Source organism: Neomonachus schauinslandi, chromosome 4, assembly GCF_002201575.2.
Source record: "Neomonachus schauinslandi chromosome 4, ASM220157v2, whole genome shotgun sequence".
NCBI lineage: Eukaryota > Metazoa > Chordata > Mammalia > Carnivora > Phocidae > Neomonachus > Neomonachus schauinslandi.
In genome coordinates, this window is record NC_058406.1 from 17,371,920 (window position 1) to 17,512,479 (window position 140,560).

The 140,560-nt window shown below is 51.1% G+C and overlaps 4 protein-coding genes and 1 long non-coding RNA gene across 5 annotated transcripts in view; all 5 read right to left on the bottom strand.

The window, feature by feature from the left end:
- Positions 1-17,082: 17,082 nt before the first annotated feature.
- On the bottom strand, positions 17,083-61,690 carry MYOM3 (myomesin 3). Its single transcript, XM_021683554.1, has 36 exons — positions 61,530-61,690; positions 61,120-61,200; positions 60,404-60,563; positions 59,503-59,660; positions 55,216-55,311; positions 53,353-53,441; positions 51,322-51,366; positions 50,533-50,673; positions 49,167-49,328; positions 48,381-48,522; positions 47,329-47,528; positions 46,522-46,575; positions 46,024-46,151; positions 43,126-43,309; positions 41,282-41,456; positions 37,868-37,989; positions 37,279-37,466; positions 36,893-37,019; positions 35,675-35,853; positions 32,933-33,047; positions 31,784-31,940; positions 31,015-31,124; positions 29,517-29,561; positions 28,891-29,027; positions 26,640-26,784; positions 26,435-26,494; positions 25,986-26,053; positions 24,805-24,915; positions 23,032-23,119; positions 22,456-22,494; positions 22,132-22,240; positions 20,816-20,979; positions 20,565-20,601; positions 20,353-20,375; positions 19,561-19,616; positions 17,083-18,545 (listed from the first exon to the last, which is right to left on the bottom strand). Exons 1-36 carry the CDS (start codon positions 61,688-61,690, stop codon positions 18,252-18,254), a joined length of 4,350 nt encoding a protein of 1,449 aa, XP_021539229.1. The 3' UTR covers positions 17,083-18,251.
- A 3,891-nt stretch (positions 61,691-65,581) lies between these two features.
- LOC110574759 lies at positions 65,582-68,559 on the bottom strand. Its single transcript, XR_002479982.1, has 3 exons — positions 68,479-68,559; positions 66,991-67,222; positions 65,582-65,811 (listed from the first exon to the last, which is right to left on the bottom strand). It is a non-coding gene; the product is annotated as an uncharacterized LOC110574759 (long non-coding RNA).
- Positions 68,560-69,599: 1,040 nt separating this feature from the next.
- On the bottom strand, positions 69,600-90,533 carry IL22RA1 (interleukin 22 receptor subunit alpha 1). The gene is made up of 7 exons (XM_021684132.1): positions 90,407-90,533; positions 85,828-85,960; positions 84,471-84,649; positions 82,655-82,830; positions 76,767-76,905; positions 72,591-72,712; positions 69,600-71,520 (listed from the first exon to the last, which is right to left on the bottom strand). Exons 1-7 carry the CDS (start codon positions 90,447-90,449, stop codon positions 70,570-70,572), a joined length of 1,743 nt encoding a protein of 580 aa, XP_021539807.1. The 5' UTR covers positions 90,450-90,533; the 3' UTR covers positions 69,600-70,569.
- A 10,322-nt stretch (positions 90,534-100,855) lies between these two features.
- On the bottom strand, positions 100,856-118,099 carry IFNLR1 (interferon lambda receptor 1). The gene is made up of 8 exons (XM_021684395.1): positions 118,021-118,099; positions 117,396-117,527; positions 113,909-114,032; positions 108,174-108,358; positions 105,575-105,717; positions 103,967-104,126; positions 103,313-103,446; positions 100,856-102,209 (listed from the first exon to the last, which is right to left on the bottom strand). Exons 1-8 carry the CDS (start codon positions 118,097-118,099, stop codon positions 101,421-101,423), a joined length of 1,746 nt encoding a protein of 581 aa, XP_021540070.1. The 3' UTR covers positions 100,856-101,420.
- A 6,769-nt stretch (positions 118,100-124,868) lies between these two features.
- The window catches only part of LOC110575385 (cytochrome c-like), a 44,938-nt gene continuing 29,246 nt past the window's right edge, over positions 124,869-140,560 (bottom strand). The window contains exon 2 of the mRNA XM_044913821.1: positions 124,869-125,002. Within this exon, the coding sequence (XP_044769756.1) occupies positions 124,869-125,002 (134 nt within the window). The remainder of the gene's footprint in view (positions 125,003-140,560) is intronic.

Consider the following 140,560-nt stretch of genomic DNA (forward strand, 5'->3'; position numbering starts at 1 on the left):
ATTGACCATTGGTATTGCCTTTTTTGGTGACCTTATATTAAAATCTCTTACCTACTTTTCTACTGGGATTGTCTGTCATTTTCACATTGATTTATAGGAGGCCTTAATTTATTCTATGTCCTAGTTGTCTTTGGTGGGTTTTTTGTATTTCAAATACCTTCTTCACTCTGTGCCTTATTTTTTCACTCTCTATATTATACCATTTGATACACAGAAGCTTTAAATTTTAGTGTTATCAATTTACCAATCTTTTTCTTTATGATTATTGCTCTTTGTGTATTGTTTGAAAAAATCCTTCCCTACCCTGAGGTCATGAAGATATTCTTTCTAAAATCTTTTTTTTTTTTTTAAAGCAATCTCTACACCCAGTGTGGGGCTTGAACTCACGACCCTGAGATCAAGAGTCCTGTTCTGTACTGACTGAGCCAACCAGGCACCCTCTTTCTCAAATCTTTATCCTTTTTGTTTTTCATATTTAGGTTTTTGATGAATGCTGAATGGATAGCCAAGTGTTTAGCACCATTTACTGAAATACTGTCCTCCGACTGATGGGTAATGTCACTCTGTCATCTATTAAGACTATATAGAAGTTCAAGTATGTTTCCAGGCTCTATAATCTGTTCTGGTGGTCTGTTTGTTTATTCATGTGGCGTCTTTTTTAAATTTTCATTTTCTTATCTTTTTTTTTTAAAGTATGCTCTACCCCCTACATGGGGCTTGAACTCACAACCCCAAGACTGAGAGTCCCATGCTCTACTGACTGAGCCTGCCAGGCGCCCCAAATTTTCATTTTCTATTTGTAACTGTACAAAGGAATGAAATGGATTTTTGTATATGTATTTTATATCCAGAAGCCTTGCTAAACTTTCTGATTAACTTTAATGGTTTATTAGAAGTCATTTTGAATTTTCGATGTATACAATATGTAGACAAATAGACCAACGGAACAGATTAGAGATCCCAGAAACAGACCTAAACTTCTATGGCCCTTGAATATATGACAGAGTTCACAATTTCCAGTCCTTATAACTCTTATTTCTCTGTTTTCATTTGGCCTTTTACGTTAATGAGGACCTTCAGTTCAATGTTGAGAGGAAATGGTGATACTGGGCATCTTGGTCTTATTCCTGATCTCAAACATTTCACCATTGCATATGATGTATGCTGTGGGTTTTATTTTAAAATAGATATCCATGATCAGATTAAATAATTTGTCTTCTATCATAGTGTGCTAAGAATTTTTACTGTGGGGCGCCTGGGTGGCTCAGTTGGTTAAGCGACTGCCTTCAGCTCAGGTCATGATCCTGGAGTCCCGGGATCAAGTCCCACGTTGGGCTCCCTGCTCAGCAGGGAGTCTGCCTCTCTCTCTGACCCTCCCCCCTCTCATGCTCTCTATCTCATTCTCTCTCTCAAATAAATAAATAAAATCTTTAAAAAAAAAAAAGAATTTTTACTGTGAAAGGATATTGACTTTTACCAAATGCATTTCCTGCATCTGTTGCGATGATCATATGATTCCCCCCCAAACTTGTTACTTTTTGTATTTTTAGTACCTAGTAGAGGGCCTGGCACAGAATAGATGCTCAGAAAAACGATTTTTGAATGAAGTAATTAAATACTAGCTAAATAAATTGGGGGACTTGCAACAAGTAAGTAATGGAGCCCTAAGATCTAGGGCTTCAGACTTTTCGTCCCAGTAGAGTTTTTACAACCCTTACCCCTATCACTATGATTTGTCCTGAGGCCCTCATATCAACCTCCTAGCTTGGGAAAATTTTCCAGGAAACTGCAAAGGCCAGGTGACTTTCTTTTTCTTTCTTTTTAAAGATTTTATTTATATATTTGAGAGGGAGAGAGAGAGGAAGAGAGAGAGAGAAATTGAGTGCGAGAGCATGAGTCCCGGGGGCGAGGGGGTGGGGGGAGGGGTAGAGGGAGAGGGAGAGGTAGACTCCTTGCTGAGATCATGACCTGAGCCAAAGGCAGACCCTTAACTGACTGAGTCACCCAGGTGCCCCGGCCAGATGACTTTCTAACATGGTCTTAATACTCTACTCAAAAACCAGTCTTGACGAACCATGAGAGACAACGGACTCTGAAAAACAAACTGAGGGTTCTAGAGGGGAGGGGGGTGGGAGGATGGGTTAGCCTGGTGGTGGGTATTGAGGAGGGCACGTTCTGCATGGAGCACTGGGTGTTATGCACAAACAATGAATCATGGAACACTACATCTAAAACTAATGATGTAATGTATGGGGATTAACATAAGAATAAAAAAATTTAAAAAAAAAGAAAAAAAAAAACTTCAGCATTTAAATAAGCATTTAAACCAATCTAACAGGGCACACATAAACTATTATAATTTAACTTTTGCTAAAAGTAAATAAAGAAGAGATAATACAAAAACAAAAACAAAAACAAAAACAAAAAAACCAGTCTAGCCTTAGGAACAATGATACTAAGCTTACCACGAACCTGTGGATGATTGTCAAGGTTTCTTGCCTATATGCTTGCTATATTTCATTGAAATCCACTTTGGAACTAGAAGGTAGTTGGTAGTTGGTAGAAGGCAGTTGGTGAAGTCAGGAAGAAACTTTATGTCTTCATAGAGAATCCGAAGTTATTTACATAGCGTGGGATCTCATGGGGCACATGGAAAATTATTAATTAAGGTACAATTGGTAAGTGAATTTTTGGAAATGGCTAATTATTTGTAGTTCATTGTGTTTTTTGGAAAGATCATCTGAGTTACTTTTCCATTTGTGTCTTAACTACTGCAGTTTATGATTATTAGGTTAGACTTTGGATGTAAAGGTGCTGGTAGGTTAAGTTACAACACATTCTCAGTATATTTCCTTTAGCACAAGACATGCTCTCACTCAAGGCTCTTCTGTGCTCATGGTACTAGGGCCAATCAGTTGTCCTAGAACTTGGTCATAGATACCACGAGTGCCCAGCTTATATTCCCTAGGCCCACCCTGGAGATGACTTGTAGACTGTCACTGTAGGACCAATGGCTTCTGTTTCTCCCTGCCTGAAGGTGTCCTCAAGCTGCAGGAATTTGCTGGGCTTGTACACAGGAATACTAGAAATGTTGGGGAGTTAGTGCCCGAGATGATGGATGCCCCAGTTAATAAGGGATGGAGTTGGGGATAAATACCCAAGCCTCCTTGCTCTTTGGGTGGACAACTCTCTGTCCCACCCAGTCTCTCAGAGGATCTCCAGTGGGATTGGGGCCCACCTAGCCACAGCTCTAGCCTGCTCATTAACACACCCTTTCTTGTCTTCCTCCCTTCCCTGTCTCACTTTCCCACTCCCCTACTGGGGCTTCCTGTGATCACCTCTCAAATAAACTGCTCATCCTCAAATCCTAGTCTTAGGGACTGCCTTTGGGGGAACCCAAACTAAGACAAACACCATTTTGGTCTTTTCATTCTGCCACTCAAGAAGCTGCATTGGCTCCTTGCCATCTGAGTGGAGTCCAAACTCTGCTCCTTGGTGTTGGATGCTATTTGTACTTGGCCACCTAATGTTGCTCCCAACTCTCCCCCACCCCATTCTTCAGTTCAGCCACTGATCCCTACCCATGCTGTGCATATGCCATCTCTGTGCCAGAGCTTTCTCTTATCCCCTGAGGGATGCCTTTTAATCACCTGCCAGTCACTCTCTTCTCTGTCCTGCTGGACACAGCTCCCCAGAGACTAGCACGTAGTAGGTATGAAAAATATTTGTAGGACAAATGCATTAATGATTGAGATGTCATTTTAAACCCATTAGACTACTAAACTATTAATAGAGTTTGGTAATAACAAGGATTGGTTATTGGTGTTGGGCTATAGGTACAGTTTGCCCTGCAGTGGGACATAAATCAGCATAGCCTTTCTTGGAGGCAATGTGGCAATATCTATCAAAAATTTAAATATGCCTACCATTCAACATAGTAGTTCCACTTCTAGTTACTTATCCCACAGAAATACTTCATCCTGCAGACATACTCTATTCCTTAGAAATATGGCACATGAGCCCAATGGTGTGTGAATAAGGGCCACATACAATGTCTACTGTCATTGTTTATAACGATGAAAAAATAGGAAACTGCCTGAATGTCTATTGATAGAAGAATGGCTAAACACTGTTTAGTTCAGGGTATAAAATAAAACACTATATACATCAGTTAAAAAGGACGAGGAATGGTCATTAAAAATCTTCAACACTTACGTTCAAAAAGCAAGTAGAAGAATATGCATAGTATGATTCTATTTATATAAAAAATGTACAGGTGGGTATATTTTTATATATACATATATGTATACAAATGTATGAAAAAGGACTGGAAGGATACACTCCAAACTGCTAACAGTAGTTACCTCTGGGAAGGGAGGTCTTGAGTGTGTGACACTGGAGAAGGGGATGGAAGGGGAGACTTCTGCTTTTTACTTTAGGTATTTTTGTTCTGTTTGCATTTTTTTTTTTTTACAGTGAGAACATAGTTACTTTCCATTTACAGTTATAGCAGCAGGCCTGTAACCTATTCCTTTTTACCAAGGACCTTTGGGGAGACAAAAAAGGATCTCCATTCAGATCCCCTTGCAAATATTCTAGTAACCAGAGCTTCTGGTAAGCAAATAAATGGTATTTACTGGTAGAAAGATAATAGGCTTTATCTGTAAAATGCATTTATCAGTATATATTTGACCTGCCTAGATTGTTTATTATAAATAAACTCAGAATTTATGGATTTATGGGGCATTGCTTGTTGGAAGCAATGAAAAGAAGATGCTCCCTAACCACTATGACTCCCTCATGTAAGTGACGGCATGTATAATTGCTTAAGACTTACATGTTAAATCCAAATCACAATGTATCCTATGTGGGAGAGGAAGTGTTTATGGGGAGCTACATTGATGGTCTCAGACTTCTCCAAGGGAGGAATGTTTTGCCTATGTCTTTCAATTGCTGTATCCTTTGAAATAGTAGTGTTTGGTCCTGAGTATGATCTATGATGCGTGCAAATTTGATTTACTAATGGGGAGATATAAGTTGGATAACATCAGCAGCTAAATGCACCTTAAGGCCATGGAACTTGGGAGAATAATCTGGGCTGAGGGCATGGATAAGAAAGAGGAGATTTTGGACAGTGGAGTAGCCTCCTACCTGGTCTCCTGGCCTCAGGGCTCTTGACCTCTCCACAGCTCCTAGTACCCACCCCTCATTTGCCAGTGTCCCTGCTACCCTTGGCTTGTTCAGCTGCCAGAGCACCTGTCTCTGCTGTTGCCTCTGCCTGCAGGATCCTTCCCCTGGGACATTCTCTACATGGCTGGCCCCTCTCATGTTTCAAGTCTCAGTTCAAATGTCACCCTCTCGAGACTTGCCTTGATATGCAACCTAAAATAGCTCCCTTCTCTGTCCTGGTCTCTTATGGCTTCACCCTGTTCACATGCTGCTATCTGAAATGGTTGGGTTTTTAATTGATTTTTTTTATTGTGGTAAAATCTACATGACATAAAATTTACCACTTCCACCACTTTTAAGTGTATAGTTCAGTAGCATTCTACATTCACGATGTTATATATAACCATCGCCACTATTTCTGGAACTTTTTCATCATCCCAAACAGAAACTCTACACCCGTAAACAATAGCTTCCTGTTCCTTTCTCCTCCCATTCTCTATCCTACTTTTGGTAACCTCTATCCTACTTTTTGGTTTTATGAATTTGCCTATTCTGGGTTCCTCCTGTAAGTGGAATCATACAATACTTGTCCTTCTGAGTTTGGCTTGCAAGATTCATCTGTGTTATAGCAGGTGTCAGACTTTCATTCCTTCCAAAGGCTGGATAATATTCCATTGTATGGATATACTACATTTTGCTTATCCATTCACCTGTTGATGGGCACTCAGGTTGATTCTACCTTTTGGCTATTGTGAAGAATGCTTCCATGAGGTGTACCAGGATCTGTCTGAGGGGGCCTGGGTGGCTCAGTTGGTTAAACATCTGCCTTTGGCTCAGGTCATGTTCTCAGGGTCCTGGGATCAAGCCCTGTGTTGGCGGGGGGGAGGGTGCTAGGGGAGGGGGGGTGTGTCTTTGCTCAGCAGGAAGTCTGCTTCTCCCTCTCCCTCTGTGCTCATGTGCTCTCTCTCTCTTGCTCACTCTCTCTCAGATTAATAAATAAAATCTTTAAAAAAAAGGATCTGTTTGAGTCCTTGGTTTCTGTTGTCTTGGGTACATACTTAGGAATGGGATTGATGGTATAATTGTTTATTTATTCATATGGTTATTATCTGCCTTCCCCTAGAATACAGACTCCAGTGCCTACAACAGTCTGACCCACAGTAGGAGCTCAATACGTATTTTCAAAAGGAACACATTTCTCAGGTAAACTGAACAGGGCGTCATACTCGTCACCTACCTCGTAGGGCTGTTAAGAGGATGAAATGCAGCCACTCACATCCTAGTATGGGGCCCCGGCTTTTCATCACAGTTCTGTTTGTGGTGGCTGTCAATGAACACTTCACAGCCCAGGTTCCTGACCTTCATAACTGCTATCTTGGCTTCTGTTTACCTTTCTGTCGCCAGCATAGATTTTTTGACGTTCTCGTTTGCCCAGTGCACCAGATATCAAAATGATCAAGACCCCGCACCTGTCCTCAAGCAGCTCATAATCAAATTAAATTCAGAACGTTGTCCTAAAAGCAGACACTAGAAGAACAGTTCCTGGAGGGAGTTAGCTTGTGTTTTAATTTGAGTCAAATTCATTTCATAATTGACAGTGTGACTTGGGAGTCCTATTCAAAGTGGGTGAAAAGAAACCGATCATGGAAAGTCTCCCCCTAGTTTGTATGCTTCTGCCACTTCCGATGATCCAAGGAGGACACCAAGTCCTGGGCTAGAAGGTGGTGCCCGCCTTTCAGCTTTTCGCTTCACCTGTTGCGTATCAGGTGGCAAGAAGCTGCTTCAACTTTTGCCAACCTATATTCTCATTTCATGCTTCTTGGAACTGTAATATGTGAATCTTTGGGGGGAATCCTGGGGAAAGATGGAAAGATGGATGAAAAAGAAGCAGGAGCTTTTAGTAATAGACTCCAAACCAGTATCATCAAACCACCAGGGAGTTCTTATTAAGTGCCAACTGTGTGCTTCTTATGGCTCAGTGAGAATAGGGGTGGGGGCAGAGGGGAGTGAATATACTGTTGTTTTATCCTCACAGAGTTTATGATCAGGAAGGGGCAGATGGAACTCCTGGCTGAGAAACCCCCACAAGACAGAGATGTAAGTAAGTGCTGAGAGATCAGGGGGTTGCTGGTACAAACTTAGACTGCCAAGATGGAAGGGCTCACTGAAGTATAAGCTAGTCTCTCATTTCAGAGGTGGGGGGGGGGAGTCTGAGGCTCAGAGAGGATAAGTGATTTGCTTAAGGCCACACAGCTAAATGCTGTCAAAGATAAGCCTCAAACTCGGTCCCCCAACTTCTCTGCCACAGTTTTTTCTGTTAAACCACAGGTATCTCTGTTAATTGAACAGTCTAGTGTGGCTCTGTCCAGGTTCTGTAACATGAGTCATATGAAGAATTAAAAAATTTCTAGTAGCCACGTTAAAAAAATACAAAGAAACAGGTGAAATTGATTTTAATAACATTTTATTTAACCCAATGTTTTTAAAATCTTATCATTTCCTCATGTAACCAATGTAGAATTATTAAATGAGCTATTTTATAATCTTTTCATTGTACTAAGTCTGAGAGGTTGGTATATGCTTTATCCTTCAGCACATCTTTTTTTTTTTTTAAAGATTTTATTTGTTTGAGAGAGAGACACAGCGAGAGAGGGAACACAAGCAGGGGGAGTGGGAGAGGGAGAAGCAGGCCCCCCGCGGAGCAGGGAGCCCGATGTGGGACTCGATCCCAGGACTCTGGGATCATGACCTGAGCCGAAGGCAGACGCTTAACGACTGAGCCACCCAGGCACCCCTCCTTCAGCACATCTTGATTTGGACAGGCCACGTGTCCAGTGAACTATAGCCACACGTTAGTGGCTCTTGTATTGACCAGCCCCACCTAGCTATTTGAGTTTAACGATTGATGTATCGAATTCTCTGGGGAAATACTGAAGAATGTGAAAGGTGTTATATAGACATCATGGTACATTGACAAAGAGTCTTAAAGCTGGCAACCTGGGGTTTGGATCTTGATTCAACCGTTTAGTAGCTGTGTAGACTGGCAGATCACTGACCCTCCTTGATCTCCCTTTCCCTAATTGGTTTATATGCATCAAAGGGCAATTGTAAAGATCTGTTTAGCAGCTTATATGAAATATACATGTGTGTATGCACGTATATGTAAATCCATGTGTCTGCAGGAACATGATTTGCTGGTAGAGCATCCGGTGCTCAGAGGGTTCTTTTCATTTCCCTAGAATACAAACAATTTTGGAAGGTTGTCCTGTGGTGAGCACCAGATGGATAATGAAACAACTTTATCAAGCATCTTTAGTATCCTGTGAAATCAGTACAAAAGCAAGTGGGGAGCAACTAAGGATGTCCCAGGATGTTGAGCTCATCTGGTCAGCTCTGACCAGTTCGTCTGGTCAAAGTTGGGAGGTACAAATCTCTCTGAGCCCTCCAGTCTGTTTGCCTACTGGGCGCAACCCCAGCTGACAGCCTGCGGAATTACTACTGTCAGGGAGATCTGAGCTCTAGGGCCAGCAAGCTGCATGCTTTTGTAATCTGCTATGTGAACACACTCCCTGAAATTTAGGATTCAGAGTTAGATGGGGAAAGCTCTGCTGGGAGCTGAGCGGCCTCAAAGCCCAGCTGCAAGCTATTCTCTGATAATGGAGAGCACTAGTTACCCAGGTACGTAGGCATGTTTTTATCACCACCTGGCCGATGAAAATACTGAGTTCTGGAAAGGTTCAGTGATAAGGCCAAAATAAATGAGCTGAGAGTTGAATCCAGGTAGCCTGACCCTCAGGCTGCTTTAGGGACCAGGGATTAGAAAATTGAGCATTGAGTACCCAGAGACTGAGTATTAGAGACATACTCAATAAACTGAATGCAGTTAGTTGCTTCCCTTCCTTAGAAGGCAATCTGGAGGCAGCACTTTAAATGGTTCTGTTTTTAGTTCTTCTAGTGGCTACCCCTACATCTCTAAAGACAGGGTTGTGTGGTTATTTCTCAATGTATTAATTTTAGATGTTGCTGTGACTTCTTGTCATGGGTTATACAACCTCCTTTCCTCTCTTCTTGTTTTGATGTTACATGCATTCAAGCTGCATAAACCTCTTTCCTTTTCCCTCAGCTTTCTACAGTTATCTTTGGCTTCCAATAAACAGAATTTACATATGAGCGTCACGTAAGTAGAACCAAGTAATGGGCTGACATGGCATTTCCTGCTCTACTCATTTAATGCCGCTAGAGGAGAATGCTCCCAGAGTCAATTTCGATTGGATTCTTCTTTCATACCCATCACCAATTGTTTAAAATCATGACCTGTTTTATTTTTGGATTATGTCTATCCCATACAATCCCTTCCCGCTGGCATTTCTGAGTCTCTGTTTTCTTGTTGGGAGTAGCTAATAAAAATTGCTCATCTTTTCTGAGCAATTGCCACATGCTGGATACATTACTAAGTGCTCTACACATAATAATTTAATCCTTGCAGGTACCTAAAGAGGAAGGTACAAGAGTATCCCCATTTTACAGGCAAGGAAATTGAACCACAAAGAGGTGAAGCGGTGGAGCTGACATTTAATGCAGATGGCCTGGCTTTATTTGCCTATAACCACTGGGCTCTTCCCAAGGGACCTGTGCCCTCCTCATCATATCCCCAATTCATTCTCATCCCCACTCATTCCGTGTGTTGCTTCCTTGTTCTAATTTAGATTGGTTTCTTTGCATTTAGACCATGTCTTTCTTGTCCAACGATTATAATTTATTTTATTTTATTTATTTACTTTTTAAAAGATTTTATTTATTTATTTGACAGAGAGAGACACAGCGAGAGCAGGAACACAAGCAGGGGGAGGGGGAGAGGGAGAAGCGGGCTTCCCGCGGAGCAGGGAGCCAGATGCGGGGCTCGATCCCAGGACCCTGGGATCATGACCCGAGCTGAAGGCAGCCACTTAACCAACTGAGCCACCCAGGAGCCCTGGAAATCTGTTTTTTTTTTTTAAGATTTTATTTATTTATTTGACAGAGAGAGACACAGCCAGAGCGGGAACACAAGCAGGGGGAGGGGGAGAGGGAGAAGCGGGCTTCCCGCCGAGCAGGGAGCCAGATGCGGGGCTCGATCGCAGAACGCTGGGATCGTGACCTGAAGCCGAAGGTAGATGCCTAACGACTGAGCCACCCAGGCGCCCCTATAATTTATTTTAAATGGACATCTTTGGGAGTCCATTATTCTGCTTTCTGCACCTGTGGGAGAGGTCCTTGTAGATCCTGGAAGTGAGTTTGGACATTTTGGTCAGGGAATTGTGATTTCTGGGTACTGGGTGTGTAGTTTATAAAGGGGGGATGTCGTAGATTCTGTGTGGCCATGTTCCCTTGGCTCCATGGACTCCTTGACCCATCGAGGGGCGTGTGGTCAGCAGAGGGTCAGAGTACCCACTAGAAGCATGGGGCCCAGGGAAGAAGACCCTCTTCCCTGGGTCTAAGGCCAATGCTGTTTTCTCCAAGAGGTTTTAAACAGTTTTTGAAAATAAACCCGTCCTCAAAGCTCAGTGATTTGCTACCACTCCACTGAAATGATTCAAAAGAATGTACCTTGAGTTCTGACTGTACAGTTGTGGGTAGCCACTTAAGGGTCAGACCTGCTAGGCAGTCTCTGCAGTGCCAAGGCAAAGGGTGCCCAACCCTATCCCAAATCCATGTTATAGAGCTAAAGACAGATGCCAGAAATCCCTGGGGCATTTCCCAGAAGGAAGGGCTGCTCTGAAAGGCATGTCCTCTTGGCCATGTGGGTTCCTTATCTAGAAGGGGCTATTGAAGATTGAACCAAGGACACTAAATCACAATGAGGAGTTGCACTTATGGCATGCCCAAGTAGGCTCTAACTAGACTGATCCTCTTGCAGACTGCAGCTATTAACCTCTGCTCTGCACCCCCCACCCCCAGAATTTTACCTGAAGCACTGGAGAATAAACAAAAGCAGGCAGATCCTGGAAAGGAGTTAATACTTGGAAGAAAAGAATGGCACAGGATGAGTTTCTAATATTTTATGGCTTTTAGCACACTCAGTCAGTACCATTTGAGGGTGTCTAACATCCCAATAGAAAATCTACAGTATTTCTGGCCTGAAATCCAGACGGCAGAGTTGAGGGCATCCACAGCCACTGGAAAGTGAGAGAGAAATCCTGGAAAGGTAAGAGTCAGAGAGAAGAGGAGCCACAAGTTCTTTATAAACTCTTTCCAAATCTCTGGCTGACCAGTAAATCGCACGTATATAGGAAAGACTACAAGTAGATCAGCTAAGGATACAAGAAGGAAATTGATATTTGATCTGCTTTTCCAAAGACAATGTGCTTTGAACCCAACCAAGTTAATTACCTGGCAAAACAACAATCACAAAAATCAGCACTCTTTAGAGGAATATAACAGAATCCAGAGTGTCCTTTGCATAACATTCACAGGGCAATCCAAAATTATTTGACATGCAAAGAAGAGGAAATGTGATCCATTTTCAAGAGAAAAGATAATCAACCAAGATTGACCCTGAAATAAACAGATAATGATTTTTTAAAAAGATTTTATTTATTTATTTGACAGAGAGAGAGAGAGAGAGACAGCTAGAGAAGGAACACAAGCAGGAGGAGTGGGAGAGGGAGAAGCAGGCTTCCCACCGAGCAGGGAGCCTGATGCAGGGCTCGATCCCAGGACCCCGGGACCATGACCTGAGCCGAAGGCAGACGCTTAACGACTGAGCCACCCAGGTATACCCCCAGATAATGATTTTAAAGCAGCTATTATAGTTATTCTCTTTGCTATAAAGTAAAATATGTTTAGAGTGAAGGAAAAGATAAGAAACCTTAACAAAGAAATAGAACTAGAAGAAAGAACCAAATGGAAATTCCAAAAGTATAAAGCACAATATCTGAAATGTAAAAAGTCACCTAAGTTTCAAAGGATCATGAAGTGAGGGTGCCAGTTACCACTGAGGAATGAAGTAAATAAGCAAAATAAATGGTCCTGGGTCAAGGAACATAGAGAATAAGGAGAGGCTAGTTTGGCAGAGATGGGGCAGATGTCTGTGGTAGCTTTTAAAACATTCAAAAGTCTTATTTCTTTTTTCTGTTTAAAATATAATGCAAGTTCATTGTAGAGATTTTGAAAATACAGATAAGAGAAGAAAACAAGTATCTATTATAATCCACCACTCAGATAATTCACTGTTAACATTTTGATGTTTATTCCTCTAGTATTCTAAAATATAGATCACCTTTATTTTAATCAAATAATTTCACACTCTATATATTATTTGAAATCTGCCTTTTGATGTTAAAACCAATCCTGAATATCTTTCCATGCCTCTAAATGTTTTTTTGCAACATCATTTTTGATGATATGACTGGATTGTAATTATATGTTAAGTATATTAGTGTTACATTTTCCATATTGATTACAAATAATTTTCTCAGTTGGTTTTGCTTTTTATACAAATTATGGTGTGCCTATGCTTTCCTCAGTTCTCAATAGTCCAATAAAAATTAAAAAAATCAAATTTTTTGATTTTGACTAAAATTTTCTTAGTAAAAAAAAAATAAAATTTTTATGCAAGTTATGATGTGCCTATGCTTTCCTCAGTTGGCACTAGTCCAATAAAAATAAGCTACTGGGTGACACAGTTGGTTAAGCATCTGACTCTTGGTTTTGGCTCAGGCGGTGTTTTCAGGGTTGTGAGATCGAGCCCCAGCTTGGGCTCTGTGCTCAGTGTGGAGTCTGCTTGAGATTCTCGCTGCCCCTCCCACTTGTGCTCTCTCTCTCTCAAATAATAAATAAATAAATCTTTAAAAAAATCAGCTACCATCTCTCTGGGTAGCCATCTGTTAAATGGAATTTCCCACGTGGGCAGGGTCCGTGTCTGGTTTGTTCATCTTCATATTGCCAGCACCTAGCATATTGCCTGGAGTGAAATAGCTACTCAATAAAAATATGTGTTGGCTGATCAACTAACTTCCAACCTGTGCCCCTGAGGGGAAGGCCCAAGGTACCATCACTGTCTGCTGGCTTCCATTCTTGCCATGTAGCTGGTCTGTTTTTGATCTAATAATTCATGCTCTTGGACCAAGCAATTCCTCTTCTTGAGTCTATCTGAACTTTTTCAGAGATGTAGGCAAAGGTCTATATATAAGGATGTCCATCTTCTATTTATAACAGGGAAAAATTGGAAACTATTTCTAGGAATATGGAAATGATACATAATTACATAATAGACAAACACAAATATGGGTTTTTAGAATGCTTTTTGGTAATGTGAAAAAATTCTTATGATTTAATGGCATATGAAAAGTCCAGAATGTAAAATTATAAGATTTCCCAACTCCGTTAAGATTAGCAGGAAATATACCAAAAAATATTAATAAGTGGTATGTGAATTGGGAACGCTTTCAGCTCTAAGGAACTGAAACTCTGATTTATGGTGCCATAAATACAGAGGGGTTTATTTTTCTCTCATAAGTTGTCTAGAGGTTTGAGGGAGTGCTCAAGAGTGGCAGCTTGGTGATGTTAGGTATAGCATTTCACAATTCTGTTTTCCTTATGGTCACAAAATGGCTGCCCCAGCTCCAGGCATCATGTCCACATTTAAGGCAGGAAGGAGGAAGGGGAGTAGCACGGTGCCTGAAGTGTCTGTCCCTTTTATCAGGTACATCTAGAGCCTACCAAGGTGCCCCAGCAGATTTTTGCTTAGGTCTCTTTGACCAGAATTGCATTCTGTGGCTGTCTCCATCTATAAGGGAGCCTGGAGAAATGAATATTTAGCTTTCCAGTCTCCAGAGTGGAGGCTGCAGTGGGGAAGAGGTAGGAATATCTGTTATGTTAATTAATAAACAGTGTCTTTTACTCTGCTTATTTCTGGTTGGTGGGCTTATGGACATTTTTACTTTTCTTCTTGGTTCTTTTCTGTTTTATCTAATTTATCTGCAACCCACCTTCATAATTTCTATAATTGAAAAAAAATACAACAGATGCTACTTTAGAAATTCCTTGTGAAGTTGTGGGCTTCCATCTCTGGAAGCATCTGTATTGTCATCAGTCACAAATGTGCAGAAGAACTGCTGAATTCAGAGGGAGCTGGACTGACCCATCTGCCGTCCCCCTGCCCCTGCCCCCAGTTAGGCACTGTGCTACTTACTCGGCCAACATCCCTTCACCCAATTCTCACAGCAGCCACCTTTTCTAGAAGAGATGCAGGAAGATTACATAATTAAGTCACACACAGAATAAAGCAAAGCCAAGTCTCAGATGATGGCACCAAGCTTTAATTTTGTATATTCCTGCCACATAGCAAGCTCAGTAAAGATTGTGTTGAATGAGTGCAGAGTAGATGAATCATTTGGATGTGCAAATTTTTTTTTGATGTAATGGATTTCATAAAAATTTCTAAAAATTATGCTCCTCCAAGGATACCACTAAATAAATGAATATCCAAGCCACACACTGTAACATACATTGATTTTTTTTTTAAAGATTTTTAAAATTTATTTATTAGAGAGAGAGAGAGTGCAAGAGGGGGTAGGGTTAGAGGGAGAAGCAGACTCCCCGCCGAGCAGGGAGCCCGATGTGGGACTCGATCCCGGGACTCCGGGATCATGACCTGAGCCGAAGGCAGTCACTTAACCAACTGAGCCACCCAGGCGCCCACATTGATTTTTTTTAACTACAGCTATTACTTGGTAATGATTTCTTGTAGTGTATCGTGCTAGCACTAATTTTAATTAGTGTGATCGAAAAATAGACTGTTCTAGATTGCCTGCAAGAGAAGAACTCTGCTCTCTTGCCTGTGTCTAATATCCTTGACTAATACCTGGATAAAAAAAAAAACACTTAATATGACTCCAGATGAAAAGACAGCTGAGGATTTGTTTCTCATGGAGTCTTTAAAATCTTTAATTACGAAAAATTTCAAACGTATACAAAAGTAGAGAGAATGGTAATAGAACAGCTTGTACCCACCCAGATTCATGAATCATCAAGATTTTGCTAACTCTTTCATTTATCTCCCTCCTTCTACCTAAAAAAAAAAAAAAAACAAACACAACGAGTATTTTAAAACAAACCCAAAGACTCATTTCGCCATGAACATTTCTATAATTGGAACAAAAAGGCTTTTGAGTGGCCTCATGTTTCTTTCTTTAGATCTGCTCACATAGGAAGAAATGACATGCAAGTCGGGCCGGCTCCATGACATGAAAGAGGCCCAAGAGCGGAGGGGCACATTCCTTCCACGCTGTGCAATTTGTTTTGCTCTCAACCCAGGGCCCTCCTTTGCTGAAACTCCTCTGGCCTTAAGATTTATACTTTTTTTTTTTTTTTCCAAATGCTAAAAATAAAATATCTGGCTTCCTCTAGCTAGAGACATCTGGGGAGTGTTACTTCTGAAAGTATTTTTGGCATGAAAACGTCACCCAAGTTGCTGGAAGTGATTTGGAGAATTTAAGGTATTGAAAGCATCTGATGAGCATGGTGGCTGAGGCCGAGTGGGTAGAGGTTAATTATTACCCTGGCCAGTCATTTCCCATTAGGATTCTTGCTCCCTGTGCTCTTCCTGTTTACTCTTAGGTCTTAATGCTTAGGTCAAGGATTGCACCCAAGGCTGGTATGTGGAAGGTGGTAGAACAGGTACTTGTAGGGGACGAGAGGCTGGGGGTGGGATAAAGGGGGGAACCCACTGGCCATCCTTCCTCTAACCCTGCCTAACTCCCTGGAAGTCCAGCATGTTGGGAGACCCACAGACGACTCCTGGGGAATGCTGGGATCATGTGTTCACTGATGGGCTCCACCAGATAAGAGACACAAAGTTCTGACTTTCTGAGTCGCACGCAGGGTACCAGGGATTAGGCTAGACTGAGATGTTTCCCAGGATGAACCATTACAAGAATAATATAAAGAGCGAGTGGGAACTGTAGCTAAGGAGGAACCATAGGGGTCCAGCAAACAGGTGCTGAGAGCAGCCTAGGCTGGGGGTAGGAGTGGAGGCCATTGGGAACAGGCTAGGAAGGGGAGAAGATGAAGACCAGTGGTTTGGACATTGCTCAGGGGTGGCGTGGTGGAGCAAAGCATCCTCTGAACCAGGACCCAGGGATTCTTGTTCTTGTCCTGACTCTGCCACTTACCATTTGGGCTCTCAACTGCCCTATCTGGGAAAATGGAGCCAATGATGCTGTTGCATTTGATCTGATGAGCAATGAGATAGTAGAACGCTGCATAACCTTTGAAGTGTCGTATGCCTGTGACCATCATGATCTCTGCCTGCCTCCTCCCTGTGTGGGGATGATCTTGTGGAGGAGATGCTAAAGTGCCTTGTGTTAAGACGAAGTACATACATAAGCAAATGTGAGGCTGGTATGGTTCTAAGCAGGAAGGGCATGGATACTGTGCTTTCTGATCTCTTTGAAATGTGTGACATTTTGCAGTGACTCATGAAAGAAGCCAAGTCTCCTCTGAGATCCCAAGTACAAGAGGGGGAGCAGGGGCTAGGATAGAGCCTTCTTTTTCACCAGGTATGAGAAGAGCAAAGCAAAAGAGAGTGAGGTTCAGAGAGGTAAAAAAACTCTTAGGGTCAGCTAGAAGGGCCCTCAGAAATTGCCCAAGAGCGCACAGCGAGCGTGTGGCTTCAACCCTAGGTACGGGTGTCTCTAAGATCTGCACAATTCCCATGCTTGCTCCCAGCCAGAGACAGTCACATTCCCCCTACCCCCCTCGCTGAATACCAGGTCTGGCTGTGGCAGATAGCCTGGAGCGGAAGCCTCAGGGGGTGTACATTAACCCACCATGCCTGCCTGCATATATAGGTGGCAGATGGAGGAGGGATTCATTTCATCCTCAAGTTCAGGAGCCATTTCAGAAATCAGAGGCAGGGGTTATCTCCTGGTGGTGTGAGTATTGATGATGATTTTTATTTTATCCTTTATAATTTTTGGGGTTTTCCAAACTATTACAACAAACATCTATAATTTTATAAACCCCACTCCCTCCAAATCTTATTTTAAAAAAAGACAGAAACAGGAGGGCTGAGACATGCCCAGCTCTGGATTGAGGTCCATTGGGCAAGGCCAACCAGTATCTATCACGCCAGGCAGAGGCCCCGAGCTGGGAGAGGTCCTGAGGTCGTTGTCCTCTCCAACCTGGCACCCAAGGCCAGCTAAGCAGCATCGCCCCACCTCCGGAAATGTCCTCCCAATACCGTTGCCAAATTGGACTCGTTTTTCAGGGCCCAACACCAATTCCGCTAGGTCCGTGAAGGTGTTTTAAAGCCCACCTTCCCCCACTGGGACGGACATCTGTCTCCCTCCTCTGACCACTAATGGCACTTTCTTTGGATCCGTTTTGTCATCCTTATCTGCCTGTCCTGGAGTCTTTTGTATCCAGGTCTGTCTCTTCATCTGTGCTGAAGCCTCAAGGGTGGGGCCTGCATATCATTTATCTTTGAGCTTCCAGTGATCTCCTCCGCCTGGCACAGCTGGAGCTCGGATGAATGTTTGTTGAACTGAAGGGAATTGAAAATACAGACCCCTAAAGGAGGGATATGGCCATCCAACCATTTACGGCAGGACGCCTCAACCTCGGTACCATTGCCCTTTGGGGTCCGATAATTCTACGTGACGGGGAGCTATGGTTTAGTAGCATCCTTGGCCTCTACCTACCAGATGCCAGAAGACACCTCTGGTTGTGACAACCAAAAGTTTGGACATGGCCAAATGTCCCCCCGGAAGGCAAAGTGCCTCTTGTTGAGAACCCCTGGAATATGGTTGATAAAGGGTTTTTCAGAAACAATCCCTTGGAGTAGGAATTCCCATTTAGCAGATGAGAAAGGCGAGGCTCACGCAGAGTTTGGACTGGGAGCGGAGTCTTGCCGACCCCACGACCCCGAGACCGTTCAGGACCCCAGCGAGGTCTTTGCTTCTGTGCTTTGGTGTGCTCGCTCCACTCTCATCCCTGCTTCCCCCCCATCCTGGGTTCCACCCTGTCCCCTTCCCCCCTGCCTGCCCCCATGGCCTGTGCCAGGCTGTGACATGCTGGTTGACCCCGCTGGTCCATGCAGACTAGACCACAGGTGGTGCTTCAGCATGTCCTCTCGCCTTCTTCAGCACCTTGGCCTCCTCCCCGTGCTTAAACACGCTGATGGTGACCTGGCCCGTCTCAGAGCCATACTTATTCTTGACGAAGACGCCGTAGCGCCCACTGTCCTCACTGTTGACCCTTTCGATGGTGATGGTGACCTCCGAACCCCTCACTTCCATGCGGTAGCGGTCAAGGAAGGTGACAGGCTGGTCATTCTTTATCCAAGAGATTTCAGGGGTGGGGTCTCCCGAGATGACACAGGTCAGGCACAGGGTCTGTAGGAGAGGACAGGAAGGGAATGCTCAGTCTCGCCTCCTTCTAATCACACTTGGCATTCACCTTCACTCCCCCAGACAGCTCCCAGTACAAGTTGTTCCTGGTGATAAATTTATTGCCTGTGTTCTATTGTAACCCATAAAAGGAGAACATTAAAGGGAGAGACATTTTATTTTAATCCCACATCCTCCATCCTCAAGTTTTCTACAGAAATACTTACTAGTTAGAATTTCAGACCATCATTACCCTAGCAATCATCTGCCCACATTGGCCTGAATTTTGCTTTATTGCTTTTTGTCGCATATATGCCATTATGATTTTACCATGCAAATAAGACTATATTGCTTTAATACGAAGGCTTATGAATTGGGTATGAAAATTCTTGAACAAGCTCTAACACAGAGCACTATAGTGTAATGATCAAACACTGTCTGGAGCTGAGCACATGCAGACTCTGTGAATCTCAGCTCTGTCCCTTCCAGCTGTGTGACCCTAGGAAAGTCTCTTGACCTCTCTGGGTCTCAGTTTGCTCAGCTATAAAGAGTGACTAAGAGTGGTAATAATACTCTACTTCCCATGGTTGCCTTGATGGTTAAACAAACGAAAGTATGTACACGTATATGGAACAGTGCCTGGCACAAAGTAAGCACCATACAAACATGAGCGATCATTTTCTAGAACAATAGGCTTGCATACTTTCAGGTCTAGAGGGGCTTTTAGGGATCATCTAGTAGAACTCCTACGGAAATGGAAATGGAAGTTCACAGGCAAAAGTCTGTGATGCCCAGGGCCACCTCCAGAGGTGGGATGAACACCCCCAGGGGCCTGACACCAGGCTCAGTGTTTCCTTTATACCACACGCGACCAGCAAGTTGTGGTCCCTCGGCCAGGCTCTGGTGGAGCCAGCTCCTTTGGCTCTTGAATCCACGGTGCTACTCTGTATCATGATCTCTGATGGGTACAGAGGGAGTGCAGAGGGGGTACTGCTCGCCACAGGCTGGGGTTGCTCTCTACCTTATCTTCCATGATGGTGGCTACATCTGGCAGGCCCCTCACCACTTTGGCACGATCTGGAAGGGAACAGAGAGACTCCAGTGATGAATGAATTCCTGCCACTGCTTCCCAGAATCAGGTCCCACAGAGTTGGGGTTCTTTTTAAGCCATGTTTTCTTTTCTCTCTTTTCAGCATTTTGGGTGGAAATCTTTAAATTTGCGTGACATGTTTCCTTGCCTTCCCAAACAGAAGATGGGGGACATACTGTGCTTCTGTTATTGCCTTGAAGTGATCCTTATAATGGATGGTACCTGGAGGGGATAGTGGGGTGCCCCTGCCCTCAAGAGCGGGGAAGGAGGAACTGACTGGACACGTGATGAAGCTAAAGTATGTGGACTTGGCGGTGGCATCCCTGCTGCTCAGCGGCCAAACCACGTCCCTCTGGGGTTGGGCCTGTGTTCCGGACCAGGTGAGGCCCCAGTGCGCCGCCAGCCAGACCGGCTTCAGCTCCGGAGGTCGTCCCTTCCCCAGGCCTCACGAGAGAGCCTGCCCAGCCTCATTCCTGTCAGTCCTGGCCTTTCAGGCCCCGGCTGCTGCCCTTGACCTTGTCTGTGAGCCTGCTCGGTCCACACCCACCATCTCCGCTATCCTTGGACCCCTTATCCATCCGTCTGCCTTTGTGCTGCCGCCGCCCACAGCCACACAGACCCCACGGGGGAACCGGGACTTCAGATCCCTGCTGGGAGGCATAAACTCATGGGAAGCTGCCCCAAACCCAGACACGAGAACAACAGAAATACGAGGGGACTTACTCTTCTCAATGATGGCCAAGGCTCTGAAAAACAGAAATGGGAAAAAGGCTCGAGTTTCATTTGTTAAAGATCAAGCCTGCCCTGGGTAGGGGTGGGGGGGTGACAAGGGAAAGGTGGAGCTGGCCAAGGCTCCCGGGAAGGGGTCCTGTACCCAGCTCATGCCATATCCCCAGGGGCCTATGATTCACACAAGAAATGCAAAGGGCACTTACTTCAGTCTCTGGTGCGCAGCCAAAGCATCATCAAAAGCTGCCAGAAGGAAAGAGGGGCAGGGAAGGGGAGCGTCAGCCCCTCAGCCCCTGTGACCTGCAGGTACAGGGCTTTGCGCCCACTGTTCCTCCACTGTCCTCCCCACCCTGTGTTCTCTCGGGGCAGTGCCCGGATTGGGTGGGGAGATAGGAGTCCCCTTCCCCCCGCAAAGACCATGGGATTTTCTAAACAGGTTTCTCTGTGGCCAGCTCACCTTGTCCCGAGAGATCAGTTGAGAGCTGCCGGGTTTCCTTCCCCGCGGCTATCTCCAGGGTGTATTTGCCCTTGTCTGAGTCTTTGGGGTCCAGGATGTGGAGCCAGATCTCATCCAGCATGGTGCCAGCCCTTACGCGGTCACCACTCTCCAGGCGCTTTTCTCTGGATATGAGGACAAAGAAGCGTTTGACTCGGCTCAGCTCATCGTGCTGGCTGGCTGTGGGGCTACAGACACCCCCTACCCCAAACTCCTCTCCTGGGGTTTTGTTTCCAGATCTGTGGGCTGGCCATCCATCTATCATTCATTCATTCATTCATTCGTTCGTTCGTTTGTTTGTTCAGCAAATCTGTGGCACATCAGCTATGTTCCAATGCCGAGTCTGGACTTGTGACACGTCCTGTAGGCTAGGGATCCAAGGAAACGGCGCTCCCGGGTCAGTGCCCACCACCTCCTCCACCCTCGGGGGTCACTTCCTCACCTTGTCATTCTCCTCAGCTCAAACCCTTCTAGTGTTTCTTCGAACAATCACCCTTCCCCAGCCCTTAAAAACCATAGAAACTCCTTCCTTTCTTTACTTAAACGTCATTCCTGGAGACACCATGTCTTCAGTGTTGGGTCACAGAGGTGACACCTCTGGACTGGATCCTTGGGCTCAGTAACTCTAGCTGGGAAAGGAGTCCTTGGTTTGGGCTCTCACGCATTTGACAAACTTGACCAAGTCAGTCTAGCCTTCTCCATAGGGCAGGTGCAGTAATGTCTGCTCTGCGAGGCTGAGGCATGCAGATAATAAGCAGCCCTGGGAAAAGAATGCTCTCAAACTGTCTGTGGTCACTTAGCCCCTGGCTGCCAGCCAGTCTCTGTGGGTAACCTATCCATCCTGCCTTCAAGCCCTGGCAGTCAGTCAGTCGTCAGCCCCACAGGTCCCTCTGCCTGTACCTCTTCCCTCAGCCCAGCTGCCTGAGTTTGCTAGGTCTGCAAAGACCCAAAAGGGCAACCTTGACCCACCTGACCATCTAGTTTTCCTTCCCTCCCCCAGTTCCCAGATGCTGCTCTAAGACAATGATCCTTCTGTGGCCATGGATGTTCTGGAAAACTGCTTTTATCACTAGGGTTCCGACCTTCCCTGGGGAACCTCCCTTCTGTGCCTTTAATTGCTGTTCCCTATCCGTGACTCCCTCTGTGGACAGCGCGACTGGTGGGAGACCTTGTCTCTGCCAACCCCTTGGGACTGGGCTCCGGGGCGGATGCTGCCTGTCCTCCCCCACCCTCTACCCCCCAAGCCTGGCTAGGGCTCCAGGGGAAGGCCAACTCACTTGTGGAACCAGGTGGTTTTCATGTACTGGATGTCAAAGTACTTGACCTTGCTGAAGATCCGGATCCCCTCCTCGGTCCCCTGGATTTTCAGTGGGCTCGCAGAGAGGGCTGCGGAGGCAAAGGAGAAGGCCAGCGTCCTTTGGGCGGCACATTTTGGGGCCAGCCAGCTCACCCTGCTCTGGGGGTGTGCTGGGGGGAACGTGGCATTGCGAGGAGGCAGGAACTTCTCCCTCAATCTTTGAAGTTGGAAATGGTTGGAGGTGCCCTGGAGGCTGTTTGCATCAGGACAGGGCTGAGCAAAGTGCGGAGGGAGGCTTGCTTACCACCAATCCTGCCCAGCTCAGTGAAGATGGCATCGAGGGCTAGAGGAAGACAGAGAGAACGGTCAGCTGATGTAGGCCCCTCCCAGGGACGTGCCAGGGGTGAGCATGTCCCTGGAAAAGGCTGGTGGAACTCACGAACAGCTCAGGGCACAGGGAGCTCTGCAGAATGACTCCCATGGCTTGGGGTGAGGGGGTCTGGGGCACTCACTGATTGATGGGGCAGGGGAGCACCATGGATGGAGGGCAAATGGGCCAGCCTGACAGTTTTCTTGAGGCTGGGCCAACCAGCCTGATGAGGAGTCTGGGGCCCAGTGTGGGGTGGAGGAGTGTACTCTGGCTTTGGGTCTTAAAGCCTAGGCTCACTGGTAGATTGCAGAGAACTTGGGTGTTGGTGTCAGAGTCCAGGCCCCTGCTACTGACCAGCTGTGCAGCCCTGGGCAGGTCACTTAGCCTCTCTGTTGCCCCCAAGTGATATGGGGATCCCATACGTTCTACCCCACAGGTCATATCACATCTTTTGATTCTGTGTGATCCCCTGGGTCCTCCTGGCCCATCTCTAACATCGCCAGTTCCTACCTTCACCTGTGAGGTCCAGTATGGTGTCATCCTCCCCTCGATTGTCAGAAACCGTTGCTCTATAAACTCCCTTGTCCTCTTTGGACAGCTGGAAAGAAAAATGAGAGATGATGGTGTCAGAATGGGTTCTGGAAGGAGTGCAAATCAACCTGGACTCCAGGCCTGTCGCTAACTCTCTGCATGATCTCAGGCAAAACTCCTCTCCTCTCTGGCCTCAGTTTACCCATCTGGAATGGGTGATCGCTAAGGCTCCTTCTAGCTCCAGAGCTCTTTGATTCCAAGTTCAGAGCTTGTCTGGGCCTAGGGGTGGGGGTGAGGGGGAGTTGAGGGCAGAAGCAGACACCCCACATTTGGATTCACAGGCAGCCGCGCCAAGTAGAGCATGAGGAACTCTCCTTGCAGAATCATCTGAGCTTTCATTCTCCCTGGACCCAGGGACCCCTCTGCATTTCTCCAGAAGGAAGTGTGTTATCTTCGGCCCAGGACAAGGGGCTCCTTTCTGGCACATGCTCATCATCCCCAAATGAAGTCTGAACTAACACTCAGCAAAGCAAGAACTTGGATTGTGCTTTTGAAGCATCTGCTTCAGGCCCCGGGAAGTACTCTCTGCTTCCCTGTCCCCTCCAAGGGGCCCTCCCACCCTGACCATCTCTACAGAGTGTGTTTTGACGCAGAATCCAAGGCAGAGACAGCTCGTAACCTGGGGATCGAAGGGCTGAACCCCAATAGTCCTCTCTTATGTCCCCCCCTCTCTTCCCAGTGAAGGCTCCAAAGTCCCAGCCAAGCCTGGGGGGAGAATGATTGGAGTGGCTTCTGACCCCACTCTCTAGCCTTGTGTCTTGGTATGTAAACCCTCTGAGCCTCCATTTACTCATCTGTAAAATGGTGGCATCATCCTTGCCTGGCTATGTGCTGTAGTTGCTGTGAGGATCAAGGGAGGTAACGTTTTAGAAGCCAGAAAATTCTGTGCCAGTTAGACAGACTGCTGTAATAAGCCTCAGTAGCTGCTAAGCTCTGTGCGAGGAGCTTGCACTGTGGTGACAAAGGCCAAGTCCTGGCCAGGATCTGGGGGAAGACCCTGAAATCATTATTTCCTTCCCAGTCAGCAAACCTGCATTTGCTCCAGTCCTCCCGGGCGCCTCGTGAGGCCACAGAAACCAGCAGCAGGGCAGGGAAGCACTGAATGTTTGAGAACAAGCCTTGTGTTTCGATCGTAACCAGGCCACCCTCCTCTGGAGGCCAGGAGGGGGTCATGGGCTGGAGAAGGGAGCTCCAGCCCTGCTTTGCTCTGCCCAGCCCTGCCCCCCACAGAGAGAGCCTTCCTGTCCCGAATCCCAGACTGTTGGTTGAGGTGGGAATGAACCTTTGAGAGACAGCCTCCCTTCTGACCCATTCATGCTACAGATGAAAACCAAGGTCACAGAAGGACAGTGACTAGCCCCAGGCCACACAGTGGCAGGGCCAGAAATGGAATCCAAACAAAAGGAAAAATCAGTATTACTGTTTCTGTCTTTATTTAAAATCTTGCTATTTCCCCCTCCATGGGCTTTTATTTTTTTGCATTAATTTTGATTAAAAAATACTGCATGAAATGTTATTTATTTTGATTACTGAGTTTTTAGTGCCCCTGTACATTTTGTGCTCGAAGTGAGTGCCTCACTTGCTTCACCCTGGTCCTGGCCCTGCTCCGGACTCTGTGCCCACTGCTCTGGGTGCTGCCTGGGGCGGGGGGGTGTGTGTGTGTGTGAGACCTGAAGCTGGAGCTGCGCTTACCTCTTCGATGCACAGAGTTCCTACTCCAGTCTCTGGGTCGTACTGACCGTCCGGTGTCTCTCTCTTCTGGAAGAACCACTGGAAGTGGGTTTCCTTCTTGGTGTTGGTCGCCTGAGGGAGGTGGGGAATGAAGAGTCTCCCTCACACTTTCTCTTTTTAAGTAAAAACTCGACTCATCGGATCTTTTTTTTCCCCCCACAAACCTAACTCTCCCCCATCCCCACTCTTAGCTAATTCCTTCCTGGGTCTCAGCTATTCCTCACACCATATCTCCTCCACTGGTTCTGCATTCTGGATTTTCACTAATGGTGTTCCCTCCGCCTTTTGATCTCTTCCCTCCTCCATTTTTCCTTGTAAGTGCCTATGCCTCTTACAGATGCAAGTTAGATGTCACCTCCTCCATGAGGCCTTCCTTGAAGCACGCCAGAGTGCCCCAATCATGATTAGCCAATTTCTGGCACGTGTCTGGATCACAGCAGGAGGCATGCTGTTTTCCAAGGATCCTGCCTCAGACCCCTGGGCTCCTAGAGGCCTAAGGAGACCCCACTTCATCTTTGTATGTCCAGTGCCATGCAGAGTATCTGGCGCATAGTAGGGACTTTGAGTTCGCTGAATGGATATGATTCTGGGAGGGCACTCTCCCCTGCCCTTCCTGCCCTTCCCCAGTCATCTAAAGAGGCTGCTGGGTGCTGAGAAGGAGCCCCAGCTTTGCAGTCAGACAGACTAGGTTCAAACCATGCTCTAGACTCTACCTCTTAGGTGTGGTCTAGAGCTCTTTCTCTACTTGTTTTCTGATCCATGCTTATCTCACAACACTGAGCACAGGGTCTGGCAAGACTACTAATAAACATCAGGGAATCCCCCTCAATATATAGACCCCTCACTTGCTGCTCCCAGATGCCCAGGCCCCACAGAACCCCTTCCCAGAACAGCAGGGAGATCCCGCTGAAGGCTGATCCAAACCACACTAATTCGGCTCCGTGGGCTCTTGCGGGGTGGGAGTGGGGGGATAGTTTTGTTTTCCAGTTAAATGTGGTCTCCCTGGGGCTACTGCTCCTTGGGGTCAGCCAAGCACAGGAATTCGGGGAAGTGGGCAAGGACAGCCCCCAGGCTTGGGGACAAGCCGCACACTCCCCGCACTGGGCCAGGGGGCAGGGCTGGAGGCAGGGGCGGGGATTTGCCTTGCAGGTCAGCAGCACTTGGCAGTCCTCCGTGACCTTCCACTGCAAGGGCTCCTCGAAATACGGACCTGGAAGCGCAAAACAAACACGCCCACCGTCAGGGCTCCAGGCTCCTCCAGGGCGCCACCTGGTGGCGAGAGGGGCAGCCAGCGGGGGGCGGGCAGTCGGGGGGGGGGGGGCAGCTAGTGACCACAGGCCCCCCAGAGTGGCCCCCTCCAAGGCAGGGACTGCGGCGAGGCAAGCTGGGTGCTAGGGAGCGAAGTGTAAGGAGGTGTCACTCTCAGGGCTGGATTGACTCTCAGTGTCACTCTTGCACGGGGACAGAACTGGATTGCATTGCAGTGGCCCTCCCTCTGGGACCCAGCGGGGCTGAGGGATCCAGCAGGTCCCCAGCAGGTCCCCAGCACTGACCACTGGCCTCTTTTGAACTTCACCCCAGCGGTTCTTACCCTGTTTTCTCTTCCAGTCTCTTCTCTTAGCTTCTGCTTTCCTCAGAAGTTTGTCAAAATCTGTGAACACAGAGGGAGGAACTGGCCTGAGCCGGCGGGAGCGCAGGTCCGGAGAGGGGCAGGAAGATGGACAGAAAGCCCCAGAGCGGAGAGCCGAGAGCTGAGGTCGGGCTTGGGGCAGGGGTGGGGGTTGGGCGTGGCTGACCGTCATCCACCAGTGCCAGGGTGATCTGGTTTTTGGCTTTTCCATCCTGGAGCTGAGCGGTGTAGGACCCTTTGTCATCCTCCGACAGGTTCTGGATGATCACTTCCACCAGGCCCTTCTCTCGGACAAAATTGATTTTGCGGTTCTGGGGAGAATAAACCCGGAGAATCTTTTTTGCCCTTTTCCTATCCCAGGGGATTTGTGCTGTGGGGCACAAATCAGGGCGTACTTGGACTTGGGGGGTGATATGTGCCGAGTGAGAAGCCTTTGGAGACCGGGGCGGGGGTCCTGGGAACACCCATGGGGCCCAGCAGGCACAGGAAAGAGTCTTGGGTGCTTGAATTAATTGCAATTAATAATAAGCCCCCAACCCCTACGGTGCCACATTTTCTACTTCTTTCTACAAATCCCCATAAAAGTATAAAGGATAATATAAAAAATGCCTGTGTACTTGTGACCCAGAAGTTTTCTTTTTTTAAAGATTTTATTTGACAGAGATACAATGAGAGAGGGAACACAAGCAGGGGGAGTGGGAGAGGGAGAAGCAGGCCTCCCGATGCGGGGCTCCATCCCAGGATCCTGGGATCACGACCTGAGCCAAAGGCAGACGCTTAACGACTGAGACACCCAGGTGCCCTGCTACCCAGAATTAACACTCATTTACATTTTGTCGTGTTCTAACAGTTTTTAAAAGTTTTATTTTCCGGGGTACCTGGGTGGCTCAGTTGGTTGGGCGACTGCCTTCGGCTCAGGTCATGATCCTGGAGTCCCTGGATCGAGTCCCGCATCGGGCTCCCTGCTCGGTGAGGAGCCTACTTCTCCCTCTGACCCTTCCCCCTCTCATGTGCTTTCTCTCTCTCTCATTCACTCTCTCTCAAATAAATAAAATCTTAAAAAAAAAGTTTTATTTTCCACATTTAGGATTGTATTCCCTCTGGATTTATTTGTATGTATGATTTGAGGGAGCCATCTGGTTTTATTTTTCTGTAGGGAAAACCAACAGTCCCAATGCTGTGCGCTGCAGAGTGCAGACTTGGTCACACATCCTCTACCATGTGCCAAGGTCATGATTAATCTTTATGCAGAACTTTCGCATCAGTTTTCTCATTTGCTTCTTCTGATTCTGGGACAACCAACTGTCATTGTACAGATACAGAAACTGTGGCACAGAGCGGTGAAGAGAGCTGCCCAAGGGCACACAGCCCTCAGGAGGTGGGTATGAGTCTTCTGACATCTAGCCCTGAGCTCTTTCTCCTCTGTTGGAACTGGTGCCCCTCTCTGTAACATATATCTTCTGATGGCCACTTTGCCACCCAGAGATGGAATGTGCAAATAACATGATGTCATGATTGAATCTCTCCTGAGATCGAAATTGCCATGTTTGTAAAAACAGTTGATTATGGGCAACTCGTGGCTCAATCTAATACAACCTACACACATGATTTTTTTCCCCAGAAAAGCAATGTAATACCACCACTGTAATATGACGAAGAAATAAAAGCCATATGTATTTCAATAGTAGATGCTCAAACATAATCTCACTCATGTTGCACTGATTTATAATGAACTGGTTTGAATTTAAGGGAAATTAAGTAAAGCAAGAAGATCAAAAGCTATTTTGTACGAGAAGAACAGGAAAATGAACGAAAGAGCGTAGGTAAAGTGGCTTGTAGAATAAGTCTCTATTTGGTGTATATTAAAACTGTGCAGGGGCACCTGGGTGGCTCAGTCAGTTGAGCGTCTGCCTTGGGCTCAGGTCATGATCTCAGGGTCCTGGAATCAAGCCTCACATCAGGCTCCCTGCTCAGCGGGCAGTCTTCTTCTCCCTTTCCCTCTGCCCCTTCCCATTGGTTGTGCTCTCTCTCTCTCTCTCAAATAAATAAAAAGAAAATCTTTAAAAGAACCCCCAAACTGTGCAAAAATCCGTTGTATTTATATTACAGAATTAGGGTCTAGGCTTGGATAATTATGAGCATGAATGTAGGTTTTTAATCTTAAGAATGGTAAAATATTCAAAAGTTGTGTGTGGGGGGGGGCATGGGCATTCTTTATCTGTGGGAGAGTCCTTGCATTGGCGGGCAGCTAGCCCTGAGCCCTCCACCACAACTAAAAGCCAGGTGTCCCACCCTCACCCCATCCCTGGGACAGCCAAAGCATGTGGCTGTTTCTGAAATGTGCACTAGGGGGCGGTGCTGGGACGCGGACATCCCGGGCAGGGGTACCTCCCCTAAGAGTCTGAGCCCCCAGTTACCGGTGAGCTGAAGATCTCCTTCTCGTTGAAGATTAGATGCAGCTCAGCGGCCGGAGATAACTTTTCTACTTCCAGCCACAGCCGCACGTCTCCTTGTTCGAGGATGTCAACGTTCCAGCCGGAGATCAGCTTGATCGCTGCGAGGCAGAGGACACGGAGGAGGGGTGAGTGGGGCACCCTTCTCCCCTCCTCATTCCCGACCAGCCCCACCTTGAGCACACCCTGGGCATTTAACGGGCAAAGTGCTTGAAGCGTCTGAAGGCCATGCCACTCACTCATGTTGCACTGATTTGTAATGAACTGGATTGAATTTAAGAGAAGTAAAGCAAGAAGATCAAGAGCTATTTTGTAGGAGAAGAACAGGGAAGTAGAGGTTTAGATGATCCAAAATCCAAACTACTAAAGAGCCAATGATAATGATTACAAGGAGACGAAACCATCTGCTCTGCCTTCCTTTGTACCCCCTCCCCTCCCTGCCAGCCGCCCCTTTCCCTCTCATGGACTGCTGACTCCCTGGGCCCCTGGCTCTCCAGCCCCATGATGTTCCCGTCCTCTGCCCCTCCGCTAGGTTCTGGCTCTCCACCCCATTCAGCTCTGCTCAGGACACCCCAGTGGGCCCAGCTTACTTGGGTTCCTGATCTCATGGCTCAACTTCTTCAGCTTGTCCAACTCTGGGACAGGAAGGAACAAGGGGAAAAAACCAAAGAGAATGAAATGCCTGGGCAGTGGGGTCCACGGGAGCCATCCCAAGAGACTCCCCCCTCAACCCGGAGTCGTTTGCTACACAGGAGGTGATGGTGAGCACTGTGGGCCTTGGCCCCGGGGCACCAAGGGGGAAGGGGGGGCTGCTGCGGGCCACCCTGAGATCAAGTGTCACCTCCTCCAAGAAGGGCCCACCAAGTGCCAGGCTCCACGTTACGTCACTAGTCCTCACACAACGCTGTGGGGCGAGCATTGTTGCCCACCTCCCACCACTCCAGGCTCACTGGTCCCTGAGCCCCAGTGTTCCCTCACTGTAATATGCTGTCCCACCTTGGAGGGTCTGGCCCCTCTCCTGAGCACTTCAGTCTACAAGTCGCTAGGGCAGCTCGGTGGGGTGCTGTCTCTTCGCTCACTGCTTCTGTGTGTTAGGTGTGTAGACTTGTCTCTTCTGCTAAGCTGAGCTCTGGACCTACATGAGTGTCTGGCACACAGTAGGTGCTCAATAAATATGTGTGGATGGAAGAATTGGCAGGGGTAGAGCCCATACTTCATTTTCCCGTATAAGCCCCAGAGTCCTTAGTATGATGAGTCTGGACTCATGGCAAGTAAAAGCAAAATAAAACAAAACCCAAACATACCCTGTTTGTGGATGGCTTTCGTGTGCCTAGAATTGTGTGTGCGTAACATTGTTTCAGTTGGGGCAGCCAGGGGGGATTATAATGTCCCTTTACAGATGAGCAAGCTGATGTCCAGAGGGGTGACATGACTTGCTCGACATCAAAGAGCCAGGAAACTGTGGAGCTGGAATTGGAACCTGAGCCTGTCTGGCTTCTGCTTCTTAACAAAATCAGAGGGTCTCCTGAGCAACCAGCAGGGGAGGCAATGGGCTGTCCCTCAGTTACTCTGGAGACAGCAGAGAGTGAGTCTTGTCATCATCCGCACCGGCTCCAGTTCTGCTTAAATCATCAAACATGGATGCCCCTTGAGACGCGGCATCTACTCTCTGGTTTGCCACAGTCCCCACTGCTCCCTATTGTCACCTTCGTTCCTCAGACCAGCTGCCATTTGCAATCTATGCTCACACTGCACTGTTGTATTTCTGGGGCTACAGAAGAAGGTGAAAGGATTCTGGCACCTTTGCATTTATCGAACGTAGAAAAAGGAAAGAGAGACAAGAAGGATGTGAACTCCACCAAGCAGGGATTTTTGACTCTTGTGCCCACTGATGGAATCCCCATTGGCACACGGCAGGTGCTCAATAAATCCTGATTAATTGCCTGGCTGGCTGAATGGGCTTCCTTCTCTGGAAATTGCTGCTTTATTAATTTTTGTTTCTTCTTGCCAGCCTCTGGGGACATTTGTGTTTGGGACACCCTCTGGGCCCGTCTCTCTGGGGAGGCGGCAGTGGGGTGGGGGCTTTACCTTCCTCCGTCAGCGTGTGGCTGGCCGAGATGTCTTCATCAGCATCGGTGACCACCACGGAGTAGGTGCCCAAGTCCTCAAGGCCAGGCTCTTTCAGGATGACCTTGGACCTGGCAGACAGAGGAGAGCAGAGACTCAGGGAGGTGCCTTGTGCACTGGAGGCCTGGGAGCTGGAGGCCCCGTCCCCCCGCCACAGCCCTGGCCCCGGGAGGCAGCAGGGGTGGTTGCCTCCTTGCCCTGCCATTGGGAGCCCTACCCAGGGCAGCTCTGGCCCGGCCCCTTCAATGGCCCCGTTAGCCAGGCTCTCTTCTCATTGGCCGCACTGCCCAGTCTCTCCCCCCAGGGCTCAAGTCATCGTCTGGACTGGGCTGAAGCCAGAGCTGCTGGCGCTGGGGGAGGGAGATGTGGGGACATTTGACATCTGGTCCCAACCCCTCTTTTTACAGATGAGGATGCTGAGCCCAGACAACTTTTAAGAGCAAGTCAGCATTTGCAAGCGCCCAGGCTAGAGACCAAGGTCTCCCTGGAAGCACGCGTGCGAAGGCACCTGCCATTCCTTGCAGAAGAAGAACTGCTAATGAATGTCTGTCCTTAAATGCACTGTCCCCTCATTGCTCCCCAAGGTGGTGGCATCATCCTTGGAGAGGGATCAGGCAGCCCCTGTCAGGTCCGTTATCTGTGAGTCCCGCCAGGTGGTCTCACCCATGAGCTCACCTGCCAACATTTGGGACCTGGGGATGGTTAGGCCGCACCCTCTCCTCTCACTTACTTGTTAGCTTTCTCCTCGATCTTGACCCTCTGGGGGTCTGGTGGGCCCTTGTAGTCCTTGGACCACTGAAACTCTGCTGAGTCAGGGGCCTCAGGAGCTTCGAAAGCCAAGTAGATAAAGCCTTCTTCATCCACACCAACCTTGATCTCTCGGGCATCTGAGGGCAGGATCCAAGGGCAGGGGGGCATGGAACGTTTAGAAGCAATAAACCAGAGAATATACCTCCCTGCTAAACCTTCCCATGGCTGCCCATTGTGCTTGAATAAAATAATAACCCCCTGTCTCCTTGCTGTGGCCTCCAAGGACTTGTGATCAGCTCCTTCTCAACTCAAATGTCATACCTCCTCAGGGAGGCCCTCCCTGACTGCTCTGGCTAAAGTAAGCCCCATCTCACCATACCACCCTGCTCATTTACTTTATAGCACTTACTACCCTCCTAAATCATCACCTGATCATCATTTCCTTGTTTCCTGTCCATCCTGCCCCTCCCCTATGTGCGAGCAGGGGCCTTGCTTTCTCATCACTGCTGTGTCCCCATTGTAATGTGGGCATCACCAAAGATGTGTTGGTAAAAGAATAATAAGTAATGAATGAATAAGGAAAAGAATGGAAAGAGAACGTGCTTTACAGTTCGCAGAGCCGAGTGATTCCGTCATGGACTAGCTGTGTGACCAGATCACTTAACCTCGGAGCTACAACAAAATCAGTTCTAAGGTGGGGGCAGTGATTCCTCACTCAGGGGCTTGTGGGGAGGACCAGGGCCGTGTGAGGATCTAGCTCAGCACCTGGCGTGTGTGGTAGGAGGGGACCTCAGGAGTTGTGACTGCAAGACAGACAAAGCCTCATGGGGTAGCCGGAATGCTGTTGGGTATTACTTTAAACATCCACAAAGCGTTGTGTGAATTTATGAATACGGCATATGAAAGAAGGGAAGACCCCATCAAAGAGAAAGAAACGCTCATCTCTTGGGGTCCCACAGAAAGAAACAGGAAAGAAGGAAAGGCAGAGCTGGATGACGTGGAGGGGGCAGTGGGAGGGGGCCCCTTCCTGCTACAGATCCACATGCTTCTCCCGGCCCTCCTCTGGCCCCCGCCTGTCCTCGGTGGCGCAGCCCGGCCATGGGGCACTGGCACCTCTGCCCGCCCCTACCTGGCTTGTCTTCTAGGAGTATGGGGTCGGTGGGCATGGACGGTTGTCCCGGACCTGCCGAATTCACGGCCTGAACCTGGAACACGTAACTCTTCCCCGGCTGCAAGTCAGAGATCTGGGGGACGTGGAGGGGTGGGCGAGAGTGAGCATGAGGACAGCGAAGACCGGCCCTCCCTACGGCCCCGGCCGTGGACTGCAGGGAGCCCTTCTCGTGGAACTCCCCGGGGCGCAGGCTGCCCGGGGTCCCCAGTCCCAGTTTGTAGTTGGTCCCTGCACAGGGATCACCTCCCACGCCCGTGGCCCCTGGAATTCTGCCCGCTCAACTCATCACCTGCCTCTCAACAAGAAGACACTCTCCTTTCCTGCGCCCCATCTCTCCAACCATCACCCCAGAGAGAAGCCTGGGGACCATCTCTGACATCTTTTTCTGGAGCCCTACCCATCTAATCACCGAGTTCATATTTTATTTCCCTAACACTTCTCGAACATGGCTTCTCCTCTCTGTGTCTCAGCCACGGCCCCGATTGAGGCTTCATTTCTCTTCACCTGGATTAGTCCACCAGTTTCCTAAATGGTGTCCCTGACTCTAGGCCCTTCCCAGTCTACCTTTCCTTCTGCCAATTTTTCCAAGATGCCGGTCTGATTGTGTTTAATTCTTTCAGCGGCCTTCAGGGTAAAGTTCAGATTTTGAGGTTTAGTTCCTGAAGTCTTCCTAATCTGGCCTTAGCCTTCTGCGCTCATACCCCTCTGGGGAACCCCTCCACGTGCCCACGTTCACCTCATCTATTTCCCCTTTCACGGCTCCATGCCTTTGTCTTTGCTGAGCCCTCTACCTGGCATGTCCTCCCCTCTTTCTTGTCCTAGCCAATACCAACTCGTCCTGGACCACTCAGCTCAGGCAGATCCAAGGATTCCAGGAAGGGTCTCTTACCTTCCTCCTTGGAACTCCCAGAATCTCTTTGGACCCCCCTCAATGGTACAGTGCACAGTCTGGTAATTGCCTGTTGCCCCAAAGACCGAGACTTATTTAGCTCTTTATGTCTAGGACCTGGTTCCAGACCTGGCACTAAGTTGGTGTCAAAAGGCATTTAGTAAATGACTGAGTGCCAGCCAATGACCCACAACGCAGAAATGGTGCCAAGTCACCGAGGCCCACCCAGTTCTGGCCTGGGCCAACCTATGTGGGGAGGCAGAGGGACCGTCCATCTCTCGGGGCTCTCTCGGGCCGGCTGCCCACCACTGGCTGATTCGACCGCAGGGAGCCTGGCCCCATGGAGCAGAAACCACAAGTCTCAGAGCATGCCCCTGGCCAAGGCTTGTCCTCCCTGCTTCTGTTTTAGGTGGCCTTGCTGTTATTTTCTCGAAATTAAAGTTGTTTTTTTTTCCCCGAGTATAAAAGACATACACACTTGTTGGAAAAATATTAAAGCAATAGAGAAGAATATAAAAGGAAGGGTTACAGCCCCCCTGGCAGCCGCCCCCCCACCAGAGATCACCAGAAATAACAATTTTGTAAAAATCCGTTTAGACTTTGAAATGCACATAAGCCATGAGAAACGTGGCGTGCATCATGTTTGTTAGTATCTTACTCTTTCCACATTGTTTTGGGCGTTTCGAACTTGCCTTCTTTTCTCTTGGTGCTAACTGATGGGATGCTCACCTGTGGTCTTGAGAACTGCTCACCCTCCTGCCCGTCGGTGAAAGACACCTCAGCAAAGTGAGCTGGAGAAGACATTCCCCCTTTCCCTAGAGCTCCAGAAAACAAAATCTAATCCACATCATGGAACTGTCCTCACCCTGTTCCTCAAACATGGGCGGCCCGTGAGCCAGGCTGGCTGCAGGGCTGGGCGCTGGGTGTGCAGAGGCGGCCCCAGGGACCTGGAGGTCTGGGACTCTGACTGATGGTCTAAGGTATCGATCTGTGTCCACTGAGAATGCTGCAATAGACACTTTGTTTTCCGGCATGGACAATTTCTGTGAGGTGGTGGAAGTTAAAACCACCACCCCAGGTGAATAAAACCAATGATTCTGCTAGATTTCTTATTTATCGAAAGAGTTTAGAGTTTGTTTCTCATTTAAATTAAGAAATATCTATCTGCGTAGATGTTTGTTAATGTATGATATATATATATATATGTAGTATGTTATCTAACATAAATAGCCTACTTTGTATTCTGATTTTTTTCTTAGCCACGTATGATGGATATATTTTCATGTCAGTACCTACATGTAGGTCCACCCCATTGTCCTTAAACTACCATAGTCCTTATACTACCTGGTCCAGGATTCCGCTTGAAGGATACACTGATTTATTTAAGCAAACCCCCTACAGATGGACATTTAAATTATTTCCAACTTTTGCCTTGATAAACCATACTGCCGTGAGCATCTTTGTCCTTAGATCTTTGCACACTTGCTTAATCATTTCCCTACAATCCAATCCCAGAAGCAGAATTCGGTGCTCAAGGGGGATGCATGTCCAATGCTGACATACCTGGCTGATGATAAGTGAGGGTTTAGGAGGAGTCTGCCCAGCTTCGAGCAGGTGAAGACAGCCAGCCCGACTATCAGCTTACTGTGTGACCCTGGGTGTGCCCCTACCCCTTCTCTGGTCCTCTACTGACATTAAGTGAGGGCAGCGATCTCTGAGGGTCATTCCGGCCCTGATGTTCTGTAATCCTGCCACGTCCAGTGGCAGGGAAGGCTCAGGGTGGGACATGGGGTGAAGGGGCAGGGACTCACCCTCAGGTGGGTGCCAGAGATGAGGTCTGGGGTGACAGGCTTCCATTGTTCAGAGGCTTCCTCTTGGACACTGATGCGGTAGCCTGTGATGGGCCCAGCTCCTGTGTACAGCGGGGGCTCCCACTTCAGCATCAGGGAGGTGGCCCGCACCTCGAACGCTTGCACATCATACGGGGGGCCTGTGGGAGGTCGGGGAGAGGAGGAGTTGGCCGGCCAGAGAGGTGGGCAGCAAGCCGGGTGGCCAGGCATCAACCCTTGTCAGTCTGCCAGTTACAACCGGGCCTGGGAGCGCCTGCTCTGGGCACAGTGGGGACCTGGCAGGCCTTGGCTTCATGACAAAGCTTGGTTTTGGCCTGGGCCTGAAATAGGGTTAACTCTTCAAAATGTGCTCATCATCACTTTTTCCAGAAGCATCCGTGATCTTTTCCTTCCCTATCCCAGGCAGCAGTAACCCTTCTAACCTCTGTTCTTTCAGTGATCAGTGTTGGGGCTAAGGCATGACCTTCAGAGTCAGCTCCCCGGGGTTCATGCCCCAGCTTCACCTTCTCGGGCTATGGGGACTCTGGGTAAGTTATTCGACCCCTATGTTCCTGTCTCCTCATCTGCAAAGTAGGGATAATAATAGTTCTTATAATCTAGTGCTGTTATGAGCATTAATGGCATAATCTGTGGAATCTGTTGGTACATGCTAAGTACCCAATAAATACCAGTTATTTATAATTATTGTCTCAAGCATCACACATACTCATTATCTGCCATTTGCTTGAAAAAACCAGCACTGAGCTGAACAGAATGATGGAAGGTTGTGATCCTTGCTTCCTAGGGAGGAGGTGAGGGCTCATATGGGGGAAAGCTCACAGGGTTGGTGGGAGTGATGTGCAGGATGTTGGTCACCCTAGCAGTGTGCCCTTGGGGTTTGACATTGGTCTGTGGCCAGAATCAGAGCTCAAATGGTGTGTTGAGCTAAGGGGTAATTTATGCTGAGGTTACAGAGCCAGTTGATGGCCAAGGTCAGGGGTCCTCTAAAGCAAGGTTAAGACTGTCTGTGTCAGAGATTACAGGGTCTCTTGGTGGAAAGGGCCAGTGGTCTGAGGTCTGGGACCAACAGAGCAAGCTTGGATGCACAGAAAGCTCGGTGGTGCTCATCTCACCAGTTGGATTTGGGGAGGGGGCGGGGTGGGGGCAGGTGCTGGACTTCAGTGTCTTCAGACCTCTCACCTGGTTGGGGCATCGTCCACTCTTTGCACTCAAACAGGCTGCTGGGTGCCGACAGCTCGCCAACCCCTGCCCAGTTTGCTGCCCGGGCACGGAACTCATAGAAGTGGCCTTCACAAAGGTTACTGACCTTGAAGAGCAGAGACAGATGGTGAAAGCCAGGGCTGGGGCCGAAGGGAAAGAGGTACGGTGGCAGGGGAGAGGTCAGAGCAGGAAGACCAGGGGGCCTTAAATGAGATTGCCCAAGTGAATCTGCACTTGAAAATTAGCCAGATTATCGAGTCCAGGGAACCTGAGGCCTCTCTTGGCTTTAGGACCTCCAATAGTGACCTCTGGTCTCCACCTGCCCTGGCCAGGACACCAGGCCAGTGGCCCCATTCCAGGCTTACCTTGCAGACCCGGGTGGGGATGGGCTGCTGGTTGACCGGGTGCCAGTCCAGCTCCTCTGAGTCGTGCTGGTCCAGGAAGTAGCCCAGGATCTTGCCACCTCCACGATGCTTGGGGGGCTTCCACCCAATGACCATATCACTTTTCCCACAGTTCAGGAGCATGAAATCATACGGGGCAGATGGTGTGGCTGTGGGGAGGAACGAGGTGAGGACTGCTGCTTCCTGGGGGTGGCCAGATTGGGCTGGGGGGCCCGAGGGAGCCAACAAGCCTCCCCCAGTGGATGCCCACCCTGCTCTGGGGGTACTCACTTAGCCAGCAGCATTTGCTGGTAAACCTGACTCTGCTACCTGCAGGGCACCTGGGCCTCAGAGCTGGTCAGACATCACCCTATGGCCTCAGGCCATTGTCATTTCCTCCCCAAAGGAGAGGGGTGGGGGCCGGGATCTGCTCTAGATCCCCTCAGAGGACTTACGCTCCCTTGGCCTCTGGGGTTGGACCCTCCAAGATGTGGTCTATAAGCCCCTGCTTTCTGCCCAGCCCAGAGCTGCCCCCGAGAGACGTGCGGCTGCACCTGCCCTTTGCACTTACCCAGAGCCTGCTTGACCCTGATGGGTTCGGTGACAGCTGAGCTCTCGCCGACCCCAGCCTCGCTGACTGATCTGACACAAAACTCATACTCCTTCCCCGTCCTTAGCCCAGGAACTGTGAACCTGGAAGAGAAATGTGCAAGCTTTCAGGGAGGGCCAAACAGCTTGCAGACATCACTGAACTTTTTAGAACAACCTTGTGGGATAAGTAGCCACCAGCAATAGGATTTGAAGGTTTGGGGCCAGTTCTTACCTAAAGATATTGCTCCTGCCCCCAAAGTGATGCCCTCACCCTGGAGGGTGACGTTATTAAGATTTGAAAGGTTGGAGGAAGGCGGTCAAAAGGTAGAAACTTTCAGTTCTAAGATAAATCAGTACTAGGGATGTAATATACACCATGGTGATCATAGTTAACACCGCTGTGTGATATACAAGGAAGCTGTTAAGAGAGTAGATCCTAAAAGTCCTCATCACAAGGAGAAATCATCTCTCTCTCTTTTTAAAAAAGATTTTATCTATTTGAGAGAGAGAGACAGAGAGCACAAGTCGGGGGTGAGGAGGGACAGAGGGAGAGGGAGAAGCAGACTTCCTGCCGAGCAGGGAGCCCAATGTGGGGCTTGATCTCAGGACCCCGAGGTCATGACCTGAACCGAAGAAAGATGCCTAACTGACTGAGCCCCCCAGGTACTCCTATTTCTTTTTATCATGTCTATACGAGATGGAAGATGTTAACTAGGCCTATGGTGGTCATTATTTCATAATATATGTAAATCAGACCATCATGCTGTCCACCTTGAACTCACAGTCATGTATGGCAATTATTTCTCAGTGAAACTGGGGAAAAAGAAGATTTTAAAAGATGTGGCTCGGGGCGCCTGGGTGGCTCAGTCGTTAAGCGTCTGCCTTCGGCTCAGGTCATGATCCCGGGGTCCTGGGATTGAGCCCCGCATCGGGCTCCCTGCTCAGCGGGGAGCCTGCTTCTCCCTCTCCCACTCCCCCTGCTTGCGTTCCCTCTCTCGCTATGTCTCTGTCAAATAAATAAATAAAATCTTAAAAAAAAAAAAAAAAAAAAAAGATGTGGCTCTTTTAGAGTCCACCATTAAATTGCAACTTTGCTGGGAAAGCTACCCGTTGAAGGCCCAGGTAGCCAACCCCAGACCTGTGCCACCTGGTGCATCTCCAGGACTTTGGGCCTCATCCTGGAAACACAACAGCGGCTCTTATTATGAGAGCTGTGATTTTAAAGCATGGAGTCCTTTTCAAGACCCCCAAAGAGCGAGACGCTCTGGTTTAGAGAAAAATGTCCTCATCCTGTCCCTTCTTGAGGAAACCCAAATTGCAGATCCCTTTCTCTCTTTTCCCTTATCAACAGTGTCCTGCAGCAAATCTTGCTCTACAGGGAGCCTCTCTCAGCCAGGTGTCCCCAACGAGCCCCGAGGACTGAAATCAAGTGTTGATGGTTGACATTCCCGGCTAGTTCCCGGCTCAGGGACACGCACTCGAATGGGGAACGTGCCTCAGTCCGAGGGATGAAGCCCCAAGGGGACGAAGCTCAGGGAGGACCTGAATTGGTGAGGCTGGGGGCAGCTCCCTGGACCAGTCTCTGTTGACAACAGAAGATGATGAGGCCAGCAGGGATAGTAACCACGTGCACACGTCTAGCGTGGCTTTCCCTACCGTCTACGTCAACTCGGGCCCTCGTCACCACACCCTCTGAGGAAGGTACGGTTACTCACCCCTGTTTTGGAGATGAGGATGAAGTTGAATGTTGGAAGGTTGGAGGGGCCCTGATGGATCACACTGTCCCGTTTCTTCGTCTTACAGGTGGGGAGGGCCTCCCCCAGAAGGAAAGAGGCAAGCCAAGAGCCCACAGCCCGCTAGGAGCAGAGTCTGGACTGCCGCCCAGGCCTCCTGAACCCCCGCGCAGAGGCTGCCCTTGTGTTAGTCATCTGCTCAGACATTCAGACGCTGTTTGAGCACCTCCAGTGAGAGCCAGGTGCTGCGGGGCTGGTGATACCGCAGGGAACCGGACCCCCACAGCCCCTCTGGGCTCCTTTGATACCTTCACATAGGCAGCACTCCTGGGCAGTGGTGGTTGCCTCTTTCCAGCCGTGACACGTTATCACCGACCGCACGCACGCATGTGGCGAGTTCTCTGGACATTCCAGAGGAGCCTGCCGCGCCCTCACCCCCCCACCCCCACCCCACTGTGTGTGTGATACGTGTCCCAGACGTGCCACTCCCTTCTGGTGACTCCTTCAGGGAAGCACACTGAATGTAAGCTGGGGGAGAGGTGTTCTTCTAGAGACAACCTGGTCAAATCTGTCAGAATTTGTAAAAAATTAGGGCGCCTGGGTGGCTCAGTTGGTTAAGCGACTGCCTTCGGCTCAGGTCATGATCCTGGAGTCCTGGGATCAAGTCCCGCATCGGGCTCCCTGCTCAGCGGGGGATCTGCTTCTCCCTCTAACCCTCTTCCCTCTCGTGCTCTCTGTCTCTCATTCTCTCTCTCTCAAATAAATAAATAAAATCTTTAAAAAAAAAAAAAAGCCAAAAAAAGAAAACTTATAAAAAAAAAGAATTTGTAAAAAATCGGATGATTCTCCAACTTGGGAACTTTAGCAATAACAAGTTATGAGTGACCCCTCACAGCTGACCATGAGACGCCAATGACTTGTGGGGTACAAGGTCCTGTCCCTTTTTCTGGGTCAGATGATCAAGGGGATCATGGTCAAGGTGAGCCCAGCTGGCTGTGCTCAGGGCCCAGCCAGCCGTCTGATGGAAAGGAGGGGAGGGGTGTCACCACCCTGACCCCACAGAGCCTCAAAACTGACAGAAGTCATGAGCCCAGGAGCCTCGAGGTTCACTGTGTCTGCGAGGATCAGGGCCTTGTGAGTGAGGAGGGAGCCTCAGCAGGGAGGAGAGTCTGGTCCTACCAGCTCAGCTGACAGCGGAGGCTCTGGGGCTCCCCCTGGGCTTGGGGATGGTGAGTGTCAGAGCAGGCGCTCCAGGCGAGTGAGGGGTGCAGGCAGCGCCTGAACCCAGGCCTCCGCGGCTGCATCCTCTGCCTCTGTCTCCAAACCCCTGGACAGACGACACTCAGTCCGTCACCTCTGCCGACAGCATGCCCTCGGCCAGTGTGCGCTGAAGACAAGGTCATCCGGGCCAAGTCCCAGTTTCTCCACGACTAGCTAGGGGAGTTTGGGCAAGTTACTTCAGTGCTCTATGCCTCTGTTTCTTCATCTCTATGGTGATAATAAAAATCGCAGTTCTAAACTCAGAGGATTCAGTTAGAACTAACTGACCTAATACAGGAGAAGAGCTCAGAACGGTGCCGAGCGGCACATTGTGAAATGGCAGGCGCCAGGATCCTTAGGGCCCGTCCTTGCAGGAAGGGGGTGGGCGGGGGGCAACTCACTTGTGGCCTTGGATGGGTTTGTTGTTAACCGTTTGCCACTCAGATGATCCTGCCTCGCGGGAGTAGATGTAATAACCCAGGAGTTCTGGGGCGTCTTTCACGGGCTCCCAGGTCAGGGACACAGAGGTCTGTGTGTCTCGGAACGCTTGAACTTGAGCTGGAGGAGGGAGAGTACCTACAAAACAGAAACGTGGGCTGTGTGTGGATGCTGAGCGACCTGGCCTAACAGACTGGGGCGGGGAGAGGTGTGGGGAGAGGCTGGGAGAAGCCCTCCTGCAATCCAGGATGGCAGTGGGGTAGCAGGCCTGCCCTGGGGCTTCAGGCATCCCCTTCCTGGGCCCTACTAGTCTCAAGTCCTCTCCCCTCTCGCCTCCAAACATCTCTGCTTCCTCACGGCAGCCTCCATTCATTCATCCTTAGTCTCTGTCCCCTCCCCCACTGCTCTCTTTTGCTTTTCTTGTGTTTTCTTGTTTTTGTATAATAATTTTACATTTCTCATACAAGTAAATGCTTTTTCCTTTTTTCTCCCTTCCCTCCGTTCCTCTCCCCCCTTTTTCTCTCCTTTCTTTTTTTTTTTTTCAAAGATTTTATTTATTTATTTGACAGAGAGAGACACAGCGAGAGAGGGAACACAAGCAGGGGGAGTGGGAGAGGGAGAAGCAGGCTCCATGCAGAGCAGGGAGCCCGATGCGGGACTCGATCCCAGGACCCTGGGATCATGACCTGAGCCGAAGGCAGTCGCTTAACCAACTGAGCCACCCAGGCGCCCCTCTCCTTTCTTTTATTGAACTGTACTAGAACTTTGTCCTAAAACTTCCTTGTGGTTGAGACTGCCCACATCTGATCATAAACAGCTCACTGGCCAGACCCCGAATCATGTCTAAATCTAAATGGTAACTGGGCCAAAATTAAAGGAAAACATCACTTGCCCACCAACCCATTCATATTTGCTGTGAATATATATACACACACACAAATATATATATGCAGATATATATGTGCATATATACACATATTATATAATATATGCACACATATAATACATATTATATGTATATATATGCACACATATATCTGTGTGCATATATATATGTGTGTGTATATATATATATATGTATGTATTTCCTATATTATTGGAACAGAGCAAATCTAGGACTTTGCTCTCTCCCCCAGATGGGCCCTGCAGCACATCAGGCTCCTCTGGGCTCAGTAGTGCTGCAGCTGGGCTCCTTAAAGGGCCAGTCAGTCAAGACAGCTGCAGGGAACCTTCTAATCTGATCTTATCAAAACTCCAAGAACCCCAGAATCCGGAGGCCTCAGAAGAGGGACGGGCCCCGGGAGGTGGGGGCCAGGATGGAGCTGCACCTGGGAGACTCAGGAAGGGGTGGAGGTGGGAACAATAACCAGGCCTTCAGAACAACACGTCTGGCAGCTGAGGACACCAAGGCTTGCAGCTAGGACATGACTCGCCCAGGCCCACGCTGTGCTGCTGCCAAGAGGTGTCCTGCCTGGTGAGCCAGGGCTTGGGGTGGGACAGCTTTAGGACTTGAGGGACCACTTGCTCACACTCGGCTCCTGCGCTGGACCAGCTGGATTCTGCAACCTGTGAATTGTTGAGCTGGAAAAAAATTCCCATACTCTCACGAGCTCCCTACTCAGAGAGAGACAATTCCTGGTGTTCTGAAACTTGACAGGCCTGAGATCATGTTGCTTTTCAGCTTCATGCTGGGAAGAAGGGGTCAGGGACAGGGAAGTGAGCATGGCTTTGTCCCCACAGCGATGGGGCCCCGGCCCTGGATGCCGACAGCCTGGCCTGGCCCCCATCTCCTGCATCACACTGGTACCTGGCTTCCCCCTCAAGGCGATGGGCTCGCTGGGCTCCGAGGGATCGCTCATGCCATACTGGTTTATTGCTCGCACTTGGAAGACGTATGACTTCCCTTTCTCCAGATCCAAAAGGGCGAATCTTGGGGATTTCACAGGAGTTTCTGAGCTGATGGCCTCCCAGGTGCCACTACCTATGACTGACTGTGACAAAGGACAGAAATACACATTGATGCAGCGGTTGCCTGGGCCGGGGCTCTGGGCTGGGTGCTCTGACCCCCGGCCCGGGCTGCCCCTGAACACGGAGCTCTGCACCCACCTGCCTCCTCCACATCTCTACCTGGATGCCTCCTGAGCATCTCACATTCGCCATGTCCGGAACTCCACTCTGGATCTTCCCCCAAACCCACCCACATTTGGTTGATGGGACCTATCCTTCCAGTGGCTCAGGCCAAAAGCCTTGAAACCATCCTGGACTCCTTCCCTCTGTCCCTCACATCCCAAATAGGGCTCCATCAACAAATCCAATTGGCTCCACCTTCAGAATTTATCCAGAATCCAACCCTTGCCTCCCACCCTAATGCCCCTGCTATAGCCTTGATCCAAGCCACCATCATCTTTTACCAGAGCTACATCACTCTTTTCTCCAAACGATGCTCGGAAGGATCCCTTCACAACACAAGTCAGATCACGTCCCTGGCTGCCCACAACCACATCTCCCTCAGAGCCAAAGCTTCTCCGTGGCCTGATCCCTGTTACCTGTCTGGCCACATCTACTTCCCCTTTGCCCTGTGCCTCCCTGCTGTTCCTGATGGCACCAGGCCCAACTCCTGCCTCTGGCCTTTGCACTTGCTCATCCCTTTGCCTGGGATGTTCTTCCCCGCAGAAATCTCTGGTGGGCTCCTCATTTCCTTTATGCTTTTATTCAAAACTCACCTTCCCGGGGAGGACTCCCAGCCCCTCATCTAAAATGTCAGCCACCCCTTCCCCCAACACTTCAAACCCCTTCCCTGCTTTTCGTCTTTCTCCTTAATGCCTACCACTAGCTAATGTGCTAAGTATTTTCCTGATTTATCTTCTTTACCATCAGTCCCCACACCCCTGACTCAAAGCTCAGCTCCATGAGGCAGGGGTTTGTCTGTTTTATCTGCTGCCATGTCCCCAGGGCCAGGAACAGCACTGGCATGTGAGAGGAGCTCAGTCTATGTTTGGGGGACCAATAAATGAGAAAATGAATGAATTCTCACAATAACCCTGAAGGTGGGTGTTAAATTTCCCCACCAATGAGAAAACTTGTGTTCAGGGAGTTTGGGTCACTTGGCTGAAGGTCACGTATCTAATAACTGGTGTATTTGGTATTTAAGCTCAGGTGTGGCTGCTCGCTCAAACCTGCTCGCTCTCCACAGCATAAGGGACTCAAAAGGCAGCCATGAATCCCGCATCTCTGGGCAGATAGAGGGTGAAGAGCTGAGGGTGATGCAGGTGAGTGATGCAGCCAGAGTCCACCTCTGCTGAGTCTGGGTATGCCAGGTAAGATCCAGAAGCACTGGGGGAACTCGCTGACCCTGCCCTTCCCGTGCTTTCCCCTCCCAAGGCCCACCTGCCTGTTAGGAGCCCAGAACCCAGGTAGGCCAAAAAAATTGCAATAAAAACCAGTGAACATTGCTGAGCACCTACTATGTGCCAGGGTCTATTCTAAATCCTTAGGTGCTTTAATTGATCCTCATAGTGGCTCTATGAGGTGTGTACGGTTATTATCTCTATTTTACAGAAGAAGAAACTGAGGCACAGAGAGGCTCAATAATTGGCCCAAGGTTACACAGCTAGTATGTAACAGAGGCAAGATTTGAACCCAGGCAGTCAGAGTCCAGCATTTTACCCATGACACACTACAGCCTCACAAAACAAATCCTCAACTATCTATGGCTTTCCTATGTGGGGAAAATGGGATCACCCGTGAGTGTGCAAAGAGAGGCCCGTTTGAACAACCAGAGGCAGAGACTCCTCCCTGGAACTTTCGCTAGCCCTGTACTGTCTGCCTACTATGTGCCAGGCCCCGTGCTGGGCACAGCGAGTAATGAGAAGGTGAACCTGGCCTCTTCCTTTAGGGGGGTTGGAGTCGAGAATGTGTCCTCGGGACGCGTTTACAGGCCCAGAGCTGCTGGCCCGGCTCTGTGCTGCATCTTATTTCATCCTCCATTTGAGGGAGGAAACTGAGGCTCAGGGAGCTTGGGAAACTGGCTTACACAGCAGAAGTCAGGATTTGAGTTGATCTTAACACCGTGCTGTTTCTCACCCAGCCAGCTGCCCCTGCCCTACTGTGAAATCCACCCCGCATGCAGGAGCGGCCCGCATCCACAGACACCTGCCCCCGTATCGGGGCGGGAACTGCCTCCAGGGCTGCCCGCCCCTGCCCCCCATGCCCGGTGACGGCTGCTGCCTGTGACCCTGGCTCGTGGGTACCCTCCCAACGTGGCCGTGGCCAGGAAGAGGTGCTGGACCCGATGCGTGACCCCATGCCAGCCAGACCTGGGGGCGGGGAGGTACCCAGGAAATGGTGGATCACACTGTTGTCACTGTTTTCTGTGTGTCTTAATTCTGTGCATTTTCATGAAGAGTTTCAGGAGCTGCCGCCAGGCCCTGGCCTCACGGGGCTGAGGTCACCTCAAAAGGTCTGCCCCCTGTGGAGGGCTATTCTCAGCCCTTCCAGGCACGGATTCTCTTCTAGTCTCAGAAGACCTCCCCAGGGATGCTGCCTGCCGTGTCTCTCTCTCCCTCTCTCTCTCTCTCTCTCTCTTTCTCTCTCGTCTCTGTCTCTCTTGGCGCTGGCCCCTGCCCCCGTGCCCCCACGTGTCCTGTGTGCCCGCATGTCTGCTTTTCAGCCTAGCCTGGGGCTGGGGCCCTCGGGGTCTCTGTACCTTCTCCAGGGTGTATGTCAGGGGGGCTTTGCCCCGAGGCCTTGGCTCCTCCCAGCTCAGAACCACATAGGCATCACAGATCTCGCTGGCGTGGACGTTGGTGGGGGGCGAGGGGATGGTCACAAAGTCTGGAATCAGTCATTGAGGAGCAGAGATGGGTGAGCCCTCAGAGACCCCTCATTTCATAAAGGGGAAATGGGCCCAGAGAGGGGCAGGGACTTGCTCCGGGTCACCCAGCAAGGCCAGGCAGAGTCAAGGCCAGAAACCAGGTCTTCTCCAGAACTTTCCCCAGCATGCTCCCTCCTCCACAAGGGGCACGGTAAGACGGGCGGCAGTCACCCGAGAACCCTGGCCTCCAAATGGACCTCACCCGCCCTCATCTCCCCATACCCCGCACACAGACACCTTCTGCCTCCCTGCCACTTTGTGTCCCCAAGTTTCCAGAAACATAAAGGAGGCTGGAATCTTGAGGCAAAGTGTCAGGAGGTTCACACGTACCTTCAAAATCATCTGTGCTGACTGTGATCTTGTTTCCCAGATCAAAGGAGATCTCTAGGGTGGAGAATGGAGCATGTTGGGGGAGAAGTAGGGGTGCAGGGTGTGTGTGTGTGGGACAGCTGGGTCAGGAGGGATCAGGGTAGGACCTGCCCACTCTGGGTACTGGTTCCTCACCCTCTTCCCAGTCCTGGCCTTTGGGCCCCTCACTGTGTGACCTCAGGCAGGTGCTCTCTGAGCCCCCATATTCTCCGGGGTCCAAAGTGGAAGGAACACTGCTGTTCTAGGCCCTGAGAGATGCTCTGTCTTCTTGGGACAAATGGGGACAGAGGAGAAGTGATGTGCCTGGGGTCAGATACCTAGGGCAAGGTGGAGCTGGGAGGCAAACCCACGTCAGGCTGACCCCTCAAGGCTGAAAGGGCGGTGCCCCCCATGTCCCCTCAGGCTCGGGGCTCCTGAGGCAGGGCTGTTTTCCTCCTTCAGATTAAGGGCATCTGAAGAAGGTGTGGTCCTCCCTCGGATTAGCATCTCCTGTGGACAGATTTGTTTCTTCTGTCAGACTAGTTGTACCTTCCCCCTCAGGCTAGGGGCTCCTAAGGACAGCACCGGGCTTCCTGCAACAGCCTAGGGGCTCCTGAGACTGTGTCTCCCTCATCTGACTAGCAGTTCCCGAGGGCTCTGCCGTGTCTCCCCCAACTCCCCTGGGAATAGGGCTTGGAATGGGGCTGTGCCACCTGTGTCCTGCGTGAGGCGGTCCTCAGTGGGCCTTGACTGATGCTCTAGAATGTTCCTCAGGGCCTCTGTACCCACCTTTCTTTCTCCGGGCTTCATCAGGGTCGCCCGTGACAACCAGTTCTGATGCCTTGGAGGGGAGGCTCCTGCCTGCCCTGCTGACGGCTCGCACCCGGAACCGATAGCTCTGGCCTTCGAGGAGGCCTTGGATAGGGCACCGACAGGTCCCACTGGGGGCCTCGTGGCAGGGCACCCACTGCCCAGACTCGCCCTGGCACCTGCGGGAGAGAGGCCCCAGCTTCGGCCCCTGCCCCCGACGCACGCCTTCCAGGTCTGAGCCCCTCCCAAGGCCAGTCCTCCACCCCAGGCTGCCAGTTACAGTCCTGTTCTCCACTCAAAAGCTCGTGAATGGTAGAGTTCGGATTTCACCCCAGGGCTGTCCACTCCCTCAGAGCTGGGGCTCTCTGGGCCATCCGGGTACCACTGTCCTCAGGTGGTACACTGGCCCGCGCTGCCAGCTGGATGGGGCAGTGGGCACATGGGGTCTACCTCCTGGCCATACCACTGAAGAGCAATGTGACTCTGGGCAAAGTCATCACCCCATGTACCTCAGTTCCCTCATCTGTAGAATGGGGCACTAAAGAGTCCGCTGCTGCCCTGGATAGGATTGCAAGGACTCAGTGAGGTTAGGCGTGCAGCTCCAGGACCTGCTGTGAGCCCCCTCAGTGGCAGGATCAGGTGTCACCTCACACTAGGGCCTGAGAGCTGGCAGCTTGTGCAAGAGGTGGGATGTCCTGGCCCCCACCCACCCTGTCCCTCCGGTCAGTGTTGTCCTGTCTCTGTCTGTCACTCAGGGACATATCCACTCGTGCTCACTTTCAAGCACTTAATGTTTGCCCCTCCCAGGGTCCAGAGGGCTGACTCCGAGGGTGGAATTCCAGGTATCGGAGGTGACAGATTTGGAGGCATGCATACCTTTCTCTTGCCCCTAAATTATATGACCTGGTCTACCTCATGCCCAGTCTGAGGCTAGGCATGGGGCTCCCTCTTTCCTGTGGCCGCCCACTCTTATTCTCACAACCAGGCAGAGCTCTCCCCTGGGGGCTCTTCCACTCGAGAGGCTGACTCACCGCTCGATGGAGTAGCCAGTGATGGGGTTGCCCCGGGTGTCGCTGGGTGGGGTCCAGGTCAGGATGAGGCAGTCTCTGTTCACATTCAGGCATCGGACATTCAGAGGGGAGCCTGGGGCCCCTGGCTTCTCGGCTGCTGCATCTGAGACCCAGGGTGGGGGTTGAGGAAGGGAGGGCGGGGAGGAGAAGGTTCTTCCAGTTGGGGTCTATTTGGCCACTGACCCTTCCCACTCCCTCCCAACCCTCCAGGGCTCAATTGTGATCTTGAGGACCAGGACCTGAACAATAGCCTCCTCCCTTTTAACCATAGCATCTGGGGGGGCTGTGAGAGTACCAGTCATCAGGGGCCCATTCTACTCTACGCCCCTGAATGATCAGTGTAATTAATCTCTGAGCCCTGTAGCATGCCTCCATTTAGTGGATGGGAAAACTGAGTCTCAGAGGAAAAGTGACTTCCCCAAAGTCACCAGCTAGTGGGGTGGCAAAGCCAGGATTTGAACCCAGATCAGTTCAGAGACCAAGAGGCAGAACTCACCAGGTACTAGAATCATCCCAGCCCACTCTCAGCCCTCCCTCCCCAGCTCCTAGTAAGTCTGAAACTCAAGCGGTGTCCTATTGGAGGGTCATAGGATGCCACAGGGATTCTTAGAGACTCTTCACTCAACACCCCAATTTATAACAGGGAAACTGAGGCCCCAAGAGGGCGGGGAAACTTGCAAAAGGTCCGACAGCCAATCTGATTGCTGGGCTCCAGCTACACCTCCTACCCTCCAACCCCCCACTCACCTCTCACGAACACATAGGTGCTCTGCTCCTGGAGCCCAAAGGGGGAAGGCACCTGGACAGTGTAGAGCCCCTCATCCTCCTTGTAGGCGCAGGACACCTTCAGGGATGCCTGGCGGTCTGCGTAGAGGATCTGCCGGCGTCCTGAGGGTCTCAGTAGTCTCCCTGAGGAGGGGTGGGGTCCAGTGTGAGCTCTGGCCTCACCTGTGAACCTTTAGATGGTCTGGGGGTTTAGGCAGAGGCGTGGCTGGTGTGGCTGGTGTGGCTATAGCCTGAGGCTCAGCTGGGGAGTTGGGGGGGGAGGCCCTGAATTCTCCTCTGCTGAAGGCTTGGGGAGTGGGGCAGGGTCCAGGGAAGGGGTTGGTGGCTCAACATGGGAATGAGCATCTAAGGAAGTGGTCAGTGGCCCAGTGAGGAGTTGGAGGTGCTGTGAGAAAGTGGGAAAAAGAGAGGTGGGCCCCTTTGTGAGGGTCAGTGTCTCTGCGCGGGGGCTGGGGGCTCACTGTGGGTGTTGGGGGCTCCGTGGCTGGGGATTGTGAGCTCAATGAAGGGAGTGGGGGCTTGCTGAAGGCATGGAGGCTCAGGAAAGGGGCTGGGGGCTCGCTGAGGGAGTTGGGGTGTCCGTGAGGAGAGTAAAGGGCTCGTTGAGGGAGGTGGGGGCCAGTGAGGAGAGTGGGGACTCAGCAGTGTGACCTCAGTGAGAGGGATGGGGACTCAATGAACGGGCTCCGGGGCTCAGGGAGTGGGTCCTCCCCTGAGGCCACACTGTGGGGCCAACCCACTCTGTGTTCCTCCCTCCTGCCAGGACCTCCATTCTGGAAGATCTACAGGTTTGGGAAGACATCTCAGCCTTATGGCAACTGTCTCTCCTTGTGGCTTTTCCGCTCTTCTGCCTCGCCCCCCGCCCCCAGCAGGTGCGGCCTCCCTGGGGGTGCTTGCCGGCTGCTGTGCTCCTTGTCCTTGGGCTGCAGGCCTGGTCACAGGTGGGGAAGGAGGTTCAGCCATCCGTCTCCTCCCTGGCTGTCAATGGGCGGCAGCTGCGACTGTGCCTTGGCTTCCTCCCGCCTCCCAGATGAAGAGCCCCTTGCGTTCATGCACATCTGTCTATCCCCGCCCTGGCACCCAGCACAGGGCCTGGCACCCACAGGGGCTTGGTGACCTTTGTAGGGTGACCTGGTCTGAATGCACCTGGCTGGGCTCCTGTTTTCTTCGGCACTCATTACTCAGCTTATACCTGGGGAGGGGCATAGCTGAGTTTCTTTCTCCATTGACCCAGGGACCCAGGGCTGGGGTGGAGCCAACGCTCTGGTCCCTCTCTGGCTTCCATCTCTGCCCCTGAAGACTGGGGACCAGGACAGGGGGGCCTCACCATCTCGGCGCCACTGGATGTTCTGCTCAGCATCTAACACGTCTTCCGAGAATAAGCAGGACAGGGAGAAGGGCTCCTTCTCTCGGGCAAAGACTGGCTTCAGCACCGATGTGAATTCCACGTTGGGGCCAAGCATCAGTCCTGGGGGTGGGAGGAGAAGTTAGGGCAACAGTCTTTGGAGGCCACCAGCCTAGCCTGGGACATCCCCACTCCTCTGAGTCAGGATTCATAGTTCCCGGGGGTGGTCTTTTTTTTTTTTTTTTTTAAGATTTTTATTTGTTTGTTTAACACAGAGAGAGAGAGCACAAGTAGGCAGAGCAGCAGAGAGAGGGAGAGGGAGAAGCAGGCTCTCCGCCGAGCAGGGAGCCTGATGCGGGGCTCGATTCCAGGACCCTGGGACCACAACCTGAGCCGAAGGCAGCCGCTTAACGACTGAGCCACCCAGGCGCCCCCTGGGGGTGGTCTTAACCAGGAAGTATGGGCGGGGCCGAGACTTATCTAAGTGGGATCAGATGAGCCAGAATAGCAGGTACCAAAGGCCACGTCCTTTGTCTGTTTGGCTTTGCCTTTCTCACTCAGTTTTGGTCCCTGGCTAGCTCGGCAGCTGGGGGCAGCTCTGGGGTGCCAGGGGGCCCCCACTAGTCAGTCTGCAAGGATGAACAGCTCACAGGCAATGACATACCTTTGTGGGCAATGGATGGATGATATTCTAAAGGGGGCTGTGGAAGGTAGGACGAGGAACCCAGACACCCTCCTCCCCGAAGGCTGTCACTCCCTGAGCCTCCTTACTTTTAAAGATCTCCGAATCGAAGCCAGCGTCCTTCCCCACGTAAGCTGAAAGCCCAAGGCAAATGGAGTTTGAGAAGGTTCAGACCTCACATCCCTAATAGATTAGAGGCGGGGGCTTGGCTGTGGGTTTGAGTCCTGGTCTATTGGTGGGTTCTCCTCTGGCTGCTGGAAGATCCTTCACCCCCTGGGCCTCTCTTCCTTTCTCGGTAACGTGGGGACAGTGGCTCCTCGCTCCTGATGGTGGGGTTCTGAATAAGTGAGTTCACATGAACTAAGCCCTCAGACAGAGCCTGGCACACAGTTGGCGCTCAATAAATGGTGATTTCCATCCTCTGCCCAGACCCACTGCCAGGATCACATAGTCTTCATAGACGCCAAGTCTGGTCGGAATGGGATTTCTGGTGGGTTCAGGGATAGCCAGCAGGAGAAGGGCAGCGCTGAGATTAAGATGGGGGCTTAAGGGTGACATCCAGGATGATGTTGACACAGACCACCAGAGCATAACAGCCCTCGTTCACATGGGACATACCACGTGCCGCATATTAACTCACATATAGTCCTCACAGTACCCTGTCTTTTGGTGCCATTATCATCCTCTCATACAGATGAAGAAACTGAGGCATAATCGCCCAGCTAGTACCCCAGCAGCCCGAAGCCATGATGTGACTGGTCCCTGGTAAGGCCCTTCCTGACTGAGGCCCGGAGGGGGCTGGGAGGCCGCCCAGAGTCACACAAAGTCAGTGAAAGACTCAGGATTAGAACCCAGACCTCCTGCCTCCCAACCCAGGGCCTTCTATCAGTTGCTATGGAGGTGAGAGCAGGGGAGGGATGGTAATGACCGTGAGTGGATGCTCTTAGTGGGAGCCTGGCTGGAGTCTGGGGGCCAAGAAGCCGAGTGGATCCCAGAGTTGCTGGCCTTGGTGGAGAGAGGGATGGGGGTCTGGAAGAAGGGATGGGAAGGATGGGTGGACAGAGGGAGGCAGGGCCCTGATGCTTGACCTTGGGCTTGAATCTAGGCACAGCCTATAAGGACAGCTCAAATTCCACAGAGAGCCGGACTGGCAGAGGGGACAGCTGCCTCCCAAGAGCTATTTGGGGAACAGGGCAGGGGGGTGGAGAGGAGTGTGAAGGACAGTTTAACAAGGTCTGATGAGAGGCAGGGAGCGGGCTGGATGCCAGCCTGTCTGTTGACCAGGGAGTGTGTGTGTGTGTGTGCATGTGTGTGTGTGAGTATGTGCATACGCAACCTCTCTCTCAGGGGCCCCGAGGACAAGGCAGCACTCTCCTGGGCCCAGAGGTATGGCCTCCTGGCTAGGCTCCACCCTGGTCATGGTGCGGGGGACAGAGAGCTATGGCTTCCCTAAGTCTACTACACGCCAAGCTTTACCTCTACCATCTCATTTAATCAACCAGAGCACCTGAGCGAGGTGGGAGGAGTCCCCCTTTACAGACGAGGAGGCTCAGAGAAGTGAAGTGAGGTGGCCCAGGCTCCCACAGCCGGTCAGAGGCAGAGCCAGCATGTGGACACGGGTCTGGCTGACTCCTGAGTGTCTCCCCTGCCTTATGCTGTCATCTCAGGTGCCCCTGGGGGAACCTCCAGGATTGGGAATCATACCAGTCAGGAATTGCACCAACGGCAAATAAACACCAGAACCCAAATGGGGCAGTGAGGCCCAGAGGGGAGTTGGTAGGGCTCAGCCTTTCCCCCTGAGGACCCCTCAGCAGGGCTGGCAGGGCTGGGCCACCGTCCCGGGGCCCCTGAGCTGGATCCAGACCCACCCCAAGCCCAACCCGACGAGATGAGCACGCTCTTTGGAGATAATTGTATAGGATCTACAGTCTGAGGGAGGCGACTCTCCCTTGCTCCGCAGGCCCCGGGGAAGTGAGTCTCTATGGCTGTCTTGGTCACCCGATCCCAGGCCAAATACCCCTGCATCAAGGGGCCTCCCTCACGTCTGCGTGCAGACGCACGTCCTCATCTGCTCACTGTGGGTGTGCTGCAGCCTGGCTGGTGGGAGCGGGAGTACTTACTTCGGACAAGGACTTTGGCGAAGGACGAGGCCTGGCCATAGGTGTTCTTCACCATCACCGTGTAGGTGGCTGCATCCTCAATGGTGCATCTGAAAAGGAGAGAGGAAGTGCCCCCCAAGACTGCTGGGCTCCATGGGAAACTCCAGTCCCCACGTGTCGGGGTGGGGTGGGGAGAGGCAGGCATGCCCATGAAGGCTTCAGGGTGGGGGGAGACTTTAGGCTTTAGTTCAGGCCCCACCTCTGAAAAAGCTGTGTGCCTTTGGGCCGGCCACTGCCCTTTGCTGTGCCTCAGTGTCCTTTTCTGAACTAGGGACATAACACCAGGCTGACCCAACTCAGGTGAAAGTACTGTGAAAATATGATCGTTAGTACTGACTCGGTAGGATCAGACAGGTTAAGCGATTTGCCCAGAGTCACACAGCACCCCGAATTCAACCCAGCTTCAAGGTGACAAGCTCTCTCACAGGCATAGCCTCCTGCCCTGTCAACACCTCCAAATCAGAATCCTGGAGCAGGAGTGGGGCTCGACTGCCAGTCTGTGCCTGAACTGGGCCAGATGCCCAGGTGTTCTCAATCTCAGCCCTGGGTCTCATCACTAGTCAGGACAACCCTGTCTCATTCCCAGGGCTTGGGCTGGCTCCATTCCAGGGCCACGCTGGGGACCACGAGAGTTGCTGGAGGGATGTGGCACATCTGGCCCCATCAGCAAGCAGAGAGGCTCCTTGGTATCCCTGCTCTTACCCTGGCTGCTCAGGGTAGGAATCCCTCTTGCTTCAAGCCCCAGTCCCACCTGCCCCTCCAAGCAACCTTGACCCTGCATGCCTTCCCTGACTGTCCAGCCCATAGGCACCGCCCTTTGTGCAATTGTGTGGTCAGATACTTATGTCCACGTCTCCCCACTTGGCTTCTGGAGGGTAGGATCAACGTCCTGTCCAGGTTTGTGTCTCTGAAGCCCAAATTGGTTGAGATGGAGGGATTGCCATACTGGAAAGAACCCAGGTGGAGAGAACAGCCTCAAACCCAGGCCCTGCCCTGCACAAGCCGTGCAAGACCCTTCATCTTTTAGAGCCTGGGTTTCCTCTCCTGTACCACGGACAAGGCTTCCCTGAAAGAACGGTGGTGGGCATCATCAATCATGTGCGTGTCACTCCTCACACAGGGCTTGGCACTGGCAGGAATTCAGCACGTGACGGCTCATGTGAGCTGTAATGTGTGCTCTGGGGGGGATTGTGCTCAGATCCCCTGGTGCCCGCCCTCCATGCATGCTGCTTCTCCCTTCATTTTTTTTTTTTCTTAAATAGGCTCCACACCCAATGTGGGGCTTGAACTCACGACCCTGAGATCAAGACCCGAGCCCATATCAAGAGTCAGAGGCTCAACTGCCTGAGCCACCCAGGTGCCCCACTGCTTCTGCCTTCAAACCATGCTTAAGACTCACCATCTCCTGACGGGCCCATCTAACTCTCTCCCCTCCAACCACTTCCCCTTGCACTCATGCCTGTGTGTGTGTGTACGCACGTGTCCATGTGTTTTCTCTCCCCTGCAAGGAGCACTCCCAGCATTTCTAGCCCATCCATCTGGCCTTTGACTCCAAATTTCCTCTCGTGTATTCCAAGGCATCGGAATGACATGGGAGTGTCTGTTAAATACCGATTTCCAGGCCCCATTTTAGAATAAGACCCACTTAACCTGACTCTCTGGAGGCAAGCGGAGGGCCCATCTCATAAATCAGTGTTTTAATAAGCACCCCAGGTTCTTCTGAAGATGAGGCTGACTCAGTTAATAAGGATTTGAAATCCTGCTCTGGCTTCGGGGGTGTTGGACCCCGGGGGTCATGGGTCTCCCTAGGGGCCACAGTCTCACCTCCTAATCTCCAGCGTCAGCAGCCCATAGTTGTTGGTGATTCGGTACTTTCCGGCGGGAAAGAGGCGGGGATCGATTCGCATGTCATTTTTGTACCTGTGGGGACACAGTGGTCTGTGGCAGGCGGTGTGGCTCTGAGGGGAAAGGACCCAGAGGCTCTCAGACCTGGATTCCAACCTCAGCTTTGTGCTGTTTACTTGCCTATGTGACGCAAGGCAGCACTTTCACTGTTCTGAACCTCAGTTGTCCTCATCTGTGAAATGGGAGTAGTAAGAGCACTGACCTCATAAGGTTGCTGTGACAGTCAAATGGGATAAGATATGTAAAACTTTTCTCTGGTGCCCCGAACACTGTCGGTGCTCAAAGGTTCATTCTCCTTCCGGGCTGTTGGTGGGGGCAGGGAAGACGGAGCCTGTAATGAGGGGTAGCTGCCCCCAGGGCCCTCCTCTCTGAGGGGGTTGCCACGGAAGGTACCCCATTCTTCTTCCCTTGTCAACCTCTCAGGAGGGCAGTTCTTTTTTTTTTTTTTTTTTTTTTTTAAAGTTTTTATTTATTTATTTGCCAGAGAGAGAATGAGAGACAGAGAGCATGAGAGGGAGGAGGGTCAGAGGGAGAAGCAGACTCCCCGCCGAGCAGGGAGCCCGATGCGGGACTCGATCCCGGGACTCCAGGATCATGACCTGAGCCGAAGGCAGTCGCTTAACCAACTGAGCCACCCAGGCGCCCCAGGAGGGCAGTTCTTTATCTTGGCTCTCGTTGGAGTCCCTGGAGAAAGCTTTCAAAGTCTCCATGCTGGGATTTTGAACAGAAGACTTTGGAAATTTGTATCAGAAGCTGTTCATTGGTCTCCAATAGCCATTCGCTCTTATTCTTTTTCTTTCTTTCTTTTTTTTAAGTTGGCTCCACGTTGGGTGTGGAGCCCAACACAGGGCTTGAACTCACGACCCTGAGATCAAGACCTGAGCTGAGATCAAGAGCCTGACGCTTAACCGCCTAAGCCCAGGTGCCCCTCCCTCTTATTCTAAAGGAGCAGGATTCATCACTGAGCCACCCCGTGTGTAACCGGTTTCCTGCCCTCTCTTTCTACTAGGTGTGGCCAAGTGACTAAGACTTGTCAACAGAGAGTAAGTACAAGTGCCATGTGGCCGCTATTAATGGGCCTTTACCCCCTTTTATGTCACGGTTCCCCCCATGCTACGGCAAGAACGTGGCCCAGACAGCTGCCATCTCGTACCAGGAACCCCGGGGCTGTGCCCTCCAGCAGTGAGGAGAGCAGGCCTGAGTCCCTGAGGAGTCTGTGAGCGGAGTCACCGAAGCTGCCCCACCCTGTCTACCTCAGGCATGCAGACGGAAGAAAAATAAACTTCTGTCTTATTAAAGCCATTAAGAAAATCTCCATACACGGGCTGCGTCCCAGATCATTCTGGAGTCAGAATTTCTGGGGGTGGGGCTCTGTCCACAGCCTCTTGCCGGGGTTTGGAGGCCTAAGGAGTTACGGCTGGCGAGTGAAAGTCTGTGAAGCCTGGGAGGCCTGGGTTCTTGATGCACCTTGCTGTGTGACCTTGGGCAAGTCAGTCCCCCTCTCTGGGTCTCTGTGTCCATGAGGCTGTTGCATGGATAGTCAGCCCCAGGTGTTTGAGGTCGAAGAGGAGGCCACAGCTGAGAGAGGGCGCCCCAGGCTCAGTGCATCTCCTTCCTGGGGCTCGGCTCCCCCCACACCCTGTTTGTGTCCATGGCAACCAAACAGTGCCACACCCACACCCCAGGCCTGGCCCCCACCTATGAGGAACATTCCAGACACCTCAGCCTGGCCAGCTTCCAACTGTCCAAGAAAAAAGCAGCAGCTCTGGGCAAGGCCCCGGACAGCCAGAGACCTCAGTGTTCATCTTGCCCCTTCTCTGGGCCCGGGCTCCTGCCTCAACGACAGCCCCTTGAAGACCCAGGCTGTGCAGGTGACCCTAAGTGACAGCCAGTCATAAACCAGCATTAAGTCAGACAACAGAGGCGAGGCGCCCAGCCCAGAGCCTGGCTCAGAGAGCCCCTCATAAAAGAGTGAGATTTTCATGATTTATCTAAATGTTTTTTCTTCACATATTTCCGTACGGGAATTTACTTTTTAAGGCTGCTGGACCTGGGAGACTGATTCCGGTATCAGATAGAATCATGGCCAGGGCCCACTTCTGCAGCATAAACGTGGCCAGACTGGGCCTTGCCGAGCTTGTCCTGTTGTTGTCCCTGCATTCAGGAAGTGCTCAATAATTGCTGAATGAATGTACTCGCCTGACAAGCCTGGGTGCGCCGGGATCTTCCTCTTGGCCTGGGGGAGGGTGTCTGCCAGGACCTGGACAGAACCCTGGAGGCCAACCCCAGGGCAGTGCGTGGCCCTGCCCAAAGCGACCAATGGCGGAAAACCGGATCCCCAAAACCAGGAGCACCGGGGGCCACCTGCGTTGCACCCGCTGGAGGTGGGCCTGGCCTTGCTTCTACCAGAGGCCATGCTCAGCTCCCTGTTGTGGCAACATTGCTGGCAGGGTGGATAGGAGTGTCTTCCCTGAGAGGCTCCCTGGAATGCCCTAGCTGTGGGCCTCCCATGCCAGGGCAGGGCAGGGCAGGGCAGGGCTTGGCCGCCAGGCAGAACAGCTGAGGTACTGACCCCCCCTCAGCCCAGGCCAGCAGGCAGGAGCAGTCCTCCTACCTGAGCAGCCACTTGCAGGCAGGGACTGCCTTGGTGCCCACAGGAATCCAGCGCCCAGCACGAATTCCAGGTCCTGACACACTTTCATGAATGAATGTCATCTGGCAATGACCAGCCCCGATTGCCAGCTCCCTCCATGCCTCTCCTGATTGCTCCTGGCCTAAGTGCTTTCTCTGCCCCTGACTTCTGAGGCGTTACGTGTGCCTCAAGGAAGAACAACCCCAACGATCACTTTCCTATTCTCTAGCCCGGTAGGAACACCTATGGCTGGGAGGCGAGAGACCCAAGTTTGCATTCGGATTCAAACTGGCTGTGTGACCTTAGACAAGTCACACTACCTCTCTGAGCCGTGGGTGGCCCCACGGCTCAAATGAGAAGAAATTGGTAGGTCAGGAAAAGTGAGTTCAAGGATAAGATGTTGCTTTTTCCTTTGTGATCTCGGTCACTTGTGTGCTTATCCTCTCTCCCCTACTAGACCATGGCCTTATTCCCCCTCAAGATCTGGCTTATGTGTTGCCTCCTCTGAGAACCTTCCTGGATCCTCCTGGGGGGAGGCAGCCACCTCACTGTCTTCATCTTTACTCTTGTATTTCAAATTGCACCCATGAATATACTTCTCTGTATGTTGACATTTCTCTTCTGGGCTGAGAGTTCTCTGAGGGGAGATTATGTCTGCCTCAGTGCCTGAGTCTGGGCCTGGGGCAGATTACACTCCCGGTAACTATTTGTTGAAATGCTTTCCTTGTCCCCCAGCATGCCTGACCCCGGGTCTAAGCCCCAGAGGGAGCTCCGTAAACAGTGGCTCAGCCGAATGAACGACAGGCCTCCCTCTGGTAGGACTGAGAGCCCGGCGGCTGCCATGCCCGCCCCCACCTCCAGCCCATACAGGAGACCCCTGCCACCTCCCCTCCCCTCCCTTCCTATCCCCTCGGCCAGCAAGGCCTAGACTTCTGCTATGGTTAGGCTCCCAGGAATGGTGTCTTCTTTCCCCGCACCTTTCAAGCTCTGAGGTTTCCGTGTAGTTGGGGCATTAAATCCTCACCACATGCAGGCTGGGCAGGAGGCCTTCAACCCGTTTTACAGAACGGGAAACCGGAAGCAGGACCAGAGAGGCTGAGGTGTGTTAGTAGAGAGAGCTAGGTCTGGACACAGGGCTCCCACTCCAGGTCTGAGGTCCTCACTGGGGCCCCCCCCGCCCTCCCCACCTCCCGTCCTGCTCCTAGGCCCCCTGCCCTGCCTCCCACCATCCTCTTCCAACGCCCAGCTCAGAGCAGCTGCCTTCTGCCCCCAGAATCGGATTTTTACAAGTGCTGGCTCGCCAGTGGCCCCGTCTTCCTGCCCCAGGCTGGCGGGGAGGAGGCTAAGAATAACTCAGCCGAGCCTCGCAGCAGCTGCTACTCTCTCTGGGGGGTGGGCAGAGCTCAGGGTCTGTGTGGTTGCAGCTTTTCTAAGGCAGCGAGAACTTCTGGGGGAGGAAGCAGGCTCGGAGAAGGGACGGGCTGGGCTGCAAAGAACTCGCACTCATTTAACCCTGGAGGCTCAGAGCCCGGAGGCAGGGTGGGGACCCCTTCTCTCCTGCCCCAGCGGCTTACCAGGTGACCTGGGGCGGAGGCGAAGCCTGGACAGTACAGGTCAGCAGCACTGTGGTGTGCTCCCAGACGGCGTGGGAGCGCAGTGGGATCCAGAACCAGGGCCCCCGGCCGGAACACAGCTCCCTCAGCTCCTTGGCCTCCCGAAACTTCTCCTCCATCTGGAGGTGGGAGGGGGTCTGTGACTCCCATGAGCCAGGGCAATCACGTCTCCCCATCTTTGCTGTCAGCGTCCCCACTGACCCTCAGGCTCTGGAGTCAGACCCCCATGGGCTGGAGCCCCCCCTTCCCCTAACTGAGCGGCAAGGTGGCACAGAGGGCAGGACATGGGCTTTGGAGCAACTGGCTCAGGGGTCAAGGCCAGATTCTGACACTTCCTACCTGTGAGACCATAGGCAAGCCCTCAGTTTCCTTATCTGTAAAATGGGGATGATAATTCTATTCCCCCACCTTCCTGTGGTGAGGGGCTTGTGGTGAGGATTAAATGAGTTAGTACGTGAAGAATCATGGGCACTGAGAAAGCCCACGTGAGTGTTAACTATGCTCTCCTGCCCCGGGGAGGGGGGCACGGAGGGCGGCTTCAGACCCCTGACGTTTGTCAGGAATAGCGTTTCCCGAGGCTCTTCTGGGAAGGTCATTTCACAAGCCCCGTCTGGTCTAATCCCCACCTCAGCCCCGAGAGTCGGTACACCACACACATGTGTTTTACGGGTGAGAAAACCGAGGCTCAGGAAGGGTAAGCTGCTTGCCCAAGGTCACACAGCAGGAGGGCGGGGACGCCGGCAGGGGGACCCCGTCCCAGACCGGGGCCTGGACTCTGGCCCGGATGTCCAGCCGCCTCTTGAGGAGACGGCAGCTGAGGTGGGTGGCCCGTGACGGGTGGCAGGTCCCCAGACGCCCTCACCCGCCGCCTCAGCGCCTTCCGGTCGCGTCTCTGGCGCAGTAGCCACTGGGTCCGCAGGAAGGCGATCTCGGTCCTCTCGAAGTCGTTGCCGAAGCCCACTCGCTTCTGCCCCCGCTCCTCCAGCTCCACGGCGGAGGTCTGGCGCCTCAGCTGGGACTCCCTGCGCGGCAGAGGGGGTCGTGGGGACGCCCCAGCCAGGGCCTCCCGCCCCCCCCCACCCGCATTGCCCGCTGCACTTTAAGGTTCTTGAGGACCAGAGCAGCTTTTAAGCCTCTCTTGCCTCCAAAATACCCGAATGGGCCCTGCTTACAGTAGGTGCATAATAAGTACTATGGATATAGTTCCCAAGGCCCTTTCACAAAGTCTTTGTCTGTCTTGTCTTCATGACGACCAAGTGGACAGGAATAGTCCCCCTATTTTACAGGGCAGGGACTTGCTTCAAACTGGCCAGGACCCGGCCTTCTAACCCAGGACGCGGGCTCCCCCTGCTCTCCCGCGAAGCCCCTCGGTGAAGGGTGGACCCCCACCTTCTCCCTTGGGGATGGTCCCTCACTACTGCCTGGGGACCCAGCCAGAGAGTGGTCTGGGCCCTTTTGCTAGATGTGTAACTTTGGGCAGATTCTGTAAGTCCAGTGTGGGAGCCTAGTAGAGGCAAGGGACTGGACAGGATGGCCCTTTCTCAGCCCAGTGTTCTCTGAAAAGGTCACCTGACTTACCAAGACGACTCGGAGGAGGCCGTCAGGGCCAGGGCTGCTGCGAGGGCGTAGTCTGCGGCGCTGAACTGATAGTCTTGCTCGCTGCCCCCAGGAAAAGGGAGTTAATGGCTCATGCAGGATTGCCTGGGGATCTGGCCCCAGCGTCCCTGAGCTTAAGGCAACATCTACCTACCTGTCTTAGGACACTAGGGGCAGGGCTGTGCCTCCCCCCTCAGACTGGGATCCCCACAAAGCAGGGCTGTGCCTCCCCCCTCAGACCGGGTTCTCCAGAAAGAAGGGTCTCCAGAGGACAGTGTTGTACTTCTTACCTCAGACTGGCTTATCCAGAAAGCAGGCTATGCCTCCCCCCTCAGACTGGGGACCCCTAGGGGGTAGGGCAGTGGCTGGGGTGGGGTCCCTGATGATCCCACCTGCTGCGGAAGGTCCGCCTCCGCACTGAGGACCCCATGTGCAGGCTGCGCTGCCGCTCCTCCTTGTGCTCCTCCTCCTGGCGGTGTTCCAGCTGGTGGACCTCCATGGCCTGGGGGGGTCGGGGCTCCCCCACATTTCCAGGGCTGTGGGGCAGAGTCATGGCTGCGAGAGCAACAACCTGCCAAGCCGAGGTGCATGGTCATTCTACCAGGCATCTGGCCACCCCTTCCCCATGTGGTCCTCTCGGCATCCCGGGGGGGCTTGTGGGGTGCGGGTTCTCTCTCCAGGGAGCAGACGGGAGCATGGAGGCCGGGGACGGCAGGGACCTGGCCGACGGGACAGAGGCAGGCTTCGCACTCTGAGCCTGGCTAATGCACCACTCCTTGCACCCTGCAGCTGCGTGAGCGCAGCCCCACATCGGGAGCAGCTCTGCCCTCACCTTGCCCGTCACCTGGGCAAAGCCCTCCCTTCTCTGGGCCTTCGCTTCTCAGGTGATGAGCGATCCAACACTGTGGTGTCCAAGGGCTTTCTGACTCAAATGGGCAGATGTCCTCCCTCCTCCTGCGCATGCCCACCCAGCCCTACCTCTGAGCCTTTGCCTGCACTGGTTGCTACTCTGAGGGAAACCTTTCCCTCCTTCCGGCCTGCTTAGCCCCACTGAGTCTCCACAGCCCAAGCCGAGACTGCCTCAGTTAGCGCAACGTGGGGCGCGGAGACTCTGGGCGTGGTCCCGCTTCTCATTCCAGCTTATAAGTGTGTGCCCTTGGGCGAGACTCTGTGACTTAGTTTCCTCACCTGTAAAATGGGTCTACTGGCTTTCTGGGGTGGTTGTCAAGGTTGGAAGAGTGCTTTGGAGCATAGGAAGTGCCATGGAAGTATTAGACATTAGCATGGTTTTTCTAAGTAACCCTGCTGAAAAACTACCAGCCGCCTAGAATTTTCCCTCCTTTAATCTTTTTTATGCTTTTCTGTGTGCACTCCGAAGTCTAGCTCTGATTCAGAAAACACCTCCTCCTATGTAATTATTTCGTATTTGGACATCTTCCCTCTCCAACAAGACTATAAGTGAATTAAAAGTAACAACAGTGAGTGTTTACTGTGTGCCAGCCCATTATCATCCTGTTTTACAGGTGAGGAGGGAACGTGCTTGCCCAAGGTCACCCAGCTGGTTGGGGGTGGGACCATGAGTGGTCCCCGACTCTGAGCTCTCTTGACATCTTTGACACATGTCTACTCAAGGCCAGGCCTTGGCTATGGCTGGGCACACAGTGGGCCTTTCTTTTCATAAGGGGATCACAACGGAGTGATCCCCCTTTGTATTCCCGAGGCTCAGGTCTGGGCCATAGGTGGTGCCCAGTCAGGGTTGGATTCAGTTGGTGTGGAGGAGCCGCAGGGATCGGGGAGTGAATCCCTGGATACGGAGAGGCGGGGAGAGTGGGAGGCCCCGGGATCGAGCTGGTTTGGGCTCTCGCACGAAGTTCTTTCCCTGATCTGGGCCTTGGTGTCCCCACTGGTCTCTGAGGGCCCCTCTGATGCCGAGGCTTCAGGACGCTTGGTGGAATCCCTGGAGTGGCTTCCACACTTCCTTCAGGTGGGAGTTCTGGGGGGCAGGCCTCTGACCCGGGAGGGTCCTTGCCGGGCTTAGACCTGAGGTCGTCCCTGGCCCCAGCCTCCCTGAAGGTCCTCCTGGCAGCGGCGGAACGTGTGTGTGTCGTCTTCTGACCCGGGTGTGCACACGGCCCCTGAAGGACCGCTTCTCTAAGTCCATGCCATGGCAGATGGGCCTGCTGACCTCATCAGAGCACCTTGGCCTGGTGGGCCTGTTCTGGGGTGTCAGGGGGCTCAGGCTACTGAGGGGCAATCTCAGTGGGCATTTACCCCTTCTAGTTCCTGAAAGTGTGTTCCCTTTCAGTGATCTGGATTACTGCAGAGTGTTAGCCGGGACCAAAGGCTGCCCCCAAACCTCCTTGGCCTCCTCCAGATGACCTGAGCCAAACGTTAATGGGACAGTTACGCTTTGGGCTTCCCATCAGGCCCCTCCTGAGGCACAGGGTCTGCTTGCACCCAGAGAATGACTGGCCCATGCTCATTCTGTGCCTCCTTCCTCACAGCCCCAGAGGACAGCTCTGGGTACCAACCTAGGTGGGGAGGCCCCCTCCCCCAGCTCTCCTGGGACACTGTGGCCTTGGCCCCAGCAGCTGAGGAACGTTCCCTGGCGTCAGCTGCTGGCTTGCTTCCCCGGATGCTCTGTTCCTGATTAGCACCGTGGCGGGGTGTGTCTGTGTGTGTGTGTGTGTGTGTGTGTGTGTGTGACTGGCACCCATCCCTGACCTCTTGGGCCTCTCGCAACCAGACCCCCGCAGCTTTAGCAGATGAGCCATCAAGTCTTTTTAAAGCACTGACTGAGGCTCAGGATTAAGCAGCAATGGGAGTACAGCACCACGTGTGCCCGGTGGGGAGGGGTCGGCGGGTGTGGGCCTGCCCCCCTGCCCTCTCCCGGGGGTACAAGGCCTGGGCCATGGGTCGCATGGCATGGCCTCCCCTTTTCTCCCGAGCCCCGGTCTGCTTTCCCACCAGGCCCTCTGACGGGCACCCCCAGAGACCAGGGGCCAGGAGGCCTCGCCCCTTCCTCAGGAGGAAAAGAGAAGGGCACAGCGGCTGAGGGACTGGCAGAGCCCGATGACGGAAAGCTGGGTCCCAGGGGCCGGCCGTGCTCCACCAGCTTCTGAGTCCAGAATTCTGACCCTGCCACAGAGCGGCTGAGGCCGCCCCTTCCCTCTCCGGGCCTCGGTTTCCTGCCAGTGAGCCCGGGCTGGACGTGTGCCCTCCTGGCCCTGAGCTTCAGGCCTTGAGGGCTTCCTTCGTTTCCCTGGCTGCCCGGTGGGCCAAAAGGCTCAGCCAGCACTGCTCTCGCTCTGCCGGGCCTGCCAGTTCACCCCGGGCCCTTCCACTTTGCAGGCGTCCCCGACCGTCTCTCAAGCAGCTTTCACATCCCAGAGGGCTCGGCACAGATGACCGAGGGCCACACAGAACAGTGAGGGGGCAAGGGTCGCCAGTGCCCTCCCATCATCACTCGGGGTGCTACCTAGGTGCGTGTGTACTTTCTCTTTCCAAATCCTCCAGGCTCCTTCCCCAATACACACACACACACACACACACACACACACACACACACACCACTTCGTAATGGAAAGCTGAGGGTCTCACTTTCTGAAGGTGTCCCTCCCCACCCCGATCCCTGGAGGTGACTCACAGAAACAGCTGTACCCACTTAGGCGTCTCTGGGGAGAAGATCCTAGAGGATGAGAGGGACCTTGGCTTCTTCTTGCCCTGGGCTCAGCAGGGACTGGGAGAAGAATGTGATCCTGGAGCTTGCATGGGCCTTAAATATAGCAGCGCTGAGACAGTTGATGACAATGGATGGGAACTATGGGGAAGGGGGGGCAGAGAGGAGGGGCTGTCCTGTCAGGCCAGCCTCGCTCAGGCTCAGGCGGCAGCAACAGGTGGAGCCGTCCCCACCCCCACCCCTGCCTCTGCACACGGCTCCTTCCCTCAGGGTGAGCCCTTCTGCCCAATTCTAGACCCCACCTCCCCACCCCCAGCTGAAGTAGAAAGGTGACAGCTCAGGCCTGGTTGGAGGGAAAGCAGATACGGGGTGGTTCTCCCTGCTGCTGGGGTTCTGACTGGCACCTTGGGGCAGACACCCAGAGTCTCTGATCTGATCCCCCTGTGAACCGTGGAACTGTGAGGCTGGACGCTCTTCGTGAAGACAGTGGAAGGAATGTGACCTAAAACGAGTGTTTGGTGCTTGTCCCATATCACTGGCAAAAATGGAAGCAGCTTACTTCTCATGCCAGGCCCTGTGTATGTATGGGGCGTGGCCTGGGCAGGAGGGGGGGGGGCTACCTCTTCCTTCACTGGCGGCATTTCTCGGGGTTCCTGTGTGGCCGCTCCATCTTCCCAGACTTTGCCACAGCCCCTCCTGTACCTCAGTTTTTCCCCCCACGTTCATTCACACCCATCCTTTGCAGGCAGAAGGGAATAACACCCATGGTGTGGAGGAAGTTTTAATTTAGGTGGGGAGACAGGCAGTTACCACGGGGGGGCGGGGGGATGCGATCAGGAAGGTACACCTGAGCCAGGTCTCAGGGGTTGAGCAGGTTTGAGGAAAGGGGGTGCAAGCTCTGGTCCAGAGAGCACAGCTCCCCTCCCTCACCTCCTCCTGGGGCCTCAGGGGGGCCAGCAACACCAGGCCTGTCACTCTTCCTAGCATCTCAGGGCCTACTCTCAAGAAAGAGAGAGAAAGAGGGAGGAAGGGGGAGGGGGAGAGGGAGAATGCAAATGAGCTCTTTAGCTAAAATCTTAGTCTCCTGCCCTATTTGAAACCCCCTTTCTAAGCTTTCCTGCTTGTCCCCCTTCCTCCCTGGCGGCAGTGTTAAAAGCATCTTTTGGGGGAGAACATTTGGTGTCTCTCTTCCATCTTGTATCGAGCCAACCTCAGAAGGGCTTTCCAAGACCCACATGTATACATTCTCCGTGAGATGTGAGTGTGAATTTGTACATACAGCAGGGTGGTGTGGGCTTCCAAACCAGCAGGAGATAGACACTTAAACTGGTCCTGTAACCCCATTCAAGGCAGCCTGGTGGAGGGGCCACCACTTACTAGCTGTAGGACCTTGGGTAAGTCATGTCACCATTCCACCTCTGTTATCTGTACAGTGGGCTCAACGATGCTGCCCTTGCAGTGAGATTGAGAAGATTCGATTAGGGAATGTGAAGCCTGCGCAGAATGCCTGGCTACCCGCAGACACCTGCTAGACGGGAACTCCACTGATAACTCGGCAGCACTAGAAATGCTGAGAGCCTACCCTCCCTCTGTGTGTGGGATTCCCATTCACCCCAGGGACGCCCTCACTCCTCACTGGGGCATCGCCTTGGGGAGGTCTGGATGTGCCTTAAAGTGCACACAGCTGACTCCGCAGGTCATGAGGCTGAGCAGAGGTGAGACCTGGAATTACACAAACCTCGGCTTAAATCTCAACCTCTGGCCCCTGCTCTCACTAATGGAGGGACCCTGGCCTCCTCTCTGGGCTAATTCAGTTTCTTTACTGGTGAGTTGGAGGTAAGTTCTGAAACAACAGGAAGCTCGCCTGCCTGTCTTGTCCACTGTATCGCTAGCCCCGAGAACTGTGCCCGGCATACAACCAGCCCCTTGATATATGCTTGTTGAAGAATGAATGAATGAATGAATGAATGAATGAATCAATCAATACCTATCCTGCAGAGTGGTTGCGAGATTCAAATAAGGTTAAAATGTATAAATTGCCTGGTACAGTACCTGGCTCATCATGGCTAATACCCTCCATATTTCCTTCTTTTTCTCCTTTCTTCTCTTCTTCTCCCTTTTATTGCCTTCCCTGGATGTATGAACATTAAGGACAGTTGTTTGAATTCACGTACCCAACACCCTGAACTTCCACGCCACTTGTTCAGGCAGCAGCTGAATTGTGTTTGGCCGATGGGCTTCACCTGGTGGCCAAGGGGAGCGCTGTCTGGCCCAGTGCTTTCTCCCAACACCTCCTTTCTCCCTGCTTCTCTCCCCTCCCTCCCGCTGTCCCTCTCCCCGCTCAGTTAATTCCGCTGACTGTTCTCAGACTTATGGTCAAAATGTGTCTTCCTTACCCACTTCCTCCTGAGAGTGGGAAAGGAAAATGGGCTTGAGCAGCCCAGCGGCGGAGTGTGGGGGCTAGGCTCTCAGGACTATGACCCTCCAGCCACAGCACCCAAGGCCATTCCTGCCCCCGCTGATAGTTTCTGTCTCACTTTCTGGAATGGAGGGTGGGGACAGCAACGGGGCACCAGCCTTGACAGTGACACGTGGTCCTAGCCTCCTTGTTCAGGCTGACGCTCAGACCTGGGAGGGGCACAGAGGGATCCAGCCTCTGGGACCCCGCAGGAGCTCCAGTCCCATGGGCCCTAACCTCTGGGTGGGAACTCAGGCAACCCCTGTATGTTTCTTGGACCTGGGAGGTGGGAGGCCAGAAGTCTGCGGACTTCGCAGGTGGAAATACCACCTGAGTAGCCTTGCCTCACACCCCCATCCAGCCCCCGGGAGAGGGCTGGAATAAGGGTGACTCCTGGGAGGTTGATTTGAAGCTATGCGCAGGGAAACTGTTGGTATGAGGACCTTGTTCTCTCCACCTGCCTGAGAGGCAGCCCCAAAGGTGTTTATTAGATATACAGATTCCCCAGGAGCCGCGGATGTGGCAAGCCTTGACGGGGCTGGGCTGGGGTAGCTGCGTTGTTAATAAGTTCCCAGGGGATTCTCACGATGAGGCAAGTTTAGGAAACCAACTTGGGCAAGTAACCTCTCTGAGCCACATTTTCCTCCCTTGCAAAATATCAATAATACAAAGTATCATGGCAGTTTACCAGGAGGATGAGTGGTCAAGTAAGTAAACCGTCAAGCGACATGGCTGAGCTCCTCCTTATTGCTGCTCATATGGCTCCCTGCCCCCACACCTGTTTGTTTACTCCAGGGCTGGGCTCTGCTGTGAAGACTCCCTGGCTGGGTGAGGTCGGCAGGCTATGCAGATCCTGGTAATGACGTCAGGGCCTAGGACACTCAGGGAGGCCAATGCCTCAGCCCAGCTCCAGGGGGCCTCAGACCCTTTGCCTTCTAGCTGCTTCCAGCCCTATGTGCGGGCCTGGGCTGCCTGCTTGGGAGGCCGGAGACCTGGGGCCTGCCCCTCAGTGGGGCCCGGGCAACCTGTGGAGGTTCACAGGGCTCAGAGCCATTCCTCTCTCTCCTCAGGCACTCAGACTCCACCCTCGGAGGGTCATGGAGTAGTTGGGACATCTGTCTGTCACCCCGAGGAGCTTAGAGAGCTTCACAGCCCTTTTATGGCCTTAAAAAAACATATCTCTGTGACTCCCTGTCCCACTTACCTGGTGAGAACAGTCCGGCTGTTAAGTTGTTTCTCATTATTGAACAAGGTGAAGATAGTCAACCTTTGGCCAAGTTCACCCCAAGTGACAGGAAGCAGACTTGTTTGCAGTGTGGGGGGAGGGGAGTAATCATGGGGGCCACCTTAGTGGCTGCTGAGAGAGCGGGCCGAGGAGGTCAGGAGGGTGGCCCACCCCTCTGTTATGGAGAGATTGGGTCTGGACCAGTGACCCTGAAGAGATGTTAACTATTAATGACAAACAGATAAGAACACCACCAGCTGGTGCTGTGTTGTGGAGGTGGGGGGGAAGAGGAGGGAGACACATTTGGGTGCAGAGAACGGAGGACATTGTATACTCGGGAAGGTCATGCTGAGGCAAGACTTTGATCCTGCTTCTCAGAAATGTTCAGAACAGGCTTTGAGACAACAGGGTGATGACAGGACCTGGCCCCTTAAGGACCCCATCGGGGGCCCCCTTCCTTACGCCCCCTCCGTCTCATCTCTGAGAATCCACACCAGTGTGGGAAGCTCCTCCTCATGATGAGGACAGAGATGCTGGGTTTGAGCTCCAGCCGTGTCCCGGCTTCAGTAGGGGGCCCCGAGCTGGGTGCCTTCTCCTCTCTGGACCTTGGTTATCTCATCCTAGGGTCACCTGAGAGGTGAATGATACAAAGGACGGGCCAGCACGCTACAAGCATGAGCAAGGAGCCATTTCCCTATGGAGCAGCGGCCCTAGGGGCAGAAGGGCAAGCGAGTGAGCACCAAGCACCAAGCACTGTGAGCACCGAGCACCGAGCTCCACACTGGTTCTGCTGAGGTGTGGGGGAGGAGACCTTCTGGGAATGCCACCGTACTCCCAAACAACTTCCCTCTGCAACCTCAGGGACAAGGCTCCATTTGTCTTTGGACCCTGTTTCCAGAAGGCCCTGCCATCCCTCCACCTCCCCCAGGTAGTCCAGCCCCTCTGGCCTGGCCTAGAGCAATTCTGAGAAAATCAGGGTAATTCGAGCCCATGAGAAAACGCCCCATGTGAAGCCACCCTGAATTGGGGGAGTGGGTCACTCACTGTGCAGCCCGATTACAAAAAAATCACAACAGGATGTAGCTACCATTGATTGGGCACTGCCCACGTGCCAGGCACTATTAAGTACTTTATAGATATTATTCATGTCATCCTCACCACAACCCCGTGGAGTCCGTGTTACGATCCCCATTTTACAGATGAAGAAACTGACGTTTTGAGCAGTGATTCATTTGCTTGAAGTCATACAGCTGGTAAGTGGTAAGGCAGAAATTTCAGCCCAGATGAGCTGAGCCCAAGGCTGAGTTTTCAAAGTTGTGAAGTGCGTGCTCTTTCTTGTGGGCCACATGGACGCCCGTTCCTTAGGAACCCCGCTCTCAGGAGAGGGTCTGCAGCTTCTGCCGGCAGAAAAGGCTTGTGTGTTCTCCCTCATGGGAGGACCTGCGTTTCACCCGCGGTCAAGCCTCTAGCAGAGGAGAGAAGTTGAGATGGTGTGATTTCTGACAGCGGCTTGGGTGGACCTGAGCCCCAGGCCACACCCTTCTCTGGAGTCTTGCAGTCGCGCTACCTCTGGCTTTGGCAGAAGTGCAGGTTGTTCTGGTTTGGCCCAGGCTGCTGTGAGGAGTCCTTTCCAGGCTCCATTTTTCAGGATATGGGAACCACAGAGGAGGTAGAGACCTCACTCTCTGTCAAACTAGATCATGAAACTGGCCAGGAGTGGGGTGGAGAACTTTGTGTCCAGCATCTCAGAAGCTGGGGGAGCTGGATTCCGTGAAGTCTCCCTGCATTAACTCCCAGCACTTGACTATCCCCTCCTGCCCCGCAGAGCTCATTTGCACATGATGCACACCCGGAACTCCTCTGGCTGGAGTCCTCATCATGCCGATTTGCTCCAACCATAGCTCAGCCGTGGCAGGGGCCCCCGGTCCCTCTTTCCTTTGGTTCTTTCAAGGGAACTCCCCTGAGGCGGGGCTGCAGAGCATGCAGCAAGGTTGGGTGTGGGAGCGATGGCCAACGATGTGAGCTTGGGTGGGGACGAGGAGGAAGCCCCAGGCTTGCCCTGTTCTCTGCTCAGGCCTCCCACTGCACGGTCAGGGCCAGGCCTCTGAAGAGACAGTCCAGTTCTGTGGCCTGCTCCAGGTCTGAGGCCTGAGAGGCTGGGCTCAGGGCCTCCATCTCAGACATGGGACCCTCGTCCCTGGGACACACGAGGGACTCCAACAGGCCCCAGGGACTTGGTTCCTGGTCTGTGGGGGAACACGAGAGGGAAGGAGTGTGCAAAGGGAGGGATACCGGGTGGCCCTCGATCTGGACAGAAGAGAGGAGGGGGAGCTGATCCTTTAGGTACGATGGTGTCCCTGGTTCCCCTCTGTGTAGCACACTGGGGTCAGGTACTCTGTCCGTGTGAACTCCCAGATGCTGCTGGAAGAAATTTGCTTCTTGGGGGTCCTCCATATCCAAGGAGGTCACCCCTTGCAGAGAAAGGCCATCTGGGATATAGGTTCCAGCTGGTGCCTTTTTCTGGAGCTGACCTTTAGTCCTGAGGTGTTTGGGACTAGAGAGTGTCACAGGTGGGGAGTCTCTGCCAGAGCCTTCCCCACAGGTCCCATAGGAAGGCCAGCAGTCTGGAGTGGTCTGAGGGGTATAGGAGGAAGGCTGGACCTCAGACATGGCCTGTGCAGTGTAGAATGGAGGTTTAGCTTCGGGGGTTACTTGAGGTGCATAGGAGGGGCGCCTGACTTCGGGGGCAGCCTGGGGTGCGTAGGACAGTGGGGAGAGCGTCTGGTGAGGTGGCACTCCAGAGGGCCGGAGGATGGAGATGTCTGGCTGCCCGAGATAGGCGATCTCAGACAGGCTGTGCAGTGGTGGGGCTTCCGGGGGCTCCCTGGGCCCGGAGACCCTGACTTGGGAGTACTGGACGGGCTGGGCCAGACTGCTGGGGCTGCTCAGGTCAAAGACAGGGATCAGCACGTGCTCCTGGATGAACCTCAGAGGCTGGAAGGTCAGTACTCGCTGGACATTCTGTGCAGGAAGCAACAGTCCGCCCGTTAGAGCACGTTCTAAGCTCCCTGAGGGGGCCGTGGATGGTTGGGGTCCTCCACGGGGAGGTGGAGGGGAGGGGGTAGACCACTTAGGGGACTTCTCAAAATGCACATGCCGCACATCCCCTTGGCTTTCCAGAGATTCCTCTAAGTCCTGGGCCTCCCTGAAGGGACAGGGCTCCCAGCCCTTTAGGTGAGAGCCACTTCTAAAGTCTGGGTTATCCCCAGGAGAGAGATTTAGCCTGTGGCTTCTCTGGAAGGTAGATAATCCGGGAAGTAGATGACTCAGGTTGGAGGTTGCCTTGGGCTACACTCTCGAGGTGGTGGCCCACATTGCTCCTCACTCACGGACCCTTAAGAGCCCGATGGAGGGGGCCAGGTGTGAAAGGATAGGGGATAAGGGGAAGCTGGGAGAGTTTTATAGGAAATGGTTCATGCGGGCTTTGACATTGAGCTAAATGCCCTCAGACTCCCCTGTCCCTCACACAGTAAACAAGAGCCAGCTCCTAGAGCCCCAGACCGGTCAGATCGGGCCTCTGCAGCAGCAGACCCTGCTACTTTAGCACTGAGCCAGGGCTGGCCGCCATATTGGGGCTGCCAGTGGAACTTGGGAGGTTTATACAGGGCTTAGAGGACCTGGCAACACTGGCCCGCGTTCCCAGGCGGCAGTACTTGGCTGCCCATATCGACAGGGCGTGAGCCCCAGGGCTCCCCATAGCGCCCACCCCTCCTCGGCCCCTCGCAGAGGCCTGTGGTCTCAGGTCCTATGTTACCTGCCTGGACATGGATGCTTTCAAGTTGCGTGGGTTTCTATTCCAAGCCCACTATTCCGGTCACCTACCCTTCTCCGATACACCCTGCTGGGCCATGTCTTTGTAGACTTTAGGTTGGAGAGGAGAAACGAGGCCTAATTTTCTGCACTGTGTGCTTATCCCTGCCCTTCAGGAAGAGCCAGGGGTCCCTGGGCCCATATCCCCTGCTGCTTTGGGGTTCTTCACCCCCCCCCCCACCCCCGGATCTCTCTCTCCTGCCCCAGGTGCAACTGCTCACCAGGGAGTTGGGAGGCGGAGGCGGCTTGGTGATGTATCTGTAGCTCAGGTAGCAGAGCCCGGCGACGAGGAAGCCCATGGAGAACAGGAAGGCGCCTGAGAAGGAGTATGTCCACATCCGATCTGGGGGAGCACAGGGGCCAGAGCAGGGAGACTGAGGCCGGGATCTGGTCTGGGCCCAATCCCGTGTGGATGCTGTGGGCTGGGTGCTTTTCCTCCTTGCCCTCTCGGGCCAGGCTCAGGAAGGCCTCTCCTGCCCCCAGCATGGGCGGGGCTGGGTCAGGAGCACAAGTAGAGGGCCGCATACTAGACAGCTAAATTTCCAGGATTGATAAATCATATTCCTACACTCAGTAACATATGTTGTATGTTCCCGTCCTGACAAATATACTTTTCATCACAACCTGGAAGGCCAGGTTTGAGTTTTGAATTCTTGGACTCCTTGGGGTCTCATGCTGAAATGTGGAGGGGCAGGGAGAGCCTGCCTCGGTCCCCTGGCCCACCGCAGCTCCATCCCTCTCTGCCCACCGTGCACATGCATGTGGACTCCCCGGCCCACACGGCCAAGTTCATCCATGCCCCTCAACACATAGCTGCCTACTGGCCACCCTTAGGACTGAGGCTCTGCGCATCAACAGAGGATCTCCTCTCTGGAGAAAGGATGCAAGGAACAGATCCGTTAGACTGGACACAGGCTCAGGGCATTTGTACAGGGAATTTCAGGGTCCCAGATACCCAGAGTGGGGGCTAGAAGGGAGGTCACAGGCTCTAGGGGGACCTGTGCATTTGGACCTACAGACTCTTCTTCATCGTGTGGGGAAGGCCGTGGCCAGAGCAAGGCCAGAGCAGAGCCTTCTAAACGGGCCTCTCTGGCCCTCCCTGGCAGGGGGCTCTGGGCGGAGGCAGAGGGAGGGAGGTGGCAATGGGAGGGGCCTGCCCCCCTACAAAGGTAACAGGCTGGGTGTTAGGAAGACGTTGCTTGGGATGGAGCCTGTGTGGCACCACCCTTTCTAAAGGGGAAGCAGAAGGACGACTAAGGGCTTTAGTGTGGAGCCTTCTCCCTGTGGTCCCGCACCCTCGGGATGGGCGCAGCCAGTTCTTGGCATGACATACTTCCTGTCACCAGCCCCAGTGGGACTGGGGGCGGGGCGGGGGGCGGGTTAAGGAGGCCGTAGTTGGGATTTTTGCTAAAACTGGCGATTTGTGTTCTCCAGGGGTTTTGACTCTCCAGGCCACCCTCCTTCTGTTCCCCCAGGTGGCTTCAGCATGGGGTGCTGATCACCAGCTGCCAGGGACCCTGGCAATTGCTGTGAACCCCAGGAATCTCTGGAGCCTCCGCTTCCAGCCCGTGAGGCTTGGGCCTCCCTGGGTCAGCTTCCCACTTCAGTGATGCCCTGTCCCCCATCACGTGATAGTCCCGTTGCTGCTCCAGGGAGAAGACAGGACCAGAATGCCTACTGGTGGGGGAACACCACCGCTCCTCTGGCGGGGTAGGACAGGGGCTTGGAACATTCCCATGTGCCATTTCACGCATGGGAAGGCAGGAGGAAGTAATGGAAACCACCCTGGAATGTAGGGTGTTAGAGGTCTGCCTCAGCCGCCAGCACGCTGAGAAGCCTTCTCTCTGCTGCACGACCGTCTCTGGGCTACTCCGTACTGAGAACAGTAGCCAGCAGTTATTAAGCTCCTACTGTTTGCCCTGTGTGGTGTGCTATACCTCTGATATCGCACCAAACAGAGAGGGCCAGAGATGCTCCCTTCTCAGGAATAATGAAGCTGAGTGTCAGAGAGGCTAAGTGCCTTGACCAAGGTCACACAGCTACTCAGTGGGAAACAGCCTTGTCAGGTACACCTACAAAGCTCTCCTCACAGGCACTGCACAAAGATGCCTTAGCTTCCTTATCTGTAAAAATTGGAAATGGGGTGAGAGTCCTTTCCAATATCAAGATACTGGGATGTTGCTCTGTGACCCTCCCAGACATCCTGAGAGGTAAAGTGGGAATTCTGGACTCTGGGGATAAGAACAGACCACAGCCTATGGGGTCAAGGGCAGGATCTATCACTCTGAAATGGAAATAAGAGGAATAAATGTGCAACAGAGAGGCCCAGCTGTAAACAAAATTGCAAGGTGCTGGCTTCAAGATCAGATGAACTAACTAGGTTCACCGACCAGCTATGTGGTTACTGGTGAGCTCTTTAGCCTCTCTGAGCCAGAGTTCCTCCTCTGTAAGATGTGGCTGAAGCTACCCAACCTGCAAGGTTGTTATAAAAATTCAATGGGGGGCGCCTGGGTGGCTCAGTCAGTTAAGCGTCTGCATTTGGCTCAGGTCATGATCCCAGGGTCCTGGGATCGAGCCCCACTTCGGGCTCCCTGCTCAGCGGGGAGCCTGCTTCTCCATCTCTCTCTGCTGCTCCCCCTGCTTGTGCTCTATCCCTCTCTCTCTCAAATAAATAATAAAATCTTAAAAAAAAATAAATAAAAATTCAATGGGATAATATATGTAGAGCATTTAACCCAGTGCGTAGCAATGGAGTACTTAATAAACAGTAGGAATTGTTATTCATATACTTTATTTTTAAGGATGAGGTGCCTTCTATATGTCAGCAAGAACTAGCCAATAAGAGGTGTGATTATGTAAAAGCAGCTACAGTCTTAGGGAAAAAAAAGGTATCACATCATGAGCTAGATCACATAAGGACAAGCCAACAAAAGGATAAGGGTAGAGTGGTCTGCATGTTGTCAGAAAGCAGGGGTGTGGGGTGAGGGGGCCAGCAATGGGCGAGATCTGTCTAGCCCATCCAGGGGAGAGGGTCACAAATCATATACAGGCTTCCAGCGTGGTGTCTATAAAGCCGGATTCCTTTTCCAGTTCTGCTCTTGCCAAGTTCTATTCTGGTCTCCCCAGGGGCGCTGTCCCCAGGAAGGGCATGCTGCTCTACCAGGCACTTCTTCCCCTGAAAATTAATGCACTGGGACTTGGCTGGAGAAATCAGTCTCTTGTGGGTTCTTGGGGTGACTGGTGAGTTGAGTTTCTGAACAACACCGAGGACCAGAACCTATGCGATGATTCTACCGAGGTGCAGTTTACCCTCGGGCGCAGCCTCTAGCGGCCACCTTGCCTCTATTCATCAAAACAGAAATCACCTACTGACATCATTACTCTGAAGCTGATGACTAAGGAGGAGACTCTTTTTTCCAAATCCATCCAACCCACTACCATCATTTCATCTTCTAAACTTGCAGCTCTGAGCATTACAACATTTCTATCTCTGTGAACATGAACACTAATAAAAATATCATGATGCTTAACATGAGAGTCGAGTTTCAGTGTGCTAGAGAAAGGGAGCATGGGGCACCATCTCCCTGGGCCGCTGACTCAAAATGATTTCTATAATAGCGCCGTGTTGAGCACATGGGCTCCTGAATTCAGCCTAGTTCTATCCTTCGCCACCTGCATGCCCTTGTGCAAGTTACTTAACCACCCTGAATCTCGGTTCCCTCAGTAAAACAAAGTGATAATCGCACCTGTCTTGTAGATGGCTCATGAGGATTGTGCTTTGTGGTGCCTGGTCCCTGGTTAGGACTGCAGAAATGCTAGTTCTCGGGGCGCCTGGGTGCCTCTGTCAGTTAAGTGCCTGCCTTAGGCTCGGCTCATGATCTCAGGGTCCTGGGATCGAGCCCCACGTCGGGCTCTCTGTTAGGTGGCAAGTCTGCTTCTCCCTCTCCCTCTGTGCTCTCTCTCTCTCCCTCTCTCTCAAATAAATAAATAAAATCTTAAAAAAAAAAAACCAAAAAGAAATGCTAGTTCTCATCACTGCTACTATTCTTTCACTTTGGAAGATACTGAGGGAAACTTTTATCTTCTCTGCTTTCCCTTCTGCAGATTATTTCCCAGGATATCTCCCCTGGGTTAATAAAGCGAATTTGCTTTGCTAGGGTACACAGGAAGCTGGCCAGGGAGAGGAAACCCAGCAGGCTGGAGGGGGGCATTAAACGTGTTTAATGATAACCCATCAGCTAACTCAATGATGGATTAACTAAGACGACTTCGGTAACACTAATAATCCCGCAGTTGTGTGAGCACCGCCAAACCTCACCTCGGTTACAGGGAAGAGAGCACAGAGACGAAATTTGAATTCAGGAGTCCCGCCTCCCTCTGGTTTCCGCTGAATTTACCTGGCAGCGTCTTCACTCGGCACACGTAGGGGGCGCTCTCTTTGGACCAGGTTGGAACAAAAATCATGATGGTCCCAAGGAACTCTGTGTCAGGGGTCAGGCCAGTGAACTCGTAGTCTCTCTGCTTCCCTCCAAGGTGCTGAATTTGACAGAGAAGCCAGAGTGACTCCTCTTAGGCACCAGTCGCCACCCGGAGCCCAAGCAAGCCTGTGCACACCTCTGCCTGGGTCGCAACACTCAGTACAATGGTGCCACCAGCTACCCAAACCAAGAACTGGTGGGTCAGTCCATAATGCTCTGTTCCTCTTCCCCTACCCTCTGCGCCATCACCACCATCACCTCCAGCACCACCAACATCATCATTACCCCTCCTTCTAGTCTTTTTCCTCCTCCTCCTTCTTTATCCAACATCAAAAACCCTTGACTATCCATCCCTCTCTGGCCTTCCTCATCGCTTCTGCCTTAACTGGGCCTCAAGACCTTGAGCATGGACCCTTGCAGTGGCTTCCTTATTGGTCACTTGTCTCTGGTTTTGTCCCTGTCCACCTCCATATTCATCCTGGTGCCCAAGTGATATTTCTAAAAGATCAGTATAATTCCAATGCTCCCCTATTTAAATATTTTTTTTAAAGATTTTATTTATTTATTTGAGACAGAGAGAATGAGAGACAGAGAGCATGAGAGGGAGGAGGGTCAGAGGGAGAAGCAGACTCCCTGCTGAGCAGGGAGCCCGATGCGGGACTCGATCCCGGGACTCCAGGATCATGACCTGAGCCGAAGGCAGTCACTTAACCAACTGAGCCACCCAGGCGCCCCCCTATTTAAATATTTTGATGGCTCGGCCCATATCATGGGATAAAATCCCGGTCCCTGCCTCCCTGTCCACTTACCTCTCTCTATGGACCACCTGGCGCTTTGGGCTCCAGCAATGCCGAACACCTGCTCTTCCTACCACATCTTGCCCGCTGAAGCAAGACCTTGCTCCTTTGCAGTTGCTGATCCTTCTGCCGGAGCTCCTTTTTAAACTCTCGCCTTCTGGTGTGTCTCTAACCTCTTGACCTTGAACTCCTCCCTTGGCTGCCTTGTTCCACCATCTGGTTCTCATCCTACTTCTCATTGGTCTCAGGGCCTCAATTCTGTTGTTCTGCAAGATTTGCTCTTCATCCCAGTTTTTTCTCTCTCCACTTATTCTCTCACTGAGTGATCTTATCTGGACCCATGGCTCCTGAGATCACCAATGTGTAGAAAACTCCCAAACTTAGCAAGAGCTGTCAAGTTGGACGTGCACTTCCAGCTCGGTGTTGGATGGCACCTCGTGGGCAAGTCTAACTCAGCATGTCCAAACGTGCTGATCTCTTCCAGAAGTCTGGGTCCCACTCCCTCCCAAACCCCAAACCTGCACCTGTGTGTGATTCCCTAGCTCTGTTCATAGTGTCTTTCTTGTTCCAGGATTCAAGACCCAGAGCTTGAAGCCATTTTTGACAAAGCCCCTCTCATATCCCTTGTTTCTAATTGGCCTTAAATGATCCATAAACCTTCCTTTAAAGGGCCAGAAGCTGTGTTCTTGGGTGTTCAAAAACTAAGAATTTTCTTCTTTAGTTCTGTGCATTTCAGCTATGTCTTCCCCTTTCCAGGTGCATGGAAGCCAGGGTTTAGGGTTATTTTTATTTTTCAAGGAGGGGTGTAAGTGGGTGAAGAAGTGTATAAACAGATTTTGCAACTTATTGTTTTGTGTAACTCATACGGTTGAAGGTGCACACGTTAAAGATCGTGTGACACAAGTCCAGCAGAGTTGCCAGGTCCCAAGATTCCTCCTTCCCCAGATGTTTTACTGCCTCTGGCCTGCTTCAGGCCCAGTGATTTCCAGCCCCTAACACTGCAGTAGGCCCTAACTTTCTACCCTGATCTCTCTTTCATTTTCACATTTGGTCTCTCTTCTTTTTGCTCCCGGCAATTTATAGCTTCTTTGGACCAACCTCCCTAAAGCAACAACTATAAACTCTGGCCAAACCACCTGTCGGCATTGGAGAGCAAGCCAAAACAGGCAGATACTGGAAAAAGGAAGCAGGGAAATTCACTGGGTGAATTTCTCATCTTTTAAAATGTCTTTTAGCTTAAAAGCAGGCTTTCACCTTGTTTGATGGCTTAAACCTAAATAGAAACCTTGTAATCTTACTGGTATGAATAATAAGGAGACAGAGTTCTGGGCAATCCTAACAGCTAGAAAGTGAGGGGAGAGATGGCAGATAGGAGAGATCCACAGAGACAGAGGCCCAAGTTCTGAGTATAAACTTGGCCCAAATCCCTGCCTGGCCCCTGAAGCAAGTAGGGCAAACTCCAAGCAGCCCAGGTAAAGGTGAAAGAATGGGACTGAGATTTTGGAGTTTGAAGTTCAGCCAAATTACCTGTCTGCTAAAACAAAACAAAACAAAACAAAACAAAACAAAACTCTTTGGAGGAATAGAACAGAATCCAGATTCCCTCCACTATACCATTCGCAACATCTAGGATACATTCTAAAATTGTTAGACATGCAAAGTAAGAAAAAATGTGATCCATATTCAGGAGAAAAGACAATCAATGGCGGCCTACTCTAAGATGACCAAAGTACTGGAATTAGCAGACAATGATTTTTCTCTCTCTCTTTTTAAGGTTTTATTTATTTATTTATTTGGGAGAGAGAGAGAGTGAGATTAAGAGAGCAGAAGCAGGGGGAGTGGCAGAGGGAGCAGCAGGGGCAGGGAGAAGCAGGGAGCTCAGCAGGGAGCCCAGTGAGGGGCTTGATCCCGGGACCCTGAGATCATGACCTGACTGAAGGCAGAGGCTTAACTGCTTAACTGACCGAGCCACTCAGGCACCCCCAGACAATGATTTTCAAGCAGCTAGTATAAATATGCTCAAGGAGGCAAAAGAAAATGTGCTCATAATGAATGACTAGGAAATCTCACTAGGATGTAGAAACCAGGAAAACTGGAAACTTTATAACTGAAAAATATAATATCTGAAATAAAAATCCCACTTGAATGGTCTTAGTAGCAGATTGGAGTTGAGAGAAGAGTCAGAGAACTTGAAAGCAGATTAATAGCATAAGGAGAATAGCGGTGATGGTCACACAACTTTTTGCATGTACTAAAAACCATGGAGCTCTACACTTTAAAAGGGAGGATTTTATGGTATGTGAATTATATCTCAAAAAAAGGGCAGAGATGGGGGCCTGCGTGACTCAGTCGTTAAGCGTCTGCCTTCGGCTCAGGTCATGGTCCCAGGGTCCTGGGATCGAGCCCCGCATTGGGGTCCCTGCTCAGCAGGAAGCCTGCTTCTCCCTCTCCCACTCCCCCTGCTTGTGTTCCCTCTCTCGCCGTGTCTCTCTCTGTCAAATAAATAAATAAAATCTTTTAAAAAAAAAAGGGCAGAGATGTCAGAATGCTGTCTTCAAGAGATGCACTTTAAATATAAGACACAATTAGAGCGACAATAAATGGAAGTAAGAAGATATGCCAGGCAGGGATGCCTGGGTGGCTCAGTTGGTTAAGCGTCTGCCTTCGGCTCAGGTCATGATCCCAGAGTCCTGGGATTGAGCCCCACATGTGTCCGTTGGTGCCCCGCTCAGCAGGGAGTCTGCTTCTCCCTCTCCCTCTGCCCCGCACACCCCCGCTTGTGCTCTCTCTCTCTCACGCGCGTGCACCCTCTCTCAAATAAATAAATAAATACAGTCTTAAAAATAAAAAAAGACATACCAGGCAGACTGTAAGTGTGAGAAGGCTGGAGTAGCTCTATGAATAACATGTGAAGTAGACTTCAGTACAAAGAATAATACTAGAGAAAAAAAAAAACATTTCATAATGATAAAAGGGTCAATTTATCAGGAGGCTGTAATAGTTAGAAATGTGTATGTGTTTGAGAACAGAGTTTCAAAAGGCATGAAGCAAATCTGCAAAGAATTAGAGGGGAAAAGAGACAAATCCACAGTCCTAGTTGGAGATTTTAATACTCTCAGCAATGAAAAGAACGATAGCTCTTCCCCAAATCAGGAAAGATACAGAAGATCTGAGTCACACGATTAGCCACCTTTATCGAATGGTTATTTATAGAGCGCTCCGCCAAACAACTGTAAGACACACTTTCTTTTCAGGGCACGTGGAACACTCACCAAGATGGACCATATGCTGCGCCATAAATGTAGAACTGCAATCATGCAGAGTGTGTTCTCTGACCACAAACTGAATTAACTTGTAAATAAGATATTCACTAAAGCCCAAATATTTACTAATAGACAGTGTGAAAGGGACTTGCCCTGCTCAGTAATTTCTAACTGCTCCCCTGACTACAGAGATAAATAGACCTTCCTCTGTCCACCACCCCAGACCGCTACCTCCCAGCCTGTCCGCCCAGGCTTCCCTCCCTCGCCTCCCCTACGTCAGCGGGTCTCGAACGTCAGGGTGGGTAAGAAGCCCTCCGGTTGCTGACTAAACACTCAGACCCTAGAGATGCCACTGCAGAACTGCATTGAGTAGATCGGAAGAAGGCCCAGGCACCTGCATTTTAAATAAATACTGCAGGAGATTCTGATGCCACTGGTTTGGGGCCATGTTTTGAGAAACTGTTCTGCATGAGAAACTGGTCTGCATGTCTCCATCCTGGGCAGTTTTGTGCTTTCCAGGAAGGTTTTAAGTTTTCCTGCTTCTCTCTCTGATCATGGTGGGGCAGTCTAGGCCAGGGAGCGAAAAATGTGGGCTGTGAACAGAGCTGGATCTGAATCTTGACTATGCTATCATTTGCTGAACAATCTTGAGTTAGTGCCTTAACCTCTCTGAGCCTCCGTTTTCTCATTCAGAAGACGGATATGGTAGCCCCCACCTCATAGGGTTATGGTAAGGAATAAATGATGTAATAGGCCTGTATTACTTGACATGCCACAGAAGTTGGTATTGGCACCAGAACGTTTTCTGATCTGGAAGTTTTTCCAGAACTCTGAGCTGCCATCTCCCCTCCCACCTACCTGCCCCTACTCCACGCCACACAGTACCTTATTTTCCTCTATCTATAGCTATTTGAATTCTTGTTTTAGCTCCTTTCCCATCCACTAGATTATAAACATCTTGGGTGTGGGAATAGTCATTCAATGGAATTGCGGACTGTGGCATATGCTAGGGAGAAAACACGTATTTCCTGTATACAAAAGAAATACCTTATATAACATTTGGCCATTTATGCCCTTGCCTTCCACCTTTCATTGTTAGTGATCTTAAGACACTGCCTGTATCCAGTTCCTGCAAATGGTGAAGACCCAGCAAAAAGAACTGTAGCAGTAGAAATAGATCTCAGCATTTTCCAAAGTGGACATCTGAAGATGTTAGTAGAGGTTGCTCTCCAGGGTATTATAAGGTATTAGGCAAAAAAAATAAAGTTAAAAAATTATGCAAGATAATGGGGCGCCTGGGTGGCTCAGTCATTAAGCGTCTGCCTTCGGCTCGGGTCATGATCCCAGGGTCCTGGGATGGAGTCCCGAACCGGGCTCCCTGCTCGGCGGGAAGCCTGCTTCTCCCTCTCCCACTCCCCCTGCTTGTATTCCTGCTCTTGCTATCTCTGTCTCTGTCAAATAAATAAAATCTTTAAAAAAAAAATTATGCAAAATAAAAGGAGTCTCTCTGGTCAAGAAATTTGAGAGAAGTCGTATTCAATAAATTGAAACTGGAGTCTTGGCTTTGCAGGACTTGTCAGAGACTTTAGCAGGCTCTTGTCTGTGTGATCTACAAGAGGGAGGGCTGTGTTTTGGAAAATGCTAATTTACATAAAACATCTCCTTTCTACTTGAAGCAATGCAGATCTAATCGGCAGGGAAATGAGTTTCCCAGGCAGGGAAGGACCAGGGAGGCACATATATTTACCATTTGGTAGGTGTGGTTGACCTGGAGCTCTAAGCGGTAGAATAGGTCAGAGAAGACATCCTCCAGGCTAAGCCGGTGGCCATCCCCTGCGCGGATTGGCGTGGAGGTGGGATGGACGATCATCTGGATGGATCTCACCTTGGGGATACAGGTCACATCGGGTGGTTTGATGGTAGCTGGGAAAGGGAGAGAGAAAAGCAAAAAGAAAAGACTAGAATCAGCCAGCAGTGTTTGAGGTTGCCCCGGACCAGGGGATATGACTGACTGCCTCCCCTCTCCTCCCACCCAACCCCAGCTATGCTTCTGAAAACAACAGCTAAACAAACAGGTGAAAAGAGAAAAGTGCTTCAAGCAACCGGTGTTTGGGTTTAAGGCTGGCAAAGGGGTGCCCAAAGGTGAGTGGGCAGAACCCAGGGAGAGGGGCACTGGCCTCCTAGATTAACGGTGCCCTTGTCCCTGCCTCCACAATCCCCACCTTGAGTCTGCCCAGAGCTCCCTTTTCCTTGGTCTATTGGCAATGACAGCTTTGGAGACTGAGGGTTCAGCTATATAAACTAAGTAATGTTCGAGGTGCCTCAAATTATTGATATGGCCTCAAAGGCCAGGTCTGAGACTTCAATCTCTCTCCAGATGTGATTTTCTGAATAACCAAATAACCTTTACTGGTTTACAGACCCTTTTAGGAATTTGATGAATGCTACGGATCTTCTCTCCCCCAAAATGTACATATACAAAAATTTTGCACTCAATTTCGGGGATTCATGAGCCCTACTCCCCCTGAAGCAAGTTTATAAAAATCCCTCAAGGGTCCACTGACCTCCGAATTGAAAACATCGGAGCTAGAAGAATGTTCACTTCGGTTTTGTTTATAAAATTGAAAAACTGAGTTAAAAGTCCTCAGAAAGGGAATTGGGGAAGTAAATTAAGACTACCTCCATAGAACAGATCATTTTGCAGCCGTGAAATGTCATGCTGTGGAAAAGTACTTAATGATGTGGGCAAATGTTCCTGAGGGCATTATATGAGAAGCAACCAGCCAACCAGGTCACAAAAGAGTAGAGACAGTTGCTAGTAACCATGATTATGTTTAAGTGTTCAGGTTATTTTGGACTTCTTTTATTTTTCTTTGTGCATTTCTATATTTTCCAGATTTTCTATGATAAATATGTATTAATTGAATAAGCCAAGAAAAAAATAACTCATTTAATTTTATTTTTTCTTTTCTTAGAAAACCACGTGGCTGTGAAGCCCATTAGTGAACATCACCACCTACTCAGCTTGTGTGGGGAGTTTGGCAACTCATATTCATTCATTCATCAATTACGTAGTGGGCATCTCCTCCATGCCAGGCCCTACGCAAGGGACTGAGAATGCGGGATTCCATGCCCCCGCCTGGAGGCAGGTGGGATACAGGCCGGCAGATGCCCTCGCTGTGGATGGTGATAGGAGCTACGAAGACAATGAACAGTTGACCGTGACAGAGAGTAGCAGATGGTGACATCGTGAAATGAGGTCACTGGGGCCGAGAGCGGGGACTCCCCCTTAGGAGGTGATGTGGAAGCCCAGACCAAGACTGAGGATTGGAAAAGAGTCAGGGCTGGAGTAGGGCACTGAGTTAGGAGCCCTTGGCTGGAGTCGAGAGGCCAGAGGAAGGTGAACTGACCTCGGGAGGCCGGGATGGAGCTGGAGAAAGACCAGCTGCGCACGGGATGCTCTCTAGTTGGGGCGACCTTCCCTGAAGGCCTCATCTCGAACTGCCCCCTGCCCTTCCGGGCCTCCCCCCGCCCCTCCCCTGCAGTGAGGGGCGCCCACTCACTGTGTTGCAGTGAGCTGAACCGGTCGGTCATCTTGGTGGCTGACCGGCCTCCCGCGCTGAGGGCAGTTACACGGGCATAATAGAACTCCATGAAGTTGCCCGTCTCCATGGTCAGGTTGCAGGATTTCCGGGTGATCCGCTGGCAGCCCTCCTTCGCCAGCCACTCTCTCTCTCCGTACCTGTAGGCATGGGAGGGGCCAGAGCACACCTTGAATGATTGAGCCTGGCACTGGGCCTGTGGTTTACTAATAATGATAACGATATCTAATATTTTTTTTATTTTTATTTTTATTTTTTTTTAAAGATTTTATTTATTTATTTGAGAGAGAGAGAGAATGAGAGAGAGAGCATGAGGGGGGGAGGGTCAGAGGGAGAAGCAGACTCCCTGCCGAGCAGGGAGCCCGATGTGGGACTCGATCCCGGGACTCCAGGATCATGACCTGAGCCGAAGGTCTCAGGCTCATGACTGAGCCACCCAGGCGCCCCACGATATCTAATATTTACTTAGCGTATTCTGTGTCCCAGGCCCCTTATGTGGCTGATCTGTTAGTCCTCACAATGATCCCGTGAGGTTCAGACATGGTTCTCCTTCCTTTTCGAATAAGGAAGCTGAGGCTTAAAGAGGTAAAATTTGGGCAGGTGTTTGGAGCATGCATTTGGGGAGCCGGGACTTGAACCTAGCCAGTCTGAGTTCACATTCTGGGCCCATCGTTACCATAAGACTTTGAGGCAGGCACTGTTACACCTATTTTACAGATGAGGGAACTGAGGCTCAGAGAGGGGAAGTGACTTGCCATGGGATGAAGTGGCAGGACCAGCGATGGAACCCAGGTTTGCAGACCCCTCAGCCCATGCCAACCTCTTCCTCTGTGTAGGAAGAGAGACGGGCAGGAATAGGGGCAGGGGCTTGAGGGGGTGGGCACGACTCTTTGTTGACCTAGTCTCCCCGATAATAATAAAACGATTTTATTACCTGCCAGGCACAAGCATTTGTGACTGTCTTGCTTAATCTACCTAACAATCCTATGATGGAGGTACTCTTGCTGTCCTTACTTTATGGGTGGGGAAACTGAGGCTTGGCGAGATTACCCCATTGCCCCAGGTTATAAAGGCTAGAGATGGCAGGTAAGCCTGGGCAGTCTGACTCCAGAGCCTGCACCTTTAACCATTATTTTATCCTCCCTTTGCAAAAGAAACCACAAAGGAGCAAAGCTCTGTCTGGAGTGGTGTAGGTTCTGTCACCTCAGACGGGGGGTGGGGGGTGGGGCGGGGCGTGGGGACATATGATAGAGAGGGTTTTCTTGGAAGGGCTGGTTTCAGAGCAGAGTCCGAAAAGGTCATGTGGGGGGAAGCCTACTTTTTATACTCGACGCTGTAGACAATGTCTGGGGCGCTGTCCAGCCCACTGTCCCACGTCAGGATGTTTTCGAAGTTGCTGGACTGGAATTTTACGTGCTGAAGAAGATCCGAGGTGTCCTCAGCAATGTGAGCTGTGGGAAGTGGGAGCAGGGTGAGCAGATGGGCACGAGGATCCTGCCCCCAGCCCACCAACGAGCCGTCCAATGAGGAGGGTGGTACCAGCACCCACTCACCAGAGACTGCAACTATCCCTGTCCCCCTTCGCTTCTTTTTAAATTTGTTATTGAGCTATAATTCGCAGCCTGTAAAATTCACCATTTTTTTTAAAGATTTTATTTATTTATTTGAGAGAGACAATGAGATAGAGAGAGCATGAGAGGGGGGAGGGTCAGAGGGAGAAGCAGACTCCCTGCTGAGCAGGGAGCCCGATGCGGGACTCGATCCCGGGACTCCAGGATCATGACCTGAGCTGAAGGCAGTCGCTTAACCAACTGAGCCACCCAGGTGCCCAAAATTCACCATTTTAAAGCATGCAAATCGGGGGTTTCTGAGTATATTCACAAAGTTGTGAAACCATTACCACTCTCTAATTCCAGAGCGTTGTCATCATCCTAAAAAGGAACCCTGTGTCTGTTAAGAGTCCCTCTCCCTTCCTTCCTTCCCCCAGCCTGAAAGCAACCACTAAGCTGCTTTCTGGCTCTCTGGATCTTCCTATTCTGGACTTTTCATGTAAATACATCCTGCGTCCCCACGGCAGCGTGTGAGTGCTGCCTTTATCCCACGCCCCTGACGACACTTGTGACCATCTCTCCTTCACTTCTGGACATACCTGAAGTGGGCGTCCTCACCCACGGGATATTGGAAAGACGCTCAACTACACGTTGGCTGTTCAACTAAAACATCAAAGAATAACTTTCCCAGAGTCAATAATTCCAGACAGGACTGGAGAGGACGTTTGTGAGCTCCCGCCCCTTTGTTGGCTGAACCAGTCCCTACCCGCCTGGCACGGGGAGGAAGTCAGAGCACAGACCTGCCTGGGGCAGGAGGTGCTGACGGAGGCCACATACGGGCAGGGCGACCCTGGGAAACCTGTTTTCTTCATCTCCAAGGTGGGGATGATTTGACTTACCTAAAGGCAAAGACTAATGACAGGAGCGGCCGCCGACACCTGTGAAATGTGTTTCAAGTGCCAGGCACTGGGCTAAGTCTCTTCACTAAACCCTCCTGACAACCCGAGGAGGCAGTTACTACCATTACCCCCATTTTAGGGATAAGAGAAGCAGAGGCTCAGAGAGGTTTACCTGCCCAGTGTCTCGGTTAGTATGAGACAGAGCCTGCAGTACTCATCGTGGTGCTAGACTGATCGTGGGGGAATACCATAGGGCGGGGAGGGGGCAGCAAAGACCAAAGCCCCAAGAAGAGGACCAGGGAGGGGCCACTCTCCCCGAAGCAATCTTGAACTACAAATGGAGCCTTTACTTACAAAACTCTTCTCTCAGCCCTCCCGGCTTGGTCTGTGGAAAGGAAGAGGGGTTGCAGGAAAATGGCGGCCAGAGCCGGCAGCTGGCTCTGAGCATGCTCAGAAGGGCCTGGTTGGCTGGGGTGGGAAATAGGCAGGTGCGCGGACCCAGTTGCGTCAAGGCCTTGGGGCCTTGTGTGCATATGTCTTTGATGTGTGTGTGCCTCGCTCCACCCCGGACATGGCCATGACCACCAACAGGCCCAAGGTGTAAGGAAGTGGACAGTTATTTATTCCCCACTCCAAGTCCACATACAATATTTCTGCAAGAGGGGTCCATGGGCTTAGGAGGCACCTGTGGGGATGGGGAAGAGTATCTGGATAGCCTGACCCTGCTGTGCATCCACTGGTTAAACCTAAGGCCACATTCCTCTTTGAATCTGAGTTGGTCAGTCCCAACAGCTATAGAAATGTTTGTGTTCCAGGCTTCCTGGAGCTCCCAGAACAGGACCTGGGGACTTGGGGGTTAGAGGGGGCGTGTCTTACTGCCTCTAGCCAATGTGATGGCTATGCTACTGAGCCCTGGGGTGTGGCCGACATCTTGTTTGGATTTGAGTCTGGGCAGAATTGGGGTCCGATCTGGAGGGAGTGGTCCTGGATTCAGGGCTGGGTCTTAAGATGAGGGAGGGAGTACACCTGAGGTCAGAACTGAATGGTAGCTTCTGGTGGGGTGATAAAGTTAGGGCAGGAGAGAGGGAGGGTGGGATTTGAGAGAAGGCCAGGGTCTATCTGGGGCTGGGCTTAACTACCGCTAAGTGGTGGGTTAGGGGCGGCATTGAGAAGGTTGCTGGTTGGGGTCAGTATCCTGGTGGGCTAGTTGTGGTGGGAGAGCCTGGTGGCTGGGGCTGAGACATGCTCGGGAGGTAAGGGGCCCAGGCTGGGAGGAGGTTGGCACCATTTTCCAGGAGGGAACTGAAGTTGGCTTCCAGAAATGAAGTGGGTGGACCTTGGATGGAGTCTTCTTTTAGGGGGCATTGAGGGCTAACAAGATCTCTCCCTTAGGATGCCTGGGTGGCTCAGTCGGTTAAGGATCTGACTCTTGATTTTGGCTCAGTTCATGATCTCAGGGTCCTGGGATCAAGCCCTACATCGGGCTCTGTGCTCAGTACAGAATCTGCTTGGGATTCTCTTTCTCCCTCTGCCCCCTACCCCCTGCGCTTGAGCTCTCTCTCTCTAATAAATAAATAAAATCTTAAAAAAAAAAAAAATCTCTCCCTCTCCTGCCCTGCTCATTCCTTTCCCCCCTTAAAGCTATCACGTATTCCTCAGCCTGCTTTGTTTCTGCACTTCCTGGGTGAAAGTCTACATTGTGAAATCCTGGGGACACATGTGTTGTCTAGAAACTGACAGACTGGTAGCCTCTATGAAAGAAAGTTTTCATATTTGCTTGAAAAAAACAATTTTATGTCAACAAGTTGGGAAACAAACAAAAATAATCCAAAATATTCTAGAATCAGCCTAAGAATGCTGGGGCAGAGGAGACCTGGGGTCCAGAAAACCTTCTCAGCTCTTAACAACTCCTAAGGTTGTTTCCCCTTGGTCCCCATCTGTGAGGGTCAAGAGCCTCTAAGACTTCCAGCCAGAATGGAGTCTTTGGGGGATGCGGTGAGTCTTCCTCCCTCATCAAGGGCCCAGTGTGATGGGAATGCCCAGCTTGATACCGGAGTTGAACAGACTGGAAGGGCCCAGGAAGCAGCTGGAAACACTGTGGATCCCACCAGCTGACACAGGGGACAGCAGCAGAGGGGGCTGGGAAGCCTCGGCCCTTTATGGGCTTCATCCTGCACTTGAGCTAGAAGGGCCCTTGCAGAGGCTATCCCTCCCCGCTCTTCAGTCTGGACTATGCGTTCACTTCCTGCGAAAGTTCCCTGAATTTTATGAAACGTCTCGGGAGCAGAGAGCCAATCTGGGATCTCACATATCTGCCTGAAAGTTCTCTATAATTATAAATCAAGAAATCCACTTTATTGGATTTGGAAGCTATGCCCTTTAGTCCTGTTTTCAAAAAGGCCCTGATGTTTTAAGATCTTTTAATGCAGCAGACCTGGCCCTTCTGGCAGAAAATGCTCTGTTATTTTTAAAAAATTTTTTATTTCAATTAGATTTAATTAACATATACTATATTATTAATTTCAGAGGCAGAATTTAGTGATTCAGCCGTTGCATATAACACCCAGTGCTCATTACTTCAAGTGCCCTCCTTAATGTCCATCACCCAGTTACCCCATCCCCCACCCACCTTCCCGCCAAGCAACCCTCAGTTTGTTTCCTAGAGTTAATGCTCGTTTATTTATTTATTTTTAAAGATTTTATTTATTTATTTGAAAGAGAGAGACACAGCTAGAGAGGGAACATAAGCAGGGGGTAGTGGGAGAGGGAGAAGCAGACTCCCCACTGAGCAGGGTGCCCTATGCGGGGCTCGATCCCAGGACCCTGGAATCATGACCTGAGCCAAAGGCAGACTCTTAACCGACCGAGCCACCCAGGCGCCCCAATTAACGCTCTTCTAGATCTAGTGTGAGGGGTCAGAAGAGGCCCCCTTCGGGTTGTGGAGAGAAACAATGGCCGCACTCAAGGCTTGTCCGTCTGTCCTTCTCCCCCCTCCCCTTGTTGGGCCAGTGCCGGCCAGAAGCAGAGGAAGGGATGGTACAACTATCAGAACTATTCGAGGGGTCCAAGGATGTCTGCCTCCCGCAAGCCAATTCTCCACCCACTGAGGTGAGGGCATCTGGTACCCCAGTTCAGACAGCTGGCTGCATCCCCGAGTCTTGAGGTTAGCTGAGTCTCCGGAAGAAGCCAGGTCTGAGGGACCCTTGCATCCTCCCCGATACCCTGATGTATTCCCCAATTCTCCAGGGAAACTTGTCACCCAGGGCAGCCCTGGTGGAGGAGAAACTGAAACTGGCCGTCCTGGGGCTGCATGTGTGTGTGTGTGTGTGTGTGTGTGTGTGTGTGTGTGTGTGTGCGCGCGCGCGCGCGCACGCGGGCGTGTGGAACCCTGATCAACCCTCCTGGGCGTGGGGGTGGGGAGTGTGACCACAGGGCAATGGGCACTCACCTGCCAGGGATCCCGCGGCCAGGATGGTCAGTAGCGTCCTCATGGAGCCGGGCTCAGGGCCCTCTTTTGGCTTCGGCTCTGGGCTGAGCACGGATGGAGCGCTGGGCCGCTTTGCCGCCTCCGCAGCACCCGCTTGGCCAGGCCTCAGGGGCGGGGAAAGGAGGGGAGGGTGGGGCCTGAGCGGGGGAGCCGGGTGCAAAGGTGTCTGGTCTGTGTGCTACGGAATTCCAAGTCCTGGGCAGGATCCAAGGGAGTTCCCTCCCCACTTGCTGAAAACAGGAACAGTGACAGGCCAGCTTGTTTATCTGGTCTGGTGGCTGGTTCAACCCAAGACTTCTTCAGTGCTTTATCAGGAAGCTCAGAGGCAAAAAAAAAAGGGCAAAAATTTGACATTGTGTTTCAAAAACCTGCAAGATGCCTGTGACTTTTGTCCCTGTGATTTTGTCAGGAATTTATCCTGAGGAAAATATCTGGAACAGACAGGGGCACAGAAAATATGTTCCAGAATGTTCCTTGTTAGCAAAGGAAAAGCTGTGACTCCCTGGCTTTGTTCTGGCAGGAGATATAGGATGTTTGCTGCTCCTCCTTGTGCCTCATGGCAAAGCAGGTTCCCCGTGTGGGATGACAGCTTTGGGGATAGCTTTCCTTCTAGAGAGGCTGCTGGAAGTGAGAAGCCCAGGTATTCTTATCTTGAGCCTCTGGGGCCCGGGACCTCCAAAAGGTTTGGAAAAGAAAACAGATCTCAAGCTTCAGTGACTCTGCTATGCTAGCAATGGGGGCAAAATTCATGAATGGGTTTTTGGTTTGGGACAATGAGAATTCACACTGCTCACCTGAGCGGTTACTCTGCCATCTAGAGCTGTATCCGTAGGGATTAACGTGAAGTTCATTGGGATGGGTATTTAGGAAATGATTTTCTCCTTCTTGCTGGGCCTCAGGGAGGTTGAAGGGGCCTGGACTCCCGTTAAGGTGGACATAATCAGAGATCTGTGTCCCTGGGAAGGGTTTGTCTGGCCCCGGCCACACAGCAGGAGGCTGAGGACTATGCAGGAGAACTGGATCCTAAGCAGCCTCTAGAGGCATCGAGAAGCCTATGGCTTCTGGATGTAGTAGGATGTAATATCCTGCAATCTGGGGACGCCTGGGTTGCTCAGTGGGTTAAGCATCTGCCTTCGGCCCGGGTCATGATCCCAGGGTCCTGGGATCGAGTCCCACACCGGGCTCCTTGCTCAGCAGGGAGCCTGCTTCTCTCTCTCTCTCCCTCTGCTTGTGCTCTCTCTGTCAAATAAATAAAATCTTTAAAAAAAAAATATCCTGCAATCTGCGTTTAAGTTTTTATTTTCTGTGTTGTAAATGTTTTCTTTCTATCAGCTTTGAGTCTTTGGTAAAGTTTGTTTGACCAAACAGCCAAATTTGAGCTGTGCTTTGGGGGAATGAAGGTATGGCTTGTGCCAGTCATCTCCTGTAATTTCAGAAAACGATAAGAATGTGGGAACATTCAGACTTCATTTTTAATAATAAATAGGAAAAAAAAAAAGGAAGAGCCTCTATGTCTAACAATAGAGGGTTGGTTAAATGAATAATGGTTTGTCCACCCAGGGCAAGATGAGCACAACCTTGCAATTGAATAGTGCTGGAGAAAATGTTTGGCGGCCAAAGATTCCCCATATTTTGTCAAATGAGAGGAAGTATGGCATACACTATGTACAGTACAAGCCTGGTTAAAACACACATACATATACAGGCGCCTGGGTGGCTCAGTCTGTTAGGTGTCAGGCCATGATCCCGGGGTCCTGGGATCAAGCCCTTGCATGGCACTCCCTGCTCAGCGGGGAGTCTGCTTCTCCCTCTCCCTCTGCTCCTCCCCCAACCCCGCATGTTCTCTCTCTCTCATAAATAAATAAATAAATAAATAAATAAATAAATAAATAAATAAGTAAAATCTTAAAAAAAAATACCCACATACACACATAGAGAAAAAGTCTTAAATGATACGATTACAATATGAACGTATCAGTGGAATTATCCCTGGAAGATAATAGAATTATAGCTGGTTTTTATTTTCTTTCTTTTGCTCAGCTGCATTTTCTAAAGTACTTATAAGCACTATATTACTTTATATTAAAAAAAGCAAGGTTACTGAACAAAACAAAAAGGCACAATGAGCTGCCTTTGTCTAGGCTGTACCCCCCTCCCGCAGTTCCGTTTGCTCTCCCTTTGGAAGTCTTTCAAACACTGGTGGGAAGGTGTCCTCTCCTGGGAGCTGTTCAAGACGATTTCAGCTCGGGGCACCTGGGTGGCTCAGTCGTTAAGCGTCTGCCTTCGGCTCGGGTCATGGTCCCAGCGTCCTGGGATCGAGCCCCGCATCAGGCTTCCTGCGGGGCTTCCTCTCTCTCCCGTTCCCCCTGCTTGTGTTTCCTCTCTTGCTGTGTCTCTCCCTGTCAAATAAATAAATGAAATCTTTAAAAAAAAAAAAAAAGACGATTTCAGCTCACCACAGGTTCAACTTAAAGATCCTTCTAGGGCTCTGGTACTGCACGTTGGCAATATCCAGTATTATTGCCCTGTTTAGGACAGGAAAGGACAGACTCAAGTCAGGGCAAGGTGAGACATCAGCACCATCTTTGAAAAACCCTAACCCTTAGCCCTTACCCCAACCCTTAACCCTAACCCCTAATCCTAACCCTTAACCCTAACCCTAACCGGTTGCATGAAGAAGAGTCTAGCCCCCTTTTATGTAACTACCTCCAAACAAGAAAACCAAGGGGGCAGTGGAAGCACATATTAAGGAGGCAAATTCTTTTGATTTAAGGAAATAGCTCTCAGTATAATAGTGTAGTTGACTTTAGGATGGGCTGCTCATGGTTGCTGGGGGTATTCAGTGAATGGTTGTGACCACTGTGAGATGTTCCATAATAACTCCATTCTATGGTCTTTTTTTTTTTTTTAAGATTTTATTTATTTATTCATGAGAGACAGAGAGAGAGAGGCAGAGGGAGAGGGAGAGGCAGACTCCCTGCTGAGCAGGGAGCCCGATGTGGGGCTCCATCCCAGGACCCTGAGATCATGATCTGAGCCGAAGGCAGATGGTTAACTGACTGAGCCACCCAGGTGCCCCCCATTCTCTGGTCTTTAAAATGCAATGGTTCTTGTCTCCCCAGGGAGGGAGAAAGCATTTTGAGTGCAAAGAGCACCCCTCATATTTCTCTGTACACTGCACAGGGCTGAATATAGAGCAACTATCCAATACTGAATTGACTTATATAGCAGCAGATCCACCCTGCTGATTCTCTCTGGCTCAGATTGCCAGAAAAATTCATTTGTCTGCTTTCTGATAAATTTCTCCAATGCACCTTGCATCACTTTGACTGTGAGCCTTTGTCCAAGGTGTATCGCTGCCTGGAATCCCCTTTCCACCCCCCTTTCCTATCTAATTCCTGTTCGTTCTCCAGACCTCTTCTCAAACTCACTTCCTCCAGGAAGCCTTCCTGGTGTGAGCCTCTCACTAGGTTGGGTTAGGAGCCCCAGCTCTGTGCTCCCCTGGCCTCCTGAATTTCACCCATCCTCATGGGTGTCTCACATTGGGTTTGTTCTCCCCATTGCAGACTATGGGGACAAAGGTGTAACTTGCTCTCCTTGATATCACAGCATCTACCAAGAACTGGCAGAAAGCAAGTGCCTGGTCATGCTTGCTGGATGGATGAATATGCTGGGGGGAGCTGGCCAGTACTGGCGGTGGCCACCTTAAGCTGTAGAAAAAGTACATCCTAGGGCGCTTGGGTGGCTCAGTCGTTAAGCGTCTGTCTTCGGCTCCAGTCATGATCCCAGGGTCCTGGGATCGAGCCCCGCATCGGGCTCCCTGCTCAGCGGGAAGCCTGCTTCTCCCTCTCCCACTCCCCCTGCTTGTGTTCCCTCTCTTGCTGTCTCTCTCTCTGTCAAATAAATAAATAAAATCTTTAAAAAAAGAAAGAAAGAAAAGAAAAAGCACATCCTAAAATGACAAATACTCAGGAATGTGACCTGCTTCTGTCCCTTCTTTCAACACCCAGGGATGTCAGAACCTGTTTTGCAGAAGGAAGAACACCAGAGGGCGGTGGGGTGTGCGCTGGGGGAGGGGAGAGCACCCCTGGTTGATAACTCAGCAGTGAGAGAGCCTGAAAGGGGTCCCTGATCGCTCATGGATGGTGAGAGCAAGGAACTAAGCCCTGGCAGCCCACCCTTAAGCCTCTTCTTAGAGAAGAGCCTGAGAATCAGACTCACCCTGGAGCCCCTGGTTCTAAGCTGGGGCTGTGTCAATCAGGGACATTTACTTAGTGTTCCAGGTCGGGAGCCTGGTTCTGCTCCCAAACCTGCACCTGACTCCAAGGAGGCTTGGTCTAGAAGTCCTCTAAGGGTCCTTGGGGTTTGAGCAGTCATTTTGGGGTTGGAAAGCTCCCCTGACATTCCAGAATTCCCTTCATGGCTACTGTCAGTCATACAAACACAATTTTAGCTCAGCGTTTATTGATTCTGCTTATAATTTCAGCTCTCTCTCAGGGTAAGGAATTCCTGAAGCTTATTACATGCTTAGAAGACCACGCTTCTTTATCAAAACGTTAAGGAGATCTGTGTCTCATGCTAGAACTGGGGGTCCAGTTTCATATGTGCCCCGGGAACCAGGAAGTGAACAGAACGTGTGCTTTGGGCAGACAGACCCGGGTTCGAATCCCAGCTCTGCCACTGAATCTGAGGTGTGCAGGTGGCTTAATCTCTGACACCCAGCTTTCTCTTCTGCAAAAGGGAAGTAAGAATCTCTATTCCCCAGTGTTGTTGGGAGGATTAAACACGCCTATGTCTCTAGACAGTTTCTGAGGAGGAGCTCTCACCGGAACCTCCTGTTGCAAAATGAGGAACCAAAGACCAAGGGAGGGCCTTTAAAAACCTTTGCAAAAACCCGGACTCCTGGGTGTCTGGGTGTGGGGATGGCGGGAGTGATATTTCTCTTAGAAATCTGAGTTGTGGGGTGCCCGGGTGGCTCAGTCGTTAAGCGTCTGCCTTCGGCCCAGGTCATGATCCCGGGGTCCTGGGATCGAGCCCCACATGAGGCTCCCTGCTCAGCGGGAAGCCTGCTTCTCCCTCTCCCCTACTTGTGTTCCCTCTCTCGCTGTGTTTCTGTCAAATAAAATATTAAAAAAAAAAAGAAAAAAGAAATCTGAGTTGTCTGTAGTTTCTGAGGCCAAATTCCAAAGGATGAGAGAAGCAAGGGCATTGCATCCTAGAGATTAAGCTCTGTGGCTGGAGTGGGGGAGGACATTCCATGACAGGGCCTGGAGCTCAGAGATAGGAGCTGGGGTGCGAGGAGTCTGAGCCCCTATTGGGATCTGGCTGCTGAGATGTCTACGTAGTGCCCAGAGAAGCCAAGGCTTACGGTGGGGTGGACTATGCTTTGCCAGAATGGATGGGACTCGCCCTGGAGACATTGACACCTGGAGAGGGGCCTCCCACCACCTGCTCATGGTTTTTCCCTCCAAGGCATGGTACTCCGAGATGTTCTTACCTTAAGATCCCTGCCTCCTCCTCCTCACCCACTTAGAGAGGGAGGGAAGGGGGGAAAAAAAACCTCTTGATAATTTATAAAAAGCTGTCAAACCTCTGCATTATGTATCATCATGTGCCAAGGGGTGGGGCTGCCTGGGCTGGAATGGGTCCTGGGCCAACCAGTATCTCTTGAGTAATGGACTCGTGGAACTGACTCACTCATGTAGATACACTTTCTGGTCTTTTTTTTTTTTTTTAACCCCCCAAACTCTCATCACGTTAGCCCCATTTGGTGCACACAGTGAATGAGTTTAAGGAAGCTGTAAGCAAATAGCCAACGATCAAGTCCTAAACGATGGGAAATAAGAAGTTACAGTTAGGGGGTGAAGGTACTGTTTTGTCTTCCACATCTGCTCCCTTCCTCACCATTTCACTCATTGAGTGGCACTGATTCACATGCGACAGGAATTTGGGATCTGGGATGGTGTCATCTAATATGCAAGATCTCTGGCTTCCTTATATATAACTCAGCCATAGCCAGCCCCTTACTGACTCCAGTTCATAGATTAATTCACTCGTTCATTCCTTCATTAATTTATTCAATACCAAGCTTCCACCCTACGTGAGGTGCTGGTGCCAGGAGGAAAACAGTCCCTTCCCTAATGGAGTTCTCAGGATGTAATGCCCAGTACCCTAAACCTCCCCTCTCCCAGTTCCAGGAACCCGTGCGATCCAGTGGCCCTGTAAACCCACCACTGGCCGGAAGGTGGGCAGCAAACAGTCCAAGAGACCCTCCAAAGGTGACCTGGCTTCAGAAGGCGGAGTCGGAGGTGATTGGGATCACTTGGAGAGGAACTTCTACCTTGTTTTCTGGGAAGGACCTACTGCACATCCATTCAAGGGTCAGATGCTCCAACCTCACCACGAGCTACAATATGGATGGTCTCTTTGTGAGTTGGCAAGGATATTCGGTTACAAGAAACAGGCAGTCCAGGGAGCTGATTTAAAACTACATTGCTGGGGGTGCCTGGGTGGCTCAGTCGTTAAGCATCTGCCTTCGGCTCAGGTCATGAGCCCAGGGTCCTGGGATCGAGCCCCGCATCGGGCTCCCTGCTCAGTGGGAAGCCTGCTTCTCCCTCTTCCACTCCCCCTGCTTGTCTTCCCTCTCTTGCTGTGTCTCTCTCTGTCAAATAAATAAATAAAATCTTTAAAAAAAAAAACCCCCAAAACTATGTTGCTGGGAAGCCAGGGACAGGGCTGTAGCTGGGCCTCAGGAATGGACGGGAGCCAGGGTTTATCGCTTGTCATCTCAGCAGCTCACCTGGCTGCCACATTCCTGTTTTTTCTGCACACTGTGCTTTCCTGCTCCTTGGAGAGGGCGATGGGGCCACAGCAGGTTGGAACTTACCTGTTCTAGATCCAGGCAGCCAAGACTTCTGAATTCCACGGAGAGGGACTTGTTGGATCAGCTCAGGTTGGGTCTAGCATCTGCCCTGGCCCCGGTAAATGATGACGATCAGCAGGCACCGTGCTGGTCAGTTCCTAGGTGGTCCTGGGAGAGTCACTGGAAGCTGGGAGCTTCTTCTCAGCAGTGATCTACTGGAATGAATTCAGGTTTGCAAGGCCAGCCATGGAGGATGTTCTGTATCCTTCCCTGGGCCATTGTTGCAATAGGGTGCGATGCCAGGGTTGTGGGTACAGCTTGGGCTTCACTGTAGCTGGTGACCTGGGTGTTCTTCCCCCGCCCCCACGGCACTCATCTTTCTCATGCACTCAGCTTGATGGATTTCAACAGCACAGATCGAGGACTCGCGCAGGGGGTGGGAGTGGGGGCACTCTGCACAGGACTGACAGGGTTTGTGGATACGTTCCCCACCCAGCTCCTGCTCCTGGCTGAACAAATCTGGAGAGTCCCACACTGAACCCCCAAAGCCCTCCAGGGGGACTGAGCCCCAGTTGCCCAGAACAGTGATATGTTTATGTACCTGGACAGTTTGCCTTCCCTCCCTGCCTGGCTTCCCACTCCCCTATTGGTGCTTTCTGGAAACACAGCACTGCTTTATACCCCCAAATCCTAGTCTCTGGGTCTGCTGCTGGGGACCCAACCCAAGACCCTTGTGATCTAAGAGCTAGATGAATGGGGAGGAGCTTTTGAGAAATAAGAGCACACACATCTCCATACAATCCTGCCGTTTTCTCTAAAAATAGAGCTTTTTATTTAGAACGATTTAGGGTAAATACCCAAGACCATTAGGAAATTATTTAAATATGTTATCAACATAGAACAAAATTAGACACGAATACAAATACCTAAGAACAATGCATAATCTCAGTGTGCTAAAGAATCATAATGTTGCTTTCGCATAGGGCATCACCCACCCATCCTTCCAGGTGGCCCCCGAGCTCGGGCTATGCACCTCCCGGCCGGCCACTGTGTGCAGGAGAGGGCTCTGTAAACAGTTAAGTGCTGAGCACACCTGGCAAATTATGATATTGAATATCATGCTCTTTCCCAGTGCTTCCCACGGCTTTTTGTTAATGATTTAAGGATAAAAGAGCTGGCATTGAGAATTACTAAAAAGCTCAGCCTCTCTCAGAAATGAAACTTTGAAAGCTTGCTTAAAAAAAACAAACAAACACAAGGCTGTTTTTTCTTTTTTTTAAATAACAAGGTTTAAGAAAAGAGATAATGTGGTTCCTTCACAGAGGCCTAAGACAATAGTGATGACAGCTTTTAGTTTTTCGAAATTACTTCCACGAAGCAGCTCAGCTGGGTTCCAGAAAGAACCTCAGCATGCTGAGGTTCTTCTTCTTCTGTGCTTAGGGATGTGGACAAGCCTCAGCTCCTGCAGACATGTACACATGTGTGTGTGTGCGTGCATGGATGTTTGAGTCCCAGCAGTGGTGAAGGCCTCTTGCCAGTTTGTGCTCCTGGAAATACTTGCTGAGATCCTGGCATTTTGTTGACAAGGCCAAGGGCAAAGCGGTTGGCCCAGCTGGCCAGAGACCAAAGATCTCACCCTTAGGGACATACATAGTGAGTTGACATTTCTTTGTTTGAAACAAAGACAGGTATTCAATTAAAAAAGTGGTTTGCTGGGCGCCTGGGTGGCTCAGTTGTTAAGCATCTGCCTTCAGCTCAGGTCATGGTCTCAGGGTCCTGGCATCGAGTCCCACATCGGGCTCCCTGCTCAGCAGGAAGCCTGCTTCTCCCTCTGCCCCTCACCTCACTTGTGCTCTCTCTCTCTCTCTCTCAAATAAATAAATAAAATCTAAAAAAAAAAAAGTGGTTTGCTAACTTCTTGAGTAGTGGAGCTCCCTAAGCACAGCCTCACACGGAAGGCCATGGGGGTGCGCCAGGGCTCAGGGAGGCCGCTCTGGTGGAAGTGGGGGGTCCTATGGACCACGGATCCCCTGCAATTGAGACTCGTCCCGTGAAACCCAAGACCGTTTGAGAACGGTCTCAATGTGGCCCTTTTCCAGATCTTTCATTTAATGGTAAACCTTCATGTTGCCTTTAAAACAGCACACCTCTGTGGGTAAAATGGCTACAAAGATGCTTTCTTCACAAATGGAGAAATCTAAGTCCTGGCAGTTAAATGGCAGGGCCCAGGTCACAGAACCACGATGGTTGAGATCCCAGCCACAAAATGACAAAAATCTTGGTCCCTGTGGGTAAAAACTCAGCTCTGCTCACCCATACACTGGTGGGTATGGGTTAATAAGACAGTGGTTTGAGAACACCCCTCACCAGCCCCCAGGTAAGGATCGTCACCTTGTAGGAGCGCTGACCATACTGACTCCATCTTTGGCCCTCCATCTTGTTCATGTTCGCTCCACGACCTCTCTTGAAGCTATGTGTTCTAGGCCCTTGGAGATTCATATACATACCTTAGAAATGCCCACCAGGGCTGGGATGCGGGGGGAGGCTTGTTTTGGCCTCCCATGAACCTGTTAGAGACAACATAGTCTTTCCCCTTCCTGATGCACAGGTGGTACCACAGGATCTGATGAAAGGTTAGCTGTCAAAGAGGTGCACTCCAGCCCTCTGAGGTGTGTGCAGACCCTCTGATCTCACCACAATGCCCTTCTGAGCGTCCCCTGGCTCTATCACACCTGTGGACTGAGGCCTGGATTTCCCAGAGAGTAAATATGTCTCTGCACGGAACATCGTCCGCCCAAGCGCCCCGTCAGTGAGTTACCCTGAATAAAACTCTGTGAAAACTGTATGCAGCGGCCTGCTTCATTTCCCGGCCTCAAAGTGCCCTCTCAGTTTGGGGGACACTTTACTGCTTCTCCCATACCTTTTAACATAACGCTGCCAGAAGGTGCTGGATTCTCACAACTAGAAGGGAAAATGGGACTTCTTTATAATCAAAGAGTCTAAAGTGCTGTCTAAAACAGGGATCACAGGCCCACGAGTCTAGTTCTCTGCCGGGTTGTGACCCCAACCCCAACAAATCAGACCCCTGGAAGGTGGATCATTTGGTTCCTTCTTTTTTGGGAAAGGGGAGAGGGGTCAGGGTCCCTCTTGGCTGGGCTCTGGCTTTCTGAGAGTGCAGTTTCCTGACCAGGAGGAGGGAGGAAGTGAAGGTAGAAGGCAGGAGGTAGATGAGAGGTGAGACCAGCTGAAAGGTGAACGCTAGTCGCTCAGAGTTTAGGGGTCACAGGTGGGAGATGTCCTGCAGTCCTCTCAGAGCCTGGGAGGATGGAGAATCCTACCAGCCACCGTGCAGAGGGTACCAGTGATGTGACAGCCACCATACTACACGTCTCTCTCTTGGGACTCTCAGCTGCAGGTGAGAAAACCTAGGTACAGTGAAGGAAGGTGGCTTACCCAAAGTCACATGACTGGTAAATGGCAGAGCTGGGATTTGAAGCCAGGTCATCTGATCATAAAAGCTGTGTAATTCCCTGAGTCAGAGGCTGGAATTTGAATAATGACTACCCTTTCCCTTCCTGTCCAACATCCCTGGCTTACTAGATTTTTCTTCACTGGGGCCCACCCTAGAGGACTCATGAACCAGGAGGCTGGGACCTGGGGGTGGGGGTGCTCAGGAGGTGCCAGAGAAAGGCATGACACTGATAAAGATGTGCTCCAAATTCCCTCCCTCCAGATCCAGATGGCCCCTTGTGGTGTTAGCCCTTGGTGTCCACTGTGACCTGACTTCACCTGTTTCATGTTTTCAGGGATGATTTTTCTAACTGGCCTATCACCCCAAAGCCGATGGGGTGATGCGACACCCAATCAACCTCTGACCTCAGCCCGTTCTTGTCTCCACCTCTCTTGGAGCTCAGCGCTAAGTCAGTGAGTCAAAAAGGATGGGGTGGCTTCTTACTGCTCAAGCTAATTGACACCAACCCTGGGGTTTCCGAAATGCTGCAAGAACCCTCCACGGCCTCAGTGGTGATGCTCCCAGGCTCTCAAGTCTCGGTGGCATCTCAGGTCCTAGGAAAGCTCAGTTGCACCAGACTTGGAGGGAAGCTGGGAAACAGCTCACCTGGCCATGTAATGCCCCAGTGTCCCACCTCTGACCTCAGTCTTCCGTAGGCTCCCAGCCCCCCAGTTGCTAGGACTATCATCCTCAATTTCTGATTCCCTCCCTCCTCCCCCTCCTCCTCCTTCACTTTCTTCCTCCTCCTCCTCCTCCTCCTCTTCCTCTTCAGGGCTGCTGTCCCAGCAAAAGGTCAGTGTGTGAAGAGAAACTGGGGGCTCCCCAGGGACCAGATTCAGCCCTGGTGTTGAGGAGCCCCAGCTGGCCCAGGAGGAGAGGTCATCTTTCAGGGGATTGTCCAGGAAACTCAAGTCCTTGGAGAATTCAGGCAGTGGGAGAGGCTCCTGACACCCGTCCCCAGCTGGCCCTTGGCCTGGCTTCTTCTTGGCCAAATAGCAAGAGGACCCAGGCTCATCCCAGGGGGAGGAGCCCCCCGTGCTGGCCCAGCTTCTGTCTGAAGCATCCGCAGCAGAGGAGCCTTCGACCTGGATGGGAGGACTCCAGGTGCCAGCTGCCTCAGAGCACCCCGGGATCTGGTGCTCCTGCCCTGGGAAGGGGGGTGGTTCAAGGTAGGGCTGAAAGCTGACATTGTCGTCTGCGTCCTCCTCATCCTCCTCCTCCTCAGCACAGTTCTTCTCTGATCTTGCCTGGACGGTGGCTGGGGTCCTGACTCCAGGGCTTGGCCTGACCCTTCTGGTCAGTTCCTTTTGGGAACAGAGGGTCAAGGTATCCAGGGACTTGGGGCCACTGGGCTGAAAGGTTGCCATGGGGTATCTGTACCCAGAAAAGTCCTGATTTGGGAAGGGGAGGAAAGAACAGAAAATTCAGGCTTTCCTGAAGGATGGGTTCCCCTGACAACAGACCCCGAGACAAGGAGTCAAATGTAAGTAGTTCTGTGGGGGAAGTGATCCCAGGAAACCCCAGTAAGGGAAAATTCAGTGGGGCTGGGGAGAGCCACCAAGAGAGGCTGTCATCAGGCAAGTTACCCGTAGGGCAGCTGGGAGCCAGTGCAGCCCACGCACCTCAGGGCGCCGTCGGGTGAGGGGTGGCAAAGGTGAGAGCGAGGCCAGTTCCCCGGCCGGCCACATGCATGGGCGCAGTGGACACCAGAGGCCAGAGGCAGCACCCCCCGCCCCTGCCCGCCACGGCAGGTGTTGGCTGCTGGAAGTTGAGGGGTGACTCTCCATGTAAAGAGCAGGCGGAGGGGTGCGGCAGAGCACAGAAATGTCTAACACAGAGCTTGTAGTTCAGCTGGGATTTCCCTGCAGCTCCCAGAGCGAGGGACGTTAAAAACACTCCTGTGTGGCAGATACTCAGAATCCATCCTCAAAGCCATCCTGACCTGAGAGCCCACTGAGCCACACCTATGGCCTAGCCACCCTCGCTGGGCCCTCGTTCGAACAAGTCGGACCCATCTGATCTCTCCAGGCCTCCCCCTGTCCCAGCTTCTAAGGGAGTGAGCCAGCAGACAAGTAAGGAGATTCCGGGGTCAGCCTGGGCAAGACTCACCCTCGGTTAAACTGTGAACTAAGTGTTGGGATCCTTCTAAGATTTCCCCTTTTGGCACCACCCTCTGCCCCTCCCCTTTCTGGGTACTCCTCCGGAGTCCCAAGGCTGGGGGCTCTGCTCTTGGCATCTGACAAATCCATAGCAGAGATGAAGTTATTTCACTATGGGGACTTACAGCACTTCTCCCTCCCAGGTATATTTGCCATTTGAATTTGGTGCCAAAGGAATGAATTACTAATGGTGGAAATTTAGACACGAAGATAGGAGATGTTTGCAGTCTGGACTAATTTGACACTCTATCTGACTCATGTCTTTAAGTCCAGACCCATTTCCTTATTCTTCAACAACCCTCCCCCTCTGTTGCACACACCCAGACTTGCCATACCAGGGCCCACGGCATCTTTGCCCGCTGAAACCAGGGGTTCTCTCTGAAGCGCTTCCAGATCACATAGCCTATGGCAATGACCAACAGCAGGGGAAGCAGAAGTGGTAGCAGCACCAGGAATGCCCAGCTGGCTCCTAAGTAATGAAAAATAAGAACTACAGAAACATGGGGTGCCTGGGTGGCTCGGTTGGTTGAGCTTCTGACTCTTGGTTTTGGCTCAGGTCATGATCATTTCAGGGTCATGGGATTGTGCTCAGCGGGGAGTCTGCTTAAATGATTCTCTCCCTCTGTCCTCCCTCCCCCCCCAGCTTGTGTGCGTGCTCTCTCTCAAATAAATAAATAAATCTTAAAAAAAAAAAAAGAACAGAAACAATGACCATGGCTCCCACCTATAACCGTATATGTGCTGCGGGCTTCACATACATCATCCCATGTAATCCTCCTAAGAGTAAACCCATCCTACAGACTATGGAAACCAAGATTCAGAGAGGTGATGTAAGCTACCCAAAGACACACAGTGCGTGCGGTGGAGCTGGGATTTTAACTGAGGGGAGTCTATCTCTAGACTCATGCCCTTAACCGCCATAGGATGGAGATAATATGTGCGGTGGCGGGGGGGGGGGGGTCCTCACCTCCGTATCACTTGGCACTCACCTGGGGCCTCCAGGAAGAAGCAGGTCGGCTTGGAGAAGTCGCTGTATTTAGGATCACCAAAGGTGTAGATGGTTCTGGCACTGAGGCAATGGTGTCCGCTGGTGGCTGGCTGCAGGGGGATGTGGACTGGCTGGCCGCGGGGAGTGACCGGAAATCGTGTCTGTTTGGAGAGACAGCAGGGGGGTGGGCAGACCCGCTGTGGGGACAGGACAGGGTGGGGCCGGGAGGATACTCCAGTGATCCCCGCGTCTTCTTTGCCCACCTTACAGTTTCAGCATTGGGGAGCAACATCATCTGGTGTCTTCCCCACTGAGTCTTGAAGTAGAGACGGTGTGCACTCAAGAGCAGCCCTGCCACTCAGGGTCACCCTCGTGTGCACCCCCCAGGGGCCTGCGGGTCCCCGTTTTGAAGGGCAGATTCCTAAGGCTTCCTGCCCTCAGGGCCTCCCAATGTATCTGGGGGTAGAGAGCATCGTTCAGTCCTTACGGACCCAGAAAACTCTAGGGCTGCTCCGCCCAGTCCAGCAGCCACTGGTCCACACTGAGATGGGTTCTGAGTATAAAATGCACACTGGCTTTCAAAGACGACGTGAAAAAAGAATGCCAAGCATGCCAGGAACTTTTATATTATTTACATGTTGAAATGATAACGTTTTATTGGATGAAATAAAATAGATTATTAAAATGAAATGAACTTGTTTCTTTTACGTAATTTAGTGAGGAACATTTAAAATTACACGCATGGCACAGTGCTGGTCTAGGATGTTTGTGATGCTCTGGGAGGCAGGGACTATGTCAGAGGAGGATCTAGGGTCCAGAGTACATATGCAGGAGGTCAGGAGTGTGGATGTTGGTGGGCTCAGTGGAAGAAGGAGGGAATAAGAACAGGGGTCAGTAAACTACAGCCCACGGGTCAAATCTGGCCTGCTGCTTTTTTTTTTGCACAGAGCAAAAAAAAGTCCCTGGAACACGGCCATGCCCGTGTATCGCCCCATTGTCTGCAGCTGCTTTGTGTGTTAGAGGCAGAGTCCACTAGCTGGACAGGCCTCCTGACCCTTGAAGGAAGAAAATATCTGCTATCTGGCCCTTTCCAGAAAACGTCTGCCAACCCCGGCCGTCAATCAATGTGTACAGAAACACACACGTGCATGCACGAGAAACAAGTCTGAAATGGCATATTTGTGGTAGTCTCTGGGTACTTCTAGTTTCCTTCCTGGAATGTATCTGTGCTTTCTGATTTTTTTGGTAATGAATCCAGTGCTTTGGCGAGCGGGCCTCCTACAGCCTATCATACTTCAATCAGATTTCATTGGACCCAAAGAATTTAAAAATATATATACTGGGTAGAAAAGAGGTGTGCTGTGACCATCTATAATGCGCAGGGGCAGGACGTCCCATACTGGCTTCTTAGGTGGAGAAGGGCAAGCGTGGGCCACAGGCCAGTCGTACTGTACAGAGTCAGGGGGTGACTGCCAGGAGTGAGAGGTATGTGGGGTGGGCTTCCTGGAGGAGGTGTGCAGAAAGTAGGCAGGGAGGGTGAGAGGCACTGGGGTTTGGAGGGGCCGTGGGGACGGAGGTCCAGCCTGGGGGCAGGAAAGGGGCTTCTTACCTTGTTCCTGATGCCTTCCTTCCAGAAATCCACCTCATACTTCAGATCCGGTGGGGGCATGCAGTGAGGCAGCTGGTAGGTGGCATTGACGCTCAGGATCTCCTCTGTCCGAATGACTTCCAGGACAGGGGGGGCTGGCTCCACTGGCAGAACCAGAACAGGACCTGTCAGCCTCCATCCCCCGGCCCCCTGCTACACACCACACCCCCCTCCCCCCAGCCCAGGGAACACTCCTGGAAGGGGAAAGTGGCTCCAGTGTTTGTAAAGCACCTACTATGCATCAAGAACCTTAAAGCCATTTTATTTCAGCTCTGCAGTGACCCTGGGAGGCAGATAGCACTATTCTCATCATCCAGAAGGGCAAACTGAGGCTTAGAGAGGTGAAATGAACAGGCCAGACTCACAGCTCACCTGTCTTTCCTCCTGCTGCCCCTTGCACCTGGGTGCCCTCACGTACCACTGTCAGAATCCTGCCCACTTGTATCAGCTTCCTACGGCTGCTGACGCATCACCACAAACAGGGTGGCTTAAAACAACACGCACGCATTATTTCCCAGTTCTGTAGGTCAGAGTCCAGGGGCCACTGATAACATATTAAGCCCTGAGCAGGCAGCTGGAGGGAACGGGGATCTTGACCTCCAGAAGCTGGAGGAAATTAGGGGGCAACGAAATACACAAGCTACCAAAACTCAAGAAAGCAAATGACCAGGGCGCCAGCCGAGGGTGGCAAAAGGCAGGAAGGCTCATTCCGGCTTGGGGTGTGCTGCGGGAGAGTGAGGAGAGCTTCAGGGAGGAGGAGGCAAACACAAAATTAATAGTAATAGCAAAGTAACCTCCTCACTGCATCTTTCCTTCTATCCTAATCTCTTCCCCTTGTCCTTCCAACTATTGGTTCATCCTTCGCTCTTCCAGCTTGCCTGCCTGGCTGCCTGCCTGCCCGTCCTTCCTTTCTTTCCAACCAACACTCCTTTCTTTCTTCCTGTTCCTTTAGACTGTCTTCCTGCCTTTAGGCTAGCCAAGCCCCTACTTCCCTACTCTCCTTCCTCCTCACCCATCCATTCTTCTTTATGTTCCATACATCATATCTTCTTGTCCTCTCTTCCTCCCTTCCTTCCTCCTTTGCCTCCCCTTTCCTCCTGTCCTTCCACCTCTTCCCTCTTCCCAGCCTTCTATCTACCCATGGATCCATCCATCTGCCTTTGCTTCCTGTCCTCCATCTTCCCATCAACACATGTGTCTTTCCACATAGCCTTCTTCCTTTCCCTCCTCCACTGTAACCTCCTGCACCCCCTCCATGCTGCCTTTCTTCTTACCCATACATCTTTCTCCCTTTCTTATCCACCCAGCCAGCTTCTCCTACCCAGGTCAGCTCTTCTTCCTTTCTACTATTCCCCCTGGACAATTTCATTCAAGCCCTTCCACCTCTCTCTCCAAGCCTTATTCTGCTCTCACATATTTTGAGAAGACTGGGTAGCAAGTTACAGATCTCAGCTCCGTGAGGCTATTGTTGGAGTATTTATCTTCTCCTTCTTACCACCCCACCTCCCTCTTGGTCTGGTCTAGTACCATGACCAAGATTAGAAAGATCCAGATTCTCCTTCCATCTCCACCCCTTATTAGCTGTGTATCCTGGCAAGTTCCTTAACTTTTGTGAATCCTACTTTGTTTATTTTTTAAAAAATGGGTTAATGAAAATGAACCCCACAGGTTTGTCGTTAGGATTAGAAATAAAATATACTGGGAAAAGAAGAGTGCTCTCCTGGCTCAGTGTTAACACTGGTGATTTCTGAATGTGGGACACATGGCGGATGCTTTCCTCTCTATTTTTCTCTCCTTCTCTCCCCTGCCCCAATTTCTACAGTGTACAGAAGTTACTTTTGAAACTGGAATTTTAAAAAATTCTTTCTTTTTTTTTTAAAGATTTTACTTATGTATTTGAGAGAGAGAGAGCACAAGTGGGGGGAGGTGACAAGGAGCAGAGGGAGAGGGAGAAGGAGACTCCCCACTGAGCAGGGAGCCTGACTTGGGGCTTGATCCCAGGACCCTGAGATCATGACCCGAGCCTAACGCTTAACTGACTGAGCCACCCAGGCGCCCCCCAAAATTGTTTCTTAAAGAGAATTTGGGGCGCCTGGGTGGCTCAGATGGTTAAGCGTCTGCCTTCAGCTCAGGTCATGATCCCAGAGTCCTGGGATCGAGTCCCACATCGGGCTCCCGGCTCAGCGGGGAGCCTGCTTCTCCCTCTGACCCTCGCCCCTCTCATGCTGTTTCTCTCTCGCTCACTCTCTAAAAAATAAATAAAATCTTTAAAAAAAAAAAAAGAGAATTTGAACAAAAAAATAGGAGTAAGTATATAAAATGCCTTGTGTAGTTCACGACTAAGGTTGTGTTCGCTAGAAGATAAAGAAGATCACTACGAGGAGTGCAAACGGAATTGCTGGTACTGGCAGAAGTCCCCTAACCCCCTGCCACAAAGCCAGGCTACATGCGGCTGTCCTCCGCTTTGGGGAGGTGGGAGATGGTGGCCGGGACAGCAGTGCCACTTAGCCAAGTTCCTGGACAGGGAGTCTCCCACCAGGTCCCTTAGCCACAGACTTACCTTCAAAAAGGTAATCCAGGTACTTGGACTCCACCGAGGGGGACCTGGCACTGGGAGAAACCGCCCATACACGCCCCTTGAACTTGTTGTACAGGTCTTGTTTCTCCAGGCACATCAAAGAACATGCCAGCTCTTTGGTTCCTGCACACTTCTTCACTTTTCGCCACCGTCTGGGGGTCGCAGCGCTGAGGGAGGAGACAGGGGAGCCTGGGCTGTGGACTCTGCCTCTGGGGCAAGGTTGCTTAGCAGACACGTGCTCCCTTGTCCCTCCATCTGCCCGAATGTCCACCCATCCGTCTGTCCTACCGGAGCTCAGACTCTGGAGAGAAGCAGGTGGTAGGATCCTGGCTCTGTCCTTCACTAGCTCTGGGGCCTCAGGAGGTCACCCCCCTCATCCTCCTGCCTCCCCAGGGCCACGTGGTGGCTGCTATTGTGAGTGCTAGCAACCAGTTCCCACGTTCTTCATTCAGGCCTTTCAGGCCCCCTGCTGCATGCCAGGCATCGTGCTGGATGCTGTGTGGCTGTCAGAGGGGACACGCAGGTCTGTGATGCCAACCTTCGGACAACACCGGGGTCCAAAGAAGGGACTTGCACACTGGGCACGATCCCTGGGGAACTGGCAATGCCTGACAGGTCCTGCCCTCGGGTACCTACGTTCTGGTGGGAGGGGGAGAAAGCCAATCATCCCGTCAGCGAGGTAAACCCGGGACCGGGTAAGGGCAGCGGTAATGGGGAATGGGGGAGGACTCCTTGCCAAAGGTGGCTCAGGAAAGGCCAGGAAGGTAGTATTGAGGCCTCGATGGCAAGGGAGCCAGGTGTAGGCCTGGGAGAAGGAATGGCAAAAGCAGAAGCCTGCAGTGGGAAGGAGCTTGACCTGTCCAGAAGAGAGCCAGGTGGCCAGCATGGCGGCAGACTAGTGGACAAGGGAGGGAGAGGTGTGGACAGTCTGGAGAGGTGGGCAGAGGAGTGGGTGGGCACAGTAGGTGGGGCCTCCGCATCCTGGTAAGGAGCTTGGATTTTATTCCAAGTGTGCTAGGAAGCCCCTGGAAGGTTCCAGATAGGGGGACTGAGGTGACCTAATTTCTTTTTTTAAAAGATCACTCTCAGGGTGCCTGGGTAGCTCAGTTGGTTGAGCATCCGGCTCTTGGTTTTGGCTCAGGTCACAATCTCAGGGTCGTGAGATCAAGCCCCATGTTGGGCTCTGTGCTTAGTGGGGAGTCTGCCTGAGATTCTCTTCCTCTCCCTCCCCCTCTGCCCCTCCCCCACTGGCTCTTGAGTGCATGTGTTCTCTCTCTCTCTTTCAAATAAATAAATAAATCTTAAGAAAAAAATAAAAGGTCACTCAGATAAACCAGCTGGGAGGCTGCAGTAAGGGAAAACAGGTGAGGATGACGAGAAGCGGCTGGACTGGGGATATATTTTGGAGGTAAAAGCAGATAGGACCTGCTCATGGATTGGATGTGGAACATGAGGAGAGGAAAATCCACGGTTACTCCTGGGTTTGGGGACCAAGCAATACGTGAATGGAGGAGGCTGAGAAGGGCGTAGGCAAAGAGAACAGATTTTTGGAAAGAACTCCTCTGTTTTGTTTTTTGGTAGAGCTATAGTATGTTAACATTAACAACAACAACAACAAAAAACGCCGTTGTAGTTATATCAGTATGAGACAAAATACAGACTTCAAAGTCCAAAGAAATACTAAAGATGAGAAGAATCACTACATAATGAGAAATTATTCCATTTATCAGGAAGATATAAAAATTCTCCCTTATATGTGCCTGCTAAATAGCTAGATACTCTATACAGCAAAAATAGACAAAACTATAGGGAGAAACAGAAAATCCACAATCATAATGAGAAATTTTTAATATACCTCACTTAGTAATTAATGATTGAACAAAGAAAAATAATCAGCAAGTATATAAAACACACAAAAAAGAAAAACATAATTATCAAAGTTGGTCTAATGAACATAAATAGAACGAACTAGTTGAGCCAAACATGAACCATCAACAAAATATTAACAAAAATACTAGCACAGAGTCCTATTGGTTTAGGGCCCCACCCTTATGACCGTATTTAATCTTAATTACCTCGTGAAAGGCCCCATCTCCAAATACACTCTTGTGGTGGGGTGGGGGGCGGTTAGGGTTTCAGCATATGAATATGCAGGTGTATGTTTCAGTCCATATCAGGGCTATTATGAATTAAACTGGTATGAATGTTCATGTACAAGTCTTTGTATGGACATTTGTTTTCATTTCTCTTAAAAAGCGTGAGGAGTAGAATCTGGGAGATTTGGTAACTGAAGATGAAACTTGACAAGAAACTGATTTCCAAAGTGACCGTACATTCCCACCAACAATGCACAGAGTTCTAGTTACTCCACGTTTGACAACACTTAGTATTGTCAGGCCCTTTAATTTTAGCCATTCCAGTTGGTGTGTGGTAGTGTTTCACTGTAGCTTTGATTTGCATTTCCCTGATGACTAAGGCTATTGAACATCTTTTTATGTGCTTTTTGGCCATTCAAATATCTTCCTTTGTGAAGTGACTATTCAAATCTTTTCAGGTGATCTGTTTTCTTATTATTAAGATGCAGGAGTTCTTTATCTATTTTGGATACTAGTCCTTTTCTAGTGTATATACTGTGAATTTTTTTTTCTCGGTAGCTGGCTTTTTCATTTTCTTCAGGCTTTTTTTTTTTTTTAAGAGTAAAAGTTTTAAATGTGATGAAATCCAGTTTATTAGGTATTATGGACTAAATTTTATTCCCCCCCCCCAAAATCATATGCTGAGGCCCTAACCCCCCATATGACTGTATAGGTCCTTGGAGATAGGGCCTTTCAAGAGGTAATGAGGATTAAATGTGGTCATAAGAGTGGGGCCCTAAACCAATTGGACTTACATTCTTTAAGAAAGAGAGAGGGATACCAGGCATGCTCTCACACAGAGAAAAGGCCATGTGAGGACAGAGAGAGAAGGTGACCATCTGCAAGCCAAGGAGGGAGGCCTCAGGAGAAAGCAAACCTGCTGATGCCTTGATCTTGGACTTCCAGCCTCTGAAAGTGTGAGAAGTACATGTCTGTTGTTTAAGGCCCCCAGGCTACAGTATTTTGTCATGGTGGCCCTGGCTGATTAAGACAGATTTTGGTACCATAAATGGGGTGCTAATGTAAGAAATAGCTAAAAATGTGGAAGTGGCTTTGCAACTGGGGAATGGCTAGAGGCGGGAAGAGTTTTTGGGTGCATGCTAGAAATACCCAGAGTGCCCTGAAGAGACTGTTGATAGGAATATGGAGTCAAAGGTCATTCTGGGAAGAGCTTGGATGCAAAGGAAGAATGTCTTACTGGAAACTGGGGGAAAGGTGATCCTTGTTATAAAGTGGCAAAGAACTTGGCTGAATTGTGTTTTGGTGTTTTGTGGGAAATAGATGTTAAAAGTGATGAACTTGGATATGTAGCTAAGGAGATGTCTAGGCAAAATGTTGAAGATGTGACCTGGTTTCTCCTTACTGCTTACGGTAAAAGGAGAGAGGAGAGAGGCACGTAGAAAGCACTGTTAGGCAAAAAGGAACCAGAACTGGAAAATTCTCAGCCTATGCATATGGCAAAAAAAGGAGAAAGTAAGTTCTAGAAGGAACACCAAGGGTCAGGGTGTGGTTGGGAAATCATTTCATAAGGAGATCACGGACGGGACTCATGGACTTAATTAGCCATCTCAGTAGAAGCCAGGAACAGAGGTGGGATTAGAATTATCTTTCTACCTATCTACCTACCTACCTATCTCACCCTGTTTCCTGAAAAGATCAAAGCAATAGCTAAGTAGTAATCAGCACAGCTAGCACACACATTGTGTTCTTTAAAACCATTTTCTACTAAATGGAAAAATGGCTGATTCAGGTTTTAGGTCAGAAATTATACAAATGAGCCTGAAACATCTTGGTATAACAGCAGTAAAATAATTAAAACTACTAGCATCATATTAAAAGGACTCAGGAGCTAACTTGAAAGGATTTTCGCTGGCCAAAGATGGGACAATTCAAGCTTTAATGAGTAGACAAGTTGCAATGGATTGAAACCATCAAATATGTTTAAGTACTTGAGTTCATAAGGATAATAAAAAAATCAAATCAATTGCCTTTGGGAGATGATTTGAAAACTTGCACAAAAATTCATGATCTTGAAAACTTGCACAAAAAATTCAAGCATTTGTCCTGTCTTGCCTATCCGAATAGTACATTGAATATCAAATACGACAAGAGAGGAAGCATCTCTTTGTAAAATAATTCCACCTAATAAGTGAAAAAAATAATACAATTAGAATATCATCATTTTAGAATCCTCAGAGGTATTGAAAAAGTATAAAAGAGAAGGACGATATCATAAAGGTCTGGAGGATGGACTTTCAACTCTAATCAATCTATCCCGGCCCCACTATTCCCAGCTGTGTGACTTTGAGCAAAATATATTCTGGGTGCCTCCATCTTCTGCCCTGCAGGGGGCAGGTGCCGCACCCCTCCCCCCGGGGCTGTGTGAGAATAAGGACGGTTAATGCGTGGACACAGTGCCTGACACACAGCAAAGCACACAGTACATGTTAGGTGTTTCCTGCCTCCTGATACATTTCTGTACAGTTCTTTCTTTTGAAAGCTCGCTGGCAATCTGCCCTTTTCCAAGGTAGGCCCTCCCCTCACTCACATCTGGATGTTACAGAAGGAGGGACCATGAAAGAACAGGAAGCACATAAGCTTCGGGGTCAGACAGACTGGGGTTTTTCTTCTGGCTCCATCCCTGGTTTCCTCGGGCAAATCATAGCACCTCTCTGAGCTCAGGTTCCTTGTCTCTAAAATGGGGGAAGTGCAGGGCTCAGTCGATTAAGGGTCCGACTCTCGATTTCGGTTCAGGTCCTGATCTCAGGGTCGTGGGGTTGAGTCCCGTCTCGGGCTCCATGCTCCCTCTGCTCCTCCCCCTACTCACACCCTCTCTCCCTCAAATAAATAAACAAATAAAATTAAAAAAAAAAATAAATGGGGAAGTGCAGTGCCAGCCTGGGTATACAGGGAGGAAGAAGTGAAATGTTCATGCGAGACGTTAGCACTCAGCCTGGAACAGGTGGGTCCTGCGTACTCGGCACTTACCTCCCCTTCCTGCTTCCTCCTCCTCACCCATCCTGGATGAGTCCTCTTGACTATCTGCTTTCATCATCTTACTCTCCTGCTAAAGAACCTCAAGTGATTCCTATTTATGTGCAAATCAGCAAATCTGCTTCCACTTTCAGATTTCTCTGGATTAGTCATGGCTGCCTGGACTGCGGGGTTGAGAAGGATCTCAAGGCTCCGTAGGGAAAAGGGTGATCCTCTAGCAATGCCTACCATGGGCCCTGCAGGAGATATGTCTGCCCTCCCTTGTCAGCTGGAACAACTCCAAGCGCCTCATCTAGGCCCTGGAGAATTCCACCCCTGGGCCCTTGTAGCTCTAATTGAGCCCTGTTTGACTCTTCTCAAAGATCCTCCCGAGCCCCCGCAGACCCAACACCTGTGTACTGTCTCCTAATCAACACCATTCCCACCTCCAGACCTTTATCAACGCTCTCTCCAAACACCTGCCACATGCTGTCTCCCATGGGACACAGAGAACCAGGAAGCTGACCACACACACTCCCAGACAAGCCCATCCAGCCTCTGCCTTCCTCCTCAGGCTCCCCAAACACCAGACCGGAGGCTCCCCTCTACCTTTGATAGGCCACAAAATAGGTCACATTCTGGGAGTAGCCAGGCCCTGGGAGCCATGTCAGGTGCACGCTGAAGTCCCGGGAGAGCAGCGTCACGTTCTGGGGAGGGGCCAGATGGGGCTTCCCTGTGGGAGAGAAAGAGGTCATGAAGCCTGGAGCTCCTGGCTGGTCTTGACATGGGCCATTTGGAGCTGAAGAGAGGTGTGGTAGGCAGTCAGGTGCTCGGTGAGTTTGAGAACCAGGAGTCATCTGGGGTAGCTAAAGCATAGATGACATGATGTAGGCTGGGCACCCAGGGTCAGGACTCTAATCATAGCTGGGCCACTGATTGCTTGTACCGCAGCCCCTTCCCCTCCCTAGGCCTCTGCGGTCCATCTGGCACCTAGGGTTTCAGTGGAACACCTCCGAACAGGAACCATCTAACATCTATTGGATTTGCTGGACTCCAGGAGGGAACAGCCCTGAGGGTCTCAGGAGCAGGTGCTCAGTTCTTTTCTTAGCCATGTCCCCAGAGCTTGCCTGCCATGGTCCCTGGCACAGAGTAGATGCACAATAAATATTTGTTGAACGAATGAATATTGTGATAATTTGGATTATTCCAAAGGCCTTCCAACTGGTCTCCCTGCTTCTAACCTTGTCCTTTCAGTCCATTCTCCACATAGCAACAAGGGCTAAAATGAAAGTCAGATCAAGTCGCTCTTCTGCTTTAAACCCTCTAATGGCTTTCACTTCATTCAAGGTTAAATCCAAAGTCTTTATAATCTGCCCCCCCCCCGCCAAGACCTACCTAATCCCACTCACTGCTCTCCCCGTGCTCCCTGCTCTCCAGCTGCATCGATCTTTCTGCTGTTTCTAGAGCATGCCAGGCACGCTCCACCTCCACGCCTTTCCAGGAGCTATTCCCTCTGCCTAGACTGGTCCCCCTCTCTGGATCTCTATCAGACTCACGCCTTTGCTTCCTTCACATCTCTGCTCAGATGTCACTGTCTCAGTGACACTTTCCCTGACTATCCTTAACTGGCCCCTACATCCCCTCCTTGACACCTCCTCCTCACTGCTAACCCTCATCTTCCGAAATATACACTGATTACACCCCTCCCCAGTTCCATGCCCTTCCCTGGCCCTGAGAATAAAGTCCACGCTCTTTATTGAGGTACATGATAGGCCATCTTGTCGACCTCTCTCTTACAGCTCCCCAGCAGGCTCATGAGGCTGTAGCCAATCTTGCTTCCTGTCCTTCTCAAACTACTACATCTCTTGGGTGACTTTGAACCCAGCACTCTTTGACTGTCTATTGTTCACCGTTTAAAAAAAATTTTTTTTTTACCATCTAATCTTTTAAAGACTTGATTCAAATGTCAATTCCCTGACATCTCTAAGTAGTGGTAGTGAGGGTGATGGGGATGATGGTGATGATGATAGCAGCTAACAGGTATTGTGTCCTAACTGTGTGCCAGGAGCCATGCTAAGTACTTTGTTGCATTTTCTTTCAATCTTCCCCACACCCCTAGAAGGTAGATACTAAGTGTGATCATCACATTAGAGATGAGGGAAACAGAGGACTTGTCAGGTAATAAGTTGTAGAATCAGAATTCAAATCCAGGGCTAGTAGCCAACTCCAAATTCTGAGCTCTTGACCACATTTCCTCCTTGAGCTTCTCATGGGGCCCATTCAGCTTTATTCTTCCAACATCTATGAACCACTATTGGCTAATGACATCTGTGGACCACTGCGTGCCAGAAGTTTCAAAGAGGAATGTAACTCCATTCCTGCCCTTTAGGAGCTCATGGTCCTGTGAGAATTCAGCTCCCTGAAGTGTCACACAGGGCATGACATAAACCCACACCGGTGACAGAATGGCGTGGGGGACGGGTGGGGGGAGCAGTTCTACTGATGGTTCTCGGCACAGCTCCCCACCCCTGGCCTTTTAACCCAAATATGGGTGCCTGCTTCCACCTCATCCTGTGATCCCCACTTGGAACCGGATCACTGGGGGTGCAGATGCTGTCACTGTTCCCAGCTTTCTAGCAGGTGAGCTGCAGAGGCCAAAGTCTGTCTGCAAGCAGATTATAAGGTATGTTGTGGGCAGGACATGCCCACAAGAGAAATAGCAGCTAGAGTGGTTACCATCTACTGAGCACTGGTTTGGCATGTTATGTACAAAACCTCATTCAATCCTCAGGACAAACCACCCTATGGGGTAGGTGTCATTCCACTTCCATTCAGGGGCACTAGACTCAGAGACAGATGGTAAATAATTTGCCTGAGGCCACGCAGCCAGTTTGTGTGGGAGCCAAGATTTGAACCTGGATCTGGCTGCACTTCACCCTAAACCATCACACGCTGCAGTTTGTGTCGGGTACATTAAATATTCCTCAGGTAAAAGTGTAGCTGGGTCCAGACAGGAGAACTATTGAGGTTGACAGTGAAACAGGGGGACAGAGGATCCCCTCCCCACCCACACATACACACAGGTGCACTGTCCTTGGCCAGCTGCATTATCAGTCCCTGCTGTGGAGGTGCCAGGGGCTGGGACATCCCTGAGCCAACCCAGGTGGATGGACGGTCTTGCTCCAGCTGCCCGCCCGGCAGCCAAAGCTGGCCACACTTGCGTCAGCCTCAGTCTTCTCTTCCAGGTGTTCCACCTGTGCTTTCCTTCTTGGGCAATTCCCCTGATTGCTCTGAGCCTCAATTTCCCCAACCGAAAAGAGAGAAGACAGTCCCTATCTCATAGGATGGTTGGGTTGTACCACTTAAGTAGGGGAATGTGGTGTCCAGCGCAAAGAAGTTGTCAAGAAACGTTGGCTTTTAATATTAGTATTAAATTATGACCAAGGGCCCTTCTTGCTCTTAAATTGTTAGCCTAAGACTAGGAAGTCTAAGATTGGGGGCAATATTGGGACCTTCTCCTGACTGGTTGGGGTTTGGTGGTTGGGTCCTAGCCTGGGGTATTTTGTACCACCTTACTTACCAGTGGGAGCGCAGAAACAAAAGGTGGCTTGTTAAGAGCAAAAGGAGAGGACAGACTAAGCCAGAGCTCCTTCCCCTCAGTCTGGGTGTGGCGCTTCTGAAACCGTCTGCCTGAGGAAGGGATGGGGGCCGCGCCGGAGGGCAGGGCTTCCCCTAACAGCGAGGATCCAGTGTCATATTAATACAGGGGACAGTGCCTTTAGGAAACCTTAAGCAGGACTTTATAAACCAGCGCAGCTGCTAATTTTTAAAGTGCCACTGTTTTTCCCTGTTCACCGGGAGTTGCATTGGCCTTAGGAAACTGGATCAGTTTCGTCCGGGAAAGGAATTTCAAAGACTCTGGTCTGTTTCGTCCCAAGTTCCACTTTAGAAGACAACGGGTGGTGGCTGGGCGGGTACGATCGCACCTGCTCGGCTGGCTGCGGGCAGGCTGCGGCCACGACCCTCCTTCCAGGAGCTCTGCCACCCGGGGTAGGCGCCCCGCGGCCCCCGCCCGCCCCGCGGGCCTCGCGCTTACCTCGAGTGGACTGCAGCAGGCACAGCAGCAGGGGGACCCACCGCCCGACCCCCGCCAGGCCGGCTCCAGCGCCGCCAGCCGGGCGCCACCAGGTCCCACCTCCCCGAGCCTCGCGGCTCAGCGGCCCGCAGGCTGCGGCGGCCGGCAGCCAATGGGAGGCCGAACCGCGGGCCCGGGGCGGGGCCCGGCGGGGGCTTTCCCTGGGGCAGTCAGGCCGCTGCGAGCGACCTGGACGCCAGCTCCCCGCGCCACCCCCGCTCCGAGACCGCTGGTGGCTCCCCAGGGCCTGCACTGCGCTTTGTTCAGCCCGACCCCGGGCGCTGGGGGGTGGGGTGGGGATAGGGGGCGTGGAGCCGGGAATCAGTAAATCCGTATATGGGGGGAGGGAAGGGAAGGGAAACTGCTTATTACCAATAACCGCAGTTAGGAATTCCAATATGGGACTTTCAAACAGGACTAAGGGAAGTGTTCAGAGCCAGTTTAACAACACAGCCTCAGACACCATTGGCGGTGTCTGAGCGTGGTCTATGTACCCGATACTAAGCCGAGCACTTCCCACACGTTATCCACTTTAATATCTCTGAAAATCTGGTGCGTCGGTCCTGTTATTCTGTACATTCTTCACCGGGGGAGTGGCAGCCTCCAAAGCTAACGGACTCGTTCTGGGGAAAGTTGGTGCCTCCGACACCAAAGCCTTGGTGCATTACCAGGCACCTGAAGAGTAATCACTTCCAAGCAATGGAAACAGCCTCACCGCAGTGTAGTCTCCTGTCATTAAAAAAGGATGTTGCCCAGGGGTATGTAATGACTTGGGTATGTTTGCAACATACTCAGTGGGAGAAAAGCAAGTAGCAAAATATGGCCCCATTAAAAAAAAAAAAATCTGTATGTCCATAGGTATGGATAACAGATCGAGGATCTATACCAATATGTTTGTGGTTGTTAATTTCTGGGTGGTGAGGAGATATATATCATATATATGAGATATATATATATTTAAATTTCTTCTTTCTGCTCATGTTTGGTTTCTAAGTTTTTCAATAATTTATATGTATTGCTTTTCCAACAAGATTCTAAAAGCAATCATTGCTCTCCTTTATTAAATGTTATTTTTTCTCTTTCCACCACTCTCCAAGGAGGTATGGCCTCCTCTTTACAGATGAGGATACTGCCATTCTGAGGCCCAGAAAGCTGATGCAGGTGCTAGATTCTGGGTTCAGGCCCAGGCCGGACTCCACGACCACAGCAACTCTGGGTAACTGCTTTGTCCACTCTCTGGGTATCAGTGACAGATGGGGTGACCACTGGTCAGCTGTGACCACGCCCGTGAACTAGGAGTAGACCCAGAGCAGAGAGAATCCTGGGCTCATCTCTGTGGCAGATGCTGGCTCTCAACTTGTAGCCCAGCAGTTCTTGGTCGAGAGAATGCGTTTTCACAGAACTTGGTAGATCTAAAAGTTGCCTTGAGTTTGGTTCTGGGTGAAAACATTCAGAAATTCCTGGATGGTTCTGAGATTTGCCTCATGACTTCAGCTCAATCGGCACGTCTTATAACAGGGTCTCACAGGGACCATATTTGGACCTCAAAGGCAAGGAAGATGAAAGGATCCCTATCTTTGAATTTCCTTTTGAGTCAGAAATTGTGTCTTCATCCAACCAACTGCAGCTCTTTCAGGCCCAGAATCCCACTGAAGTGGGAGCAGCTTGGCAGTGGGGACAGGGCGGTGGGGAAATGTCTTCATCTGCCACCTGTTCCCCCCACTTGGCTTGTCTGAATCTGGCACCTGTTCTTTTTGACAAAATCTGCCACATGCTTGTTCTCCGCTGTTCCCTCTGATAAGGACAATCTGTGTCCTAAGATGGCCGACCAAGCCAGTGGAAGAGTCCCAGTCCTTGCCCTGGGGCTCTTCCAGGTTCTCCCTGCTCTGCTTCGTGCTCGCGCCAAAAGTGCCAAGTATGTGGAAGTAGAAGTGTATAAATTGCCCCCTTTGTTTGTGCTCAGTGCTCAGATCTTTGGAGACCACTTTCCTCTGAGCCCAGCAGAGTTAAATAAACCTCCTGTCCTCCAAGATTTCCTAGTGCCCCTTGGTTCTTCCGTCGGGGGAGCCAGTCCAGGTTCCGTAACACCCCCCACCCCAATCTCAGGTTAGGAAATCGTGTGTCTGGTTGCCTTGCTGTATCAACATGAAAGGACATTTTGAGACCACAAAGGTCAGGCTAGTTGCATCTCTCAAAACCTTCAAAGAAGTCATCTTGGTTGTGGGCCAGAAAATCTCAGCCAGTGACCACAACCTAACCTTTGCACAGGTCCTCAAAGTGCTGCTTCAGTTTCTTTCCACTCTCTCAAATACTGAAAATGAGGCCATTCTGGAATAAAATGAGCATATTTCTATTGAGATCTCTTTATCAAAAACAGCATTCGAGGGGTGCCTGGGTGGCTCAGTCGTTAAGCATCTGCCTTTGGCTCAGGTCATGGTCCCAGGGTCCTGGGATCGTTGGGCTCCCTGCTCGGTGGGAAGCCTGCTTCTCCCTCTCCCTCTGCCCTGCTTGTGTTCCCTCTCTTGCTGTGTCTCTCTGTCAAATAAATAAATAAAATCTTAAAAAAAAAAAAACCAGCATTCGATAGCATTAATATTTATTTGAATCCTTGTTACACAGCAGGTGCTACAGTTTATTATAGTATTTGATCCTCACAACAACTCCATGAGGTGGGTGTTAGTATCCCTTTGAACAGATGAAACTCTGGGAGGTTCTATTGCTTACCCAAGGTCACACAGCTAATTAGTGACAGGGCTGGAATTTGGACCTTGGTCTGGCTGTCCTCAAAGCCTGTGGGTTTGAACTTCTGCTATTCTTCCTTCAGATGGTTAAGGGCAGACAAAAATAAAATTCCCCAAGCTTGATCACTTTCTGATTTGCAAAGATCACAGCATTAAACTCTCATGAGCGCTGGGATGTCCCAGCGCTCCTTGGATTAGATTATCAGGTAGAAGGAGTGGTAGCAAGGTGGAAGTTGGGAAATGTTTCACAACTGGGGCTCGGTGGGTGGGAGGAAGCCCCGCTTGGTAGCATTTGTGGAAGCCTGAATACCTCTGCCACAGCCCATTTCAGTGTGAGGTCACTGAACACAGAGTTGTGAAGAAATGCTCCCAATTGGTTCTTCTGGGCCTATGTAAGCCTGCTTTTCCACAGGGTGGAAGAACTCTCACAGAGCTTCTCCATGTTTAGAACAAAGCATATCCCAAACCCTAAGTGGCGTGTGGGGCTTATGGTCCACAGCCGGGGGCTCAAGATCTCTTACACAAAGTCAAAGTTTACAGCATGGCCTCCATGTCCTCTTTGAACCTCTCATCTAGTTCTCCAGGCTCCAGCCTCACAGACAGTCCTGCTGGTTTCTCTCTCTCTCTCTTTTCCTCTCTCCTTTTCTGCCTCCCTCCCTACCCCCCCTTTTCTCTCTCCTTCCCTCCCTCCCTCTTTCTCACACCTCCCAGCCTTTGCCCTTCTCAGATTTTTCTCTCCCCCTAGTCTTCCAGCCAACTCCTAATCCTGCTTCCAGTCTCAGCTCCTATGTCACTTTCTCAGGGTGCTTTCCTTACTTCCTGACTTTGATTTGTTCTCAATCCCCATATATGTCTCCTTTGTAGTACTTAATCACCATTTCATAGAAATCATCTTTGTGCCTTTAATCTCTCTCTTCCTGAATCCTCATCCTCAGAGCCTGGCACATGATAGGTAAGAGCAACAGACCTTCAACATCTAGGGCTCAAACAAATTCTGTATGCCCCAGACAACTCAGCCTCACTCCTGGCTCTTAGCTGGCACTTGGTAGCCACTCACTAAATGTTTACTAAGCTGAACTTGACATTGACTCATACTTAAAAGACCTCAGTATCTCTTCTGAAAGTATGACTTCACAGTCATGCCTCCCTTCATAGGTGAGATTTTATAATCACGCCTCTTCCGCTGACTCTGAGAATAAAGTGTATAAAACCACATTGACAAGGATTCACAACCTCTCCCTCTCCTGTCTGGGCCAGCAAGGGGTCCAGCAAGACTGGATCAATAAATGCTGGAAAAGGCAGGACAGGAAAAAGTTAAGAACCAACTGGGGCTTAGATATTTGGAGAAGAAAGGAGCAAGTTTAGGGGCCAGCTGCTGCGAATATGAGATGTATGGAGAGGTGGAGAAAATGGATTTTGGAACTTTTTGCTCTGTGTTAGGACTGGAATCCCTTGTGCTATTTTCCCCCCCAAAAGAATAAAGATTACAAATGTCTTTAAACTACTGGGATTTTTTTGTTAGTTTGTTTTAAAGTAATCTCCAACCCCAACGTGGAGGTCAAACTGGGGACCTGAGATCAAGAGTTTCATGCTCTACCCAACTGAGCCAGTCAGGCACCCCCTATTGTTTTGAGTGTTGTTTCTTTTCTTTTCTGTTCTTTTCTTTCCTTCTCTTTCTCTTTCTTTCTTTCCCTCCCTCCCTCCCTCCCTTCAAGATTTTACCTATTTATTCATGAGAGATGGTGAGAGAGTGGTGGAGGCAGAGGGAGAAGCAGACTCCCCACTGAGCAGGGAAACTTATGCTGCCCCATCCCAGGACCCCAGGATCCAAACTTGAGCCAAAGGCAGACGCTTAACCCACTGAACCACCCAGGTGCCCTTGAGTGTTGTTTTTCTTATTATTGTTTTAACGCAATGCTGGAGGAAGGCAGTCTCCAACACCAGAGGGCCCCTTTTTATATGGTATATTTAAGACTTCTATCAGTGGCAAGGACAGAAACCCCAAAATGACCTAAGCAAAAAAGCAATTCTACAAGCTCACCAGACTGGGAAATTCAAGGGTGGGTGTGACTATGGGATGGCTCTAGCAAAAAAAAAAAAAAAAAAAGATTCTGATTGACCTGGTTTGGATCACATGCCACTCCCTGAAACAGTGTGGTCAGGGAGGATGAGATGCTCTAGTTGGCCAGTCTGGGTAATATGCCCTCCCCTGGGGCGGGAGGGATGAATAGAGCATCCTGATTGACAGGTCTTCTTACCAATTCCACAGAAGGAGGGTGGCCCTCCAAAAGTGGATGCCACAGAGACAAACAGCATGTGTCTACTACCGCCGGTTACATACGAGGAGACCTTAGAGATCACCCCTGCCAACTTCTACCCTGAGAGTCTCTCCTCTCCAACATCCTGGAAAGATGGGCATCCAGGTGCTGCTTGGGATCTTCCACCAATGAGCTCTCACTATCCTTCGGAGCTGCGAATGCTGTTTCTGAACTATTTCAGTCAGGAACACCTCCCTTCAACTGACCCACTTCCTTCTAACATCCCCCAATAACCCAGCTCTTCATTTTGGGGCCTCACAGAATAATACAAGACCCTCCTCTCCATGTGACCCTTCCAGATGTTAAGTTTTCTGGATTCTTCTTACCAGGTGGTGTAGGGGTGACCACCAGTTTCCTGGGGATAAAAGACCACCCTGGAAATCAGGAGGCTTGAGCTCCAGCCCTCATTCTGCCTTTAATGCAGAGTAGCGGCCACCCTGGGAGTAATTGTACCCTGTTCCCATTTTACAGATGAGGATACTGTAGCCCCCCAAATGCAAATGTTGAAACCCTAACCCCCAAAAAGATAGTATTCTGAGGTGGAGCCTTTGGGAGGCAATAAGGTCATGAGGGTGGGGCCCACATGAATGGGATTAGTGCCTTTATAAGAAGAGACATAAGAGATTATTTTTTTCTCTGACATGGGATACAAGGAGAAGACATCTGCCATCTCTAAACCAGGAAGAGTGCTCTCAGCTGGAACAGAATCGGCTGACACCTTGATCTTGGCCTTCCCAGCTTCCAGAACGGTGAGAAATAAATGTTTAAGCCACCCAGTCTATGGTATTCTACTATAGTAGCCCCAACGAAGACAGATGCTGTAGTAAAGAGAGGTTAAGAGACACGCCCAAGGTCACACAGCCGGAAATGGGGAAGGTGAAATTTGCATCCAGGACCACATCATTCCAAAGTTTCTGTTCTTTTCACTTTATGGCCTCGAGCAAGTTACCTCATTTTGATAAGGAAAATCTGTGTCCTAAGATGACCGACCAAGCCAGCGAGAGAGTCCCAGTCCTTGATCCGGGGCTCTTCCGGGTTCTTCTCCCTGCCCCGCTTCACGCATGCGCCAAAAGGTGCCTGTACGCGGAAGTGGAAGTGTATCAATTGCCCCCTTTGTTTGTGCTCGCCGCTCAGACCTTTGGAGATCACTCTCCTCTGAGCCCACCGGAGTTAAATAAACCTCCTATCCTCCAAGATCTCCGAGTGCCGTTTGGTTCTTCCGTCGGGCGATCCAGTCCAGGTTCTGTAATATTTGGTTCCCTGACCAGGAAACCCAACTGCGCTGGCCCATTGTTGCCACTGGTTTGGGGGCAACGGCGGGCGGTGACAGAATGAGAGATCATAATGGAGAAGGCGCGCCCTGCCTAATCTTCGGCAGTCTCCCGCCCCGGTCGCCTCGGGCCGGCCCCGCTCTGCTGTTCCCGCCGGACTCAAGGAGACTTGGCAGGTGAGGGCCTGGTCCCGACGTTGGATTCCGGTAAGGCCTAGGGCCCCAGGACCCAGACAGGCCCACCCTCATTGGGGTGGAAGGGGAGCCTGATCACCTCCCAGAGACCTCTTAGAGGTTTCTCAGGTAGGGATTCCCAGGGAGGGAATGTAATAACTTCTGGAGTGTGAATGTGTGAGTGACTGTGCAGTCCGACCTGGCTTGCTCAAGCGGACTGATTCTGTGACTCCACGGGCGGGCACCCTTAAGGTCCCCAGAAGCCTCCGGGGTCTGAGTGGGCCTGTCTGCGATTCTGTGGTGAACAGCATACAGTCTATGGCCGCACTGGAATAGTTTCCGATCGTAAGTCACAACGCTGAGACGGCTACGGCTAAGCCTCACCTAAGCTCCTTCGGGACACAGCTAGACAGGCACCTGATTGGTCTCCTCACCTCAGGAGGCACCCCCCCCTTTGTCTCTGTGCCACTGCACACGGGGACATCACCATGGGGTCAGGGCAGAGTAAACCTATGGTTCTGGAGACCATGATAAAAAATTTCAAGAAAGGGTTTTTTGGGAGACTGTGGAGTCAGGATGAACCCTGGCAAGTTGAGAACCCTATGTGAATTGGAATGGCCCACCTTTGATGTCGGGTGGCCTTCAGAAGGGACATTGGATGTACCAACGATTCGTCGAGTATGGTGAGTCCTAACAGGAGAACCAGGATACTCTGACCAGTTTCCGTATATTGGCTCCTGGCTAGGAATTGCCCAGATCCTTCCCCACTGGGTGCGATTCGCTTGCAATAGGCAGGGACAGGCCAGGGTCTTAATCACCTCATCCAAGCTACCTAAAGAAAATGAGCAAAAACCCCAGTCTCTACAAATCCTAGCCGGAGATCCCGAGGATGAACCGATTCTGCCCTCACCGTACATACCCCCAAGACCATCTACACCTGGCCCTTCAGCTCCAGACACTCCGCCGCCATCGGTTTCACCGGCACCCCCAGGCCCAAAGGATCCACTTTCTCCAGGACCAGCAGCCAGGCTGTGCCCCAGGCCAGGCGCAAGCGCCCTCCAAATGCTGGTACGAGAGACGCAGGAACCCGAGAGGCGCGATGAAGATGGGACAGTCCAAACTGGCCGTTCCATGATGTATTATCAGTCCTTCTCCACCACCGACCTCCTCAACTGGAAACATAACACCCCATCCTACTCTGAGAAACTACAGGCCATGGTAGACCTCATAGAATTCCTCTTCCAGACTCATCAGCCAACCTGGGAAGACTGCCAACAGTTACTCCGCACCCTGTTTAACACAGAGGAAAGGAGGAGAATAATGAAAGGTGCACGGCAGTACCTGGAAGAGCACGCACCAGTGGGAGTCATCGACCCTGCTGCCTGGGCTAATAGGGCTGCACCTGAAGAGCGCCCAGCATGGGACTTCACCACAACCGAGGGACAGGCCCATGTCCGCTGGTACCAGGAGGCCCGCCTCTGGGGAATCCGGGCAGGAGCTAAGAAACCCATGAACATGACTAAGGTATCCTCAGTCACTCAGTAACCAGGGTAGTCCCCCGGGACTACAATGAAAGACTATGTGAAGCCTACAGGATATACACTCCATTTGACCCTGTTGGCACAGGAAAGCCAACAGGTGGTAAACACCTCCTTAGTGGCTCAGACCACCCCAGACATCAGAAAAAAACTTCAGAAACTGAAGGGTTTCGCCAGGATGAACATCACCCAGCTAATAGAGACTGCTGATAAGGTTTAGGTGAACAGGGAGGTCGCATGTGAACGGGAAGCCAACAAAAAGATGAAAAAGAAAGTCAGCCTCCTCGCCATCGCCCTGAAAGAAAAGGACAACACAAAGGCGGGGAGACCCCGACCACCGAAAGGGGGGAGACCCAGAACATCCTTGGCAAGGGATCAATGTGTCTACTGGAAAAACGAATGTCACAACCGGGGAAAGGCTCAGAAGCCCAGCTGCTACAAGGAAGAACCCTGAGAGGAGGACCTCATAGGCCTTGCGGGAATGGACTCAGACTGAGGGCGACCAGGCTCTTTCTTCCTTGGCCCCCATGAGCGCATGGTCAGAATGAAGGTGGGGGGCCAACCAGTGACTTTTATGGTTGATACTGGGGCCGAGTACTTTGTTGTCACCACCCCAGTGGCCCCTTTCAGCAAAAGGACTGCGACCATCCTTGGGGCCACCAGGACACGGGCAATACAACAGCCCTTTTGCCAGGCTTGCCAGTGTGAACTTGGGAGCCACAAGGTCTGACATGAATTCCTTTATCTGCCTGATTGCCCCATCCCTCTCCTGGGCTGAGACATACTCTCCAAGCTTAGGGCTCAGATAACCTTTGAGCCCACTGGACACACTAGCTTCCAACTGAACCAAAGGCAAGAGGAGACGGGGTCTCTAATACTAGCAATTACCACGCCAAGGGAAGAATGAAGGCTATTCTGTGCCCAGGCCCAACTGAGCAGCCCACCGGAGTTCAGACTCGCCTTCCCTTCAGTATGGGCTGAAAACAACCCACCTGGACTAGCCCAGAATCGGGCCCCTGTCATTGCTGAACTGATCCCAGGAGCCCAACCTCAGAGGCAAAGGTAATACCCCCTTCCACAAGAAGCTAAGATCGGCATCCAAGAACATCTGGCCAAACTCAAAGAAGCAGGTATTCTAGTCAAGTGCCAGTCAGCCTGGAATACCCCACTCCTGCTAGTCAGGAAGCTAGGAGGGGGATACCGACCAGTTCAAGACCTGCAGGCCATCAACAAGGTGACCATCTCTCTGCACCCAGTGGTCCTGAATCCATACACCCTCCTCGGCCAAATTACAGGGAGGGCCAGATGGTTCACTTGCCTAGATTTGAAGGATGGCTTCTGCCTCCGCTTAGCTCCCCAGAGCCAGCCACTGTTTGCCTTTGAATGATCTGAACCTGATACAGGGCGCCAGATGCAACTGACTTGGACGCGCCTCCCACAGGGCTTTAAGAACTCACCAACCCTCTTTGGGGAAGGGCTGGCCGTGGACCTCTCCAGCTTCCCAACAGAGGCCACATGATGCACCCTCCTCCAGTATGTGAATGACCTCCTCCTCACCAGTGACACATAGGGAGACTGCACAAAAGGCACAAAGGCCCTCCTACAGCTCCTGTCAGACTCGGGGTACGGAGTCTTATGGAAGAAGGCACAAATCTGCCAACAACAGGTCTGATACCTTGGTTTCCTCCTCACCCAAGGGAAAAGAGAACTAGGGCCAGAGAGAAAGAAAGTCATCATCTCCCTGCCATAGCCCCAGACAAAAAGGGGCCTACGAGAATTCCTGGGGGCTGCAGGATTCTGCCGCATCTGGATCCCTGCGTTCTCGGCAATAGCAAGATCCCTCTATGATCTGTTAGGGGGACCAGATCGAGAACCCCCTGCCTGGACTGAGGAAGCAGAAGCCACCTTCACAGAGATAAAGACCGCCCTGGGATAGGATCCAGCCCTGGGCCTACCAGATACAGAGAAACCCTTCAATCTCTTTGTACATGAAAAAGAAAAGATAGCGCTCGGGGTACTTACCCAGACTGTTGGGCCCTGGCAATGGCCAGTTGCATATCTGTCAAAGAAGCTGGACCCCGTGGCAGCGGGATGGCCACCATGCCTCAGGGTGCTGGCAGCCACAGTCCTACCAAGGAGGCGGACAAACTTACCCTGGGGCAAGAACTTAACGTCAAGGTCCCTCATGCAGTTTGTCCCTCATGAATGCACAGGGACACTGCTTCCTTTCCAACTCTCGGCTAGCACAATACCAAGGGCTCCTCTGCGAAAACCCACGGGTCACCCTCGAAACGGTACCTACAAGAGGGTGCCCGGAAAGCGGGTTATGCAGTAACCACAACCACTGAAGTCCTAGAAGCTAAGGCATTACCAGCTGGATGGTCAGCTCAACGGGCTGAATTATATGCCTTAGTCCGAGCCCTCACCCTTGGGGAGGGAAGCGAGTCAACATCTATACTGACTCTTGGTACGCCTTCACTACTGTACATATACATGGAGCCATCCACAAGGAGAGGGGCCTCCTAACCGCAGCAGGAAAAGTTATCAAGAACAAGGAGGAGATACTGAGACTCCTCAAAGCCGTCTGGCTTCCAAAGGAAGTAGCAATCCTGCGCTGTAAGGGACATCAGAAAGGAGACGACCCCATAGCGCGGGGAAATCGTCTGGCAGATGAGGCAGCCAAGACCACAGCCAGTGAGGACATGGACAGAGCCCCTTCCCTCACCATGGCCCTACCACCCCCGGAAGAAGTCCCTCCGCCCAATGACACTAAAAAGGAAAAGGAATGGGCCATGGCTGACTGTAAAGGGATGGTGGATGATGCCAGACGGGCACATCTTTGTTCCAACAGCAACTGGAGGGCATCTAGTCAGGGAACACCACCAACTCACTCATCTGGGAAAAACTGCATTAGAGGCGCTTCTCAAGAAGCACTACTACATCAGTCAGCTGCCAGCACTGTGCCGAGCAACGAGTGAATGGTGCATAATGTGCTAAAAATAAGGCTCGGATGGCACCGCGGTCCCCGCCAGGTGTCCAGAGGGTGGGAGCAACCCCCTTCAAGGATCTAGAGGTAGACTTCACAGATGTGCAGCTGACCACGGGGTTCAGATATCTCCTAGTAATAGTGTGCACATACTCTGGGTGGGTCGAAGCCTTCCCGATTAGGATGGAGCAAAGCCGGGAAGTAGCTAAAGTCCTCTTGCAGGAGATCGTGCCCCAGTTCTGCCTGCCATTAACAATCCATAGTGACAATGGACCTACATTTGTAGCAGACCTTATACAGGTCTTGACCAAATCTCTCAACATGACCTTGAGACTGCACACCACTTACCAGCCCCAAAGTTCAGGGAAGGTGGAGCGAATGAATCGCACCCTCAAGGGAACCTTAGCTAAGTTTTGTCAGGAGACTAACCTCCCATGGCCGGATCTGCTACCCCTAGCTCTCCTGCGTGCTTGCTGCATGCCCAGGACATCAAGTTTCTCCCCATTCGAATTAATATATGGATGGCCTCCCCCGTGCTTGGGAAGCCTTCCAGGAAACTTACATAAGGTTGGAGATAAAGGGATAAAGGAGCAGCTTCAGGCCCTGGGGGCCACCCTACATAAATTACAAAAGTACACCATTGAGAGGGCCCCAATCTCCTTAGAGTCTCAGGTACACTCCTTCCAGACAGGGGACTCAGTTTGGGTCAAAGATTGGGAAAAAGACACCCTCAAACTGCAGTGGACAGGGCCCCACACTGTTGTTCTAACCACCCCTACTGCCCTCAAGGTCTCAGGTGTCACCCCATGGGTCCACCACTCCAGAGTGAAGAAAGCTCATCATTCGGACGAGGAGCCATGCCAGTGGAGAGTCCAGCCAGACTTCACAAACCCGCTGTGGCTTCACCTTCGACGAGACCCCACCGACTGATGGACACCTGCTCACCGTGGTCCCTGGCTCTCATCGGCGTGATTTCCCTCATCTTGGGAGTTGGACTCTACACTGTTGCCCCTCCTGACTGGACTTTCCCCCAGAGGCTTGCTATTGTCATTGCTTATTGGGTGACCCTAGGGTGTATTACTGCACTTACTTGTCCACGAGTTTCATCTGCTGACAGGTTAGCCATGATGGCTCCCTCTACCTAAGGTCATAGACCCCACTTTCACTGGCCCTCTGCTGTCTACTCCTGAGCTCATTTCACCATGGCTTTCCTGGCCCCAGTCAGTCCTGGTCTTCTACTACCTGGTGTGCTGTTCCTCCGCACTGCCTCTAGCTTGCCCAGCCCGGCAAGGGGGGCAAACTCTCGTATCACCATTACTAGCAAAGGGACTTTCCAGCTTATCCCCCTCAATCCCGCACCACCAGCACCCTCACTGACTTCTTCCACCCGGGATGGGCACACACCAAAGGTTGACCTCCATTTTGATGGATGCCAGCTTCTTGATACGTCCTGGGAACCTCATAGACGGTGTTCCTACCATGGCCTTCACTCAGGTTACCGGCTGGTATATATCTACATCTGTGGGGACCCTACACCTCAACAGCCAAACACTTGCCCTCAGTTCTGCTCACAAGCCCGGGGATGTGAGTCCTGGGTGGCAACTTGGCCGGGAATGGAACAATGGTCCAATGGGTGGTGGCACCTCAAACAGCGCAGTGACATCCAGATTTCCTTGTCACGCAGCGCCACCCCATCTTCTTGCCCTAACAATCACTGTATACTGCTCACTCTCTCAGTCCCAGAATGCAATGCCACATCATGGGCCACAGGAATCACTCTCCTGTGGGGCCAATATCACTCTATAGGGACCAAGCCCACGGCCAAGTTTATGGTTAAGTCCGTGTTCTCCCCAAGCCTTGCAGTCAACCCTCAGAGTCAGACAGACAGTAGCTCGGCCCGGCGTATCCCTGGGGCCCCCTGGGTCCTCCACCCACACACAGCAAGCATCTATAGCGCAACTGTTAGGTATGATTAACGCCTCCCACCAAGTGCTTAACCGCTCAAATCCACCCCTACGGTCTGACTGCTGGATCTGTATGAAGCCCGGCCCGTCCAATACCTAGGTGTCATCCTCAACCAGTCCACCATGTCACCTCCCACCTCAGCACCGGGGACCTCAGATTATCCCTTTCTGGCTCCGGTCCCGCTGTATGGCAATTCTTCCTCTCCCATCACGGGCCACAGTCGGGTCTGTGCGCCTAACAACACTTCTCTGGCTTGTGATCAAGGTGTATACATCTGCATCACCCTGGGCCATCAATCATGCACGCTTGTCAGTCTCTTACCCGATCTTTCAGTCCTCCCCGGGAGCGATGCCCCACTCATAGGGGGAACCTCCTAGCCACCCTCGAAGCTCCCCTGCGGCCATCCCTCTTATCATGAGCCTGCTGGCAGCATCAGGTGTTGCCCTTAGCGCCACTGGCGTCGGGATGTCTCAGGTTCAGTACCAGGGGTTAACTCAACAACTCACGGCGGATTTTTCTGCCCTCACTCAGTCGGCCCTGGCCCTGCAGTGCCAACTCGATTCACTGGCCACAGTGGTCCTCCAAAACGGGCACTTGCTCATGGCCGCGCAAGGGGGCCTCTGCCTCTTCTTACAGGAGGAAGGTTGTTTCTATACTAATGAGTCGGGAGTGGTCCAAGAAACTCTGACCCAATTACAGGAACAAGTACATCGCTGGTGGGCAACACTCCAGCGGACAACTTGGTGGGATTCCCTCTCACGATGATTCCCTTGGTTCGCCCCCCTCGTCGGCCCCCTCCTTTTGCGCCTCCTCATAGTAGCATTTGGTCCTTGTATTCTTTTTTTTTTAAGATTTTATTTATTTATTTGAGAGAGAGAGAATGAGAGAGAGCACATGAGAGGGGGGAGGGTCAGAGGGAGAAGCAGACTCCCCGCTGAGCAGGGAGCCCGATGCGGGACTCGATCCCGGGACTCCAGGATCATGACCTGAGCCGAAGGCAGTCACTTAACCGACTGAGCCACCCAGGCACCCTGGTCCTTGTATTCTTAATGCCCTTACTAGGTTTATCACTGCTCAGATTGCTAAAATCAGACTCCAGTTGCTCGTTACTCACTATCACACCTTAGAGAATGAAAATGATGCCGTCTAAACTAGGTGTTTAAAGGGGCATCAAAGTGGGGAATGATAAGGAAAATCTGTGTCCTAAGATGGCCGACCAAGCCAGCGGGAGAGTCCCAGCCCCTGCCCCAGGGCTCTTCTGGGTTCTTCTCCTGCTCTGCTTCCCGCACGCGCACCAATCCGGGTTCTTCTCCCTGCCCCACTTCGCGCACACGCCAAAAGTGCCCAGTATGCAGAAGTAGAAGTGTATAAATTGCCCCCTTCGTTTGTGCTCGGCGCTCAGACCCTTGGAGATCAGTCTCCTCTGAGCCTGCTCGCGTTAAATAAACCTCCTATCCTCCAAGATCTCCGGGTGCCGTTTGGATCTTCCATCGGGTGATCCAGTCCAGGTTCCGTAACAATTTCTCTGTGCCCCAGTTTCCTCCTTCACAATTTGGGAACTTTAGTGTGTATTAGAATCACCACAGATCGCTGGGGCTCATCCCCAGTGTCCCTGGATTCAGTGTGTCTATAGGATGGGATATGAGGATTTGCATTTTAACAACTTCCCAGGTGCTGCCGGTCTGGGTCCCACACTTTAAGAACCACCGTAGTAATGGATTCCAGCTCTAACATACCATGATGTGGGGTGGGGGGGGGGGAGATTTTACTTTCCATTTAGCTTGAGCTTAGGTCCCTATTGAATGGTGTGCGTGTGCGTGTGTGTGCGCGCGCGATGGAGAGCACATGAGCCCGTGCGCAAGTGAGCAGGCAGCCGAAATTGTGCTTCACAGTAGAGTTAATTCAAGGAAATTTCAAGAAATAGGTAAAATAAGTGGAGATAATGAAGAGTAGATGCCGAGTCAGATTTGAAGGGAAGCAGAAGGAACAGGCTCAGAGTCCTATAGGTTTTGTAATTATAATAATTCCACTTATTGAACACCTACTATATGCTAACTGCTTTCGATACTTTAGCTCATCCAGTTCTTACAGCCAGTCTGTAAGGTTAAGTATCAATACTGAAGCTTTGCCAACGAGAAACTGAGGTTCAGAGAGGATAAGAAATGGGGCCGGTGGGAATGTAATAGGAGGAAAGGTTGACAGTGTCTCAAAAAGTTAAACCTCGAGTTACCACACGACTCAGCAATTCCACTGCTAGGCATAGCCCCAAGAGAATGGAAAACATGTCTGCTTAAAAACTGTACATGAATGTTCATAACAGCATTATTCATAATAGCCCCAAAGTGGAAGTAACCACATTGTCCAACAACTAATGAGAGGATAAACAAAATGTAGGTCCATGCCATGGACTACTATTTAGCAGTAAAAGGCATGGAGGACTGACACATGCTACCTCATGAGTTAACTTTGAAAGCATTATGCTAAGTGAAAGAAACCAGACACAAAAAGCCACATACTGTACCATTCCATTTATGTGAAATGTCCGGAATGGTCAGATCTACAGAGATAGGAAAGTCGAGTCATGGTTGCCAGGGGCCGGGGGAAGAGGAGTGACTGTTCCTATGGGGTTTCTCTTCCTGGTGATGAAAATGTTCTGGGATTAGATGGTGGTGATGGTGGCTTGATTTTGTGACTATATTAAACACTGCACACTTCAAAAGGGTGAATTCTGTGGTAGGTGAATTCTGGCTCAATTAAAGAGAGGGGGTTGCTAAGGGCACAGACGGAGAGGTGGAGCAGGGATTTGAACCTAGGGGCATATGGGAGCCTGGAAAGAGCCTGTGATTACGGGCCTTGGCACAGCCCTTCTTCACCTTGGGCAAGCCCCCTCTTTCTTCCCCGCTGGCCTCAGCTGCCCCTGCTGCTCCCTCAGGCCCTGATGGGAGGAGGACATGGGCAGGCGCTGCTACGGGAGCAGGGCGGGGAGCCCTGGGAGGGCTGCGGGTGGGGATAGGCAGGGCGGTGGGTTCTCCCTTTCCCATAAGAACAGGTGGGCTCTTTCCAAACCTGCCTCTGTCTGCCTCTTCCAGGCCTGGGGAGGCCCCTGGGCGCTTGACAGTGGTTCCCAGGTGTGCTGACCGCCGGGCGTGCAGGGACGGCCGGGCACCTGCCGGGACCCAGCCCAGCGCCCCAGGCCTGGCCGCCCGCTCCTTCTGGGAAAGCGAGGGCGGCCCCGGAGCCGCGCACCTCTGTGCCCCAGTCTCTGCTCCTGCCGGATTCTTCTCTCTCAGTGGGGTCTCAGTTCCTGTCGCCTGTCCTTGTGGGCCTGCTGCAAGCCGCATCCTCCTGGGTGGCTCCTGCCTCCCTCCCTTTCCTCCTTTGGGTCTTTCTCTTATCACTTTCTTTTTAATAATGAATTTTTGATGACACAAGCAATAGATGGATACACTTTCCTCTTCACACGTTAAAAGAGTACAGATTCACCATTCTCCCATCTACCGCCAATCACACCCAAACCATAGGTCACTGCTGTTAACAGTTTTTTGGGGGGATTTTCCAAGTGTTTTTCTATGGACCCATGGAAAACAGATGATACTGTGCATCTGTCTGTGTGGTTTTATATCAATTGTTAAATACTCTATCATTCTGTGACTTGCTTCTGGCATTTTTCACTCCACAAAACTCCATGGAGAACTTTCCACATTGTACACATTGTACATGGAGACCTTTTTTCCCCCACTGTTCAAACTATTCCACAGGTCAGATGTGTCATATTTTATTTAACCCTTCTCCAGTTGATAGATATTTAGAATGGTTTTAATTTTTCAAGATGACACAACACCTCAATGATCACCTCTGCATACACTCAGGTGGGTGTTTTTCTGGGGTAGATAATACTGAGGGGTGGGTCTGTGGGGTCATACGATGCATTTAAAAATTTCACAGGTACTGCAAATTGCTCCGCACAGTGGCTAAACCAATCTAACTCCTACCAGTAGCATACATGAGCATATCCTTTCCCCAACACCCTCATCAACCTTCCATCGCGTCAAACTTAAAATTTGCTGCCAATAGTGTTTTCTCACCGTTGTGCTAATTTGCATTTCTGTGGGAGTTTCCTGAAAGTTCTAGGTTGCTGGTGTGTGGAAAGAACTCAGGAATTGGAGGAAGGTGGTCTGAACACCAGACATACCCTGTCACCATCTGCTGTGTGACCTTGGGCATATCTAGTCACTTCTCTGGTCCTGGGCACACATACGTGATCTCTCTGCAGCCCATATTCCTCTCTGCCTGAGAATCTTGGTCGTCAACTCTCTCTTGAGTCCTTCTCTCTGAGATCTGAGTTTTCTTGGTCCCCAGGGAATCTCTTCTGTCCCTTCTATCACCACCCCCTCCCCCGCTGGGACTCTGACATGCTTGGGTAAGGCACTGTGTCCAGAAGCTCCCCACCGGAATGCACACATGTGCCCACCAGTGGACAAATCTTCCACTTGCCCTTTGCTTACTGAATAAATTTCGAAGGGGACATTCTGACCAGCTCTGAGTAGGCAACAGGGGCAGGGCACCAGGTGGAAAGGGCTTTATTTATGTATTTTTTCCTTTATAAAACTTGACTTTAGAAAAGTGAAACCTGCTGTGCAGAAAATTTAAGAAATTATAACGAAAAGAAAAATAAAACCTAATCCTAATCCAGAGAGACTCATTGGTGTCGTTTGTGTGTCTACCTTTCATAGATGTGTACATGGATAGCATTTTTATATGCATTTTTGTTCTAATTTTTCATTTAGCAGTATATAAGGGCATGTCATTCAAAACCTTTTTTTAAATCTTGACTTTTTTTTTTTTTTTTTTTTTAGTAACTGCTTTCAGGAAAGCTGTACCAATTTGGGTTCCTGTGAGGTATGGATGAGTAAGCTTTAGAAGGAGCAGCATGATCCTCACCCATCTGGACACAAACTCTGGCTTTTAAGAAACAAAGACCTCTGCTGGGAGGGAGCGTGGTCAGAGTCCCAGGCACCTCCATCGCCTTCAAAGCCTGTCCCCCACCCAAAAGCTTTCTTAGATAATCAACTGCATTTTCTAAGAGTGAACCCCAGGGGGCATCACACACCAAAGAAAAGTGATTGACTCACATTTCCCCAACTAATCCAAGGCAGAGAGAAGACCGTCTCTCCTGGGCTCCTTGACCTCCTCCTTACCTGACCTCCTGCATCCTCTGGGTGGGGTGGAGTGTGTGTGTGTGTGTGTGTGTGTGTAATTCTCAGATGTGCCCATAGGAAATTCTGGGAGTTAGAGGGGTCAAGGAGCGTACAACATCATGGTAAGAGCCCTGGATTGCAGCTTCTCTGTGTACCTCTTTGGGCCGATTACATCACTGTTCTGGGCCTCCATGTTTCTCATCTGTCAAATGGGAGTGACAATTCCCTGCCCTTTTTTACTGTGTGTGTGTGTATGTGTGTGTAACTTATGCAAAAGTACTTTGAAAACCAAGAAGGCCTAAGAACTCTGCCTGCAGTGTGGAGACCAAGTGCAGACGATAAGGATGCATGTTGCAAGACTCGGTAGATGGTTGCTGTGTCAGTCCAGGGTAGGTAATGGTGGTGGCAGCTGGGGAGGTGATGAGCAGTAGTTGGATTCCGGATACATTTTGATGGTAGAATCAATGAGATTCGTTGGAAGATTGGATGGGGGGTGTGGGAGGTAAGAGGGTCAAGGATGATACCAAGGCTGTGGCTGAGCAAACAGAGACCAGGAATGCCTTGTGCCTGGATGGGGAAGATGGCGGCAGGATGGCTCTGGAGAAGCCAAGCAAGGGTTCGTATTTGGACCTGACAAGTCTGAGATGTGTTTTAGTCACTGAGTGAACGAGTAAAGACAGGTCAGAGGATTGGGCCTTGATCCCTTTCTCAGGGAACCTACAGCCAGTAGGTTGGACTAGTTCAGAGACAAAGACATACCTGACGTACATGCTACCACGTTCCTGCCAGCACCCCTGACGGATATCATTAATTCATCGGGGCACTCAGAATCCTCAGCAGAGGTCGAGGCCACCACTACCAACCGAGTGGAGGTGACAGAAAGACGAAAGACCTCCATCATCCTTGGACTTGACAGGAGGCCCAAGAAGGCAGTTAAAACCATGGGCTTTGGAGTCAGAGGGACCTGGGCTGGAAAGCTAATCTTGCTACAAAGTAATTTGAGACCTCAGAAGAAATAATGTGACCTTCCTGTTTCAGGCTCCCCATCTGACAAATGGGGTTAATAAGAGTTCCTATCTCACACGGTCACTGGGGAGATTAAATGAGATAACCCAGGAAAATTACTTAGCACAGTGACTGGGACACAGTAAGCTCTTAATAAAAGCAGCAGCAGTAGTAGCTGTTGAACTGTGTTATTCCAGCTAGAACATTCCAGAACTTATCTCCCTTCTGTTTCTCACGTCTAGGACAAAGATGCTGTAATGCAGGGGCTGTCCAGCAGGAGGCACTGTTGACATTTACATCTCTATTGCCCACAGAGATTCAGGAAGTGGGGAGCAATTTTGCCTGGAGTAATGACCTCCGATGATTGTCCTGGCAGATGCCCAGACCCTTTTTCCCTGGTACAGTAAACCCAGCTCCTGGCTCCCCCCAAACAACCGTGCTCAGCTTCTTTCCCTAGGCCTGGTCTCATCTTCTCAGACGCTGTGGCAGGCCTCCTCCTACAAACTCAAGCCAAGCCACTGAACCTGGCGTTCCAGGCCCCCAGCCTCCCACGGTCCAGCCTCCCAGCTGCTACGGATTTCCCCAAAGTGACCAGGCATGTGTCTTTTGGACACTTGGCATGTTGTGCGCCTTTGAAATTTGGGTCCCCCTCAGCTCTGGGAAGCCCTTGTCCCAATTCCTCGTCTTCAGAACAGGAAGGAGATGGAGGTGGGTTCTACTAACCCACTGGGCAGACGGAACAAAAGGAAAGCACATGCTCCATAACACGCCCCAGCTCAGGGTCACGGGCAAGCTAAAGGGGAAGCCAGAACCTGGGTGTCCCCAGCCTCAGGCATGGGTGAGTCACTCGCCACCCAGACCGCATCCGTTGTCAGACTCAGGCATTCGTTGGGCATGTGTTGAGCACCTGTGATTTGCCGGGCCCTGTGCCGGGCCTCCGGAGGGCCACGCAGCGCTCAGACGGGTGGTAACAGTGGCGAGCAAAGGTGCCGCAATGGAAGGAGGGGTGCTGGTCAGGGGGCTAATTTCTGGATGCCTGTGGTAACCCTCGAAACCACAGCCTCACTCGAGCAGGTGCCTTTTTTAAAGGGTCCATCTTGGGTCCGTCTTTCCTCATGCCCAACGTCCAACATGGACTCCTCCTCAGCCTCCACATCTGTTTCTTGGCTAAATATTACCTCTTCCCTGCCTCCCTTGCACCCCCTAGACACACACACACACATCTCTATGCACGAGCACACGTGTACGTGGACCCACACCTGTATACAGGCACACACACGCACACACACGCACACACTGCTGCTCAGAACGAGATGGCGTCATGTGAAAGCCCTGGACAAGGGCCAGTCAGCTGGGAAACAGCCTCTGAACAACCTCCTTTCCTTCCCCACCCTTGCAGCACTCCCTTCCACAGAATCCACCCCCCCCCCCACTTTGCGCCCCTTCTTGATCTGACATCAGAGGCCTAGAGAACATCTGTCCCCAACCACTCCCAAGCCCAGTTTTGTACACAGGAGATGCCAAGACTTATCAGTTGATAAACTATGGCGTGCCTTGGCCACCCTCCCTCCGTTCCGTATGAGAAATCTGCGATCTTTGGCATGTATTTGTTCCACAGAGAGCTACCAGTAGGTCATCAGCTGTCACTGTGAACAAACAAGAAAAGAAAACAAAAATCAGGCTGCTTCTTGGGTGCCCCAAGCCACAGTGACACACATGGTGGTTTTCATGGAAGGCAGCGTGGAGTCAGCCCGCTCGCCAGCCCGGGACGGCACATGGCCAGTTGGGGTGGGTGGTAGTTATTATACACATTGATAAAAATAACCTCTTTTTTTTCTGCACACAAAAAAAATACACATTAGCTGTACAAAAATTAGGAACTAGCCATTTTAGACACAACAAGAAAAGCAAACGTGTCCCTGTCACCCCACCTCCTAGAAACAGTCAATCCCTGGGAATGCCCTGGGAGCATGCCCACAGATACACAACTTTCTTTTTTCTTTTATAGAATGAGTTAATACCGTGTGTGTGTGTGTATATATATAACATATATAAATGTATATAAATATGTGTGTATAATATATATATGTATTTAGAACCTGTGTTTTCTTTTCTTTTTTAAGTTTTTTAATTTTTATTTATTTGACAGAGGGAGAGAGACAGCGAGAGAGGGAACACAAGCTGGGGGAGTGGGAGAGGGAGAAGCAGACTCCCCACTGAGCAGGGAGCCAGACGCGGGGCTCCATCCCAGGACCCTGCGACCATGACCTGAGCCGAAGGCAGACGCTTAACCGACTGAGCCACCCAGGGGCCCCAGAACCTGTTTTTTTCTTGAATAATATATTTTGAGTAAAAACAGCTCACGTTTATAGAGACTGTATGTCAGGCACAGTGCTCAGCCCTTCGCGTGCAGGATCTCATTCAGTCAACCCCCTGAGGTGGATGTTTGCTGTCCCCATTTTACAGATGGGAAAGCCAAACAGTGAAGGGCTGTCTCTCGCCAAAGGGGCAGCGAGAGACAGAGTGGAGCCCCGGCCTGGGAGGCAACAGCCCAGCCTCCAGCCCAGCCTCTCCCTGGTTCAGGGCATCAGTTTTCTCATCTGAGGAATTAGGGGGCTGGGCTAGAACCACCTTCCCCACTGGGGCGGGGGCGGCAGACCCCTTTCCCACCTACAGAGCCGCCTCCTCCAGGACCTTGCTTGGTCCACCTTCTGAGGCAGACAGGAATCACTGATGCTCACTGAGCTAGCTGCCTGCCGGGCTGTTCTAAACGGTTCATTGGACAAGGTAGGGGTTATTTCCATCCCTCTTTCCAGGTGAGGAAACTGAGGCACAGAGCGCTCAAGTCACTTGCCTGACGTCATTCCATTAGTGAGGGGCAGAGTCACCACACAAACCCAGACTCACTCCGTGCAGAGCCTGTATCCTGTCGCTCTCCAGGGCTATGTTGCACATCCTGACTCAGGAAATGCGCCTAAGTCAGTATTTACCGGGAAGAAAAGTTTCATGGGCTGAAGACATACCATGACATATTCTCTAATATGATTTCTTCTAGTCTATTTTGGGGAATTTCTGGCTGCAGCTACTACATTGCTTTCAAGGCTCATACTAGCTTGTGACCTGCAGTTTGAAAATCCATCGCTCCTGCCCTTTCTCCTCTGCCCCAGGGAAGCCCTTTGTAATGCGAGCAGAGTCTCTCCATTTGATCCTAGGAAGTGGCCAGCACAGGCGCTGTGACCCCACTTCAGAGGGGAGAAAACTGAGGACCAGCGAGGGCCGGGGCAGGTCCTGCTGGGGTCACCGAGAGAGCACTGGATTTGCGTTCTAGAGACCAGCTAAGGACAGACCCAGGAACAGCCGGCCTTCTGCAGAAGAATCGCCAGTCTACACGGTGCTTTGACTGATCACCATCCTTTGCAGGCTGTCACATACCCTACAGCATGAAAGTTTAGGTCAAACTTCACGGGCATTGGGGAGTTAGGAGCCCTCTTGTTATAGATAAGGCAGCTAAGGCTCAGAGAGGTCGAGTGACTTGGCCAGGGCCACCCAGCCTGTAAGAAGCCAGGTCTGGTTTGGGTCTGCACTGTGTTCCCAGAACCAAACTCAGGGCCTGACACATAGCAGGTGCTCAGTAAACATGTCCGTCTGGCCGACCCCAAAGCCCTCTCCCTCTGCCATTGCTCTGTGGTTTCCTCATTAGCCCCCTCCCTGGGAAGCATGGTCCTGGGGCTGGGCAGGCTCTAGGGTAGTTTGGGGCTTGCTCGGGTTCTGCCTGGGCAAGGGTCCCTGGGGTGGGTACTCTTTGCTGAGTTTCGGTTCCAGGTCCCTGCACGCTAGCCAGGCCCTGCCCTGTCAGCTGAGAGGGAGGGAGGGAGGGATCTAGACCGCTCCCCTGGGCTGGGGTGGAGGAGCCTGGCTGACGCTTGTGCTC

What these genes read in the sequence shown, in the direction of transcription:
- MYOM3 (XM_021683554.1), bottom strand. Translation starts at nt 61,690, where the DNA reads ATGACTCTGCCCCACAGCCCTGGAAATGTGGGGGAGCCCCGACCCCCC. An exon ending in CGCCAAAGTCCTTGTCCGAA is followed by an intron (nt 51,367 to 53,352) that starts GTAAGTACTCCC and finishes TTGGGCTTTCAG; the next exon opens with CTTACGTGGGGAAGGACGCT. An exon ending in CAGCACAGATGATTTTGAAG is followed by an intron (nt 46,152 to 46,521) that starts GTACGTGTGAAC and finishes GACTGATTCCAG; the next exon opens with ACTTTGTGACCATCCCCTCG.
- IL22RA1 (XM_021684132.1), bottom strand. Translation starts at nt 90,449, where the DNA reads ATGAGGACGCTACTGACCATCCTGGCCGCGGGATCCCTGGCAG. An exon ending in TACAGCGTCGAGTATAAAAA is followed by an intron (nt 84,650 to 85,827) that starts GTAGGCTTCCCC and finishes CCATGCCTACAG; the next exon opens with GTACGGAGAGAGAGAGTGGC. An exon ending in CTCCGCCTCCCAACTCCCTG is followed by an intron (nt 71,521 to 72,590) that starts GTGAGCAGTTGC and finishes CTTCCTGCACAG; the next exon opens with AATGTCCAGCGAGTACTGAC.
- IFNLR1 (XM_021684395.1), bottom strand. Translation starts at nt 118,099, where the DNA reads ATGCACCAAGGCTTTGGTGTCGGAGGCACCAACTTTCCCCAGAACGAG. An exon ending in TATTTTGTGGCCTATCAAAG is followed by an intron (nt 108,359 to 113,908) that starts GTAGAGGGGAGC and finishes CTCCTCCCTCAG; the next exon opens with CGCTGCGACCCCCAGACGGT. An exon ending in CCTGGATTACCTTTTTGAAG is followed by an intron (nt 105,718 to 108,173) that starts GTAAGTCTGTGG and finishes TGGTTCTGCCAG; the next exon opens with TGGAGCCAGCCCCCCCTGTC.